This window comes from Sturnira hondurensis, unplaced genomic scaffold, assembly GCF_014824575.4.
Source record: "Sturnira hondurensis isolate 20B ecotype Veracruz unplaced genomic scaffold, ASM1482457v3 Scaffold0006413, whole genome shotgun sequence".
Taxonomy (NCBI): domain Eukaryota; kingdom Metazoa; phylum Chordata; class Mammalia; order Chiroptera; family Phyllostomidae; genus Sturnira; species Sturnira hondurensis.
Genome location: NW_028079044.1, coordinates 26,373,367 through 26,483,995, shown reverse-complemented (window position 1 = coordinate 26,483,995; position 110,629 = coordinate 26,373,367). Strand labels below are relative to the sequence as shown.

The window sequence follows — 110,629 nt, the reverse complement described above, 5'->3', positions numbered from 1 at the left end:
GTCTTTCACTCATCCTCACCTTTTGTGATTTCTGGTAAATTCTTCACAGGTGTAAAGGGGTGGCCTTTTTAACTGATTGGGGGACCCCAGAGTGTGCTTCTAAATTATTGTCTGTGTTGGGGGGTTTGCTTTGTCCTCCACTTTTAAAATTGAGATATAGTTCATGTATTACAAGATTCACCCTTTTTAAAGTATAAAATTCAGTAGTTGGTAGTATATCCATGAGGTTATACAACTGTCACCACTTCCAGACCATTTTGATCACCCCCAAAATAAACACTGTACCCATTAGCAGTCAGTTCCCATTCCACTGGAAAGCACTAATATACTTTGGGCAGATTTGTCCATTCTGGACAATTCATAGAAATGGAATCCTATAATATGTGGCCGTTTGTGTCTGGCTTTTTTACTTAATGATTTCGAGGTCCATCTAGGAGTGGTGTAATTAGTAGTAGCATAATTCAATACTCCATTCCTTTTTATGATTGAATAATATTCTCTTACATGGGTGTACTACATTTTTATTTATTCATTAGTTGATAGACATTTCAGTTTTCACATTTTTGGCCAGCATACACAATGCTGCTATGAATACTTGTGTACAAGTTTTGTATGAACATATGTTCTCAGTTGTCTTGTGTATGATAAATACTAGGAGCAGAATTGTTGGGTTGTATGGTACCCCTTACTTTTTGAAGAGCTGCCAAACATTTCTAAAGAAGCTACACCATTTTACATTCATATCAGTAATAAATGTGGTTTATAATTTACTTATTTGCCAACATTTATTATTGTATGTTAGTTATCATATCTATCCCAGTGAAATATTTTCCCTTGCTTTAACAGAAATATAAATCAGAATTAAAATTGTGTGTGTTGAAATAATCCTCCCAACCACTGCTTAATTACAGCAAATGTTTGGTCCTATTTTACAGGTGGGAAACTGTCATAAAAGAGGTGAAGTGGTAGCTCATAAGATTAAATGTTCAGCTATTTTTGGATTTGACTTAGGTCACTACCGAAACCCTAAAGAAAAATAGAAAACCTAGTCACTTTGGTCTGCAGACGTCCATCTGGTTTCTGCTGGCTGCACCGTGAAGCACCCTGCAGCAGCGGGTTGGGGGCTGCTTCGGGGCATTGTGACACTGGAGTCCTACAGGAAAGCACTCAGTCCTGCTGAGCACAGCCTCCCCAACCCCCAAGTCTGTTTAAAGGCCCGGCTTAGACTTTACCTCTCCCTGAAAATGTTCTTGATTTACTCTACTTGGACCTTTTGATAACTTCGACACCTGAACATGTCACTGATGCTTTTTCTTCCCAACTAGAGTATCTTGTACTTGGTTTTTTATTTTGTTTCTTCTAAATCAGCCATAGAAACTCATTAAAAGGAGGGGTTATCTTTATTTTAACTTTATTTTTATTGTTGACACTAGTACAAACGCCCCCATTTCCCGTCCCCTTTGCCCACCTTCATCCTGTCCCTGCTCCCCTTTCCCTCTGGCCATCACCACACTGTTGCCTGTGTCTATGGATTGTGCATATACTGTATTTTGCTGTGTATAATGTGTAGTTTTTGCCCAAATTTTTTAGGGAAAAATAAGGGGGTGCGTTATACATGGGTAGTACTAATTTTGTATCTATGTAAATGTTTTTAATTCTTTTATTTTTTTATGCTTTCGCATTGAATGTGTACTGTAGAAAGCAATAGTGATCTCTATATGCAAAATATAGATAAATGATTGAATTAAAAAATTAAAATGAAAGATTTTTTTCCTGCAAGTTTGGGCCAAAAATGTAGGTTATACACAGCAAAATATGGTGTGTTCTTTGGCTAATCCCTTCACCTCCATCCAGTCCCCACCCCACTCCCGCCAGCTGTTGGTCTATTCCATGTGTCCAGGCCCCCGTTTCTATATTGTTCATTTTGGTTTATTTAGTTCATCTGAGTCCAGGTATAAGTGAGATCCTAGGGTATCTGTTTTTCTCTGACTGGCTTATTTCACTCAGCATAATAATGTCCAGGCCCATCAATGCTGTTGCAGGAGGGTAAGGGTTCCTTTACAGTGGCCATGTAACACTCCAGTGTGTGAATGTACCACAGCTTTTCTATCCACTCATCTACTGACGGGTGTGGGTTGTTTCCGGATACTGACTACGTACATATTCTTTTGGACTGGTGTTTCAGGATTCTTAGGGCATAATCCCAGCAGTAGGATCTCTGGGTCAAAAGGCAGTTCCATTTTTTATTTTTTTGAGGAAACTCCAGTTTTACATAATAGCTCAATGAATTTACATTTCTACCAACAGTGCACAGCATTCCGTTTCCTTCATTCTCACGAACACTTGTCTCTTTTCGGTGACAGCTGCTCAAATGGGTGTGGTATCTCATTGCAGTTATGATTAGTGATGTTGAGCATCTTTTCATGTACCTTTTGGCCATTTGGATGCCTTCTTTGGGAAAAATTTGGGTTCCTTTGCCCATTTTTTAATCACACTTGTTATTGAGTAGTATGAGTTCTTTCTATATTTTGGATATTAACCCCTTATGATATCTGCTTTGCAAATATTTTCTCCCATTCTTTAGGTTGTTTTCCATTTTGTTTTTTGCTGTGCAGAGGCCTTACAGTCTGACGTAGTCCCACTCATTAATTTTTGCTTCTGTTCTTTGTACTTTTGGTGTCATATCCAAAATAGTCATTGCTAAGACCAATGTTGAGGAGCTTCTTGTTTTCTTCTAGAAGTTCTACAGTACCAGATCTTATGTCTAATTAAGCCTTTGACCTATTTGGGGATCCAATTACATTTTTCTGCGTGTGTTTATTCCCATCCCCATTTTTTGAAGAGACTATTCTTTACTCATTGGGTGTTGTTGGCTCCCTGTTGAATATTAGCCTCATGTGTGATTTAATTCTGGGTTCTCTATTCTGTTCCCTTTTATGTGTCTCTTTTTCTGCCAGCACCATACAGTTTTGATTACTATAGCTTTGTAGTAGTTTGAAATCAGGGAGTGTGATGCCTCCAGCTTTGCTCTTTCTCACAATGGCTTTGGCTGTTTGGGGTCTTTTGTGGTTTCATACAAATTTTAGGATGTTCCTATTTCTGTGAAAAAATGCCTTTGGAATTTTGATGGAGATTGCATTGAATATATAAATGGCTTTGGGTAGTAAGGACGTTTCAACAATATTAATACCTCCAATCCAGATGCACAAAATACCTTTCCATTTGTTTTCTCTTTGATTTCTTTCAATAAAGTCTTGTAGTTTTCATTGTATAGATCTTTCACTGCTAAATTTATTCCTGGGTACTTTGTTTTTGATGCCATTATGAATGGTATAGTTCTATTTTTTTAAAGATTTTATTTTTAGATGGGAGAAAGAGAGGGAGAGAAACATTGATGTGCAAGAAATATTGATCAACTGCCCTTCACACCCCCCAGCTGGGACCTGGCTCAAAGCCCAGGCATGTGCCCTGACCAGGAATTGAACCAGCGACCTTTTGGTTTGCAGGACGACACTCAGCCCACTGAGCCACACCAGTCAGGGCAGAAACGTTCTATTTCTTTTCCAGGTGTTTCATTGTTGGTATATAGAAATATAACTAATTTTAATACATTGGTTTTATATCCCACAACTTTACTGAATTTGTTGATTAGTTCCAACAGTTTTATTGTTGTCGCTGGGATTTTCTGTACAAACCTCAGATCATGTAGATTTTTTGATTTTTTTCTTCTGACCCTATGACTTCAAAATGTGTATCCTCTAGGTTATTGTCTTCCATCTGCTCTACTCTGATACAGATGCTCTCTATTCTAGTCTTAATCTCATTCATTGACTTATTCAGCTCCAGAGTCTGTTTGGTTCTTTTATATGATTTTGTTCATGTATCTTCTTAATGTCACTGGACTGTCTTGAGTAGTCACCTTTATAAGCAGGGAATATGTTCCAAGACTCCCAGTGGATGCCTGAAGCTGCAGATATCAAACCCTAAACATACTGGTTTTTTTTCTTACGTAAGCTACCTGTAATAAATTGGGCACAATAGGAGATCAACGATAAGTGTAAAGGAAAACAATTACAACAATATACTGTAATCGAGTTACACCTGCAGTGTTTGGGACCATCGGTAAGTAAACTAAGGGTTACCTGACCACAAGCACTGCACTACTGCAGTGTTGCTCACCTCGATCTGAGCAGTATGCAGCGTGGCTGCCGCGCAGGTGGGGATGACGCACACCCCAGGCAGGATGGACAAGGCAGGCACGAGAGTTCATCACGCTACTCAGAACTGTGCGCAAGGTAAAACACCAGTTGTTTATTCTGGGGTTTTCCATTTAACATTTTATAACTGAAGAAGCAAAAGGCAAAACTGTAGATGGGGGAATACTGTATTTCAAATTCTTTATCAGCTGCACTGCAGTGTTCTGTGGCTTTTAGCTTGGTTGTTGGAGAATTATCTTTCAGGGGTAAGGTTTTCTGGATTTTTCACATTCGTCGTATTTTTGTGTTGCTCTTTTCACATTTGAGGTAGCAGGCATTTCCTTAAGTCTTTCAGTGGTTGCCTTCGGATGGGACACTGTGTTTGTATTGCAGTATCAAGGTTTCCCTAGTTTGGAGTGGGAAGACTTGTTCCTCTGTCATGGCTCCCTCTTGTGGCAGAATACTTTATCTTTCATATCTTTTCTTAAACAAGTCTCCAGGCTGCCTGCTGGAAACCTCCTTTTTTCCCCAGAAAGTGGTGCTGTATCTCCAGTTTGTGGTTTCTCTCTTGCCCACAGACCCTGGTCTGTTTTTCTGAGAACACTCTGATGACTGGGCCCACTTTTGCCACCACACTCAGGAACATGTCCAAGGGTCTGACCACAGTGAAAGGTGGTGGCCATGTGGGTTTAGCACTTGGGGTGTTGGGGGTACCCACAGACCTGGTGGGGAGGGTGGAGGGATACTCCAGAGGCCTGTGGGCAGATTTCCCAGTGACGTCCTGAAGTAGTCGGAAGGGACCAGGTTCCTTTAATGTGCTTTGATATTCTTGTCTCGTTCTTTCACTTTCTCTTCCCTCCCTTCAGTAACGCAAGTGCCGCCTCAGTACTCTGGGTGCTGCTGGAGAGAAATGGACTCCTCTAGTGGCGTCCTGCACAACAGGACAGTCAGGGATTCACACACTGCTTTCCGCTGCCAGTAGGCACCTTAGCCCAGGCAGCTCGTGGTGGGTATGTAACTGGCAACAAAAGAGGATGTTTCCTTTTTATGTCTCTACTCTGAAGTTACTGACACACTCCATTGTTTACTTTTACAAACATTTAGTAGCATTAAAAAAAAAGACAAAACTATTTTGTTTGCTGGCAGACTCGAATTAAATACTATTACAGTTGATTTTCATTTATGAACAAAGAAGAGTTTAAAAGACCAATGGCATACTTTGGAAGGTACCATTCACCCACAATGATATTTAAAATATTCTACAATTACTTAAAAATTAGATAAAATAAGAATTAAAAGTCTTACTCATCTTTAAAATAAAATAAAATAAGAATAAAGTCATCTTTATAATAAAATAAGAATAAAGTCATACTCATCTTTCATCTCCACTTCTAAAGAATAAGAAAATGTTCCAAAAAAAAGAGAATTGACTAAAGACTATAGGAATAAATTTGATGGTATACTGATAGGAACCCAAATGTTTTATTTTAAGAAATACCCTTTCTCCAACTCAGTTACAAAGAGCTTCAATATGATGAGTTCTTTACTTTCCCTTTTATATTAAGGGAATGAATACGGTCATACTTAAAACAGGCATAAAAAAAGGGGGAAGAATGCATTTGAATATTTAGGAAAATACGGGTGTGACAATTCAAACAGAAATAAAGGCTTAGTTTGCTTTTATATATGTTGTTTTGTTACCACTTATATAAGCAATATATAAGGGAAAGTAGCTTTTCAAAAGTCTAGTAAAAAGTGGTAGAAATTTTTGGCAATTTTTGTTCTTATTAGGCAATGCTTCCGTATTAGAAAAAATAAGTTCCTCTTACAGCTCTAAACTGATCACCACAATTTATTTAATAACCATTTCATATTGTGGATTTAAGTACTGCATTTTATCTTAGCAGACTGTAATACACAAGTAGTATCAAATGGGATTTACATATATTAGCAGGAAATAAAGGTGATGTAATAACCACTGTTAATGATTTTCACTTTTGAAGATTCACTTTAAAGGAATACGTATCTGTCAAAGTCCACTTAAGTGGACTCCTTCAAAGTCCAAAGAAATGTAATTTAACTCAAATTTTTACCAAGTTATTAAAAGACAATGTATGACATAAATTAAAATACACCTTAAAAGTTCCAAATATACTTATGAAATATAAAGATGTTAACTTTGGTACATAAGAAAATATTTACAACTAATAAAAAGCAGACTGTAGGCTATACATGTTCTATGTATAAAAGTAAGTAAAATATTTATAGTCCAGACCCAGGGCTCTTTTCCAAGCAAGGTTTTTTTCTGGGCAACGGCATTACAGGACCATCTCGCTAGCATTCCCAGAGCCCATGTGGCATGGAAGAAACCTAGCAGTAATCGGGATTTAAAGCTCGTACTGCCTTCTCAGGGCCTGGACGTCTCCTAGGGTAAACTGTTTGTTTGCGGTGTCTGAGAGGCCATCGATAAGCTGTTCAAGTTGCTCCTTTTGGACCTTGCTAATTAGTGTCAACATCATCTGAAAGAAAGAGAAAAATTATATTAATATAAAACATTAACATTTTAAAGTTACAGAAAGCCTGAAAAGATATCAACCTTGTTTAATAAAGATACTTTGCCGCTTACCTTAAACCTCTCTGCTTTACTCAGATATAGAAGATGCTGATAGACCAGTGAGGGATCTTTATCAAGAAGATCATTTTTCAGAGACTGAATGAGGAAGAAGAATATATCCCCGTCCAGTTTGTTACTCAACAACGCTGGCAAGTCTTTCGGTTCAGTGATGGCTAAAAGATGTGCGCAGGCTTCTTCGTCTTTCCTGGCACTGAGAGCGTTTATGACCTGGCCAAACTCATAGGCGTTGTTAGGCTTGGTGATGGGCAGTTTCTCAAGGTGTTGCGGTGGCCCCTGGCTGGTGTCGCCCTTGTCCAAAGCATGGCGGCCGGCGCTCACCTCCTCGGAGGGCCCTTCCATCTCATCGTGGCTGTCACTCACCTTCGTGAGGGAAACACTGCGCTGTGACACATGCAACAGCCACCACCCACGTCCCAAGTTACACTTACTAAAATGGGAAGGGGCAGAAAACCCACGCATACTGTATTTTCCTCAAGTTCTAAGTGAGAAATACATACTTTGTAATGAATCATGACATCTACATTTTTTAGGAAGAGAAGTTTTAAGGTATTAGTAGTATTCATAAAAGTATTTTTTAGGTTTCAAGTGTTTTTTACATTGAAAAAGAAAACTGTTATTTTTATAATTTCCCATGAATAAAGCTGCTATGTAAAAGACCTTGAACAACTCTATCTCTTTATCATAACTTTTACATTTACTTATTTCTTTACATTTAATAGAGAGGTAAACTTTACATTTTTCAATTCTCTTAAAAGTTTTTAATTACTTTTACATTTTTTATATTCAATCGAGAAGTAAACTCGTACTTTTCAATCCTCTGAAAAGTTTTTCTTTCTTTTTAGAGGAAAACACTTCCTAGTCTCTCATATTTTAGCTTCTTACTCTTAGCAGAAATGTAAGATGGTCAATGAGATGATGATTAGTATTCAGGAATACGGAAGAATTGGTGACTGACACTCCTCACTAAAAGTGAAGCAGAAAGCTCCAGCACAGACGCTGAGTTATCTGAAACCACAGGGGTAGGTTTGAATTCGGGGTGGTCCAAGGTCTCCGAGGAAGCCGGCCTTGTCTCGGAGCGCTGAAGGGTCTGAAGCAAACCGGGAAATCTCTATGGGCGTGGAGTGCAGGGCCATTGAAACAAAATCAGTCCTGTCGGGATTTTCCAGGTTGACCCTGATGCAAACCTCCACCTCCCAGAGCAATCTGGGGTGGAGGCAACACAAACACTGGCAGGGGGGGTTAGGTGGGGGTGGGGGAGGGGGCAGGCAAAGAAGAGCAGAACCCAGCGCAGATTCCCAGTACTGTCCAGGGACCCAGCTGGGAAAAGACAAGGGCTAATTATCATGGCAATGGAAACATTTGTCTTGATAATTGGTTAAAATTTCTTCACTAAGCATTGGAATAGAAACACAAAATTTAAAAAATTTTTCGTAGGACTCACGTGACCTTAGAATCCAATATATGATCCCCCAGAAATACTTTGAAAGATTATCAAATACAAATACCTCTTGAATCTCAATTTTCCTTCTCTCCTTTTCTTTGCTGAATGATGCTGTTTTATCCTTCACTTTAAGGGATCTGGTCACCTCTTCCAGCTCCATCTTTGCCTCAACAATATTTGAGTCTAGTAGGAGAACTTTATTGAGATCATTTATACTTTTCTCATAATCCTGGAGGGAGAGAGGCAGAGGGAACAACTGTCACAGACCACAGGAGAGGTGGCACTGAGTGGCTGAGTGGGGGCGAGAATGCTGAGCAGGGCAGGGAGCCGGGCTACAGCAGGGTCCCCTTTGTACCACGGTTAGGAAGTTGGGCTCTGAGGTAACATGGGGCTCGAGTACTGTAACCCATACACAGCACACAGCCTCTACAAAACACAGAACACAGAATCTGGACTCAGAAGGCTCAAGTTAAATTCCGTGTCACCATAACCTCCACAGTGCCTAACACCTGGTGGGCGTTGGCTGTCTGCTAAATAAATGAAATAATGAATGCCCTATTAGCAGTGAAACTTGGAAACATCCCACTTAACCTTTCTGAGCTTCAGTTTTTCTTATCTCTAAAATAAGAATAACACAAGTTTGTCTATTCTAGTTTTTATGGGGCTGTACCAAGTAATACATGAATTAAAATAATAGGAGTGACTTAAACCTATAAAGAGCTATGCAGTATTAGTTGTTACCAGATTATCTTGTTCCATAAAACCCTTCACAGTTTTATACTGTTCAAATAGGCTAGAGCTGACATTTATTCTTCCATAAAGAGTCAGACAACACATTGGAGAGGTCAAGAAGAAAGAAAAGAAATCTAAGCTTAACAAAACACAGCACAGTACTGATGTGACAGGCCATATTCCAGAACTACAGACTGGACCTGTGTTTTGATTAAACCGAGATGAATTCTGTGAGGAGGCGAAGCATTCCAACAATGAGTAACCTCTCTCAGTCTTCATGACCTACCAGTAACAGCACACACTGGAGGCTGAGGCAGGGGACAGATAGCCACGGTGATGTGGCAATCCAGAAGGACTGGCGTAACGCCACGCCCCTTCTCCTCCCACCCAGCGCACGCCAGAACAAGGGCGATGGAGCAATGAATTTAAAGACAGAACCTTAAATCGCCTCTAATTTACAAAAAAGAAAAGGCAAACTATTTACAAACTGTAGTACCGTAAGTAGTATGAGTAACACATCTCTACATACCGCTGTGTTACAACAGCACTATGGGAGCCTGTTACACAAGAACGAATGGCATTGCCTTTCCATCCTACCTACGCGTCCTAGGTGGGGGGCCATGCTAAAAGGCAAGGAAGTGGGGCGGCAGGGCAAGTTGAGAGAGTGATAACAGCCAATTCTTACCATTCTCAGCCCTTTGTAAGTATTATTTTATCCTCACAGTAGTCCTCTAAATACTAACCTCTGTTGTCTGCATTTTCAAGATAAGAAACTGAGGCATAGGAAGATGATTTCTGGGATGAGCAAGGCACAGAGAGTCAGAGGTGAACATAACACGGCTGTGGAGCCCAAGTGAGATGCCTGAAAAGAGGGATTTGAGCCCTGGCTGGTGTAGCTCAATGGATTGAGTGCGGGCCTGCAAACCACACGATTGCGGTTGGATTCCCAGTCAGGGCACATGCCTGGGTTGCAGGCCAGTTCCCAGCAGGGGACTCACGAGAAGCAACCATACGTTGATGTTTCTCTCCTTCTCTCCTTCCCTTCCCTTCTAAAGATAAATAAATAAAATATTTTTTTTAAAAAGAGGGATTTGAGCTACAGCCTTGGGAATGGAAGTCCAATACCACAGGCATCAATACGACTTTTTCCATCAACTCCAGAAAAGTCAGTGCTTGAAGAGCACTCTGTCTGGTGGAAGGAGACTAGAGAATTCAGGAAATACACTTTGATGAGTGTCGAAACAGGCAGGCAAATGTGACAAGAGGGCAGGACAGGATGGGTAAGGACAGCATCGGGGGGAGGCAGTGGAAGAGGAGGGGGCCGGTTTGCCAGATCCCACAGAGTGGTCAGGCGAGGTCCATTCACCTGACAGGTGGCCGCGACCACATCTGTGTGCCAGGGACGGGAACACCATGGGAGAAAGAACAGCTGTGGTCCCGGCCAGAAGGGACGCATACATGCCATGAAAGGAAACAATAAAAAGCAAGTAAACAAATGAATAAACAAAATGAGTATGGACTGTCATTGATGCAGTTAAGAAAACCAAAGGTTGAGATGGATCCCAATGAGGGGGACGGGACCTCCCTTGGATACAGCCGTCAGGGAACACAAGGCCCAAAGGGGAGCGGGCTGTGCAGGGTGGGGGAGGAGGAAAGGTTAGACAAAGAGAAAAGTGTGGCTGTGGCAGAAAAAAGGACATGGACATTAAAAGTGACTATCAACCTCATTGGGCCTTATAAAAATGATGAAGTATAAATTGCATGGGTTTGTGATAGCATTTACTATTAATAGATGTGCTTAAACTCTAATCACAATAATTATTTTACAAGATCTTACTTGTTTTGAGATCTGGGTCTTGTAGCATCCCTAATTGGCTGTAAAGCCCATCAGGGAGGAATTCTGTCTTATTCACCTCTATGCTTCCAAAACCTAGCACAGAAGAGGCACTCAACTGGAGAAGCACGTCGTAAGCAACAGTAAAATGTTCAGTTATCTCCTCTTGGGAAGAACAGTTGTACAGGAAGGAGAGCTCTGTATTTTTTCGAAACCGGCACACAGGAAAAAAAATTAAAGCCAGCTAGAGAACAACCAGAAGGTCCAAGAAAGCAGTGTGTTCCACTGACAGCTCAAGGCAGGGCACCTGCCACTGTGGGCTCTTGTGACACTTCCTCAAGTCTGTCACCTGAGGAAGCAGGTCCAGGTATGAGTGATGCAAGTATAAACAGCCATAGCCTTTTCAGATCTGCAGTTCAACTCCCTTGACACATAACTCAAATGACGGGTAGCTGTAAGAGTCAAACCAGAAAAACAAGATGCCAGCCTCATAATTCAGTGGGATAGGATTACTCAAATTTAAGATTATCTTTCTGCATTATAATACAGTTTCTAGAATTCGCTCCATGGAAATATAAAACTCTGGTCTTCCATTAGGTACAACTTCTGACTTTCAGTCCGTCAGGTAAACAAGTTCAGAGTCAGGCAGCCAGAATGAAGTAAACCTGCCAGAAGAGTTGGGCTTGCATAGACCTGTCAGTCATGCAGATCTACCATCATGCACCAAAATCTATTAAGCTCAATGAAAGGTGAATTAATTGGCCCTGGCCAGGTGGCTGGGTTGGTTGGAGTGTCGCCCCAGACACCTAAAAAGGCTGCAGGTTCAATTCCTGGTCAGGGCACATACCTAGCTTGTGGATTCCATCCCCAGTCAGGGCACATGTGGAAGGCAACTGATTCATGTTTCTCTCTCACTTCTATGTCTCTCTCTCTCTCTTTCTCCCTCCCTTCCTCTCTCTAAAATCAATAGACATATCCTAGGCAAGGATTTTTAAAAAGTATATTGTTAAAATGTCCATACTACACAAAGCAATCTACAGATCCCTGCAAATTGCAACCTACAGATGCAATCCCTATTAAAATTTCAGGCATTTTTCATAGAAATATGAAAATCTTAAAACTTGTAATTAACCAGAAAATACCCCAAATAGCCAAAGCAATCTTAAAAAAGAAGAACAAAGCTGAAAGTATCACACTTCCTGACTTCAAACTATATTACAAAGCTACAGCAATCAAACCAGTACAGTATTGGGCATATATACACAGGCATAGATCAAAGAAAAAGAATGTAGCCTAGAAAAAAACCCTCACACATATGGTGAATTAACTTACCGCAAAGGAGTCAAGAATTCTCTTTGGTGAANTTAAGATTATCTTTCTGCATTATAATACAGTTTCTAGAATTCGCTCCATGGAAATATAAAACTCTGGTCTTCCATTAGGTACAACTTCTGACTTTCAGTCCGTCAGGTAAACAAGTTCAGAGTCAGGCAGCCAGAATGAAGTAAACCTGCCAGAAGAGTTGGGCTTGCATAGACCTGTCAGTCATGCAGATCTACCATCATGCACCAAAATCCATTAAACTCAATGAAAGGTGAATTAATTGGCCCTGGCCAGGTGGCTGGGTTGGTTGGAGTGTCGCCCCACACACCTAAAAAGGCTGCAGGTTCAATTCCTGGTCAGGGCACATACCTAGCTTGTGGATTCCATCCCCAGTCAGGGCACGTGTGGAAGGCAACTGATTCATGTTTCTCTCTCACTTCGATGTCTCTCTCTCTCTCTCTTTCTCCCTCCCTTCCTCTCTCTAAAATCAATAGACATATCCTAGGCAAGGATTTTTAAAAAGTATATTGTTAAAATGTCCATACTACACAAAGCAATCTACAGATCCCTGCAAATTGCAACCTACAGATGCAATCCCTATTAAAATTTCAGGCATTTTTCACAGAAATATGAAAATCTTAAAACTTGTAATTAACCAGAAAACACCCCAAATAGCCAAAGCAATCTTAAAAAAGAAGAACAAAGCTGAAAGCATCACACTTCCTGACTTCAGACTATATTACAAAGCTACAGCAATCAAACCAGTACAGTATTGGGCATATATACACAGGCATAGATCAAAGAAAAAGAATGTAGCCTAGAAATAAACCCTCACACATATGGTGAATTAACTTACCACAAAGGAGTCAAGAATTCTCTTTGGTGAAAGGACAGTCTCTTCAATAAATGGTGTTGGGAAAGGAAGGCAACATACAAAAAATGGAACTGGACCACTATCTTACACCATACATAAAAATCAACTCAAAATGAACTGAAGACTCAAATGTAAGACTTGGAACCACAAAATGAGAAGAAAACATAGGCAGTAAGTTCTTGACAATGATTTCTTTGGATGTGACACCAGAACCAAAGGCAACAAAAGCAAAATAAACAAAGTGGGGCTACATCAAACTAAAAAGTTTCTGTGTGGTAAAGAAAACCATTAAATGAAAAGGCCACCTACTGAGCAGGAGGAAATATTTGTAAATCACATCTAATAAGAGATGAATATTCAAAATATATAAAGAACCCATACAACTCAATCACAAAATAACAATCTGATTAAAAACTAGGTGGAGGAACTGCATAGTCATTTTCCAAAATAGACATACAGATGCGCAACAGGTGTATGAAAAGGTGCTCAACACACGATCATCAGGGAAAGGAAAATCAAAACCATGAGATACTGCCTCACACCTGTTAGAATGGCTATTATCAAAAAGACAAAAAGAAGGGGTTGACGAGGATGTGGAGAAAAGAGAGCCCTTGTGCACTGTCGATGAGAATGTAAATGGGTGCGCCTAATATGGAAAGCAGTATGAAGGTTCTTCAAAACTAGAAAGAGAACTGCCTTATGCCCTAGTGATCCCACCTGTGGTAATATATCCAAAGAAAACAAAAACACTAATTCAAAAAGATATCCCATTGCCATGTTCACTGCGGCATTATTTACAACAGCCAGGACATGGAAACAACCTAAATGTCCATCAATGGAAGAATGGATAAAGAAAATGCAGTATACCCTGAGTGGTGTGGCTCAGTGCATTGAGTGCTGGCCTGCGAACCAAAGGGTCACTGGTTAGATTCCCAATCAGGGCACGCGCCTGGGTTGCAAGCCAGGTCCCCAGTAGGGGGCGCATGAGAGGCAACCACACACTGATGATTCTTTCCCTCTCTCCCTCCCTTCCCCCCTCTCTAAAAATAAGTAAATAAAATACTTTAAAAAGGAAAATAAAAGAAAATGTGGTGCATATATGCACTGGAATATTATTCAGCCATAAAAAGAAGGCAATCCTGCCATTTGTGACAATATGGACAGAGCTTGAGGACATTACGCTAATTATCATATAACCTCACTTATATGTGGCATCTAGACAAACAAACAAACACCTGACCTCACAGATACAAAGAACAGATTGCTGGCTGTCACAGGCGAGGTGGGGGTGGAGAATGGGTGAAGGTCCTCAAAAGGTACAAACTTCCAACTTAAAATAAGTCATGAGGATGTAATGTAGAGTATGGCGACTGCAGTGGATAATACTGTATCTATTAATAGTCAGATATATCTGATGCTTGATTAGAGAGTGAATCTTAAAAGTCCTCATACAAGGAAAAAAATGTAACTGTGTGGTGATGGATGGTGAGAAGACATAGTGTGGTGATCATTTTGCAATGTATACATACAGCGAAGCATTATGTTGTACACCTGAAACTACTATTATATGTGGATTAAAACAAATCTTTGTGGAGAATAAAGACCCAAGACCTGCACACTTACAGTGTGGGAATTTCATTTTTGTTAGTTCTTGGTCAAGTTGACTTTTAAAAAAATACCACTTCGGAAAAAGTCATTTTGTTCTGTATGATCTGATTTTTCCTTGTGATGTTATTTTCTACAGACGTGACCATTCACTCAGCATATACAACTGTAATTATATGACACTTTCTTTGAAAGTGTAGTTTTTCTTAGAGAAGAACGCCTTCTATCATCTCATACTGACCACCAGCCAGTTGAAAGCCCAAGTCACCATGAGCTTCCCGATCTCTGACCTGTCTCTACCCTCTTCCACCTCACAGACAACCCTGACCCTTTGCTGGGGAAATCCAATGGCATGACTCAGTAAAAAGCATTCCTTTCCCTTAAAAGTAGACTTATGGTAGCTAGCAGCAGTCCTCAGGAAATCAGGAAATAAAGCATAATTCTTCAGCTGGTAGGAATCTTAGAAGTTATGTAGCGCCACATTACAATGAGGGGAAGTCGGAGGCCTATTCCAAGGATTCAGGGCTGATTCGTGGAGAAGGGGGATTACACCCCAGGGTAATCTCACTCCCACCCCACGGTCCCAAGATGGATGTTTGTGGACACCGCAGAATTCGTTCACAGCGAACTTAACATATTAAAATGAAGGTTTCCTCACCTTGAGTCCTTTATGAGCAAGAGCTCGTCTATAGTACGCTTTCACGTTCCCGGTGTCTATCTGAAGAGCCCGATCACAGTCCTGCTTGGCCTCTTCAAACTGGCACAGCTTCAAGTAACACAGAGCTCTGGTATAACGTAATGGAACTCAGTATTATGAAAGGAAAAGACAACATACCTATAAATTTAGACAGCTAAGAAAAATCAGAAAATAGCTCAATAAGTATGTTTCTATACCACAGCTGTTTCTCAACTGAAACCCAACACTTAAGTCCAATTATGGCATTTTCTGGCAACACATGTAATTACGGCTCGGGATATAACTGCAAAAACAAACTACAGCCCCGGCCTTGAGGACGAGACAGAACAATTAGGACAAGCAAACACGGTAAAATATCTGCATAGGATGCTCTGGAGAACACAGCTGAGAAGCTCATCAGATCCAGTGGGGCTGAGGAGAGGCGACGAACGGTCAGAAAAGGCTTCCTGGAAGAAGTGACACTTAAGTCGAAGCCCACACTATGAGGTGAGAATTTTCCAAAGCAAAGGCACCAGGGTGAGAGTTCAGAAGTGGGGAGGGGAGAGGGAGGCCAAGGGCCCAGTATGCGCATAGTTCTACGGAGACAGAGAATAAGATGTTCCTGATGGAGGAAGAGCAGGGCCATGTGGCCGCAGGGCAGGGATGAGACCGGAAGAGCAGGCGGGCCTGATCACCAGGGGCCTTGTAAGTCATGGCGGGGAAGGTGAGCTGTATGCTGAACCTAACAGGCTTTTAGAGAGGGGCTGACATGTTTGCTGTGTTCGCTACAACTAGGAGAAGGAAAGAAGAGGGAACAAGACTGCCAAGCAGAGCATGAAGGGTGTTGCAGACATCAGGAAGGGTCAGTGGTCATCCCGAGCAGGGGTGACGATGGTGGTGGAGAGAAAGGCTCCCACTGAGGAAACAGCACGTCGAGCTTCTGACACACTCGGAGAGAGAGGCATCACCGGTCAGGGAGGACAACCTGACATGAGAGCGGAAGGAAGAGGGGAGCTCAGGCCCGAAACTCAGGACAGACTTAGAGGCCATAACTGGCGGTGTTGAATGGGCCTGTAGAGGGAGTGAAATGGCCAGAGACCATAGAGAGCGAAAAAGGGGTCTACGCCTTTGGGACCCCAAAAATATCAGAGGGAGAAGGGGAAAGCCAGGCGGGTGAGCTTTCTGCACTGCAGAGGGTGGTCTCCAGGGAATGGCGGCTATTCATGCCCAGTTTCATAGAGGCTGAACAGAAAGGTAGAAAAACACCCGGTGGAGTCAGTGACAAAGCTTCGGCAAAAAGGTTACCAGAGGAAATCATACAAAAACCAAGCACTGAGAAGTTCAGTTAAAAAGAATTCATCTGAAATAGAAAAACTCATGCTGTGAGTTCCTGCACTTCTGGGACTATAACTTACTTTTCCTTATCACCCCTGACTCTATGTACTCCCTAAAATCCCCCAAATCATCACATTCTGGGTAAATATCTTTTACCAAAATGTGGTAAAGATGGCACCTGCGCGGCATTCTAGAACAATCTGCCCATTCCTACTGTGTACTGTAAGAGGACGGGCCCTTCCCTTAGCACTTCAAGAGAAAGGGCACTTCCGACACTAATTTGAAGGGCAGGTGTCCCCACTCGTACCGTGGAGGGCAGAGGGCTCAGGGCTGCAGCTGTAGTGAGGCCGCCAGCCGGCCAGGCCAGGCGGGGACGGAGGAGCAGTCAAAGCCTGAGCCGCGGTCTGTGCGAACCCTGCCACCCAGACCTCCCAGCTCACCACACCGCTGCCTTCGTCTCCCCAGAACTCCCACGGCCCCTCCTCTTAGCAACGTGCTATGCAAATTCTCAGTCATGGGAAAAAACTTTGACAATTAATTTGCCTATATTTTTAATAAGAAATATTCACATAAGTATATAGAATTAAAAAGAACTTGCCTGTTTGTATAAATGGCACACTCCTTATTGTTAATATTTAAGCATTCACTGTATTTACTAAGAGCATCTTTATAGTTTTTGTCTTTTACACATTGATTTCCTTCTTCTTTAAGGGTTTTAAACAATTTTTCATCTATGGAATCCAAAAAATAAAAAAGAGGAAATATTTATAGAAGCAACTCTACCAAATCTTACATGCATATGTAAGCAAATCTGGTGCTGCAGATTAACCTGACCCCACACCGTGCAGAACTTTAAGTCTAAATGGAGCAAAACTTGTGTACAATTAAAAAGATAAACTGGCTATAAGATGATTATATATAATTATGACACTTGAAAATAAAATACAAGTAATTCTATCATTTTATCCATATTGGCATGCCTTTTTTCTGCTATAGATACAAAAATCTAGTGTTTTATTAAATGATTATTTCATGAAAAATAAATGAATGAACCCATTAAAGCCTGTGGGGACATTTGTCCAGTACCCCCATTTCTTTGGAAGATCATACCTCCTCCACTTTCTGCTCCTGTGGGTTAAAGCCACCCCCACCCCCAGCTCTACCTTTTGGGGTAATCTTTGTTTGTTTAATCAGCACATTATATTCACGTTGCCAACATAATCTAATTGGTCAGGATTGGGCCTATGAGAGCCACTGAACTATAATTCGATTTCTGTGGCAGCGTCTGGTAGGGTGATCCTTGCTCCTTCCCGTAGAATGAGGGTGAAAGGAGGAGCTATGCTGCCATTGTATGAGACGAAGGGAGGAGAGTCGAAGGGAGAGTCTGCCTGAGAACGGGGCCAGCAGAGCAGGAGAAAGGCCACGGCAGAGACCTAAAGGAGAACGAGTCCTAAATCCAGCCGTCCCTGCAGCTCCTCTACCTGTGGACTTCTCCACAGTAGGAACATTAGGGTTGAGTTTTGTCAGCTGCAATCACAACATCCCAACTATTACCATCACACACTGTCTTGCAGTGACCACGGCTGACTCCCTGCTCGGGATCCCTTTTCCCCTCTCTGCAGGCACCTCCCAGCTCTCACCCTTCTCCTGTTCAGGCCCTGTGTTCAGAGGGAGCTGCGCCTACTGAGCAGGAACACAGGCCTAAGCCAACCACAACAAGGCATTTCTTCATCAGAGGGTCTGGCTCAGGAATGGGCATATGACCCATCAGAATAAGTACCAGCAGAAATCGAGCTAACAGAACAACAGGATAAAGAAGCTATGACTTTGGGAAAATGTATTTCCTCATTCTTAAATTAATGCCACCAAAAGCAATGGTGTTTCTCTCCTTTTGTACATTGATACGTGCAGACATGAAGACTGAATCTGCTATGGCTCCACTGTTTCCACCCAAAGCTGGAACCCTGGGTGCCATGCATGACTGAAGGGCCCACCTAGGCCCTTTCAGGTCCCCAAGACAAAACCATGCCTCACAATTTAAGTCAACAGATTTTCTGTTACTTGCAACCAAAGTTTTCCAATACACATGAAGTATTAAAATTTAAAGTTTTAAATCTATGTAGCAACTATATCCTATGAAATAACTTGATATAAAATAAAAATCTTTAACCTAAAATTTAAAATATACCTTTAAATTCTGTGATCTAAAAATCTTGAGAGTTGTACTGAGTTTATACTATAAACTTGAATGTAAATAATCTTATTTGTCCCTCTGCTCTAATGACATAAAATATTAATTTTTAATTTCAAATAACAGAATATTTTTAATGCTTTGAGTTTCAAAGTGATCTAATGACACTCCCCAAGAATCCTGGTATATGTAAGCCCTAAAATAAAATATTATAGGAGAGATTCCCCCCTCAATTTGCTAAAAAACTTTCCCTCAGCTTTTCTTTTAACATTTGTAAACCTTTGATATCCATTCTCACAAATAATCAATACACTCTGAACAGAAAAAGCTGATTATACTTGTACTTACAGTTAGCTATCATACACCTACAGTATGGTTAGGACAATATATGTACTAACCATATTAGAAACATGTTAGAAACAAATAGCCACCGTTCACTGAGCAAATGCTTTGTGCCGGGCTCCATTAATAATGGACTCCAGAAAACAAGAGACCTCCGTGACTTCCCCGGGACTACTGCATCATCTATAAGCCCAGACAACTGTAACTGAACAACAATGAAAACAAAACAAGGCAAAACAAAGTCTTGGCAGACATTCCCTGCATCTTCTTTCCAGACAATGAAGAGGACGAAGGACTGACACTAGCCATTCGGACATCACGGCTCAGGGACCTCTGGGTTTCTGCAAGACAAAGCTCAACCTGGGAACAGGCAAGGAGTTCCTAAACAGGCAGGAGAAACGAGGCCTCCCTCAACTAGCTCTAAAGCAGAAAACACGAGTGCAGTAACTAACCATTCTGCACGAGGCCATGAGGTCATGGTGACACAAATAGGCTAATAATTGTGATTAAGGCAGAAGGAAGTACTGCTAGCTATTTATGTTGTAGGGTGTCGTTTGTTCCAAACAATCAGTCTTACTGGTACAGTAGAGAACCATTCACTACTTAATTCTTCTTATTGTTAATATAATGCTAACTGAAACTTTATTGAGGCTACTACAATCTTACACAGTCAGCATGTGCTAAGTATTTTATATGCATTATCTCCATTTACTCCTGAGAACACCACGAGACAGTTACTCCTATTAACCTCTTTCACATACATAAGGACGTGGGAGGTGTGCAGGAAGTTCTTCAGACTCTGTAGTTGGGAAGAGGGAAAACAGGGTCTCAGTCCCAGGTCTGACACCTCAATTTGTGCTCTTCTTCTTCTGCTTTACGGTCAAAAAACCCATGGCTGAAAATAATGCTCAGAAGAAATGAGTGCAGGCCTTCCCCACCTGGGCTGCCCGGTTGGTGGGGCCTGCAGGGACCCCCGACGTGGGCCGGGGGCATCTCTGCGGCAGGCCGCCAGGCTCGCAACTGCGCAGAAGCAGGCACGGAGGGGATGGGCGACAGCTTCTCCCGCCAGCGTGGTCCATCCAGATCCATTAACATTCTTGTTATTCTGAAAAGAAAAGGAGTTTTCTCCTTTAATCACGCAATCTGCATTTTATGTTACTGAAGGTCCTATCGAGAGTTAAGATATATGCGTACAAATGCTACACATTTGTGTATTCCCCCGTAGAAAACACACAATCTTGAGCTATTTGCTGTCCACATAAACTGTCTTTGAAAGGAATTTTGTAAAAAACTATGCAATTTTATATCCTTTTTATATCAAAAGGAAAAAATGGACGTTTCTAATTAGTTTACATTTTTAAAAATGTATATGCTATAAAATAGCACATGCATTTAATATTACAATATAATATTAGAAATATAATATTTAATAGCACATACAATATAAAATATTAATTTCTGAAAAAGTGAAATATAAAAAGAAAATTGAGGAGGCCTAGAAGAAATGTCCCAGATAACACTGAATGTAATTACTAATTTGATAATGCACTGTTCCTGAGAATACCCAGAAGCCCTTGGGGATTTAGATGCCCAAACTGTACATAAAGACAGATGTACAAGTCTGGGCTAAAACTGGCCGTCACATGGAATGCTGCTTTTTCTTGAAACATTTACATGTGGTTAAGATACTCTTGTATTTTTTCATCTCCATAATTATCCACTAATTTTGTTTTCATATGCATAGATAAGAAAGAATAGGATACTGGAATCTACTATGAGGGCTCTTGTATTAATGACATTTACTAATAGCCATTATAAAATGCAGATTAACATCCCCAATGATCCCTTTCTCATCATTTTAAACATATAAACACCATACTTGTATTTAAAAACAAAACAGAATTATGTGTTTGAAATGAATCTGGTTTTAAAAAGGTGCTCCTCAAGACTGAAGGTTTACTGGTAACTAGCAGAATATATTCAAGTCAGTTAATGCAGTAATACTTCCAGTGTGAAAAAAGTTTATATTTATATAGAGACAAATATAATACACATAATTTCTGTACAGTTTTGTTACCTGAAATTTTAACAGTGGTCTTTGGTTATATTTTAGCATAAAAAATAAATTACAAAATAATGTAAAACCACCCACAACTGCAAAAGAAAAAGAAGCTTTAGAAAAAAGGAATTTTGAAGCAAACTTGTATTACCAGCAGAGAGGAAGGAAGAAGCAGCTGAAAAGAGATGATGTGTTGCCAGGGAGTAAGTAAGTGGATGCAGGGAAATTTAACATAAGATTCCTGGGGAGGAAGAGAGGAATATGATTAATGGGAGACAGAAACAAAATAAGCACAGATGTTTAAATTTTTTAAAAAATTCTGTTGCTTAGATGGAAAAGCAAGCACAGATATGGGATTCATGAAAAGGAGCAGTGAAATTTTTAAACTGGATATTTTACAGAAAAATATATATGGCAATACTAGACAGTACTTTCTCATCTTATACAATTATACATCAATAAGAACCATTCAATTAAAAAAATGAATGAGGCCTTTTTAAAAAATTTTGACTAGAGAGAGAGAGGAAGGTGGGGGGAGAGAAATGCCAATTTGTCGCACCATTTATTTATACATTCATTAGTGGATTCTCGTATGTGACTGGGGATTGAACTCACAACCCTGGCGTACTGGGACAACTCTCTAACCAACTGAGCTACCCAACCAGGGCTAAGGGTCTTGTATCCAACCAGTAATTTTCAAATTTCATCTGAAAGCCATGTATAAAGTCTGGAAATTCTTACCTCCCCATTCTCACTCAAGAGGTAAATATTTCATAATATAAAGTAGATCCAATTTTTTTGTTATTTCACCATTATATTAAATTGATGAGTATCTATTTAAAGGGTTTATAACACAAATGTCTAGCAGGCTTACGAAGATACTCACTCTCCTGAGGAGAAGCAACATACACATTTGCACTGACAGATTGGTGCCAATGAACATCTGCAAATCCTGCAGAAGATTCAACATGGGAGTTTTCTCTACATTTACTGATCTTGTCTTATAATTAGTACTAAGTTATGACATCGCTGAACACGCCTTCCTAATCACACAGATATTTGCAGTTACTAAAGTGAAATTGTGCTTTTTGAGCTATACCCCGTGCTTTAAAAAAAACAGAGTATTCACTGAACAGGAAACAAATATGAAGGTGTTAGAGGACCACTCAGAATGTAGCAGGGGATACTGAGAAACTAAATTAAAGGGTGATACTGTGCAGATGATGTTTTGTTGAGTTGTACCCTTGAACCCTGCATGGCTTTGCAAACCAATGTCACCCCAATAAATTCAAAGTTTTTTTTTCCACATCAGCAAAAAGAGAGAGAGAGAGAGAAGAAGAAGAAAAATTAAATTGGAAAGAGAGAACCATTTGGTTTGGATGGAGTGAAGGAAGGCAGTCGTGTGAAATAAATAACTGAGAACACCCACACACTCTGATATGGTTCTTAAAGGAGGGAAAGAAGAAAATCTAATTCCATCGTAAAACACTTCACCACCAAAGGTGGTTGCCTCTGAGCAGGTTACCTGTTAATACTGTCATTTGCGATCTGGATTCCACAGTCTATTTGCAACACTGTTTTATAATCCACATAAGCTTTCTGATACTGCTCTAAAGTTTCGTATGCCATTGCTCGTCGAAGGAGAGGTTTAACTGAGAATGGATGAAGTTCCAGAGCCCTAAAGAAGACAAAAATGTCACGTGTCATTTGTTTTGAAAATCACTCTTTAACTTATACTAACTCAATGCATCCTGTAGTACTGGACTCAAATACAGACTTACCTGGCATCTCATCTCGGAGACCTGGCGACATACCAGAGAGGCCAACCCTGAGTAGCAGAGTGATCAAATCTAGTTACTTCCTTTCTTTGAAATCAGTATCAGTGTGCTTTGGCATTTACTTATTCTCTCCTCCACGGAGACTAAATTCCCTGGCAGCAGGCAGTGTGCCTCATCCCCCTATACCCCTCCCTCCATCCTACTCCCCTCTCCCCAATATGCCCTCCCCCACCGCTCCCCCACACTCTAATAGAGCCCACCATGGCACTAGGCACAGAGCAGGCTTTCAACAGATTCTTGTTATTGAGGGATTAAAAGGGAGACTTTTATTTGTACCTATGTATTTAATAAGGCACCTTAGCACATAAACTTGCATCACTGTTTGAAAATCAGCTCTCTAAAACTTGGTGCGATTTGTTACGATTCACCTGCTGCCAAAGGGCTTTAAAAACAGACCAGATGTCATCAAGGAAGCATACAATGATTTCCTTAAGTCATTAACTTTCATCTTGCACTTGTCTATGAAGTATTTTCAATATCACTAGAGATATATTTCAAGGTTATATTCCCTGGTTTTGTTTGAAGTTAACTGTTTAAAGGTATCTACTTCACTACTTTGTACGTCATTAAATTCTGAAATACAGCATACAATCGAGATTGCATTTGTGAGTGAAAACTACTGTACTTCGTTTTAATGAAATTAGCTGAAACTGTAAAGAAATACTCTGTGCGGAGATGCTGTGAAGAGCCCACTTTCTCTGTAATGCACTTGTGGGTCTCACCAGGCAGTCCACGTTGGAGACTGCACTGCAGGGTTGCTCTTCTGGTTCACTCTTATGCTGCAAGCAATTTATGTATCAGACAGTGGACTTGCTTCAGGGGACCAATGAGCAAGGGCTGCTTTACTTTTCTTCCCAGCAGTCTTAGAGATCTGCTGTCTAAGTCCTGTCTACAGTGATCTGATGGGGCGGGAGCTCTGATCGAACATCTGCTACAAGCTCGTCCCTGCAGACCTTCTCATCTAATCTCACAACAAGCCAGCAAGGTTCATTCTGCATATCAGTTCTTTTGAATTTAAGCTCCATTAACGCAAGGGAATTAATTCCGAGTGCCTAGATCAACGCCGGGGCCGCCAGATGCCCTCTTCAGGGCCTACACTCCATCTACCACAAACACATACAAAACACTACAAACAGAGGCACTCAGTCATCTGCCACTCAGACTCCCTGTCTCCACAGTGCAGAGACACTCAGCTGCACATGTGGGTGTGCCCCTCGACTTGGGACCACAGAAGGTGTTCAGAAATGGCATTAGCTTCACTGCTCTGAAAAATAACCAATCTCGCTCTGCCTCGGTGTTAGCATTGGGACGGGGAATTATGTAACGCCGTTTGTATCATCCTGGGTTTTAAGTTTTTGCCTATAATAGGCATGTGTTACTTTTGTAACCTGTAAAAGTCATTTAAACTGAAATTAAAGCCAAGTAAGAACACTTAGCACTAGAAAACAGACCTCCGGGCATCAGTGTCTATCACCTGTACCACTGCCTTAAATTGAGCTTAGTTTAATGCTTGGGGGATAAGTAACCACAGGAATGGCCACATGACTACTCTCGTTCACTAGACTTCCCAAATCGAAGGCGCTATTTATCCACCCAAGATAAACCTGAGGCTTGGAATCTAAAATTGAATAAGATGACGTCGTTAATTTTTAGCACTCCCCAGCCTAGTAAATGCAAGTTTTTTTTTCTCTCTAACCACAATCCTGAAAATAAATATAAGCTTATTAATGGAAATTCCACAAAGAAAAAAAAAAAGCATCCATTCATGAAATAAACACAGAGAACTTTAAACCAGAGCTTATATGAAAGCTTAACTATTCAAGTTCACACAGCTAAGACCCTAAAGAGTAATCTAATTTCAGGTCTGCCAGAGAACAGCAAAGACGAACAAAAGCACAGAATCACTAGACACCATTCATCTGTACTGAGTCTGTCAAAATATTCTCAATGGAAAGTCACCGAAAGATTTGTGGTGTGCTTCAGACAACCCCAAAAGTTTCCCTGATCGATGGGGAAAGTGAAGTTGTTGTTGTTGTTTTTAAACAAAACTGGAAAACAATTATGGGAATAAAAGTCATTTCTAGAACGAAGCTTTAAACTTTTGCATTTCACGGTTTCCCATAAAAGAGGAACACGGAGGTGCTGTGGGGAGGAGAGGGGCAGGCCTGGAGCCCCATCCATGCTCCAACACGCCTCAGGGGCCCAACAGTAATTCTCCAGAGATGCCCCCAGAAACATCTCTGAGGAAGCGCCTGGGAGTAGGCCCCAAGAGATCAGACATTGAAAACCAGGTACTTTTTACCCCAAATGCACACACAGTTATTTTTATAGGTAAATCCATGAAAGTTCATTCATAGGTTTCCCTCTCCCCTTTATCTAAATTCTGCCCCCTGAGTTTTTCTTTCTTGTGTTTGACTCCTGCTCCCACTTGCCTCATGGAACACACAACAACTCTCCAAGGAGCAAAGATAAGTAACTGAAAAACAGGCTTCCTTTAAAATGTATGCAATCTTTCTAAAGTGCAAGTCGTCATATTTCTGCTAGTAATTGATTCCTGGATCATACAAATTTAAATACATCCATTTCTCAACCTGTTTGCCATAGCAAATCATGGTTTCTCTGGCATTACAACGAGTCTGAGAATCAGTGCTCTGGAGTAAAATCACTCCATGTCCCCCGTGCTGGCACTCACATGCCAGGTACCAGAGAAAACATCTAAAGAAGCCGGTCTCTGAGGAGGTCAGTGCTGACCAACACAGCGGGATTCCTGGGACTCCTTCCCTAAGCACCGCCCACCTCCTGCCCAGCCAGCCATCTCTCCCTCCAAACCTCCATTCTAGCCTCCCCGGCGGGGGGCGGGGACGACGGGGACGACGGGCACCACGGCCAGTGTCCCATCTCTGACCTCCCCCTGGGTCTATAAGGAAACACAAATGTTAACAGAAAATGCCTGTCCCCTTAAACAACCTCACTTAAGGACAAAGTGAGTTCACTGTTTTAGCCCTGTCTGTAAGGGCCCCCCAAGTTTTTTAAAGATTTTTATTTATTTATTTATCTTTTTTAGAGGGGAGGGAGAGAGGGAGAGAAACATCAATGTATGGTTGCCTTTTGTGCANACCCCAAATGCACACACAGTTATTTTTATAGGTAAATCCATGAAAGTTCATTCATAGGTTTCCCTCTCCCCTTTATCTAAATTCTGCCCCCTGAGTTTTTCTTTCTTGTGTTTGACTCCTGCTCCCACTTGCCTCATGGAACACACAACAACTCTCCAAGGAGCAAAGATAAGTAACTGAAAAACAGGCTTCCTTTAAAATGTATGCAATCTTTCTAAAGTGCAAGTCGTCATATTTCTGCTAGTAATTGATTCCTGGATCATACAAATTTAAATACATCCATTTCTCAACCTGTTTGCCATAGCAAATCATGGTTTCTCTGGCATTACAACGAGTCTGAGAATCAGTGCTCTGGAGTAAAATCACTCCATGTCCCCCGTGCTGACACTCACATGCCAGGTACCAGAGAAAACATCTAAAGAAGCCGGTCTCTGCGGAGGTCAGTGCTGACCAACACAGCGGGATTCCTGGGACTCCTTCCCTAAGTACCGCCCATCTCCTGCCCAGCCAGCCATCTCTCCCTCCAAACCTCCATTCTAGCCTCCCCAGCGGGGCAGGGGCAGGGGCAGGGGCGGGGGGGGGCGCACCACGGCCAGTGTCCCATCTCTGACCTCCCCCTGGGTCTATAAGGAAACACAAATGTTAACAGAAAATGCCTGCCCCCTTAAACAACCTCACTTAAGGACAAAGTGAGTTCACTGTTTTAGCCCTGTCTGTAAGGGCCCCCCAAGTTTTAAATGAAGAGTCCTCAACTTGCTCAACGAAGGAATACCTAAGGCAAGTCTGAAGGGTAATATATTAGCAACAGACAGCTAAGGTGAAAGTTCTGAAGGAAAACATTTTTATCACCGCTAAAATTGTGCCTTTTGCGACACTGATGTTGTTATTAAGAAACAAACAAATAACTGATGTTGTTATTAAGCTGGTTATTAAGAAACAAAAGTGTTAGGAAAAAAAACCTTTGACCCTCCCCCCTTTCCTGCTCAAGAGATTCTTTAGATAGAAAAATCTGCTCCGGGGGAAAAATCTTAACAACTCACCTGAACCCAATTTCAACTACGAGCGATAGGTAAGGGGGCTGTTTACTAGATCTCCCCGGTGTCTGATTGTTTCTGGGTTGCCTAGCAAATATGTACCTGCCATGTGTGTTCCACTCCCCCATTTCTTTGTCCAAAATGATATATACACCCAAAGCTACCCCACTGTCTTTGAAATTTTCATGCTATGTGAATTCCCCATGAGCATGTATTAAAATTTGATTTGCTCCTGTTATCTGCCTCTGCTAATTTGATTATTAGCCCAGCTAGAACTTAGAAGGTAAAAGGGATTGTTTTTAGCCCTCTCACAGGTTCTTGGCTGCAAATCCCAATGTGCCTGATACTCTGCAAATGAACACGGTCTTTTTGGTTAGTTATGGGTAGTGGAAAATGTTTAACACCCAGCTCTCCCGGGAAAAAAAGAAGCCCAGATTTACTGCATTTGCCAATTTTCATGGCATTAGTACTCCAACCATGGCAAACCTCAAGCTACCCACTTGGCTTCATTCGACCAGCTCACAAAATCCTGAAAATGTAACAATAATTAGCTAGCATGAGCTACTACAATAGTGGATGGGGTCTAAAGTTAGGCCAGAGTGAATATAAATAATATTTGTTTAGAATTTGAATATGCAATTTTGGCAAAAAATCCGAATACCTCAAAACCTTCTTTATAAGCTGTAGACACAGAAACTAATGATACTGAAACTGCTACTACCAATGAAAAAAAAATAGTTCACCTTATCAACAGGGTGTCCACATAAGTTAGTGCCCAAGCTAGAGCTTCTGAGAGTAAAGGGGGTGATATTAATAATAATAACAGAGAAAAGGAGTAAGCCAGGAGTGAGTAAGTAATTAAGTAAGTAAGGCTTAACAGGAGTAAGCCTGTTAAGGCCAAACCAGGACATATGACTTCTTTTTTTAAAAGATTTTATTTATTTACTTTTTTGGAGAGAGGGGAAGGGATGGAGAAAAAGAGAGGGAGAAACACGGACTGGTTGCCTCTCCCATGCACCACAACGCACCACAACGCACCACAACACACCACAACACACCACAACGCACCAGAATGGGGGACCGGGCCTGCAGCCCAGGCGTGTGCCCAGACTGGGAATCAACTGACATCCTTTTGCTTTGCCTGACAATGCCCAGACAACTGAATCGTGCACCAGGCAGGACAAGATTTGTTTTTTAGATTCACTAGTAGTAGCTTCTTTCCAAAGGACTCTCGAAGAAGGCTTACTACTTAATTGTAAAAAAACCACTGTTATTCATGTAAATATGTTCCTCTATCTCAGTAGGTAACTGGCAGAGCACCATGGGCGACGACTGTGCTTGAGGGTTGCAAAGCTGAACAGAACATGGGTCCTGACTGACCTCACAGAGCTTACAGCCCCATGCAGTGAATGACACAAGAACCTACAGGTGAGAGAGTGACAGTGCAGGTGTTACAGACATGAAGATGACCAGGGAGACTGAAGGCCACCAGGCAGGCAGGGAGCAGGGGGCTGCTGAGCAGGGATTTGTGGGCGAAAGCAGGGCTACCTACTAAAGTGACAAACTCAGAGACCTAAAGTAACCACAAAGGATGGTGTGAAATTAAAACGTTCTAATTAAAAGCAGTTCTAGTCAGGGACAGTTGTCCTAGTGTGGTATTTTTCCCTAACAAAGGTGGGTCTTCACCTTATCTGAGCCTCTTGTTTCTTTGCATCCACATTATCACACCTTCATAATGTCAGACGAATCCTTTTTTTTCCCCAGACAGGTCAGGACACAATCTCTCACCACAGCAGAGACCACAAATCCCTCATTGTTGTTACGATTGTGTTAATTGTGAACTGTTAAGTATCCTACACCTGACTCTGTAAAAGAAGTTTCTTTATTCTTTTTACTTTTTATCCCATCCCAGAGATGCCCCTACTTTGCTTTCTCCCTAATCTATCATCAGTGGATTTCATGTAACCACCTTACATCTTTGATTCTGATGTATAAAATTAGCGGTAGAATTGCCATTTTCCCGAGCATTTTCTCAATCCCTTGAGATTTTGCTTCCTGGCAAATGTCATCAGTTTGGCTTAAAACACCTTTAAAATTCTTACAGGTCTGGACATTTCTTACACTGACAGATTTCAGAAGCCAAGGTGTGCAGAGCACATTACAGACAGTGGACCAAATGGAAGCAGAAAGCTTGTCTGGGGGGCAATATGGTGACAGGAGTTTGTAACTAACTGGAAGACCATACTGAGCTGGTGAACACCTGTCTGAAACAGTCTGCACAAAACAGTGCTTCAGGAAAAGTTATTCTGACGCCGCAGTGGATTGGAGGAGGCAGAGAGAGTAGTGGAGATGTCTTCTCCAGTGGTCTAGGGCTGACATAAAATGAGCATGAATTAAGGTGGTAACAGTGGAAATGAAAAAAGTTTCCACAATCTGCTATAACTGTCTTCACATATATGCAAGAGAAAAATTTATGAGTTTTATGCATTAATCAATTAACATACCTTAAAATTTAAGAAATTAAAATCATGCAGACAACTTAAAAAAACAGTAAATATGGCATTTACCACCTTGAAATGGTAACCATCTCCTGACAAACCTGAAAACCAGCAGTTTACCTGTTACAGTCTTGAATGCAGCCACTACAGTTTCCTTCCTTCAGGTAACATGCTGCTCTATTTGAATACAAGATACTTAGATCATCTGCACTTCCACTTCCTAAAAGCACATTAAATACAGTTAAAATCCATTAGCGAAATCAGGTTCCCCAGCATTCCAAGACTGCGGATTCCAGCGGCAGGAACTGCAGTCCCACGGGCTGCTGATAAGGCAGCGCTCGGAGGAGCAGTGTGCACCCGCAATGGCCACAGGGGGCAAGCCGGTAAAGGCACGAACGTGGCTCGCCCGGGCACATAGTACGCATTCCAAGGTACAGACTGCGCCAGTAGGTCTAGTCCCGCGCCGCCCTCGGTCACCAGGAAGGAATGTACAGTCACTCACGCCTGTCATTCAAGAGGTGGCCTGTGCCTCTCCCTCGGTGGCCCCTGCGGGTCCCGCGAAGCTCAGCCGGGAGGGTTCCGGGGAGCCCGCAGGGCGCAGCTCACCTACCTGCTGGCTCCAGCTGCGCTATCGCCGCCGAGTACTTGAGCGCCGCCTGGGCGAACTGCCCGGTTTTGAACAGCTCGTTGCCCTGACTCTTCAGGCCGGGCGGGCCGACCGGGGCGGCGGGGGCGGACGGAGGCGCGCCAGGCCCAGGGGAAGGGTCGGCCGCCACGGGGTCCCGGGCGCCCCTGCCGCCGCCCGGGTGCCCGTTGGCGCCGGCCGCGGTCGCCCGGGCCCGCGGGCGGCCCCGCTTTTCCGCGCCGGCACCTAGCGTGCGACTCCGCCGCGGCGCGCCCTTCTCCGGCCGCTTGCCCGCCTCGCTTTTGCCCGTCAGCTTCTTCTGGATGTTGCCCATGGCGCGCGGCTCTGCGGCGCGCGCTGCTCCCGCCGGCTCCGCGGCTTCTGTGGGAAGTGGATGCGGGAAGTGAGTGTTTGCATCATCAGGAGAAACTACCGCGGCGGCCGCGGGGGTGCCGGGCGCAGAGGCGCGGCGCCCGAGCCCGCTGGGCGGGTCGCGGGGAAGCCGCGCGGCGCCGCCCTCTCGGTCTGAGTTCCGCGGCTCCGGCACCTTCGGGGCCGTCCGCTCCGAAGGTTAACCCCCGGGCGGCGCGCGCCCATCCCCGGTGGCTTCCCGGGCTGTGGACGGAAGCCAACCCCTATTTAACTCTTTAAACCCTGAAGGGCTTGTGACTTGATAACCAGCATTTCAAAATTATTCCCTTCATCGCAGCCATAAGGCACATCTTACAAAGTAGGAGGCACTTTTCTTCCATTTACAATTTACGAAAGAATGAATGAAGTTACCAAAACTTGAAAACAAAAATTACACCCAAGTTTAGGGTACCTTTCCTTACGTTAAAGGACTAGGAGAAAAAGATCACTTGACGGAAAAATAAAGTTCAAGTGACTTTAAGTCATTTTAAAGTGAACTTAGCAAAGAAGTCATAAAATAAGCACCTAGTTTTAAAAGTGAGCCTTTAAAAAACTGTAAGTTTTCCATTACAATGCCTTATTCAGACTTTCAGGTACTAATCACAGCCTTGATTATTGAATCTACTGTTTTTAAAATATAAAATGATGTATAAATATTTCATTGATGGGTGTCTTATCAATATTTCATAGAAGGCAATTGATCATTTCGCTAAAGAAAAAAACAACACAGGCCTAATGTCACTTGTGCTAAAAGCTCACCAAACCTAGATTTAATTCCTGATCCAATTGCAGTTTCAAACTCTCCCAGAAACAATCTTGATCAACCAGCATGGAATTGTTTTGGTCAGGCACCAGTATGGTAATGTGTCAATCGGTGGGCTCCCCTCCACCAACTCCTCTACAAAGAAGAGTCAATCTTCATAAAACCCTTCCCAATTTTCCTTTCCCACAAAGAAAATATGTCTTGGCCCCAAAATAAGCCTTCCTTTTCTTTCACCAAGAGCTCCTGTGCCCCACCCAGCTTCCTGTAAAAAGCCTTCTATATTATATAACTCATAGGAGCATCCTTCTGGTTGCTAGATGGGATGCTGCCCAACTGAAGAACTGCTTAATTAAAGCCAATTACATCTTCAGATTTTCTTGGATGAATTACGTTTTATTTTTGAAGCAACCTCAAACCACTGTTAAAAGAGCACTTAAAGACAGAAACTACCAAGCCTTTTCTTTTAACAAATTCTGATCTGAGTTTTAATGGATGTGTTTGGATATATTTTCCATTATGTTTCATGAATGGCGAAGTCATGATCTGAAGCATAAAGACAGAGGGCATGGAAAACCACAAATGTTTAAATAAAAATCAGTGAATGGCCCCCTTAAAGCCAGCACTGATTTTAAAACACACATTAGTAAATATAGTTTTCTCTACAGTGGAATAATGTCCACTCTCAAATCACTAACCAAAAGAAGGTTAAATATGAAAATAATAAAAAGATCTTATAATAGTAATAAGTACCCAGATTGGATCCAGTAGGACTGTTAGAGCAAGGCTCCAGTCTTCATCTGGCATCTGCTACTCAAGTCCCCACCCAGCACAGAAACAGATAGAAGCATCAGTCAGTGTCGGCAGAAACAATAACTTACTATTATTGTACATCCCCTTGTATGCTATCCTCTCATGTTTGAGCAATACTGTTACTAAATAGCTACAGTTTACCTAGAACTTCATGTAGGTAAAGACCTTCATGTACATTATCATAACCTTCATACCAAGTAGTACTTCATCCCCGCTTTACAACACAGGCAACAGACACAAGGAAGTAGCTGGGGAACTTCCTCAAGCACAGGGAGCTAGACATCCCAGCATAACTGGGATTCAAATGAAATGAACTGAATGCATAGCCATACCTCTTTCCTTAAGGTGGAAATGGCCCTGAACAACTTTGCCAGTCTCTTTAAAGGTAAACAGAGGCCACAACATGAAATCCTGTGAGTCACGTTAGGTATTGCGCTACCTGTAGGACATTCCAGAGAAGTGGTTCAGGAGGTGGCTCCAACAGTGGATCAGAGGAGTGGCCTTATCTAGAGACACGGATTTGGGAGGTGCTGGCACACAAAGAATCACTGAAGTTTGGACGTGGATCGGGTCACTCATATCCTCCCGAGGAGCCCTGAGAAATACTAATTCTTAAAGGATGATCACAGGAACAGTCTCTAATAGAGACGGAGGAGGACCTAGAAATGAGAGAAAGACCAGGAGGGCACACAGCCTCAGGAACCAAGAAGAAAGAGTATTTCAGGGAGAAAGGAGTCAGCAATAACAAATACCAAAGGAAGTAATAGCCAACAGTGTCATTTGCACAGGGACTAAAGAGAACCATTAGTTCTAAAGACCACGATGACTTCAGAGGCCTTAAAGGGTAGTTTGGGTAGTTGGTCGATGCAAAAATCCTCAACAAAATACAAGCAAACCAAATCCAGTAGCATATTAAAAGGATTAGACGCCATGACCAAGTGGAATTTATCTCAGGAATGGAAGAGTGGGTCAACGCTAGAAAATCTATGCAACAAACCACATGAATAGAACAAGGGGGAAAAATCACATGATCATAACTGAACTGAAAAGGCATTTGACAAAATCCAGCCCTGTTCCATGATAAAATCACTCAGAAAAGTAGGAACAGAAGTGAAATTTCTCATCATAAAGTACATTTATGAAAAGCTCACTGCTGACATCACACTCAGAGGTGAAGTCCTGAAAGCGTTCCCCGAGCCACTACATGTGTTCCTCGACATTATGGTGGCGGTTATAACCTGATCAATAACTGGCAAGAAAGAGAAACAAAAGGCATCCATATGGGAAAGGAATAAAATGATCTCTCTTCATAGATGATAAAACTATAGACAGATTCATTAGGATTACATATATATTACATACAATAATATAATATAATTTAACATGATTAAATATTATCTTTTACAAATTATAATTTACAATTATATGCTTATAAATTTAATTATAATTATACACTACATAAGATATAATTATACTTTATTATAATTATTATTATACATTACATATGTGTGTAGGTATGTATTCCCAAAGAATACACACACACAAACACACTACTAGAGCTAACAAGCAAATTCAGCAATGTTACAGGGTACAGGACCAACATACAAAAATCAATCATTTCTATACACTGTTAATGAGCGGTCTAAAAAGAAATCAGAATAATAATTCCATTTACAATAGCATCCAAAGGAATGATACTCAGGAATAAATTTAACGAGAAGGTGAAGGACTTGTACACCGAAAACTACAAAACATTGCCAAAAGGAACTAAATAAGTGGAAAGATATTTCTTGATCACAGATAGGAAGACTTTACCTTGTAAAGATACCAATACTTCCCGAAGTGATCTACAGGTTCAATATAATCCCTATCAAAACTCCATAGGCTTTTTGCAGAAATAGAAAAACTGATCTTCAAATTCATCTGGAATTCCAAAATATCCAAACATTCTTGAAAAAGAAGACCAAAATCAAAGAACTCACACTTCTGATTTCAAAACTTACTAAAAACTACAGTAACCAAAACAGAGTGGTACGAGCAATGGGATAGGATGTAGACCGATACAATTGAATTGAAGAGTTCAGTAATAAATTCACACATTTATGGCCAAATGATTTTTTTAAATCTTCACCCAAGGATATGCACATTGATTTTAAAGAGAAAGGAAGGAAGAGAGAGAGAAAGAGAAATATCAGTGTGAAAGAGGAACATCGATTGGTAGGCTTCTGTATGCATCCCAACCGGGGATCGAACCCACAACCTAGGTATGTGCTCTCACCAGGGATGGGATCTGCAACCATTTTATTGTAAGGAATGATGCTCCAGAGCCACCAGGCCAAAGCTGGCCCACTGATCTTAAAAAAATTATATTGATTTTAGAGTGGGGAAGGGAGAGAGAATGAGGAATACTGATTTGCTACTGCATTTGTCTATGCATTCATTGGTTGATTCTTGTATGTGCCCTGACTGGGGATCGAACCCGCAACCTTGGCACATCAGAATGATGCTCTAACCAACTGAGCTACCCAGCCAGGGCTAGCCCACTGATTTATGACAAAGGTGTCAAGTCCATTCAATAAGGAACGAAGAGTCTCTTTAACAAATGACATTGGGACAACTGGATTTCCACATGCTAGAACAAACAAGCAAATAAACAACTAAGTAGAACTCCTACCACAATTAATCAAAATATATCAATGGTCTACATATTAGTTAAATCATAAAACTCTTAGAAAAAACAGAGGTAAATCTGCATGACTTTATATTTGACAGTGAATTTTATATATGACAACAAAGTCTCAAGTACAAAGAAAAATAGATAAATTTGACTTCGGCAAAATTTAAAACTTTTGTGCATCAAAGGATATAATCAAGAAAGTAAGAAAGACAACCCACATTTGGAAGAAATTACATGTAAATTGTATATTTGATTAAGGGTCTAGTATCCAGAATATGTAAAGAACACTTATAATACAACAATAAAAAGGCAAATACTCTAATTGTAAAATGGGCAAAGGACTTGAATAAACATTTCTCCAAAAAAAATATATGAATGGCTAATAAACACATCAAAAGACAGTCAACACAGTAAGAGAAATGCAAATCAAAACCATAAGGAATTACTACCTTTTACCCACTAGGATGTAATCAAAAAGGCAAACCATAACAAGTGTTTACAAGAATGTGGAGAAATTGGGATCCTCAGATATCACTGGTGGGAATATAAAATGCTGTAGCTACTTTGGAAAACCATATGGAAATCATACACAGAGTTACAATATAACCCAGCATTCCATCCCTACATATATACCCAAGGAAAATAAAAACATGTTCACACACATAAACCTGCAATACTACAACTTGTTCCACTTAAGATTTTAAATAGTGTCTTTTAATTGTAAGGCACTTGGCTAATTATCTTAAGCTAAATATAAACCCTAGGAACATTTGCTGCCAGAACTTAAAATCTGGTTGAAAACCTTTGTATCTTAATTTCTCTCTTTTTTATCCTTGTGATGCTTTTCCTGTCTCATCTCTCTCTTGAGTTCTTATTCTGTGTCCTCCTCTTTCTCCCTCCCTCCTATTCTGTCCCTTTATTCTACCTTAACTGATCATATTTTGACTTGAGACATGTATTTTATATTATACTTTCTGTCATTAAAAACTTAAAACTTTTACTTCTTCTTTTTTATTTTTTAAGTGGAATGAATTGAACATTTTATACTTCTCTTTCTAAATTAGAATATTCTGTCAAATTACTTAAAGTTGACTTTACCTGTGAATGATTTCCAAAAGTAATATTTGATATTTTCCTTTGGTTGATCTCGGGCTTTCAAGAATGGAGAAAAAACCCTCCCCACCCGACCCCTGCACCAGTCAAATGAGTAGGCAGGTCTTTCCCCTGAAAGCTGATTTGACCTTCATTGTTTTCTATCATAAAGATTAAGCTTTATCTAATCTAGAACCTTAAAAAATTATATCAAAAGTGAAATTGCATTAAAGAAATTTTTTGAGAGACATGCATGGCAATTTTTTAACAATGCATTCATTTTAGGCAAAGTATACCTCTTTGAAGGCAACACATTTGTTTGCAACCGATAGTTTATAGACAGTCATCTAGGAGAGATTTACGGTTAACATGCAAATGGTTGGTATCACAGAGATACGGGCATTTGCATTTAAAGATGATAAAAAGGGATTAAGTTGAGCATTAGAAAAAGGTGTCAGGTTAAGAAGAAAAATGGGTTTGGGAGATTGTATTAAGAAAAAGATGAGCTGTGTTAACTAGACATATTGTGGGGATCATTTTGCAATATATACAAATATCAACTCATTTATGTTATAATATACCTTAAACCAACATGTTATATGTCAATAAAAAAAGGAAAAGGAAAAACATGAGCTATAATAAGAAACATATTAAGAATGAACTTTCTTGTGGATTTATAAGGTAAAGCTATAAAAAGTTTGACAGACTAACTCATCATATAAAAAGGTAATATTTTATATAACCGAAAAATAAAAAATGTTTTACTCTTATCTCCACTGCCGTCTTCATGTTTTCTTTCACTGTCATTTCCATTTTCATATTCGGAGTTTTCTACTTCCTGAATAACCATTCTTTTCCCCTTGGTTTGAGTCTTAGATGCAGGTGCAGCATTTTTCAGGTCTCTTTCAACCTCTGCCAAGGCTTTCTGCAATATAATCAGCATATTAAATGTTTTCCTTGAATAAAAAATATGACTATCCTTTCAGGTAAGACTATGAAGCTATTAAAAAGTGAATAATGACAACTAAAAGAAGGCTCTTTACAGTGGTCTGTTTTTCTTTTTCAAACAACTTTGTTGCTTTGTTTGATTATGATTTAAAAACTTAAAGTGTAACAATTATGACAAAGAGAGAAGAAAATTATCCGAAATCCAGCCACTCACATAACACTATTGATATTCTGATGATCATATATACAAAGTCTGTCTGGAAAAAGTCCAGCCATTGTTAATCTAATGAGAACAGTTTGCATGACATTGACGTAACCTGGGAACCAAGGAGAGTGGACTGGAATGCACATGCGTGAACAATGATGACTTCACTGTACTAGTCAGTGGGGGTGGTAGATGCTATTGAGTGAGCATGTGTACTGTGTGGCTACCGCATTCAAAATGACTGAGCAAGTAGAGCAATGAATCTAGATCAAATTTTGCATGAAGCTTGAACATTCTTCCTCGGAAAGTATTTGGATGACTCAGAAGGCCACAGCTATGGGCAACTGGTGATTGGCAGCTTCATCATGACAACATGCCTGCTCATGTATCATGTCTCCTACAGAGGTTTTTGGTGAAATATCAAATCACTCAGGTGACTCAGCCCCACTACAGCCCAGCCCTGATTTGGTGCCCTGTGACTTCTGGCTTTTCCCAAAACTAAAATCACCCTTGAAGGGGAAGAGATTTCAGACCATCAGTGAGATTCAGGAAAATATGATGAGGCAGCTGATGGCGATTCCAACAAAGGATTTTGCAGAGTTTCTGAACAGTGGAAGAGACACTGTGTGTGGAGTGTGTGAAGTCCCAAGGTGCCTACTTTGAAGGGGACTGAGGTGTCACTGTCCTATGTACAACATTTCTTATATCTTCTTGAATAAATATCTCTAATTTTCATAGTATATGGCTAAATACTTTCTGGACAGACCTTTTTATATAAAATATACCATTATAAAAAAAATACTATGTGGAAAAGATGTGTTCTTAAGCTGGGCCCTAAATCCAACCCACTGAAATGCTGACTTGACAAATGCAGCTGATAAACCAGGGACTTGAGCTGCCATTCTGAGACAGATCACACAACAGGTATACGTGGAGACAATGAGACATTGTTGGAAGACAGTTCTCCATGGGTTTCTCATTTCTGAATATGTTGTGAACGGAGGAACCAAACAACCTTTGTTCTAGACCATCTTTTTAAAGATGTTTTTACTGAGAACAGCCTTGGGAAAAAGAGTATTTGCTTCAGAGGAAAGAGTGGGTTTGTTTGCTCTCTGGGGAAATAAAGATAATGTTTCCCTCATACGCTGGTTGGGCAGGTTCACTTGTATTCCATGAAAGGTGGGGTTTTGTAATTTGGGGTTTCTCAGCTGTGACACAAATCCACTGAGAGTGCAGCATCTATCTGGGCCATTCTGTGCCACCCCCATGAGACATGGGAGCCTGGGGAACTGACATGAACTTGAAGCCCATTGGCTCACTATGTTGTGACAAACTCCTTTGTGTCTGACCCAGGAGTTTTGTATATTCTTCTAAGCCACCTTGTTAATTTGCAAGTAGGGTAAAATCTCAGATCCTCTACACTTCTCAACACATCAACACATATCTCTACTCTTTAGGTCGTACTACAGGTCTCCCTGAGTGCACACCTGAGTCAGTCTGCTCTCAGTGATACATGATTATGATGTTAATGGCAGAGAGAAACACTCTTATGGCCATCACGCTCATGCCTAATCCCACCTAGGAAATGTACACACTGCTCTGCATAATAAGTTGAAATTAGTTCAAAGAAAATCATGGCCTATAACACCGCAGGAAAGAAAAAAAATAGATGTTAACACCCTGGGATGTCTGGGATGTATCTACTTTTTAAAGCTGTAACCTAATCCTCAACATCATGTATCCAACAAAATCGATATCACTTTAACATAAATACAGAAACAGCAAAGACTTCGGTGAGGAATCACTTTCTGTACTTACTTTGGCCAACTCATTATCAGGTTCAATACCCAGTACTTTACTCAAATCTTCCACTGCTTCTGGGAGCTTGTTTTGATGTTTATATGTAGTGGCACGGCGCAGCAGAGCTGGAAATTGACCAAAATAAAAGTTACACTTTTTTAACACATGGCATTATGGCTACCACATTTCTCAAGTGAAAGAGTATAGGAAGCACACAACAGTTTAGGATGCAACCGTGCAAAGCTTAGCTGCACCCATTTCCATATTGTTGCACTTGTAGAAAATGATACAGAGGTAAACAAGAGGCTGTATCAGGCAACTGCCCTCTCCAACAACCTGGCCCTTTGCAGCCCCAGGCCCTGCCAGCTCCGGGGCTGGCCTTCCGAGGCCCTTCCGAGGCACCACGCTGCGCTGAACTATTGGGAGGCTTGTCAGTAAACAATAATGTTTGCGTCCTTATAATCATCGCGAGTGTTATTTCATCACTTTATGAAAACTTTGAAAATTTTTTTAAACTTAGTATATACTGACCAGCACCTGGTTCAGAATATGGGATTAGTAGTGAAGTCTTTATAGCAAGCTCTAAAGTGATTAGAAGGAGGTATTTCACACAGGTAACTTAATCCTTAACTGAGGATTAAGTCAGTTAAATTCCAAAACGAGTCCTTTGGTAATTTGCATTAGATTTTTTTAAAGGCTTCAATGTATAATTTAATAATTATTCAACCTGAAAAAAATGCCTTTGTACTCCCATCACTATCCATTATATAATGAGACAACTTTGTGTTTTGAAAACAATCAGGCTTGGTAAGTCTGAAAAGTAAGAAATTTATATCTATGTTTTAATACGCTATTTTAAAACATAAATTTGACCAATTTGATGGTCTTAAAAATGAACCATGGAAATCTAAAGGACAAATCATTTTGTATTACAGTTTACCAAAACTGTAACAGTATATTTTAAGTACAAGTTTAGCTATTCCTAGTACTACTCAGATTTCAGAAGGGAATGTCCATAAAAAGATATTTATGATATGACAGTTATTATTTTTAAACTATTTTTGAAATAATGTCATATTTACAGAAAAGTTGCAAAGATAACACAGAGAGTTCTCATACAGGTTTACCCAGCTTTCCCTAATGCTAACATCCTGTATAACTATGGTATATTTGCCAAAACTAAGAAATTGACAGTGGCACAATACTATTAACTAAACTACCAACTTTATATGGCTTTTACTAATTTTCCCACTACTTTTTTTTCTATTTTACAATAGAATCTAAACACTACACTGCATTTAAAACAATTATCTTTTAAGTAAAAATTTTAGAAAGGAAGTTACTTATTCACTTAAGCAAACCTAAGACTTCTTAGTGTCTTATGGCCATATTCACTGCTAGATATGGCTCTATCAGATGTTTTTTAAATACTGAAGATTCTGGTGCTTCAGAAACTACTCAGACAAGTTAGCATGAAAACATAAGGCCATTCTGGTGGAAGAAGCGTAGCAGAGTGGTTGAACATAGGCCCTGAGATCTGTTGTCCAGTGTTGAGTCCTGGCTCTGTCGTTTGCTAGCTGTGTGATCTTGGGTGAGTTGCTTAACCTTTCTGTGCTTCAGTTTCCTCCTTTTAAAAATGGGTGTACTGAATAACATTATCTGCACCTCTACTGAGCTATTGTGAAAAATTACGGGTTAGTACATGGAAAGTGTTTGGCACAGGGCCTGGTACAGTGTGGTGTAGGCCCATCGGGAGATCTTCACACCTTTGTCAAACGCCTGCCTAAAGCTGGGAGCCCACCCCTACTCTGTGACAAAGACAAAATATAGGCACAAGGTGACAGTACTGGTGAAACAAGGACAATCCAGGACAGTGACAGTTGGGGCTGATGTTCCAGGGTCCTCCCACCAGCGCCTCCAGGGTTTCTGCCTGCCCATGTTTGTAGGTACAAATGGTACATTCCATGTGAAAGATTATATTTGTGTGACTTCAAAAATGTTTAAAGAAAGAGAATGAGTCTATTTAATTATGCTACACCCTCTTGAAATGACTCCTTCTTGATAGCAGAAATGGAGAGTGGAGTCTGACTTGCATGATTTGGCTTGGACCATGGACAGATGGTGACGTCACAGAGCCAGGAAAACAAATTTCCAGGAGTACAGATTTTGGTGGAAATAGGTACTTGGTTTTGGACATGTTTAATTCAGAATGTCTAGGGATATATTATAGGTGGCAAAGCCCACAAAGCAGCTAGTAGAAGGTTCTAGAGCTTTAGTGAGGGCTTCTTATTTTATTATTAAATATCAGAAAATCTATATTAAATTATACTTAAATAGTTTTTGGACAAAAAGCCATAGTTCGATAAGCCAGTCAGACAAAAGATAAACACGGTACGATTCCACTTCCGTGAGAGAGCTAGTGCAGCGAAGTCACAGAGAAAGAAGGTAGAACGGAGGTTCAGAGGGTGGGAGGAGGGAAGATGAGAGAGTTGTTGGTTATTACACATAGAGTTCAGTTTTACAAGGTGAAAAAAGTTCTAGAGATGATGGTAGCGATGATTGCACAATAATAACACTCACTAAACTGTGCACCTAAAAAGGATTAAGATGACAGCTTTGCCCTGGCTATGTAGCTCAGCTGGTTAGGGAGTTGTCCCAATGTGCCAAGGCTGTGGGCTCGATCCCCACTCAGGGCACACACAAGAATCAACCAATGAATGCATGAACAGGTGGATCAACAAACTGATGTCTCTTTCTCTTTCTCTCTCTTTCTCCCCCCTCCTTCCCCCCTTAAAAAACAAATAAAAAAGATTAAGATAGTAAATGTTATGTTATCTGTATTTTCCAAAATAAAAAGCCCACAGTTAAATGCAAGCTTGAGAGATTTCTTTAAAAACATACATATTTTATTGAATCTTCTAAGATTATTGGCTACTTCAGTGCAAGTAACTATGTACTTAAATTCCAAGTTAAACTTAAGTATAAAAGTAACTTTATGAAGGTAATGATTCCCATATAGAAATTTCAGTTTATTTGAAATATTTTTAGTGTAAACAGCATCAGTGTCTACAGACAGTCTTCGATGAATCCTGCTGTAAATTTAAAAGCATTCTGTGAGTATGTTTTACCTTTTACGTTTCCAGGTTCTAACTCCAAGACCTTTTCACAATCCTGAAAAGCACTGTTCCAGTTTTGTAGTTTGAGTTCTGCCTGGGCTCGGTTATTATAGGCCACTACGGTGGGAAGCACTGACAGGCTCCTATGAGAGAGACACTCATCGGCAACAAGCAGACCAGTGGTAAATACAAGGCAGAGAAACTCAGCTAAAGTTGTAAATAAAACAGTTACAGCCTCTGTTATGGGCAGAATTGTTCCCTCAACCCCCACCAAATTAATATGTTGAAGTCCTAACCCCATGATGTAATTATACTTGGAGATAATCTTTAAAGATGTGATCAAGTTAAAATGAGGTTTTGAAGGTGGACCCTAATCCAACAGTCATTATATGACTGTTGTCCTTATAATATGTCAAAAGTGAGGATGGGTAGGAGCTTTCAGAAAAGTATTGAAGAAGACAAGGCGAACACAAGGGAATTTATGATGAACCACAATGATAGTATCTTAAGTGATTCTGACATAGATTATTTAGCTTACTTATATCATTTCAGCAATTAACTTTAAACAGTCATTTTTTAAAAAAATAGCAAGTTTAGGCAACAACAAAAATCTGCTTGCCTTGTGTAATATTTCACAGCTTCTTCGTAATCTCCTGAGTTGAAAGCTTCATTTCCTTTTTCCTTTTCACGAGTAGCAAGGAAATCCTTTTCCTTCTCAGTTAGACCTACAAATAAATGTTATCTGCTTTAAGCAAAAATATAATTTAATAGAACATTTAAAAATGTTAAAGTGAAGAATGCTTACTTTAGCAGAAACAGAAAATAATAAAAGAAAAGAAAAGGTTTCCTAAGTTTAGTAATGTTTCCTTTCTTTGTTTAGTCATTTACAGTTTTTGAGGGTTTTGATATTTTGTAATTGGTTTTGTTTCCCTCTAAAGGTACTATACGCCTATGGATTTCAAAGGGAAAAAAAATAAACTGCTCCATCATTTTTGTTTTGAGGCAAAAAGAAAATAAATTTGAGGGATTTGAAGGAAAAAGAGGATTTGAAAAGAGGAATTAAAAACAAATGAATTAGGGCTGGGATGGGAGTAAAAGACAGAAAACTGTACTTGAACAACAATTAAATAAAAAAAATGAATTTATAACTGTTATATAAAATTAAGTAAAGGCTAGATGTGAATTTGTTAGAAGTGGTGAACATCAGGAGAAAAGCCCATAAACTTTCAGCGGAAACCTGCAGCACTTAAAGAGAATGTCTTCTAGTTCCATAGCTATTACTGTTATTCAAAAAACTTAGAACTACTAAATTGCTCTTATTTTCCTGCAATTACCTGCTGTGTCTAATCTTGTCTCAATTTTAGACAAATGTGACTTGTTGTTTACTAGAGTTTTTTCTTTGCCATCTTCATCAATTTTTGAACATTCTTTTTCCACATCAAATCTTAAAAGAAAGAACAAAAACTGAAAAGTACAATATAATAAAATTTATCATTGACATTCTTGTATTTCTGTCACTGTGCCTTTATACACATATTCCAAAAATGCGCAGTAGGTTTGTATTACAAGTTACCTGTATTCTTTCTTAGAAACCATGTAATTTAGTTAGCATTTAAATATTAATCAGACTTAAACTGTGCAGAACTTTGTAGTTAAGATTGTGACAAATTTCTCTCAATTTAAAATTTGTTTCTTATTTTGGATAGATATAAGAATTATATTAATTATTTTTGGCTGCCCTTTCATTTTTATTTAATGAAAAAACAAAATCAAGAGTGCTTAGACCATATACTCTTAGTACTCTACTCAAGTACCTTGGTATTCTCGATATGTTCAGTTTCATAATAATTAAGAAGTTATTACAGTGTTTTATGATAGAGAATTTTTCAGTGACAAATTTTACATAAAGAAATATAAAACATACTAAAAAAAAAAAAAGAAATATAAAACATACTTATCCCACTCTGCATAATCCCTTGGAATTTTCTTTTTAGCTGGTCTACTTTTAGAACATTTTTCCTAAAAGAATAAAATCATACTTTATGAGACATACTTAATATAAGATTATCAGGTTTTATTATAAGTGCAATGTGAAGTATTGGAGTAGGATATATAAATTGAATAAATAAGAAAAACAGGTACTCTTGAAGTTATAGCAACTCCAGTATTAAAATTATTAGCATAATAATATATAGCAGGCTTTAAAGGACTTCAAATTTGTAATTAATTAATTTTGTAATTAATTTGTAATTAAATCTTCAATCTACAAGACTTTAAGTACATATATAAAATTTAAAAACTCACATGTGTAAAATGTGATTATTAGCGATTTTCTTATAATAATAAAGTACTAAACTATCATTCATTCTTTTAAAACCTAGGGGTGAAGAATACTTTGCTGTATTAGTCAAAATTGGTTTGTTTGCAATAACGGGACACCCAACTTGAACTAATTCTATTTTAAAAGAATAAATTACGGGCTTATGTAGCCAAACTGATGACAGAAATGAAGGCCAGGGGTGTTGCCGGATGAAAGAGTCACATGGTCTCTCTCTCTCGCCAACTCTCCCCTTTTCCCTGTCCCTGGTCTCTGCTCCTCTCTGCCTGCTGATTTTGTTTTCCTTGCTGACTAATGCTTTTTCCATGTAGTAGGAAACATGGCCACAGGTAGCCTGGGATTATACCATCACAGACCTCCCAATCAGAAAGGAAAAGGACTCTTCCCTCCATCCTTAGAGAAATCTCAGGGAAGGACTCTAGTTGGCTAGCTGGGGTCATGTGTCCATCCCTGACCAAGCACTAGCTTGGTGCTATTTAGTCACCCACGCCAGGTCACATGCCCACTGAAAGCACCAGAAGGGAACGGGAGGGAAGCAAACAACAGCTTACAAGTAGTTTCTTAAATGGTTTCTTAGAAGTTAGTCATAATCTGAAACCATTTGGAATGGTGTTGTAACACTGCACATTGGTCATGTGGAGTTAAGCAAATCTTCCAAACATGCACATATTTCATTATACAGTAAGGAACCATTTCTTTAATATCTTCATGGAGCTCATCTGAAACATCTAAATATGCTCCTTAAGGGGAAATATTTTTTGTCACAGCAGGTATTCAAGAGCCACATAACAGTGTGAGATACTCTAAATTATATTTGAAAGCTCAGGTATTATCACTGGCAAAAAATACTGCCGGTTGTTTTCCTTGAAGTGACAGGCCCACTTCATTCCTTTCAATGCAAAGTCTGCCAAAAAAAAATGAGTCTGAATAACTATAGATTTTTGGAGTAAAATTTATTCCGGAAAAAGTGGAAAAACCTAAGTTAGCCATGCAATTGCACAAGTACTTTCCTTGAGGGAACAATCACATTCCACTTCACAGTGAAATACTTTCTGCATACTTCCCATTTGTCACACAGAATATTAAAAAGATGGGTCCTTGAGAGTCAAGATTTAACAAAATAAGTTTGTTGTTTCATCAGAAACATTTTTATGCTTAACTGGATTTTTACTGACTCTGCAGCAGCAGAGAATGCGACTGTAGTCATTTTGGCGTTACTGCCTTGACTTGTGCTCGGGTGCCAACAGTTCCATCCTCAGGAAAAATGTCGGCACAGTGAAGAAGACAAAGCATTAGCATAATTTTTCAAAATAGCACTGACTTTCTAGACCCCGGGAGGATCTCTGGGACGACCAGGGTCCACAGACCATTCTTTAAAACCACTGTACCACTGGTCTATCCATCCCCCTGGACTATAAACTCATTGAGGGCAGAGACCAAGACTTATTCATCACTATGTTTTTCGGGCACAGACTTAGCACATAATGTGTGTTCAACAAATACAAATTCATTGGTTACACAGTGGCAACTTCACCACATTACTGTACCTCAGTTACCCGAGTAATTCCTACTACGGAGTAAAAAGAACCGGGAAGGTAAATGATCAGAGGGCAGGGGCAAAGAGCAATGATGTTTTTTAAATAAAATTGCAGATTCAGAGATGAGATGAAAATAACAAGAATAAGTAAACCCAGAATGAAGAGACTTGGGTAGCCATCCTTTCTGAAATGATAGAAATGAAGTTTAAAAAGTAGGACAGAAAGGAACGGAATGTGTAAACGTGTGAAAGGCCAGAGACTTCCAGTGCCCAGGAAACAAGGGCCGAGTTCTGTAATACCAGGGTCGGTGGATGCCACGAAGCTCAGTTGCAACTTAACCTTAAGTACATGGACCTGGAAGTCCAACAGGTTCCTTTTCTATGGAACCCACAGGAGAAAAAGGGGACGTCTAGGTGACAAAACAGGGACCAACCACAGAGACATAATCATGAGGGGCTGGAGATAAGGGGGGAAATGCACTAAAAGAAGAACAACATCTGTTACTGTTTGAAAAATATCTGTTTAATACTTCAAATCCATAGTTAATTATGTAATAAACTATTTCCTCTCTACCTCTCCTGGAGACATAATATTATCCCCTGAACTTCTCACACCGTAAATTGTATCTTGTATGCTCGCTCATCAAAACTAGTGTGTAGGAGAGACAGAGCAGAAAAGAAAAATGAAGAAAGTCAGTAAATACAGGATGCCTCATGAAGGTAATAGCACACGGCCAACTGAAAAAAAACATCCTCCGCTCTCTTAGAGGACGTCGCACTCCAGCTACACAGGTTAAACGGGGATAGCTCTCAATAAACCACCACCTTCTCCCCACCCCGAAGGGCCTACTTTGGCAACAGGAAGACAGCTGTTTGAACCACGGACTGGAGGCAAATTTTCTCCCTTTTCTGGAAATGCTCCAATTTCATAAGAGTGTATTTTATTTTCTTCTTTTTTAATTTCTGATACCCAACTCTGAGAGAAAGGGAGAAAAATGAATGTAAATACACAATGCAAAATAATTAACTAAGCATTAGAAAAGGCTATACATTATCAAAGTTTTCTACGGGTCGGTCAAATTTTTAGGGGACAATTCTCTCTACCTGAATGCCCTTCCTAACTTTTTTTTTAATTTGGGGAAAATACACATCACATACAATATTTATCCTCTTAATCATTTTTAAGCATACAGTTCAGTTTTGTTAAGCATATTCACATTGTTGTTGCCCTTCCTAATTTGTTTTTAATAGGTGAAGGGTATTCGACTGAATGACTGATCTGGGTAATTGCCAAGGCCACTATGTATGAGCAAGAGAGGTGGAGTTGTACTTCTCTGTCTCTTCCTTCTTAGGCAGAATCTTGCTGATTTCCTCTTTCTTGGCCTGGAGCCGTTCTTCACCACGCTTGTGAGCTTTCTTGGTCTTAGACCTGAGGCCTCAGGCTGGTCACCCAGAAGCTTTCTGCAAGCCTTCTCCGCCTTCAGCTTGTGGAAGTGTTCCGTGAGAATCTGCTTGTTTTTTAACACGTTCCCTTTCACTTACGGGTCAACTGCTGAGATTCCTGGTACCTTCTCAGTAGCCGGTGAAGGATTCCCACCGCCCTCACCCATGCCTTTGAGCATGGGCAGCAGTGCCCTTTCGCTTACCTATGCCCACTGGCCTGCCCTTCCTGTGGGCCAAGGTGTTTTTCCAGCATCAAATGGACAGTCACAAGCTCCAGATGATCAGCCCACCTTTGATCAGCTTTGGAATCTGCTGACGGGAGTTGGCATTGGTGATTTCATTGGTCTTGCTGGGGTCTCAGCAGACCCTGAAGGCAAGCCTCTTCTGAAGCCTGAGCATACTCATGGCTGCTGCTGTGGCGGCAAAAGGCTGTCCTTCCTACTTCCATCTATCTTGCCAGAACGTATTCTCCATCCCTTGTGGCAAGCTTCCCCTGAACTCCCAGGTTGGGCTGAAGATGCTCCTCTCCATGTATTGCCATAAAGATTTAAAATAATCAATTTACTGTTCATTTCTCTCACCATACTATAAGTTCCTTGAGGGCAGAGCCTATGTCTCAATCTTATCTTCATGATTCAAGAACATAGCACAATGTCTGGCATATAATAGGTTCACAATAATGTTCATTAAACCGAATTGTCTGTCACAGGTGCCAGGAAAAAACTGAGCAAGAGATTTCGTTATTATACGTAAAATTCTATTATTTATTATTCAGGAAATATACAGTGAGGGCCAGACATTATATCTAACAGTGAAAAGCTGAATGACATCCTCTCAGACTGGGAACAAGAGAATATGCGTTCTCACTTCAACACTGGACTGAGGTCTCAGTGCAGTAAGGCAAGTAAAAGAACTAAGGTGGCCAGACTGGAAAAGAAGAAGTAAATCTCTTCTTATTTCTAGATGACACAGCCCTGCATGTAAAAAAATCTGAGGCATGTACAGAAAAAAGCCACTAAAACTAATTTGTTAGTTTGAATTTACCAGGATCACAGGATACAAGGTCAACAGAAAGAGGTCAGTTAGGTAAGTGCAAACTTACAATGTACAAATAAAGATTGAAATGAAGATTCCACTGGCATGAGGTACTTAGATCACTCAAAAATACAGAAACAGAAAGTAGAATGGCGCTTTCCGGAGGGAGGGGGCAGCAGTGGAGAGCTGTGCGTGCAGAGTTTCGGTTTCGCAGCATGAAAGCGCTCTGGGGATCAGCTGCACAGTGACGTGACTCTCCTTGACACCAATGAACTGTACAGTCAGAAATTGTTAAGATCGTAAATTTTATATGATGTGAACTTTCCCACAATGAAAAAAATACAATTTCTTAACTGGAGTGACTTAGAGTGAGCAAAAAAATTGAAATATGAATTAGCAATGTGAATTCTAATAATTTATTCCAAGGAAATAACCAGATGGCACAAGAATGATAAACAAACATGTTTGCGTAGCACTATTAATAGAAGCTGATTGAAATGGTTCTTTCACAGGATGGAATATTATTTGGTCATTTGTACCACACACTTGTGTACGCACATACACTCACACACTCACAATATTCTCCTGGGTGCAAGAAGCAACCGGTGCTAAGTCATTACTACTAAAAAGGCCTTTACCGACAGAAAAGAAACCCAGAATTTCAGCTGAGTGAAGTGAAAGTATATGCAGCACGGCAATGTCACAAAGACTGGAGTTACTCCATACCTTTATATCACCATCAATTTTTTCCCATTCTCCCGATGTGAAACTGGATGCTGTCGCTGCAGGTTGGTCTTTCCTCAAAGCTCTGCTCTGAGGAGCCAGCCCTCTAAGGCGCTTTTCACAAGATTCTGTAAGTTCAGGATAGTATCCTTCCTCACCAGACCTTTAAAACATTTCAGAATTTTTGAGTTACTACTTTATTTATAGATCGTCTAGACCAGGGATGTGCAAGCTGGGTTCTCTGGAGCCCAGTCCTGCGGGGATCACAGGGGTGGCCCCGACTGCCCCGCACGAGGTGGCAGGTGGGGCTGCTGCTGCCCACTCACTTTCCCCAAGTAGCTGCTGCTACTCACTTTCCCCGACCAGGCCAGCTCCGCTATTAGGTTAATCTATGCAGCGATGCGATGAAAGGAAAAAATGGAGCTCCAGAGATGCAAATTCCCACCATACACTTTACATGTGAATATATAATATTTTCTCTCCTGTTTAACACACGTAATGTTCCTTTTGTACATAAAGTAATTTTAAACTTAAATGGAAATTCAGTATTAGTGACAGGCAAAAAGTGAGACTTTGGATTTCCTTTCCAAGGAGGAGCTCCTAGCTTAATTTTTTGCAAAGGGATATGAAGAAAACGGCAGAGGCATACTTCAGAACAACACAACGCCAAATTCGACCACTCAGGAAGCAGAATTCCTTTTTTAGAGAGTTAAATAGAGAGATCTGTTCTTTTTTTGTCTATTTATTTTTTAAGGAAAGTCTATCTTTTTTCCTTCTAAGTCTGTTCACATTTAAATTTTTAGAAAAATGGAAATAAAATCCCATTTTCAAATGCATTCAATTAAGTTATTCAGGGAATTTCTTAGAGCCCACGCTACTACTATAGCTTTCAAACTCTTTTATCTCATAAGCTTCTCATGTTGCTTATCAGTCCTTGATCAAATATAAATGAAAATGTTCTCATACTGCTGAGAAAAGCAAAATGGAGAACAATGGCGTGGTTCGTATTTCCATTTCAGAAATGATGAGGTTACTACATTGATTCTGGCTGGGGACAAACAGATCTGCTTAGGGAGGACAGGACACTAAAGGTAATGAGAGAGAAAAAGCAAAGGACACAGCAGGAGGGGAGAGGTCAGGGGAAGAAAGAGAGCCACAGCAGAGCAGAAAGAAGTACTGCTGATGTCCTGGAAGGGAGCAGTTTATGCTCCACAAGTGTCCCTGTAATACAGGGTGTCACACTCATTTTCACTAGGGGCCACACCAGCCTCGCAGTTGCCTTCAAAGGGCTGAATGTCATTTCAACTCAACAGTTGAGGAGTAGTTACATTTATGCAGTCCTAAAATTATTTCGGCCCTTTGAAGGCAACCTCGAGGCTGATACGGCCTCTGGTGAAAATGAATTTGATACCCCTTCTGTAATATCAGGCTACTCTCTAAGGGAAAACCCCATGAAACCTGAAATAGGTGGCAGAGGGCAGTGTTTCTCGAAGTGGGTTCCCTTGACCACCTGTGTGTCAATCAGCCACACACTTATTAAAAACACAGGTTCCTGGGCCCCACCCCAGGTTTCCCAGAAGCAGAATCTCTGGGAATGGGACCCTCAAATTTGCATTTCCAACACCCACATGTGCTGTATATTAAAGTTTAACAATCAACGCCATGGAGATCTTAACCAGAGAGCCCTGATTCCCTGCCTTCTGGTCCTACCTCCTGACCTCCCCACCATCCTCCATGTGACCAGCTCGCAGTGAGTCACCCCCCCTTTGTTGGCAGGTGGCATTAAGTGGGAAAGTGCCAAAGAGCTTTCTCAGTGTGGGCTGGTGAGCTAACCTTACTTCACACTGGCTACTCTCACAGCTACTTTTTCCTAGACAATGTGGAGGACGCAAGACAAATGCCCTCCTTAATGCTAATTAGCCTAAATAGCATGCTGGAAGTACATCCAGGCAGAACACTCCAAACTAAGCCCAGAATCAAAATCACTATTTTGGAGCCTAAGATGGGCAAATACAACAAACAATCTTAATACCTGAACATTTCCTCCCATGTTTCTAATGTAGCTTCAACTTTTAAAACTGACACATCAAAACATGCTGAAATTATTTTTAAATGCTTACCTAAGCACACAAAGAATTTTTTCCAAGTGTTTAACATCTGAACACTTTTCAATATACTTGAAATCCAAGTGTTCAATGGGAATTTTGAATGTTTTTGTTGTTCCAAAGCCCCACAGTGATGGATTATCTTTGGCAGCCATAGCTGAAATATAGTATGAGAAAACAGTTATGAATCTAATATATATATATATGTGTGTATATATATATAACTCAATATGGTTAGTAGGAACCATCTGGGTACTTCTATAATAATTATTTTGCATTTCTATAGAAAAGGAGATGGATGTTTTTTCCAAGGAGGAAGAGTACTGATTTTAAATTCTCTCTCCCTGATAACAACAGCTAACATTCACAGAGCTAAATGATTATGTACTCATACATGGATTATCTCACTTAATCTTCACTTAAGCAATGTTGAATATAGTGACAAAGCAGGTTTTAGTGCTATGGAGGTTAAAAAAAACCACCAAACTTTTCCTCTACCTATTTAATTCCAGTAACTGAGACCTGGTGAATTAAATTGACAAAATACATACTAACAGGAGAAAAGGTTTATTTTATGCACATGGAGGCTTCATATAAAAAGTGAAAACTCAAAGAAACTGTTCAGTTGGGGGGTCTAGATGCCATTTTCACAAAGGGTGGTAAATTGTGGAGAAGTAATTAGACAAAAGGAAAAGGGGGTTTGGCTTCTAAGACACGTAAATATATGGGAGACACTGGTTACAGTAGTTTTAGTAAGATTTTATATGTAGACTCTTCTCCACGCTGACTGCCCCTGGGCTGTGATCAGGGTTGGTCTCCTGCTGGTATTGGAGGGGTGGGAGGGAAAGACCCCCCAAAGCCCAATTCATGCCCTGCTTTTAGGCAGAAGAGGGGAGGGCAGAGAGTTCTTCCTGTTGATTGTTTGCCAAAATAGCCCGTTATGGGGTGGCATATTCTGATCAGCTTTAGCACTTAAACTGCTTTTTAGGATATCTTTTCTTAAGATCAACAAGCAGGTCATGTGGATTTGAATGACCTGCTTCTACCTGGGCTGTTTGTTAACATCCCAATCATTCTTTGCATTTGAACACAAACATAAATAACATTCTTTCGGTGACTCTCCTTACCATCATCCTCTTGCTCACTCCCTACAGCCCGCCCACTCTCATCAATGAACAGCTCTCAGATCTGTGTTCTAATGGCGCCCTGTACACACCTCTCATAGTACATAGCACATCCTAATTGTTTCTCTTTCTTCTCTTCTAGATTGCGAGATCTTATCCATCTTCATACCTTTAGGACTAACATAGGTAGTGCCTTATACCTCTCAAGAAACACTCGACGAATGGAACCGAGAATAAGGAGGACTTGTACAGTTTCATTCTAATGACACTACTGCTAATGAGGTTGGTGATGATGGGTATTAACTATACTCACCCACTATACTCACTAACTATACTTTAAAAAAAACCTACCTGCTAACACACAAAGTTTTTAAGGTGTGCTAGGCACTACTCCAATTCTTACCTATATTGTCTCATTTCATCCTACAGCTACTTTAGCAGGTAGGTTTTTTAAGAAGTAGAGAACAGTAGAGACAGTCAACACTTATGGAGCTAAATTACTATGTGATGTGAATTATCTCAATCTCCAAAACGACTTTCATGAAGGATATTAATGACCTGCATTTTACAGATGAGGAAGTTGATGTTTCAAGTATTTGAACTGCTCAAGGTCACACAGCTAGAACCAGTGAATGGAGGATTTGAATCTCAGTGGGCAGCCAGAGCCCACATACGTACTCATCATACCCATGTTTTTCAGTGCAAGTAGCAACCCATGAAATCAATTTAGTGAGTTTCAATCAGCGCTGTTTTATATTGAGATAGAACATACCATTATAGTTAATATTGGTTTGCAAAACTTTTATTTCATGTCTATACAAACAGAAATTATAAAGATGTATAGATATAAACACACGTTACAAGGAAGAATATATTTCTTATTGTAATTGTCAAAGTTTTTTTTTAATCACAGCACTGAAACATATTAGGTGATAAATTTTAAGTAGCAGCCATGGGTGTAATTCATTTGAAGTATTTCTTTCAGCATATGCCTGCCCTCCGGGAGGGTGGGCATATTCACTGCTCCTACATCAGACCTCTGCAGAAAAAGAGGATGCTGTGCCAGCTTGGCCTCCATATTCCTCCTGGCTTGAACTTGGGTAGAGAAAATAGGGTCCGGCAGAAGTAGTGCCACTGAGCGTGGTTGGCAGGGTATGTAAATGTCTTACACGAGATGGACAGCAATTTGAACATTTCACTAAAATGTCATATAGTGTGCTCAAGTGTGATATTGGTGTGTTAAAGACTTATATGCTTTATAGATTACCAGGTCATAAAAGGATGTTATTTGAGCGGGATCCTGTGGATGGTAGTGCACCATTTGGATGAGATACAGGGGAGAAACGGTAAGGTAGTTTTCACATCATACTGGCAGGGTCCACTATGATGAATGTCGCCTATCACAAGGATGATTTAAGGGCAGAAGTTACATACACGAAAGCAACATAAAGAACTTTTAAAAAAATATTTATTTCCTTTTAGAGAGAGGGAGAAAGAAAGGGAGAGATACAGAAATGTGCAAAGTACATCCACTGGTTGCCTCTGCAAACCCCCAACCAGGGACCTGGGCCACAACCCAGGCACGCACCCTGACAAGAATGGAACGTGCAATCCTCCCGCCGCCCGCAGGCCGGCATTCAATCCACTGCGTCAGGCCAGCAAGGGCAGAGTTTTTAAATTATTGATGATGCCCCAAATAGAGTAGGTTGCCCTAGGGGAATTTTACCTAACAGCTAGAGAATCTTTGGTGGGAGCAATTTAAGAATCTAATGGGATTAAAGTAGATTATATAAAATTGAACGTAACTTGCAATGCCTGAGATTTTATATTTGAACAAAATATAGCAGAAAACATTTCAAATGATAGACATCTCTTACCTAATCAAATGACTTTCATTCTGGACACTATGTTAATATTTCTCTGAAAACTACCTTTTTTTTGGGGGGGTGGGCTAGGATACACATTCTCAAGAGCACCGAATATTAATTCTCAAATTCTAAAACACAAGTTATACTTCATTTGGTATCTTGAAAATTCTTCCATATCTGTTTGCATTTGTCTCTGATTAGGAAAACATTTGGTCCTTGTTGGATTAAGTTTTTTCTCCATCATTTTGATCCACATCCATTTCCATGAATAGGAAATATAAACTTCCTATTCGTCTTATCAGTAATACTTCCAGCAGAAACGGTGATGAATTAGTAACGTGAAAACCTGTTTTCTTCCCTCTTGCATCTTCCACCTAAGCTGTTCCCCCCCACCCCCGCCATCCACAGGGCGGAGCGCCCCCTGCAGCTGGAGGCCGAAAGAAAATGACATCCTCCAGCCTAAGCAACGGTTTCTATGTACAACGCGGCCAGAGAGGGCTGAGGGTACTGGTCTCGCGGGAGCCCTATGCCAACCTGCAACGGTCAAGGGGCACTTTAAGATCCTATGAAATTGTTCCCCACTCCCCAGCTTTGGTCACCAAGACTGGTCGCCGCCCGGAGACCCCGGGAACCCTCATGTTGTGAACCAATCCCAACATTCACTGAAACACAAGGTTACCGGTTTGTACCCCCGCACGCCCACTCCGGCCACCCTCGCCATGAAGGACGTTCTTGCCACAATGCAATCCCTCACTTAAGTCCCAGAGTGCATTCGCTCCTCCGCGTCCGCCATTCACCCTGGATGGGAGAGAGACTGCAATGGGGGGATGAAATTTACTCCTGGAGGGCAAGTACTCACCTGGTTCTCAGTCCCCTGACGGTGCGGAGGATGTGGCCACGGCAAAGGTGACCCGCTGCCTCATTCTGCCTCAGCACCCCAGAGTGAGGGGCTGACTGCTGGGGGTGGGGATTAGGCCCTTTGCGGGATGATTGGCTAGTCTCCGACCGGCCATTCCGCTGATTGGCTTTACAGGGCCCCGCTTCGCCAGGAAAGAGGACCATTAGGCAAGAGATAAACTGGGTGGGTGGGAGTTTGAGAGTTCCCTCCCTTTTCTCGTCTTTTCAATTCACTTCAGATCAAGTTAAAATGATGTTACTCTTTTGATTATTGTACTACCTGCACGGTAAATTGATATCTACTCCAACTAAATTTCAGAAGCTTAATTACATTCACTGTATCTACATTGCAACCTACATTTACTTCGTCCTCTTTATACAGAAGAATAAATGAAGACAAGACTCCCTCTTCGTTTTCATGCATTCAACATTTTCTGAGTGCCAGTTATGAGTCAGACACTGAACTAAGAGCTAGATATAAAAGTGAAGACGACATATTACAATTTAGATAATAAATAAAACAGTAAAGATCATTTGTGGGAAACTTTTTTTGTTTTGTAATTTCAGACTAGTTCAAAAAGATAAAGCACTTAGTACAGTGCGCGGCACATAATAGTTCAAGGAAACTATTTCTTTTCCCCTTTTGCACTTAAATTGCACACCTTAGCAGGCACTGGTGGTGGTAAAAACTCTAATGCTCAAAATGTGACTGTATTTATGTAATTATTTCCATTGTTGGTGCTGGAGATTAAATTGCCATGTTTATAGGCCCAAGCTCAAACTTTAGAGTAATCCTTAGGTTGTTTACTAAATTCTTTGTTTTGGGTGAGCAGGCATGGCCTCCCCCAGAGCATGTAAAGCCGCTTTGCTAATTCATTCTAGCCAGCAAACTTCATTCAAAATTATGTCCTAAAACACTCAGTCTACTGTATCTTCGTATTTTACTTGAAGGATAGGAAGAAATCCTTTAAATATTCAGGAAAAGAGCTGTAACTCTATATGCCCTGTAATTTTCTTTTCACTCATGATTTTTTTTCTGGTGATACTTATATGCATGTATACATTTATGCCAAAAAAACAAGGATAAAAAACAATCTGAAGGAAAAAGACTATGGAGGGAAATGCAAATTGCCACTATGGTTTTCACTGACAGGACATTGCATCCAAGAAACAAGGAGACGTAAATACAAAGAAAAACTAAGCTTAGAAATAAAAAGTATTATACCAGAAATAAAAAAACCCAGTAGATGGATTAGATAGTGATAAAGCTTTACAGTGCAGAGAATGGAAGAAAAGAAAAATGAGAAAGTCAGATTATATCTATTTTTCAAAAAAACCCCACTGCAGGTAGGAAGTTATTAAATAATTCAAGGTAATTTCCCATAATTAAAGAGTTTGGGTGTCCAGTTCAAAGTACGCAAGTGACCGAAACAGTGAAAAACACAAAGGCACATAACTATAAAGTTTCAGTACACTGGCAAAAATTCGAAGTTTGCAGAAAGAAAATGGGTCACCTACAGAGGATTAAAAATAGAATGGTTTTGGATTTATCAACAACACTGGAAGCTAGCAGATGATAAAGCAATCTTTCAAAATCCCAATGCTGGTGAAGAACACCAGAAAAGACAATTTTAGACACAGAGAAAAGCATGAGGAAAAGGGAGAGGCAAGAAAGCAAAACAAGCCTGATACTTGCTTAAGGAATTGCATACACCTCCTTAGAAACAGAAGACTGAGAAACGGTTTGAAGTGGTGCCAGAGGTAGGAGTCTATTATCAAGGGCCAAATACGCTATTCCCAATCATTTTGATTTTAGCAAAACCAGGAGCACTGAGGATTTTTAGCAGGACAGTATCATGAAATTTGTATTTTTGAAACAGCAGTCTAAGGAGACTGGAAGGCAATACAGTAATGGTAATAATTAACATAAGCTAATAATAGGCTGAGTTCTTATGGATTGTCTTGCAACAAACCTTTGAGGTAGGTACTATTATTTCCTGCCTATGGTACAAACACGGAAAGTGAACCCTGCTAAAATCATGCTGCCAGCTGACAAGGGGCATTTATTCTTCCTCAGGACTGGTCATTTCTGATTTCTTCTATTATTTTTGGATTTTTCATAACCTTCAATCTCTGACTATGGCTTCAGAGTCTCAAAGCACTGTACAAATCATCATTAATTCCTCCACTTTGCCAATGAAGTAAAGTTAAAAGAAATGAAGTTAACCGACCAGTCATTGAGTAGCAGGACTGGATGTAAACCAATTTCCATGCCTTTGTCATGGACATGCATGTCCATAGTCACTGATAAGCAGCTTAGTAGGGAACAAATTATATGTTAACTTCAAGCCCAGATTTTTTAATTTACAGAGCACTATTCAGAAGTCTTTTTTTCTCTCCCCTATTCAGAAGTCTTTAAAAAGCAATTTTGTATCTATGTTACCATTTTTTTCTCCTTAATACTGTACCGGTAGGAAAGAGGTAAAATTTACTTCCATTTCACAGATGGAGACACAGAGGTAAGTGACTGAAATGGTGGTTTTGAGTTCTAGTGGTTAATACTTTTTCCATGGAACAGCGGTCTAGTTAACCAAGTAACAGTATTTAAACTACTGATATGCAAGGGACCTATGATGGCATTAGAACAGTTAAGAGCAACATTACCCAATGAGTTAGGGTCTGTTTAGGGGGTTGTCATTAAGAGACGCCTTATTTCCTGGGGCTCTTTTGTCTAAAAAGTACAAAATTAGTAAGGAATATAGCTGAATTATAGAACTGTGAAAGCTGTGGCTAAAGAAAATCTATATCCAGGAAGCATTCTTTAAAATTTTGAGCATGGTAGTATTTTTGTAGAGCACGTAATACACTTATAGAACTTAGTATTCAAGAATGGTAGTAGAAATATTTTTAAAAATGGTATGTTTTGAATATCAGAGACACACACAGCTACTAATAAAGCTGGAGTACTGCAGATCTTCAAAATGAATGTTAGGGAAGCCAACATGATGTTCCATCATATGAAATCCTGGGACAGACGGAGTGTCCATCAATGTCCCCGAGAGCAAGACAAAAGCTTTGAACACATACCCAGCAGTTCAGTGTAAACCAATCCTACTCTTTTTATATCTTTAAAAGCAGGTTTTGGTTTTTTAACTTTAATGAGTGATTACGGCTGGAACCGCACCTGCCTGAATAGTCCTCATCTTCGGTATGTGGGATTGATTTTCCCTTTCCACAAGCAACCATTACTTTTGTCCCCTCACCTACGATTTACAAAATAGTCAAGCATTACACACAGAGAGGCCTACTGCAAGTGTATCAAGTGAGAAATGGAACACCAAACGATGTATGCACACTGACAGTAAGTGCATTGGTATATTCCATACAAAATGATGGTGAAGACTTTACAAACAGTTGATAGTATAAAACTTTATTTTTAACAAGGGCTTCGATGATTCCAGGGTTTGATTAAAAGTGTGGTTTGGGTGCACTTTCACCTTTTGTTTTATTGGATGACATAAACAATAAAATTAAATTACAAACAATGGAACAAAAAATTATTTCCTTACATAAACTATTAACAGATACCTAAATACAATATGGGCTTTAAAATGAAATCATATTTATATAGTTGTATTCATAAAGATAAGTATACTACTTGAATGCTATACATTAACAACAAATTCAAATGCAAACAAAGATATTTCTCTGAATTCCCTGTTTCATCGAGCATCAAAAACCACCACTATATTAAACTGAGTTAAGGAAAAAAAATTTTTTTAATTACATAGAAGACTGAATACTTCCAAGTCACTTTCTCTTTATAATAAACTAGTTTGTTGTTTAATCTAAAATGCACAAAAGGTATTCAACACTAGGACAATAACATTTTTTGAAAAACCATTTCAATTTTCATTAGCTGTCTTTCCATGATACAAAAGACCAATGCAAAGAAAAACACTAAAGCAATGTTAAAGGAGGTAACATTTGTATTTCTCCTTCTATAATTTAGTTTATCCATAAACTCAAGCTCATGAATGAGTACTCAAATAAAGAATCCCTTACAAATAGACGTATGAGAACCAAGATCAATTAGTATTAAGATTATACAGTATATGCCTCTACCCTGTCATACTGGTCCGTGAAAATTCTGATCATGTCTTTTTTTTTTGTAAGTAATCCAAACGTCATAAAATTACCATTTTTATCAGAAATTAGTCTTCTGACCATCAACCCAAGCATTATTCTTAATTTCCTCCTACTTCATATTTAGAAAGCATAGTTAAAAGGATACATCTTTTAGTCCTTTTCTTGTACATTATTCTGTATCCACATTCTCTGCATCTGATTGGATCCCTGGATTTTATTTCATTTTCTGTGTGACATTCTGGAAAAGAAAAGACATTAATTCAGCATCCAAAAGGAAAACATTATAGGCAAGCAAATTATCTTAACTATATTTTCCACCCAAAGCACTAAGATACACTCAATCTCAAGGGTATGTTGTTATTACCAATATACTAAGGGCGGGGGAAGCAAATCAAAGTTGGGACAAGCACTTTTTTTAGGAGAGAAGATGCAAACTTGAGAGACTTTTTATGGTTGCTAAAGTGTTTTGCTTTAATAACTTTAAAGACGAGTGAGTCATTTAAGCCAAAGAGAAAATGATATTTAAAAACGGAAGTAAAATACTTTTACTTTATTTAAGTGTGACTCCTACCTCCACAGATATATATCATTGGCTGCTGCTTTGGAGGTTGAACGTCCTTCTGGGTGTCCATTGTTAGTCCCTGAAATCAGAGATTGAAATTCTGAACAACTCAATGGGGTTCCTCGCAAATCCAACCAGCTCTCATTTTTCTCAGAGAACACTAAAAAGGTCCCAATTCCTAATCTATACTTTTTAAATCACTATGTATAGACCTGAAGGACGAAACAAATTTAAAAAAAAACCCACTACATATTATGAACGTACCCCCAAACTTGACACAATAATACACGTTATTTCATTTATACATGTTATTGCATTACAATTTTTAAAACTCGCCGAGGAGGCATTACTTTCGTTTTATAGATGAAGGAACCCACGTTTAAACAAGTTAATATGCGCGGGACTTTTTAGGAGGCAGAGGAATTCAGAACTGAGTGCAAAGCTCGCATTTTCACTTGGCACATGTCCTATTTTTCCAAACTTTGGCAGGAGACGGCCAAAAAAGTTTACCTCTCAACAGAACATGCGACCCGAAGATAAAGGAAGATTTATAAAATTCTGTAACTCTCAACTGCGAAACAGCTAAACTGGGAAAAAAAAAAACTAGCCAAAGGGTTAACACCATCTACTCTATCCCCAGACTTCCCCAACTCTGACCCAACACCGCAACTTTAAACGCCAAACGACTTCCCAGTGGTGGCCCAAATACCCAACCCCAAATCCCAATCACTCAACTCTTTACCCACTTAGCTTCCAGAAACTCCTTACTCGGCGTTTCCAAACAGACTGCGGTTCTCCAGTTGTGCTGTCGCCAACTTCCGGCGCTAGTCTGTGACGCAAGTGGGGTCTCCGCCCCTTCCGCCCCTCCTTCCCCCTTCCATTCCAAGGCGGGGTAAAGGTACCCGGATTGAGCACTGGCGGGAAAGCCGGGGATTTTGTGTATTGGGCTGTGGGTGAGAGTTCCTGTTTCGCTTTAACCTGTTTTCATTTCTCAGGAAAGCGAAGTAACAGTTCCTCAAGATTAACAAGATTTTTTTCTGACTAATGAAGTGGGTGAAAAGTAACACTTACAGGAGGGTAGAGGATTGGAGAGAAAGCGAAATGACAAGTACCCGTGAAATTCTAGGCTGACCGTTCCCCGGAGGAACACAAAAGAATCTGCTCCGCCGACTGTTTTCACGTAGAAAAGCACCTTTCAGGTTATGTTTTTCAGATTGTTTGTTTTCTATGCTGAGGCAGCAGAACAGCCGCTCCCCATCCTTCTCATAATTTTGTTTTTGCATTTCGACCCCTTCTTTCTTAGACTCCTGTTACCCTCTCAACCATTTCTTTTCCCGTTTTACAGCAAGGGCTGGCCTGAGGGTAACTACGCCAACTATTCCCCTTAAGCTAAGGGATTTTGGTAGCAGTAGCTGGCCACTGACCTCTTCCCGTCCCATAGAAAGGTGTGTTTTTTCAAAGACCGAAATTTCAGTGACAGTTGGGTTCACAATATTTACATTTGTTTGCTTTTCTTTCACAGTAGGTATTTTACTTGGAGAGAGAAGAAAATAAAGTTATTAAATTTTATTTTCAAACTTAACCAGTTAATCATTTTTAACAGGAAGCTAAACAACAAAACAAACAAGCAAAATATAACCAAAGACACTGAAATAGAGAACAGGCTGACAGTGACCAGAGGGGAGACGGGAGGGAATTTCAGGGGAAATAGGGGAGGGATTTAGAGGAACAAATATAAAGGATGCATGGACAACAACTAAGAAGGGTGGAAATGGGAGGGAGGGGGAGCACGGGGGTTGGTGGGATGGGATGGGAATAATAGAAAACTGTACTTGAAAAATAATTAAATAAATTTTAAAAAATTAAAAAAAGGAGAAGCGTTTTTCTCCCTTCCCTTTATTCAGTATGTCTGGTTTCTTCTTAAGCAGGCTATATTTTTTCCCCATCTTTCATTCAGCATGTGAGAACACTGGGCTTCACCTTTCATTTCCAGGAGGACTTCCAACGGGTTGCACCTCCACAGACCAGTTTGAGAGATTTCACTTGATCTTCCCGGTCTTCCTAGCTGCCAGTTTTTTTAATTTCCAGGGAAACGCTGTGGAGTTTCCCACTTTTTCCTCCAAAGATAGGCTAAAATAGAGCATAAATATTTTGACCATCGGCCCTCTTACAAAATAGCTGTCCTCTAGGTCAAGGTGAAGAATATTTAAATAAAGCAGTCAAAACAAGTTTCCTACAAGAAGTATGAGGTAATGAAGTATTACAAGTATGGAGTAATCCAGAAAGTGTAACTTGAATCATTGTATGCTGTCCTGGCTTCTGACTCTCCGGTTGAGGTAGCAACATGATTCTGGCCTGTAAGGTGGCCTATGGGGATCAGAATGGGTGATGCAGGTAGAATACAAATGGGTTTTGGACCCTGCAGAGGGGTAGGGTAATGACAAGTAGTAGAAAGATGATCTAAAATTTCAGCAAGAGTTCGTGTTTGATGCTAGTCCAAATCCAACACCCTCTTTCCTATCAGCAAGAACCAGTAGTTTTAAAAATATAATGGAACATGGTCAGTGGAAGCTATTATCAATGGTGACAGCCAACTTTGGAACACTTACTATGTGCCAAACATCAATTCATTTCCCTCCCTAATGAGAATATTTGTCCTGCCATTTTGGATACTAATACTTTTAACATCTTATAAAATGGTTATAGAGGTGCAACTTGCTAGTTTCCCAATGGATCTGTTTTCCTTTTTTTAATTCTTGAATGTGACGGTTTAAGTGTATCTGCATAGATTGAATGCCATGGTGATTGAAAACGTCAACCGGGTTGACGTTTGTCTTCCACTATGTCTAACCGGGTGGTCCCAAAAAGAAGCTTTAGATCTTGTGGAAAACATGGGTCTTAGAAACCCGCGTTTAGTAATGGGATGACACTCAATCCAGAAAGGGAAACAAAGAAGTCCTTCCCCAGGACCTTGAACCACCACCTGGCTGGGGCCCTCGAGAATTTTTTTTGTCTTTGCTTCAAACAAATCTCAGTTTCCAGCTATAACAAATTAGTTAGTTTTTCTAATGCTTCCAACTATTTCAATTTTTGTGATCTTGCGCGTTTTGTTTTGAGTTCGGAGTCCCCTGCTAACATCTTTTCGGTTGCCACTTGTCCTTCAAAATCCACCTCACTTTATGAAGTGAGCTCTGCCCCCACCCCTCTTTCTTTGTGCCACCACTGTTCCTCTATTTCACAGGTGGCAAACACAAGGCCCGTGGGCCGAATCCGGCCCTCCACCTTGTTTTATCCAGCCGGCACCTTGTTTCTACGTGGCTACAGCACCGAGCTCTTGCTTAACCGTTAAGGAGTAGTTACTCTTATATAGTACTAAAATTACATTTGGCCCTTTGAAGGCAACCATGAAGCTGATGTGGCCCCAGGTGAAAATGAGTGTGACATCCCTGTTCCACTTACTAGTGAGCTGCTTTGGAACAGTAACTGTATCTTACTCATCTTTGGATTTCCAGTACTCAAACCAGTAACTGGCAAGTAGTCAAAGCTCAATCATTGTTAGTGAGCTTGATTTTAGATATATGTCATTTGGGGTGACTAAGGGGCAATCAGATGGGGAAATGTCCAGTCAGAGGAGAGTGGCAGTAGCAGCTGCTATTGGCTTAAAAGTAATAGATGCAGCATGGAAGGTGAAGCACACAATGATAAAGTAAGGAATATGCGGAGGCAGGACACCTCATTTAGGGAATAGGCAGAGGAGAAACCTCCATAAAAGGGAGACTAGGAAGAAGCTGCCAAGGGCGGAGGAATGGAGCCTGGCATATAACAGGTGCCCAGTAAATAAGACATCAGTTTTAGATGCCTAAAAACTAGTCTTAATCCTGTCCAGGAATAAATACTATAACCAAGTTAGTCAGACTTTCAGATCTTAGCCTGTGTACATCTGTACTTCTCATCTAAAAGGGGTCTACTTGTAATCTGCTTTTTAGACTTGATTATCTTCAAGTGACTATTCCGCTTTGTTACTTTTAATGACTTCCACTGTAGGACCTGTTAACTTTTCTATATAACGCTCCCCAAGGTGAGAATGAGAGGAAGAGCCTACAAGATGGGGAACCCCCCCGCGGTGCTTTGGCTGGGGGTGAAAGGGTGGGCGGGAGAGGACCAGATCCCCTGCAAAGGCTGGGGCGGGGCCTGCGTGGCGCATGGTAGCCAGTGGGGGCGCTGTGGAGCTGGAGGAAGGGGCGGGGTGGGGCGGGGCGGTTACTCGGGGCGGGCAGTTCAAACCCTAGGAGGGAAATGCTGCGGCCCCACGCGAACTTGGCGTGGGGGTTGCCATAGCCGGGTCTCCCTGGGGGCGAGGCCGTAGCTCCTCCTCGGCGTCCCGGGCACCGTTGCCTTTCTATTCTCCGGCCCGTCTGCCTCGGCTCCCCTGCCGGCCCAGCGGCCCGGTCGGTGCGGCGGCCCCTCGGTCTCCCTTGGACCGGAGCGGGGGTGGGGGGTCCAGGTGTGTGCGTGCCTCCGGTCGTCCCCCGGCCTCGCGCCCCACTTTGCTTTCCAGGTGCTGGGGCTAGAGAGGCGCCTCAAAGCCTTCCACAGCACTCGCTCCGCTCCAGGTGACACCCACCCAGACTCGGCCTGTTGGTGGCTTTCCGGGCCCGGAGCCCTGGCGGCCCAGCCTCCCCTCCCCTCCAGCCAGGCCGCGGAAGGTCGGGCAGCGACGCCGCGCTGAGACCGTTACCCACCCANCCCGGCCTCGCGCCCCACTTTGCTTTCCAGGTGCTGGGGCTAGAGAGGCGCCTCAAAGCCTTCCACAGCACTCGCTCCGCTCCAGGTGACACCCACCCAGACTCGGCCTGTCGGTAGCTTTCCGGGCCCGGAGCCCTGGCGGCCCAGCCTCCCCTCCCCTCCAGCCAGGCCGCGGAAGGTCGGGCAGCGACGCCGCGCTGAGACCGTTACCCACCCACCCGTGCGCGGGGAGCACCTCGAGGATGGACGGCGGCTCCTCGGCTTTCACTGCACTTCCAGGAGCCCGACTTTGAGAAGTTTTCCCAGTTCCGAGACTAGCTGGAGAAAATAAGGATATTAAAATTCCCGTTGTCGGAAAAGCTGAAGGAAATTCGATGTGATTGAGGCCTTCCCAAGTGTTAGAAATAATTCCTGCAACATGTACTTTCCGTACTCTTCAAACGTTAGCAGTCACCGTGCTGCCGCGCAGTTCAATTAATTGTTCAAACTAAAGTTTTCTCTTTAAGTGGTCTTTCTTTGACATGAATTTTAAAGGCAAAGTGAGATTTTCTTGTTTGGAAGGCTGCATAACTTTGACATCTAAAAGCTCAAGATTTTACTGATGGTAAGACTTTCCACATTAACAGATGAAGGAAATTTGGTTTTAATACAGTTAAAAACTAAGTATTTGACAAGAGCTTTTTCTTTTCTTTTTTTTAAACAGCATTGTAGAGATAAGTGTTTCCAACCCTTTATCAAGAATCTGGTGTCAAAAACTGAATATCGAAGAGGCTTGTTTGATTCACCATTGAACTGTTGAATCAGTAAAATTAAGTAGGTCAATGGGCATTCCATTATTTGGCATGAATAATTTGAAATGATTTAAAAATTCGTTTTGAAGAACCAAGTTTTGTTTGAGACCAATTTTGTACGGTAGTGGGAAGAGAAACATGTTGACAACAGAGACAGCACGTTTGAGACAACTTCAAATGTATAGGAAAATGTATAGGACAGGAAAAAATTAGTTTTTGTGTGTGTTTATAACGAGTAGCCTATGGCTTCTAAGGGCAGGGGATGATATGTGCATCCTGTGTTTCTAACAATTTGCATCCCCAAATTCTAGCACGGTGAGACACCTGGTGGTAGAGTAGTGGAATAGTCACATTTGTTTTAACTATACAACGATTCCTTCACTTAATTTTAGCAAATGACACGAGTGAAAACTGTTACTTAAGAGAATGATTCTCAGAGACGGGGAGACATTCGTGGTCGCAGGTGAAATTTTAAAACACTCTCTATCTTATTAACATTTTGAAAACAAAGATTGTTTAAAAACAAATTAGAAGTTATAGAAAGCAAAGTTGATAGTCTTTTTTTTTTTTCACACTGTACAACCCCCTTCAGTGCTCACAGCCCACAGAGGAGGCTGGGCAATGGTTCAAGGCTGCAGTTTACTCTGGCATGGGTACACTATGAGAGGCCCACAGGGAAGGGCCCACCATAAATCCATTACCATGCTCCAAAGTTGATAGTCTTGACTGGTAAGCATGTATAGAAGATTGCAGTGATTCTCAGGATCCGAGGGGCTCTAGATCAGAGGGAAATGTGTGGAATTTACTAGATGGGAATATACGCTGAAAGACACAGATACTTTGCCAGGTAATGATGATCTTCCAATGATCATTATATCATAAAGAAACCATTTCCTTTTGTGGTTAGCTTAGCAATTTAAAAAACCTTCAGGCATTCAAATATTTATCTGATATGACTTAGGCATAAATAAATTACTTTCCTATTATAGCCTAGATATATCTTGCCAGGATTTTTTAATACAGAAGAATCGAATTTGGTCTGGAGAAAACTTTGAAAAATTGACAGAAGTTTTAGTATCCTTTGAATAATCTGGAGAAATATCGGAAACAATGATAAATTATCTTTGCTTCCTTCGAGTTAAAATTTAATTTGAGTTTCTACAAAGAAGGAATGTGATGATACTGTTGAAAAAATTAAGGAGTAAAGTATTTGCTAGTGTCATTCCTTACAAATATAATTACTGAGTCACATTTCTTCTTTAAGTAATTTACTTGAATTCTTTACTTGGAATTTCAAGAACATTATAAAGGATGGATTTCCCACAAATAGTTGTATTTTAGTGCTGTTGTACTTTAGTGCTGTTAAAATCTAAGGTAATTAAATAATGTAAAAATGATGCTGCCAGGTTTTTTCTCCTCAAGCGTAGTTCAAGAAAATACTTGTGCATGGTGCTTAGACTATGTTTAGTCAGGTCAAAAGAAATATACTTTTATTGTCAAGTATAATAAAGTCAAAGTTTATTATACTTGACAATAAGAAAGTTAAGTATAACTTTTATTGTCATATAATTTTCATTATTATCTGTATTCATAACATATAATGTATTTGGTATAAGCTGCCAGGCTATGCATTTTAAAAGAAGAATAAAATTTGTTTTCACTTTTTGTGAACAGATTCTGAAGATGTCAGACAGGCATTCAGGTCAGGCTGGAACTGGAGCAGGAAATGAGGTGGTTTCTCCTACTGTCAATTTCAAGGACTGCAGCCTGAGAGATTTTTGTTCCACATCTTCCTCTCAAGATAGTGGTTACAGTGAGTTGTTGAAATCTTGCAGCTTGGATAGTACAGATAAAGAATTTTTTGAAAACACGGGAAAAGGCCCAACATTAAACTATGAGCATCCTGAAACCTCAAGTCTGGGTTTAATACATCCTTTAGAGACCCCTACTCAAAAAAAGAGATTTGTCTTTGCTAGGAAGGAAGTGGATAATGAACCCCTGGAACTTTGTGAAACTCCTAAACTCAGTATGAAAAAATGTTTACTGCGCAGAAGGCTGGATGTATCTTTCTCTCTTCTCAAGCAAGACTTCGAATCACAAAGTAGTTCTCTAGAAAGTAGTATAAGCCAAGTTCTCAACCTAGAGAAAAATTTTCCAAGCAGTGCTTCAGGTTCTCCAAGGCAAAATAATCTTAGTGCTTTAGTTACTAGCACTTTGAAAACAGAAGAAGTGACTACCAGCAGTCAAAAATTGAGACTTAATTTTTCTCAACACAAGGCTTCCACAGTTGATGACTCCAAAGATGACTGTAGCCTGTTTGAAGTTGAATGTATATCTCCGATTCAGGGCAATACTTTTAAAGACTTTATCACTCATGACTTTAGTGATAGTAGCCTATGCATTAATGATGAGAACACATATCCTGAGCTTCTGGGCTCCTCTAGGAGTGGAACAACTTGTGAAACAGATGAGGATATATTTGTGACTCCAATAAGTAACCTCGTAGCCAACATTAAATTTAAGGCAAGTGAAAGACTTTCTCCATCTGAAGCAAGAGGCAATATTTCAACACCTGAAGACAGTGGTTTTAACTCACTTTGCTTCGATAAATCAGAAGATTCCCTCTCAGACCAGGAGAGTTCTTTTCAAGAACTCCAAAAACATAAGGGAACTCTCAAAGTGAGAGACACCATAAGAAAGTCAAGGCGCCTGGGAAGGTTGAGAAGACTGTCCACCCTTCGGGAGCAAGGCTCACAATCCGAGACAGAAGAGGAAAACCAGATCATCCATTCAGCCTCTGAAACAACACCAGCAGCTGCTTCAGACATCTCAGGGAGTCAGCCCAGCAGTGACAGTCAGAGTGCGGATTTGATTTTAGGCTTTAAGAATTTTTCAAACACCCCAGCCTTGGAATTAGTGCATGAGCTCTTTATGAAAAACAAAAGGAAAAGGTTCCAGCACAATAGTGCTCATGAATTCTTAGAAGACAGGGATGGGGGGAAAATAGCTGTGCTGCAGTGTGTACTTGCAGGACTAATTGGCAAGAAAATGGGTATAGAAAAACTGGACATCTTAACAGAGTTAAAATACAGAAATTTAAAGCATATTCTTGCAGTGGTTTTAGACTCCTTGACTGCAGAAAGCCTATGCAGGTAAGAAATAATTTTTTTTTCTGAAATAAAATGGCCTCTTACCACTTTTAAGGTGGAAGTGTTTCTATGAGCTGAGTAGTCATCCAGTTTTTTCATTTTATTTTGTTATCTCTATCTTTGGTTGTCTTATACCTTATCAAAAATGGTCTAGTGAACTTCCTGATAGAGTTTACTAATATACTTCCTTACACTTAAAAGCCTGCTTCAGAAGCCACACTATAGTTGTCTTCGGGACACAGTTCATGTCCCTATCATTTGGAAGGAGAGTTTATAAAAGTTGAACTTCAGACTTTCAAGATGGCAAGCTTTATTCCATGAAAGTTACTTAATGATTTGTTTAGTAGTTCACATTCTGTTGTCAGATTGCAAATTGGAGTAAAGTTATGATACTTGGTCATAAGTAAGGTAAAGCATTATGGTGACTAAGGAATGACAACATACAAAGGATGTCATTTAGTTACTGAAGTTTTAGAATCCAAGAACAATGGTTAGCTTTCATTGAGGTTTGGTCTTTGCAGAGACCAAGGGAATGTGGATTCCTTCATTTTAATTGTTAACACAGAAGTGGAAGTTAATTACTTTTAGGAATTTCAAGGAATTAGAAACTGAAGGATTCGTGATCATGGATTTCAGTGTACTGAGTGCTACTACATAACTAAAGAGAAACTCGGACATTTAGGACTATTGAGGGTGGCTTACCAGGGTTACAAAGACTCAACTGAGACTGTGTTCATACGGGCAACTCTGGGGAGTCACAGGACTATCAGAAGAAGAGACCCTGGCAAGGCCTAACTAGGAAGGAAGGGAGTCAGGTGGAACAGCATTTCTGCGAGGATGTTTGGGGGAGGACATGCAGGAAAGTTAGTGAACCTCTTTTTTGATAGGGATATGTCAAGAGTTTGGATCATAGAGTCCTTGCTATTTTTATGGCCACATTAATTCTACTATAGCCTTTCTTCACCTTTCTCCCATAAATTAATTATAGGCTATTGCAGAGAATTATAGAATTTCATAGCTGGAAGTGAGGTATCTAGTCCAATACTGTATTTTGAAGAAGTTAAGTGATCGAACAATAGTCACTCAAGCGTGAAATTATTGTTCAAGATAGAAAAAGCAAGTCAGAGGAGGACATAAAATAGATCCAGTTATACAACTGAGCCTTCTGATTTCTAATCTAGAATTTTCCTACAAACTTATTGAGGTATAAAGTCTTTCTGAGTAGACTTGATCAGAAATGTACTTGGTCTAACCTAAGTAGGATAATGAACAGATTAGCGTAATTACATGTGTATTCCCATTAAACATGTTCAAATGAGATAAATATTGGAAAATGGCTGAGATATAAGAATTTTATTTTTACATGCTGGAGTATCCGGATACTGACCAGTTAAAATAAAAACTTAGATGATGCTTTTGGGTGCTCATTTGAAGTTGTTGATATTCAGTCATATTTCAATAACTACCTCTCCTGCCCAGTGCTGTAAATGTGTAGTATTTGTGCTGCAGGATGTATGTACAGTGTTAGTGGTGTCCATTCTTGGTGATTTGAGACTATGGTTAGTTGAAATATCGGTGGCAAACAGCCAATCTGCAGTTTATTTCTTCTCAATGAATGGGTGACTTTCTGCCTGCTCCTATTCATCAGTCTGCTATAAGATACACGTACCAGTTTAGGGAGAGGCAATGCAACTGAAGCAACCATGGCAGCTGGAAGAGCAGTAGTGTTGACAACTCAGGTATTGACCTGGGCCCTCCTTACATGTGACTTTGTTTTTCAATGGTCTTTGAGTAATTATTTAAATCAGAGTCATAGAAACACTGGATTAACAGCTGAAGGATTACTTTTCTTACAGATTACAGTAAGTCATATTTTTAATATGTATTTTTAGGTTTGAATTTACTGTCCAAAATGAAGAATTTTCTTATAAATTGCCATATGCAGAAAATGTTAATATATACAATATAAGGACTGATCTTTTTGTTATAGCGCTTGGAAAGTGAGCAGAAATTGGCGTGAAATTATTGTTCAAGATAGAAAAGCTAATCAGAGGAGGAAATTTTATATCACGCAAATGAAAACAGATTCTGAGGTAACATATATAATACTTTTCTAAAGTACATTTTAAAATGTAAATATGTAATAATCCCATATTGCTGTACAACCTAATTTGGTTTTCCTTTCTTTTACCCTTTTCCACTCAGCAAACATTCACTCATAAGCTCTGTGCTTTTCCCAAGCTCCATTTCCTTCGGGACTGTGAGTTGAGTAGACTACTTAGCTCCACTAGCATATTGTTTTATGTGCCCTTAGCAGTATTCGAATGTCAGTGATGTGCTGGATCCAGTTCATAATTAGATATTCTTATAGCATTTTTTAAATTTAATTCTTTTTTTCATTAATTTTAGAGAGAGGGAGGAAGGGAGTGAGAGATAAACATCAATTTGTTGTTTCACTTATGCATTCATTGATTGCTTCTGGTACATGCCCTGACCAGAGATTGAACTCCCACCTTTGGTGTACTGGGATGGCACTCTAACCAACTGTGCTACCCAGGCTTTTTTTTTTTTTTTTTTTTAGTCTTTTAAGTGGAATTATGTGCCAGTTACTTAGATTACAATGGTGAACATTTCTGACACAGTTCCTGCTCTCTTGGAGCTCATACCTTATGGGTGATACAAGTAGGAGAAGGCCAGAGTTCATTCTGTGGATACTTGGGCATCAAGAGAAGGCTTTCAGAAAAAGTGCATCTCAGCTGAGACCAGAATGATCACTCAACAGCGAGCCAGGTGAAGACAGGGACTAGTGTTTCAGTGAAGCAATAGCATGTATGAAGGCCTGGAGGTGAGTGAGCATGGCAGAGTACTACTGGTAAAGCATTGTAGACTTGTATTTCTATGAAGATTTGAGGTCCAGGTTTGAAGCTACAAGAAAAATCCTGTAGAAGCTGATTCTTCTCAGGAATGCTACTTGCTGTAATAGGTATCCGATGACGCTGGCACCCATATTTCTTGTATGTTTCACTTTTAGACATTTCTTAAGCATCAGTATCAAAAGAAACTCAGAGTTCACCCCTTTATTCTTGTTCTAGTAAAAAGTATTTAATAACATATTAAAGGAAATTTCTAATTTCATTAAATATAATAATTGAGGTGAAGCATGGCATAAAACAAACAGGAACACCCAGGTTCAGACTGGTGGGTTTTTCATTACAATGAAATATTAGGGACTGCTTTTAACTAAAACATTGTCTTTTTATTTTACTTTAAAGAAAAGTTTGACCTTCTCACTTGTAATGAGTTGCCTTACAATTTATTCACAGCTCCTGGCAACTTCCGGCCACAGCTGCCAGCTTTGGGAGCTTACAATAGTGAAGGTATTAATTGCCTTCCTAACATATCTTTTTAGAGTGCCGTCCTACATACTAACGATAGACTTAGAAAACAATTTTTTAAAGACAGAATCTATTAATATTAAACTTTTAGCCCCGTATACTTTTTACACCTTACAAAGAACAAACCCGGGTTTGTGCTTGGCCACCTTTCAGGTAATTCTAAATAAAATAGAATATCTGTGTAGCCTAGCCACCATTTTTTTAAACCTTGGTTTCTTAAAGGTTTCCCTTACTTAAATTTTTTTCCCTTATTTTGGTTTGCTTTTAATTTTTTTCAAAGTAAAAGAAATACATGGTTAAAAGAGGCAAATTGGGCAATGAGGCTTATAACAAAACACATTTTCCTGCTCTATGGCTTTCCAGAGCAGATTCTTCTCTATTGAGGCAATCATTTTCAACTCTTTCGTTGTTCCTTTTGATATTTGCATCCACATTTCTAAATAGAAGGCCTGTACTGCCATTTCTCTGCATTTTTCTACAGATATTTTTTGTTCTCTAACCTCTCACCACTACTACTGCTACTACCTACCCGCCCCACCCCCACCGAATACCTTTCTCCCTTTCTCCTGTCTCAATGAATATGACTGTGCCATGTGGGAGTGAGTCAGAATTAGGTGCTGACACTATGAAGACTGTTAAGAGGATTATGACTTTTGGCAGCTATAATGTGCAGTACACTACGACTAGACCTTTTTTCCTTATATAACTTTTTCCCCCAGAGTCAATAACTACCCAGTTTCTTTCTTTTTTGCTTAGTGTTTCTCTACACAGGTCCCTGATTCATCTTCTATTATCCACCAGAACTGGAAATCTCCTCTGTGTAAGTCCAAACATATCAGGTATTCTACCTGTTCCTTCTGTTCCTCAGAGACATTGTTCCTGGTGTCCCTCTTATTCTAATATGTGTTGCTTTCTACCTGAGCTATCCTAATGTATCATTAACTGAAGCAAAATTACAAAGCCAAGTCGTTAGGTGGTTTTCCTCACACTTGTGTAGCATCCCTGAAAACTCCTTGTGTGTGAAAATTACAAGGCACAGAGCAGCTACGCGCAATAGCATCTCAGCTTTATGTGTGCTTTCCAGCGGTGGGAATGAACATTGCACCTGGAATTCTGCACCTTTCCTACTGCATTTCTTAATTTACTGTATCCTGCACTGTATTTTATAATCGTGGAGATGAGCGACCCTGAGGTGACTCCACTCGCATATTTAAATGTTTTGTGGTAGCATGTTGATGACTGTGTTTCAGAAAATTTTAGTGCTCACAAACATGTGCCCTTGCTAACTGCTTTGCCTTGTATTGTTCAGAGCTGGTTGTATGCATGTCAAGCTCCGGGAGAACAGGGATTAGACTGTGTTATTCAGTTGGCATCTTAGGCATGCCATAAATATTTGTTAAATGAATGCATGTTTCTTCTGTGGCTGAAATTTGCTTCAACATCATATCTCTATCCACTATTTTGGTTCATGCACACTGTTTACCAACTTCATTGAAACCCATTGAGATTTTAGCATGCTGTTGTGTCATGTGCTTATGGCCTAGACTGCAAACCATTTATGCAAATGTGATATAGAAATGTATTGAGAGTCCTTGAAAAAGTTCGACTGTATTTATTCTAATTTCTGAAAACCAATACTCATCCATTACATGTGTGCATATGTTGTTAAACTATTAATCACATAATTGTTCATGACCAGCTAACTTCATTTCCTATGTTTATCCTACCATGATTTCTCAGGTTTTAGGTCTCCGCACTGCTAGGAGCCAACTTGGCTAAGGGGGACTCTCAGGGGACAGGCCACAATTATACTTGGACACATGAGGAAATTCACTTGCAGTTCATTTTATTTTCTTAATTGGTTAAGAATGGCAAGTTGTTTTTAAAAACACTTTTTTTAAATCAACTTTAACAGAATAGGATTACTCATTGAAACTATTTCTTGGCTGTATATTTGAGTGCTGTAGAAATCCAGTTCAGATAAGAGTGATTTCTTTGTCTCCTTTTAAAATATGAAACTGTTTGAAATGTAATGGTAAAAATGAATCAAGTATTTACAATTATTGCAAAAAGCAGCCAAACCAATTGGTGTCATGGTCTAACCAGGCCCATTCTTTTGATATGTGGCAAAGGTAAGAACCCTTCAAAGAATTTCATGATATCCCATAGCAAACTTTACAAAGGATTCATCCCTTCTTAGATGTTAGCTTAACCTGGGTTGGCAGGCTCCAGTCTGTGGTCGAAATCCTGTCCATCACCTGTGTTATTAAATTAAGTTGTATTGGAACTCAGCCCTGCTCTCTCATTTACATACCTCTGCAGCTGCTTTTGCTAAAACAGCAGTTGAGTAGCTGTGGCTGGCCTGAGAAGTGTGGAGTATATACTATCTGGCTCTTTTCAGAAAAAAGCTGCCAACTCATGTCTTAAATAAAAAAATAACCAATCATTCAAACTGAAAGCTAACATTTATTTTTAAATTTGTAATATGTATTTCTTTGACTTTTAAATGTTAGGTGAGAGAAAACATTTTTTTCTAAAAGGGAATGGTTTAGGGAGAAAATTCTAGTGGTGTGAAACCACTTCTAAACACTTAAATACACACACATCAGAAAGCTGTCCTAGAACTTGTGACATTACAGTATTGACCCCTCTTTCTTTTACACAGCAAGCCATATTAAATGTGCAGGATGCTGCCACTCGGCTTCATCTTTTAAATCGATCAGCTTTAAGATCTGTACAAGCTCAGGCTAGGACACCAGGTTCTCAGAAAGAACAAGGTTCAACATTGTCTCCTTGGGGTGAAGTTTTGACACCTATAGCAAGCTCTTCAGTTACTCACTCACACAGTAAACAGGAAGAATATGTTAAGGTGAGTATTAGGTTGTTAGAAATAGATATTTACAGAGTTTAAAACAAAGTGATTCTCTATATGAAACTAGAAGATTTGGATATATGCTTTTACTGCAGGTTGCCAAAACACTTTTTAATGATGAAGCATTAAAACCTTGCCCAAGGTGCCAATCCCCTGCTAAGTACCAGCCATACAAGAGAAGGGGGCTGTGCAGCCGCACGGCCTGCGGCTTTGACTTTTGCGTGTTGTGTCTCTGTGCTTATCATGGGTCGGAAGAATGTAGTCGAGGAGCAGCAGGTCCAAGAAATAGAAAGGATGCTCTTCCAGGAAGTGCCCAGAGTAAGCGGAATTTAAAGCGCCTCTAAAGAGACTTTCCATGTAAAAGAAGCATTCCCCAAGCAATGTTTAGTCTGACTTAAAATTATGAATATTTCGAAAGCATGCAAATTCCCCATTAATGACAGATGATGATTTATTTCCTGTTTTGTATATATTATAACCCATATTATTATATGTTTTCTTTAAGGTGGTGAATTTTGAAATAATTTTATTTAACTATGTCACCTTTACCCATTTTAATAACTTAATGTTTTTAAATAAAGAATTTTCAATGTTATCACATATATGTATTTAACTATTTCATGTAATATTTAAGAATTGTGCATTTCATCACTATGTGCTGAAATGTTCTTTAATGACTTTTTAAAAGTAGTTTTTCAAATAATATTTACAATTTTGAACTTGAGATAAATGGTCTTATAGATTTAGAAAATGAGTATTTGAAATGAAGTACAAATAAAATGTTTTCAGAAGTTCTATTGAATTTATGATTTCAAGCTTTCTCTTAATTTGGTGAGTGTCCTACTTGGGTAGGCTTCTGGCTAAATAAAATTTGTTTAAAACTCATAACTAAAAAGATATAAAAAGTAAATTATTAGACATATATGGTTATTTATAATGGGAATCTTAGTCAATATGTCACACATTTCATGTTAGTACTTTTTTAAATTCCAAAACTATATTCACAGATTTCATTTGTTTGTTCTAGCCCAGGTATCAATATTGTGACAAATATGGGCTGGTTGGAAAAGATAAGATTTTTTAAAATAAGAATATTTATTAAATTGTTTATGATGTACCTCTTTCTAAAACTGACTTGAATTGCATATTCATAGAACAGTAGCAAGAAAAAGATAAGTTCTATTGTTGAACAAATTACTAAACCTGGTGGAAAATTTGAAAGTAGTTTAATAATTTCTTTGCTTGTGTTCATGTAACTGATGTGTGTACATGTCTGTGTACATGTAAGGGGGGGTCTGGCCAGATTGCTGGGGGGCTGGGAGAAACCCTATGTGGTGCAAGAGGCTGTCCCCCACCCGAGAGCAGGGAGGGGTTGGAGGAAATCCCAAGATTGTGGATGGAAGTATCAGCCCAGAGAGAGCCAGCACTTCCCTAGAGAAGGAAGGGACCCTGAGAGGGGCTGGGAAGTGCTAAAGGCAGGATCAAAACAAGAGTTGGGTGTAATTCCATAGCCCCAAAGTAAACAAAAAAGCGGCTTGTGACACCACTTTCACAGAGCCTGTGCAGGGCTGTGGGGCTGGAAAAGGTCACAACACACGTGTAACGAGGTGACACCCCTCCCTGAGCAGAAACTCTATGCCCCTGTGTGGCTGAAAAAGCCTCCCACCTGCTTCCAGGTAATGGCGGCTGGAGGAAGGGCAGAGACACTGTGTCGGCTGACTCACATGGTAGATGTTGGCCCAGAGACAGTTAGGAATTTGGACATTCCCACAGTGTGCAGAATTGGAGGGGGGAAAGATGTAAAGTGGTGGGTGCACAGCACTCCCTCTCTTCCTTGCCCCTTGCCCCTGGTCAGGGTGGGGAACAAGAGTGCCTTTTTGCACTCCCCTCACAAGGTCAGGAGCCAGCTCATGAAAGCAGAGTCCTGTGCCCAGGACACATGCACCACCAGTGGTGGGTCCACTGACGCTGCGCCCTGATCATGGCTCTTGTGTTGCCCTGTTTGCACAGTCTGGAGCAGACTCATGCAGGGCATGCATCTTACTGTCAGTGAGCCAGCGGGACACTGAGGCCTTGCACCACCGGGCCGAGGTCCTGGACTGCTCCCATTCTTTTGCCCCGAGAGCTGTACACAGAGGCGTGGGGAGGAACATTCACTGGCTGCTGAGCGCTAAGCAGCCCTGGATGCCAGGGCTCAGAGGACTGAGCCCTTCACTTGACCAGCTGCAGTGATCTGGCAGTGAATCCTGGCCCTGGGAGGGGGAGAAAGCTGCAGCAAGGCCATGGACTGGCCTTGAAAGTGCACTTCAGAGAGACAGAGAGAGCCTAGAGCTGTGGAGATGGACACCCATCCGTGTAGCAGCCTTGGACTCTGGGAGGACAGATAGGAATGGGGGCGGGGGAGCATCTTGGGCATGGATTTGGATTTCAGTCTCTTTGGGAACAAGGGGATTTCTGTGTTTTGCAGAAGAGGTTGGCTTGGAGCTGGGGAGCCCTCACTCCCCCGAATTGGACACCCTGTTAATAAAAACCTTTCTTCTTTAATCTCTGTTTTATGCTTGTGTATGGTGGCACGTGGCTGAATCCTATTTTGCCCTGTAACATACACACTATACACAGATTTAAAATGTAGTTTTCTTATACATTATTTTGATAAGACTGTTTTAAAGTGTGAATTAGTATAGGTGTGTCTTGAAAATGTACCCTAAGTTTTCCCTCACTAAAATTTTGGATTAACTACTAAATATTAAATTATGTCTGTATCTTGTCTAATTTCACTGAGAATTTTTGGAGGCTAAACATAAGTATGAATAAATTATTAATTGTATTCAATGTGGTACACAGTCCATAAATTTTACATCACATTTTCTGATTTATTTTACTTTAACCAAGTTTAGTTCTTAATATCTATTTAATTTCCTGAGTCATTTTCCACATTAGGATCAACATACATATTAATGTCATTCAGATAAGGTTCCACTTAACTGAACATCAGAGAAGTTCCTCCATCAGAGAAGTTTGTTTTTAGGAAACTTATTCTCAGGATGATTTTCTTAACTTACAAAATCAACTCTTCGAGTTAATCCAAACTGTGTACTGTCTTTGGCCTCTCTTTCTGTGTCTCACATCAAACCATAGATTCTTTTGCCATATGGACATTGTCGCAATTTTACAATCTTGATATCTGCCTGACCTAAACGCCTTCCCAGAAGTGACTTTTAGGTCTTAAAAATCACAGATCCGGTTATATGATATTTTTAAAAAAATAAAATATAAGATTGTCTAAAAATTTTAAATGTTTACATTTCCTAATATCTTATGAGTTTTTATTATTTTATTAGAAAGTAATGAAGAGAAAAGACAAGTGGTTTTTTACCTCTTAAACATGAAATTGTCAGAAGTGCAATGTAGGAACCTGGAGTCCTTGTTCCAGTCCGTGATGAGGCACTTGGTTACCGTCTGCTGTTTCCCAGCCACAGTGCCCTCGCAAAGCGGTCCCATGTGCCATCTTGCGGTTACCCAGTCTATTAGAATGTAATATTTTATTTCACTCTGGTGGTGAAAACATTCACTTTTACTGCATTTAATTTTAGAAATCAATAATCAATCTAACATGTGCTCTTCCCTACTTGTGCATGCTTTTAACATTGAAAGTTCAAATTTTTCAGGGTCCAGAGGGGAGAGGGGAGAGAATCACAGGGGAAAGGGGAAGGACTCACATGAACAAGTATAAAGGACACATGGACAATAACTAAGGTGGGGGGTGGAAATGGGAGGGAGGTGGGGAGCACTGGGGGGGCAGGGCTGGGAATATAAGACAGAAAACTGTACTTGAACAAGAATTAAATTTAAAAAAATCAATTAAAAATTTAAAAAAATAGAAAGTTCAATTTTTTTTAATATTTCTGATTTAAAACAATTTTTTAGTGTCCAAGGAATGTATGCAATCCCTGTTTCCCCTCTGCTTGAGACCAGATTTTCTGGTTTCCTATTCTGCCTGCAATTTACCTCCTAGAGGCCTCTAATTTCCAATCAAAATAAACATCCCATTCATTCAGTTTAATTTTATTATTATTTTTTGTTTTGTTTTTTGTTGATTCAGTTTAATTTTAGAGCTGGCCTTTTCTAATTCTGCATGCAAAAAATTGATTTAGGCACCAAAAGACGTACTGTTTGGCCATCTTAAATTAGTATCACTTTTAGTTAAATCTCCCCATCGCTCTAAGTACTTGCAAATAAAGGCGTCCTATTCATTGTACATCTGCAGTATTGATGCGGGCTGGGGGCTGGGAGTTTCTGGCCTTGCAGGCACTATTTCCCGTGTTAGTTTTAGTTTTATTTTGGGATCTGTAGAGTCTGAACAAATTTCTAGGGATACTGTGTGGTGGGTTGAAGGGTGCTGCTTGCGGGTTGAGCTCCAAGGGGCTGTCACCTCCAGAGTCACCTCAAACCCTCTAGTGTCTTGGTTTTTCTCCCCGGCTATCTAATACAGCCGTGAGGACTCAGAGAGCTCCATAGCCAGCCTTTCTATGTGGGTCCCCAGATGAGCCAATTATTTATTTGCAGTTGAATTGGAATTCCCTGTGGACCTCCTGCACATGGTGAGGTACGCCCTCGGACACCTCTGCGGGGGTTCTTAGGCACCTGAGGATACCAGAGATTCAGGCTGGAGGGAGGAAGTGCATCTTATTTTCGGAATCAAACAAGTTCGTGTTCTCATTTATCCAGCAAAAGGTTTTGTTCAGTCCCTCAGAAAGCAATTCTAATTCAGAAGCAATTCTAATTCAGAAAGCAATTCTACTTACCTTTTACCAAAGGTAAAATTGAGCCACCCATTTTTTTTCTCTTCCAGTCCTTAGTTATCTGGACCCTTAGCTTTAACCTAGGTTCTCTCAACCCTTACCTTTTGGCTCCACCTTGATTGTTTCAAAAAAAAAAAAAAAAACCCACCTCCAAGTCAGCCTCTTACCTTAAAACAGAGAGGTCTGAAATTCTGAGGAAAACTCACCCAAGTCCACCTGATGCAAAGGGAGGAACCCGGAGTGGGTGGTGGTGGTACAATAGCTCCTTCTGGTACCTAGCACACGTCTGGGTCTGCAAGCTGGTCCTGCGTGGGCTTCTTTGGAATCTTGCCACACTGTGCCAGAGCAAGATAATCTGGGTCATGGTGTGAATATCCAAGTCACAGCACCGTAATGTTGGCAGCAGCCAGAACGAAAGAACGGCACTGGATGTCAGAGAAGCAGGGTCAGATCAGGTCTCAGTTCAGCAACCTCGGTACTTAAGTTCTGGCTAGGAAAGAATTTAGAGCCAAGACTCAAACTATAAGCAAAGTTTACTTAGTCACAGAGGTAGAAGAAATGGACCACAGGAGAAATGGGTTTAGGAAACAAGTTACAGAAGCAACAGAAGGGCCCTTGGAACTTATAGGAAGAAAGAGGCAAGGAAAACCCTGCTGGGCGGGGGATGGGAGAGGGCAGAGGAAGTCACTGACATGCTTCCAGAGGGAGAGCGCCATGCTCGGTTTTAATTAAGATTTGAGTATTATGACCAAGTCATAATATGTGAAAGAGTATAAGGACTGAATACCACATATTTTAATGATTATATTAAAAAAGCTTTCTGAGAAAAAAGGTTATAGAATAGGAATTCAAAACACAAGCCTCTTAGTGGTAGGTCTTACATTTGTATGGGGTCAAGAGGTAAGTAGGTTGACTTGAAGAAAATCGTGCAGTATTTACAAACAACTTTACTAAACAAAGGCTCCGGTTATTCAGAAAACAACGCCGTCCCGATGATTGTACATTGTTATGTAGTGGAGTAACTGACCAGAACCGTTACTCCAGCTGTACGCTCCCGCAGCGTCCTGTCCTTCCTCTTAGTTCACTTCATTTAAATTCCATATTTACGTTCTTTCCCCATAAAGTATCAGCTCTGTCAGGCCTGGAGTACAGCATGTTTGATTTAAATACAGTCGCACCCCGGGTGTTTGGCTAATGTCAGGGAAGTAGAGGGTACTCTATAAATATTTTTGAATGTGTAGGTATTTTTAGTGCTAGTAGTAATTTCCGTCCAAGTAAACCATTATACTTTTATCCAAGTGATTTATTAGTTTCTTAGTGTTTGATTTCAGTGTCCATTGCTTTGTCAGAGAAAAATGTGGGGTCTGTATGATTTCTTAAATTGTTTTTAACATGTAACCAGTGAATTTACTTGGTTCACTCATCCTTTCAGCTGCTTTTTCTTACAACTAGTTAGTGTATAAGAGAAAGAGTTGCTAGGCTAGGAGTCAAAAAAGCCAGTTGGTATCCTGAACTCCTTACTGGCTGGGCTCTTATGAAAGTCACTTATTGATTTGGAGCATATTTTCACCTACAGAAAAGAGAACTGAAATGGGGTGATGTATTGTGAAATCGCTCTTGAAACTGAGTGGCGCGCCAGTCTGCATGGGTGCTTGTTGGGCTGCCCGTGTCTAGGATGAAACAAACTAGTATCGCGGGGATAGAACATGTGACACTGATACCAGTAGCACCACACTGAGCAAAACTAAGTCCACCTCCTACTTATAAAAAAATGTCTGAATGCAACCAACCATGAATTGAGTGTTTACTTTGCATAGGCACTGTTCTTCTCAATCCTTTACGTGTGTTAATTCATTCCTCGCAGCAACTCTATCAGGCAGCTTTTTTCTAACTCCTTTTGTATATCAGAAAACCAAGAACTGGGTTACACCCAAGATCACACAGTCAGGATTCTAGCAGAGGTGGTCGGCCACTTGTACATGGCAAAAGTCTTTGCAGAACCTCTGCTGGTAAATTCAGTGTGCGTGTAATTACCATGTCTTAAGTGGGAGATCGGTGTACCAGGAAAAAATAGTTTTAATTTAGAACTATTCTGCTTGAATACCTTAGCTCACAAGTGGCCTAAATGACATCATTGAAGAACCAAATGAATTGCATGAATATACTATTATCTGAGAGCTCAGTCCAGGAGAAAGGCCTCTGCTCTGTCCCAAGGTCTTTGTAATTCAAATACACAAGGCCTGAAAACAAGAAGAAATGTCACCACGTTCCGGTAATTACTACATTCTTACAGGTTTTGACTACTAAGTGAGAGAAAATAATAAGGAAATGTCCACCAACCATTTATTGATGGTCTACTTTACGTTCCCAGGAAGATTGCAAAACAAGAGGGATGATTACATTTGGCACTTTATTTTCATATTTTGTTTCACTTCTTACTAAGGACCTAAGGAAAAGAATGAGTGTTAATTCTGGGGAAAACCCAATAAATGCTTTACCTTCTACTGTGGTCTGTCTCTTTGATAGCCTTGTTAGCTCATGGGCAGGGACATTCTTTCTATTTGACTTCTATTTGTTTCCAGGAAGAGTAAGCATTTCCTATTTCTGACCCATCATTTTGGAAACTTGTGATAAGTCATATAAAAAGAAACGACACTTTAAGAGTTATCTAATCATTGTGTACTAGCATTTCTATGGGTGCAAATATGGATGTTTAAGTTTCTTCCAGCTATTTAAATACTTAATGAAGTCTTACAGATTTCTTAGCTGTTGAGAAAATATTTTTGATACTTAGCACTGTGTAAGGTGTTTATTTTATTTTATTTTTAAAAAGATTTTATTTATTTATTTTTAGAGAGAGGGGAAGGGACGGAGAAAGAGAGGGAGAGAAACGTCAGTGTGTAGTTGCTTCTTACGTGGCCCCCACTGGGGACCCAGCCCACAACCGAGGCACATGCTCTGACTGGGAATCAAACTGGTGACCCTTGGGTTCATGGGCCAGCACTTACTCCACTGAGCTACACCAGCCAGGGCTGTTTTTTTAAATTACCTTTGCTTAATTCGTGACAAAAGGTGAAATTGTCAGAAACTAATAACACAAAAATTTACTGAACATTTTCATCATTTGAGTTCATATGTTCCTTGTTTGAATTAAGTTATTTATATGGTTTTGTTTCAAATTGTGCCTCTCGGTGGTATTTCTACGTGAAGGGTAAATAAATCAAAGTCCACACTAAATATTCCACAAGGGGGAACCAAAGACTCATTTATGGAAATTTTGGCTATCCAAAAAAGTAAATTTTGCTTTTCTGTATTTGACATTGATGCACTGTGACATTGCCAGAAAAAGGAAATGTTCCTTGACTTAATTTTTAAAGTGTATGTAGAATAAATTTTGGTAATCGTTATTACTCAGAGTTGCTAATTAAAATATTTTAGCTGGCTTGCATGAGGCAGTTTTCTGGGATGACTTTTAACAGAGCACCTTGTTGGCAGCTGGGTCTGTGCCTTAGACACCTGTGTTTGCTCGCCCAGCGGCTCTGCCCTCTTGGCTCCCTCACCAGGCACGGTGGAGCTGGAGACACAGAGGAGCCCGAGAAACGTGGAGGTGAGTGCGAGCTGTGGATGGTGAGGGCGCACCCCCAGTTTCCTCCCTCTGGCATTCTCATTTGTGCAGAAAGGCCAAGCTTGGTTCGGGTCCCAATCACCTCCCGCTTGGATTCTGTACGTGTCTCCTGACAGCTCTCCTTGCTTCTACTTTCTCCCCATTTGAATCTGTCCTGAACACCCATCGCCAAGTTATGTGTACTAAAATGTGGCTCCAATCACATTGTTTCCTACTAAAAATGTAGCAGAATTTAGGATCTCCTGGCGGTCATAACGTTCTAGCAGTCTCTCCCATCGTTCCCCTCTGCACTTTGTTCCAGAGGGGAACAAATGCTTTCCTGTCGTCTAAGCCTCCCCTGTTCTTTCGCCCACTTCCTCTGTTTCTTGCCACCCATCAAATCCAGCTCATCCTTAATTTATTTCCATTTTGTGATCTCTCCAGCAAGATGAAATGTTTACCTTCTTTGAGCCTAGTGTTTATTTACACCTTTCTGGTATACCTTGTTTGTATTATATTAAAGAATTTAACACATGTCTTAATACATGTTTACCACCACTAGCAAGTTCCTTAAGAGCAGAATTGTTTTGCTTGTCTCTCTGCCTCTGTTAACAGTGTCTCGTATGTGATAGATGATTCAGCAAGTGTTAATTGAATTGCTGAATCAGAAGTGATTGTCATGATGGGACAATGAATCATAATATGATGAATGAGAATTAAGATGTGTGTAATGTGTATATATACACACATATGTCGGGTGTTTAGGGGCAGAGGATAGTGGGATTTGGGGGTGAAATATGCATTACTTTATGATTAGGTGGTATGTAACAACATGCAGAAAGGAAACAATATGACCAATGTACAAAGGTGGCAAAGATATTTATATTTGGGAGGGTTGATACTCAAAAGAGTGAAATATTTTTAAGATGTAGTACTTGTTATATGAAATTAAAGGAAAAACAGTATTTTTCTTTGTTTCTGGGCTTTTTTGAGGTGTAACAGGCATGCACCATTGTGGAAGTTCAAGACGCATGAAGTATTGACTTGATACACTTATATACTGCAAAATGATCACCACCAAAGAATTAGGCAACACCTCTGACCTGTCACATAACTACTGTTGTGAGTGTGTGCGCAGAACGTTTCAGATCTGTTCTCTTGGCAACTTTCAAGCATGTAGCACAGTATTATTGGCTATAATCACCATGCTGTACATTAGCTCCCTGGAATGGGTTAATCTTGTAACTGGGGGTGATTTTATTTCTTGAATATTTGTATGCCTCTTGGCAAATATTAATGCCTCAAAACGTATATGGGTGTTACCAGAAAAAAAAAGAACAATATTGTTTATTTAAAATAAATATTTGAATAATGATGAAGTCAAGGGTAAAGAAATAAATTTATAACCAGGTGATTTTACTGAGGTAGGAGTCTGAGGGTCTCTCTCCTTAGTTTAGAATCTTAATTGAATTGTGGGATTAATCACTGGTTGCCACCTGATGTAAATGTCCAAATCTCAACTTTCTCTACCGTTTCGGGTGCTATCATAAGAAACTTCAAAGATAGTCACTCGCTTTTGAGAGAGCAAAAGCTGAGGCCTAACTCCCTTCATGCTCCCTTAGCTCCAACCCGGCCACGACGTTGAGTTGGCTACCGCTGCTTTGTCGCCAATTGTCGCGCTGTCCCTTCCCCAGTGCCTGCCTCCTCCCTGCTATGTCAGACTCTGCTCAGTGGACTCGGGGGCTTAGCCCCTTCCCCACCCTGGGCTGGCTGTGCCACTCTCCGGAACCCTTTGAATTGTCAGGCGTTCATCGGAACTTTTACGCTTTCCTCGCCGGACACGAAATTCCTTTGTCCTGTGTCTGTTTCCCCGGCTCTTAGTTCAGTGTTTGGCCCAAGGCTTCCCAGCCACCCCCCTATGTTGTCTGGGTCAGGAATGCACGCGGGCTACGGGGGCAGGGAGAGGGAGCTCTGTGTCGTTATTAAAGACAAGGAGGTGTCAACGCTGCTGACATAAAAGGTCTCTTTTTCCCCTTTTCTCTGCTACCAGGCGCATGAACACTTCCGCCTTGCTCCTTATACAGAGGGTAATTCACGTTCATTCTCAAGTTACTTTGTAAGTGTTCTTGAGTTCTTTCATGAGTGTAACCGTCCCAGGGGCAGGGGCTGCTCTCTCTCGCCTCCCTGGTGCTCTAGCCCCTGCTTACACGGAGACACGGTCAGTGTGGACCAAGAGGGCTGTGGGGTCCTGCGACAGAGACCCAGTTGAACCCATTTGTAGGTCTTTGTTGTCGGAGGCTAATTCTTGATTTGGCCCCGAAGCAAACTGCGTATGTTGCGGACATCTCATTAAGAGCAAGTTTATGTGAGTGGTACCGTTATTATTTGCAGTTTTTTTCCAGCTCAGATTTAGAGGAGCTTGAACACATGTTGCTACTACACAAGTGAACTTAGGATTGGGGTTAAAGCGGCGCTGTTCGGTTCCAGTCTCGGCTTCCTGCCCACTCCTGCCAACCCGAGCAGGGCCGCTCGCCCGCTGCAGCGAGGCCCTGGTTCGATGGCCGATGGCCGCGGGCGTTATCAGAGAGTCGCTTATTGGTTTGGCTTCAGGTGTGGAGATGGGAAATTCATACTGTTGGACCTTTTTTCTTGACCACTGATACCTGACTGGGGGATTCATTTAAGAGGTCTAATGCCGTTTGGTAACTTTTTTAAAAAGTATTTTTAAAGCAGTTGCAAGTTCACAGCAAAATGAAAAGGAAAGTACAGAGACATTCCCTACCCTCCCTGTCCCCGCACATGCAAAGCCACCCCGTTGTCAACATCCCCGCCAGGGGGTGCATTTGTTGTGATTAATGACCCTGCGTTGACATCATAGTCACCCAAAGCCCACAGTTTACCCTGGGGTTCACTCCCGGTGTTGTGCAGTTTGGACAGGTGTATAGTGAGATGTGTCTGCTGCTCCAGCATCATACTGAGCAGTGTCCCTGCCCTAAAAATCTTCTGTGTTCTGCCCTGCGTCCCTCCCCCTGCCGAACCCACCCCCCCCAACTGATCTTTTTGCTGTCTCCTTAGTTTTGCCTTTGCTAGGGTGTCATACAGGGATAATCATACAGTGTACGGCCTTTTTTCAGGTTGGCTTTTCCTTTAGTAGTATGCATTTTAGTTTTCTCTAGTCTTTTCATGGCTTGACAGCTCATTTCTTTGTAGTGCTGACTAATGTTCCACTGGACATACCACAGTCTATCCGTTCTTCTGCTGAAGGACAATCTTGGTCACTTCCAAGTTTGGGGCATTATGAACAAAGCTGCTTTAAACATCTATGTGTAGGTTTTGGGGTGGACAGAAGTTTTCACCTCAGGTGGGTAAACCTCAGGAGCACGCCCGTTGGACCCTATGGGGAGAAACCACCAACTTGTCTTCCAAAGTGGCTGCACCTTTTGCATTCCCACCAGCAGCAGACAAGAGCCCCCTGCCGCTCCACACTTTGTCTGCACTTGGCGTTGTCGGCATTCCGGACTTTGGCTGTTCAGAAAGTGTGTAGTGGTGTCTCTGTTGTTGTATTTTATAATTTTCGATATATTTCTTCATAAAGTATAGTTTATTTAACACATTTATTATTTGCTGTGCCACATGCGAGGATTTGTTTAGGTGCTGGGGCTACCGGAGAGACTAACACAGGTCAAAAAACTTCTTAGAGCTAGAATTTATTTTTTTAAAAAGTGGAAGAAAGAAAAAGTGATGAGAAGAAGAAAAAAGAATGTGTCCTCTGCTTGTAAAAATTACAACACCCTAGAGTCTTGAAACTTTAGCTAGGGAAGGGTTAAACATTGAATTATCAGTTTGTGCAAGAAGCAAAGTAATATATTGGAATATATTGACAATTAGAATAAATCTAAACCAGCAGGTCCAGATGGTAGTTATCTTGGATAAGTTAGGAAATTGCCTAATGGGTGTATTAAACTAATTATGTCCCTTCTTCAAAAAATTATGAACTGTTAAGTTAGGAAATAGAAAAAATACTGGTTTCTAGTTAAATGTGATATGGATATGTAGTTATACAATACAGATATGTCGTTTTGCAGAAAGGAAAGATAGTCAATAGTTTTCAAAAAGAGAATGGGAGCAAACTATGTAAACTTTATGACCTGAGTCTCTGATCTTCTTGCTGCAATTGCCATTACTTAGGGATTGCATCACACATTACTAGATGTTGAGTTGCTCTCCAGCTTCTTGGAAAAACATTCTACTGCTGGCCTTGTCATTCTAATTCATGTATAAAAATAAAAAATATAACTTAGCAGTATGTGGAAATAAATAAAAGCAATCCGAATAAGAATAAGTGAAGGCTATTCAGAGCTTGCTTAGAGCAAGGGAGTCAGCCACCATCACTTGCATTTGGCAGAAACTCAAAGGCAGGCAAAAGATCAGGAAAGCTGCACGGGGAGAAAAGAGGAAGACTTCAGGGGTGCTCTGTCCTGGGGAAGCTGGAAGCAGACTAACTAGAATCTAGTGGGCATCCCACGTGATTGGTTTGGAAAACATACATGGCTTTCTCTGGTTGGTCCTGAGTTGGAAGTGGAGGCTGTAGTTTGGTTTCCATGGCTGATTGCTACAGAGGTTCTGAGTCAGAGTTCTATTGTAGTACAGGGTCAGGCCATTGTTCATTTGTATTCAGGCTTTTAACCATATAAACTATCCTATTACCATCAAAAATTAAAATCACAATGAGAAGAGGAACTTCAGCTTTTAGTACTGTTTCTGTTTACATGCAGGAACGTTTAGAACTAGGCTTAAGTTGTACCCTACCGTACCCAGCCCAAGGAAAGACTGGTACTTGTAAATTGTTGAATGGATTGTGTTTTTTTTTTATATATAAAGAAAACTTCTATGGAAATCTCAGATTTTGATTTACAGGGACCTGGCTGCAGCAACTACCACCTCCATTTTGCACCATTGCATCAGCTGTTACCACAGTAAAATCATTTTTATCAAAGGGGCAAATGCTTTATTAAGGTAATAAGTACAAGGGAACACGATTGCTTTTAGAGTTATCGCAAGCACAATTGTTTGAGATTTTAAATAANGAAATAAATAAAAGCAATCCGAATAAGAATAAGTGAAGGCTATTCAGAGCTTGCTTAGAGCAAGGGAGTCAGCCACCATCACTTGCATTTGGCAGAAACTCAAAGGCAGGCAAAAGATCAGGAAAGCTGCACGGGGAGAAAAGAGGAAGACTTCAGGGGTGCTCTGTCCTGGGGAAGCTGGAAGCAGACTAACTAGAATCTAGTGGGCATCCCACGTGATTGGTTTGGAAAACATACATGGCTTTCTCTGGTTGGTCCTGAGTTGGAAGTGGAGGCTGTAGTTTGGTTTCCATGGCTGATTGCTACAGAGGTTCTGAGTCAGAGTTCTATTGTAGTACAGGGTCAGGCCATTGTTCATTTGTATTCAGGCTTTTAACCATATAAACTATCCTATTACCATCAAAAATTAAAATCACAATGATAAGAGGAACTTCAGCTTTTAGTACTGTTTCTGTTTACATGCAGAAACGTTTAGAACTAGGCTTAAGTTGTACCCTACCGTACCCAGCCCAAGGAAAGACTGGTACTTGTAAATTGTTGAATGGATTGTGTTTTTTTTTTTATATAAAGAAAACTTCTATGGAAATCTCAGATTTTGATTTACAGGGACCTGGCTGCAGCAACTACCACCTCCATTTTGCACCATTGCATCAGCTGTTACCACAGTAAAATCATTTTTATCAAAGGGGCAAATGCTTTATTAAGGTAATAAGTACAAGGGAACACGATTGCTTTTAGAGTTATCGCAAGCACAATTGTTTGAGATTTTAAATAAAGTAGTAAAAGAAAAAATGATTAGACAGGTAGGATACCCGGAATTTTGCTCTTGATTGTCAGGGAGATACATACACACACACTCTTGCCAGTCTCTCCAGCAGTATTTGGGAGAACAGCTAAATGAATTCCCACAGCTTCTTGCCCTAAGCAGGCTGCATAGAGGAGCCCTAATGCAAACTAATTCTTGCACTTCAGGCCAGCCTTTGTGACATTGGCTTTGGGGCTCATATTTGAATCCCGATCGTTTTTCTTTGTCCACAGTAGCTTAACTTCTGTCTTTTCCATGGTTATGTTGGCTTCTCATCACAGCACAGTTTTAGCTGTTTTACAGGGAGACTCTCTGAGATGCTCTCTAAAGTGCCCCAAATTGAATTGCAGGTATAATGCAAAGTCAATGTTTAAGTCAGGCCGTCTCAAACACATTTACTAAATTTACTAAAGATATGTCCAGAATCAAACGAGAATAAACGAATGCCCCATTGATGAAGATATATTCCCATCATAAACCTGATTTTGAACTACACTGGTTTTCAACAACAGTATAGATTAGTTGCAGAAAAAGCCCTCTTTGGATAAACTAGCTAGTTTGGGGAGCAGAGACAGAGTGAAACTAGTTTTAAAGGTAAAATCTAGTCTTCCGGCCAAGATGGAAGTGTAGGTGGAAATACTGTGCCTCCTTGCACAACCAAAATTAAGGACAACAAACATTTAGAAACAAAAACACAACCAGAACAGACAGAAAACTGAACTGTATGCAAGTCCGACAACCATTCATCCAGACTAGTAAGAGGGGCGGGAGAGGGGTTGTGGTGGGAAAAGGAGGTGGCTGGCAGACCTGGTCGCACAGGCAGCGCAGGGCTGGCGACCCCAGGTGTGGGGTGGCAACGAGCAGACACAGTGAGGCACGCAAGGCGGCTGGCTGACCACAGTCACACATTCGCTCACAGATAAACAAGACAAAAATGGGCCGTGAGACAGACTGCACAACCCAGGGCCCCAGCACTGGGAAATAAAGCCTAAAAGCACTGATTGAAAACACTTGTGGGGGCTGAGGTGCTGGGAGAGGCTCCCAGCCTCACAGGAGAGTTCGTTGGAAAGACCCACAGGGTCCTAGAACATACACAAGCCCACCCACCTGGGAACTAGCATCAGAAGGGCCCAATTTGCTTGGAGGAAGTGGCAGAAGGGACTGAAATCTGAGAGAGCAGAACAAGCACCATTGCTCCCTCTCTGACCCCGCCCCCACATACAGTGTCTCAACCCAGGGATGGGGTGGGGGGGGCCCTCCCTGGTGAATGCCTAAGGCTCCTCCCCTCATATGTAACAGGTACAACCTGACCAAAAAATTGTGGCTCAAATGAAAGAACACATCAAAGGCCCAGAGCCAATACTTTTAAGTGACCAAGAGATAGCTGACCTATCAGATGCACAGTTCAAAATACTGGTGTTCAGGATGCTCACAGAACTGGTTGATTTTGGTCGCAAATTAGATGAAAAAATGAAGGCTACACTAAGTGAAATGAAGGGAAATGCACAGGTAACCAATAGTGATGGAAACAAAACTGGGACTAAAATCAATGGAATGGGGCAGAAGGAGGAAAGAAACAAGAAAACAGAAAAGAATGAAGAAATAAGAATTCAAAAAAAAATGAGGAGAGGCTTAGGACATCTAAGCCTCCAGGACATCTTTAAACGTTCCAACATCCGAATTATAGGGGTACCAGAAGAAGAGGAAGAGCAAGTAGAAAAGTTATTTGGACAAATAATAAAGGAGAACTTCCCCAATCTGGCAAAAGAAATAGACTTCGAGGAAATCCAGGAAGTTCAGAGCATTGCAAAGAAGGTGGACTCAAAGAGGAACACACCAAGGCACATCATAATTACATTAGCCAATATTAAAATGAAGGAGAGAATTCTAGAAGCAGCAAGAGATAAGGCGACAGTCACCTACAAAGGAGTTCCCATCAGACTGTCAGCAGATTTCTCAAAAGAGACCTTACAGGCAAGAAGGAGCTGGAAAGAAGTATTTCAAGTCATGAAATCCAAAGACCTATAACCAAGATTGCTCTATCCAGCAAAGCTTTCATGTAGAATGGAAGGACAGATAAAGTGCTTCTCAGATAAGATCAAATTCAAGGAGTTCATCATCACCAAGCCCTTATTATATGAAAGGTTAAAGGGACTTATCTAAGAAAAAGAAGGTAAAAAATATGAACAGTGAAAGGACAGCAAACTCACAGTTATTAACAACCACACCTAAAACAAAAGCAAACTAAGAGGACAGCTAGATCAGGAACAGAACCATAGAAATGGAGATCACATGGAGGGTTAGCAACAGGGGAGTGGGAGGAGGAGAAGGGGGGAGAAGGTACAGAAAATAAGTAGCATAGATGGTGGGGAGAAGATAGATGGGGAGGGCAAAAGTGGTGTGGGAAATGTAGAAGCTAAAGAACTTATGACACATGGGCATGAACTAAAGGGGGGAATGTAGGTGGGAGAGGGTATGCAGGGTGGAGGGGAATGAAGGAGGGGAAATGGGACAACTGTAATAGCATAGTCAATAAAATATATTTTAAAAAAGTAAAATCTAGGCATCAGGGAAATGCAAATAAAAACCACAAAGAGACAATCACTTCACACCCAGTAGGATGGCTATTATAAAAAAGTCGGGTGATAAGTGTTAGAGAGGACATGGTGAAACCAGAACCCTCATCACTGCTGGTGGTGATATAAATGGTTTGGCTAATTTGGAAAACAGTCTGGCAGTTCCTTAAAGAGTCAGACACAAACTTGCTGAACAATTTAAATTACCTTTTGACCCAGCGATTCCACCCCCAGGTATATCTCCAAGAGAAATGAAAACATATGCCCACAGAAAACTTGTATGTGAATGTTCATAGCAGCATGATTCATGATGGTCAAAAAATAGAAACCACCAAATGTTTATCAACTCGTGGATGGACACATTAGGATATATCATGCAGTGGAATATTATCCAGCAATAAAAAGGAAAGAAGTACTGACTCATGCCAAATCTTAAAAACATTATGTTAAGTGAAAGAAACCAACATATGGTATGCTTCCATTTAGAGGAAATGTCCAGAATAGGCAAATACAGAGAGACAGAAGGTAGATTAGTGGTTGTCTGGGAGGGGAGAACAGGACGATAGCTAAAGAGGTTTTTCTGAGGTGACAGGATAGTCTAAAAGTGATTCTGGTGAGAGCGGCACACCTCAGTATACTAAACCCACTGAATTGTGCACCTTAGGTGAGTTGTACGAGGTATGAATTACATTAGACAATAACCCTAAAGCTGTTTCAAAAAAATAAAATTACCAAAACATTAAAATAGCTTGTAACTTACACATTGGGGTTCAAATTATATATAGCCTTTGTAATTCTTGTGTCAGTTTTTAGATCACATGAGGTTATTTTTAGAGAGAAAAACTGAATAGCCCGGCTATTAAAGAGTGAAGGCTTTGGATCGGACAGATGTGGGTTGGCTGGTGGCTTCGACACTTTGAAGCTGTTTGTCTTTGAGCAAAGTATCCCGCCTTTCTGAGTCTCAGTTTCCTAAATCTTTGAGAACAGTAATCGCAGTCTCTTAGGGGTTTTGTCAGAGGCCCACAGTAAGTGTGCAGTAAGTGTTAGCCACGCATAATGTTAAAGCCAATTATTGACTTCTCGTTGGTATGGTTATCTAAAGTGAATAAATCTCTGTGAGCAGGGCACAGTGCGGCATGAGTGCAATGGAGAGAAGGTATTTCAACAAATACTTGCTGAGTGGTAGGCACTTGGTAGTGCTAAGGGTGAGGTGGGGCATAAAATAAGATATATCTTCTTCTATCTCCAGGAGTTTACTGTCTGATGGGTGGCACTGAGGTTAGAGGGTGTACCCCCCCATACGGGTTACTTGAATAGTTATATGGTTTTAAGATATAAGTTTGCACAGGAGTATACAGGAGCAAGAGAAGTGAATGAACGTAACTCATGGGAGGGTGTGCCAGAGAAGATGACACCCAAGCTGAATATCAGAGGATGAGGAAAGTTAGGCTGATAAAGGCCAGAAGGGCCCCCCTGGCAGCAGAACCAGCACAAGTGGACACCTGAAACACCCATTTATAGGTCAGCTCTCAAATCTGTGTCTCCCAAATTCCAGGGTCTTCTATCAGCCACAAAATCTTCCCTTGCATGGCCAACCAGCCTCATTAAAATCTCTGTGACAAGGTAGTCTGCTTAGCTTTTCCCATCTCTGATGATGGCAACTCCATCACTCCAGCTGCTCACGCCAGAATCCTTGGAGTCATTCTCTACTTTCTTTGTTACATTCCCATATCCAACTTGTCAGGAAATCCTCTTGGCTCTGCCTTTAAAAGATACACAGAATCTGAGTCTTTCTCAAACCGGATACTGCTTACCGCCCTTGGTATGGGTGTCCATCAGCTCTTGCCTGCTTCTACTTGTGCTCGTCTACATTCTCTTCCAGTACTCAGAGTGATCCTTTCCAAATAAAAGGGAAAATCAGGGTACTTCTCTGTTCAAAACTCCTATAGTTCTCATTTCATGCAGGGGCCCATAGAGCCCTTCATGATTTGTTTCCTCCATCTCTCCTTACCTTTCTGTTCTCTTTTTCCACTCTCCTTTCACTTCATTTGGCTTTCTGATTTTGTTTGGCCAAGGTAGTGGTTTATTTGTCTTTGCCTCTGTAATATTGAAAAGGCAGGTATTATGATTCCTTGCAACGCAAGACCCCATTGTCTTATGCCTTGCCTACGCATTCACGTAGTGCAGGCTCCTGGCTGGCCTTAGAGAGGTCCCACCCTGCAGGAGGCAAATGTGGAGCTACTGAAGCTTTTATGGAGGTCAGATTTGCATTTAAGACATCTTGCCTTCAGCATGGAGGACAGATTTAAGGGAACTTCACTTGGGAGCAAAGGCTGGAAGAGGGACAACTTGGGAAGATTTTACAACAGTTTAAACGGAAGCCCCGCCCTGGCCAGTAGTTCAGTTAGAGCATCGGCCCTGCACACTAAGGTTGCCCGTTGGATCCCGGTCAAGGCACATACAAGAATGAACCAATGAATGCATAAATAAGTGGAACAATGAATCATTGTCTCTCTCTCCATCTCCCTCTATTTCTCCTCTCTAAAAAAATTAAGGTAGAATGAGTAGGACCTAGTGCTTGACTGAATATGCTCCCTTTGCTTTGAGTCACTTGGTACCACTTAGTGATTACGGGGTTTTTGTAGGAAGGTGTAATTTGAAGGTAAGGAGTGAGGAAAGTGGAACGATGTGTGCTGAATGTTCTTCCAAAGTTCCTTTTGGAATTTTGATTTGGTAGCATACAAGGAAAAGCCCCCACTGTGTACGGCAAGCTGCTGGATATTCGATCTCAGGCTCAGGGGGAGAGGGCTGGGCTGGGAATTTGAGTTGACCATGGTTTTTCTACAAATGTTCGTTTTTTTTCTAATTACAAGAATTTTTCTATTTTTTTTTCTTTCCGAATTTCACTTTTGACTTAAACATTTTCATCGTAAGTTTTCCAGGGACATACACTATGAGCCCCTCAATTTATTGTCCCCTCGTCAATGGCCTCCTCTGATAATTTTAAAGCTCAGATACCCTGGCAATGCTGCCATCCTGACCGATTGGAACCCCCCCCCCCCAAAAAAAATGGGGCAGATCTGCTCCACATGTGCCTCCAGAGCACATGAATATTTAGCTTTTTATATACGCCTTCATACAACTGGGAATGAGCTCCATCGATGTGTGTGGAACGTCCTCTATCGCTGTGAAGACAATTCTCAAGTCCATCTGTCTCTTCCTTCCTTTGCTCTTCTCGGGACCAGTCAGTCTGGCCCTCAGTCCCGCACCCTCTTGCCAGTGGGTCTTGTCTTACTACCGGGCATCAAATGTACTGAACGGTGCGGCTGGCACGTCTTGGGGGAAGCACAGGCCTGAGCCTCAGTAACTCCAGCGCCGGCGCGCGTCTCCCGGGTCCTCGGCGGCGACCTCCCCTTCGGCCGCGGGCTGCGGGGGCTCCGCGCGTCCCATGCTCAGCCCAGGGGCCCCCGAAGAGCTACTAGTGACTGCCTGGCCTTTGGGCGCCGCGCCCTGCGCGGGGCGGCCCGCTGGTCGGCGCCCGCATTGTCTAAGCTCCATAGCAACCCGGGCGAGGCGGGGGCCACCGCCGCCCGTGCAGCCCCGGCCCCCGCACCGCACAGCGTCGGCGTCCGCTCCCCGGAGACAGGGCTCCGGGCGGTGCCGGGCCGACCCGCTGGGGCCCTGACGGCCCGCGCGGACGCGGGGCGAGCGCAACGGCGGCGGGATGCCGGAGAAGCGGCTCACCGTCGGTAGGTGGGGCGGGCGGGCCCGCGGCGCGGGGTCGGAGGAGGAAGGAAGCGGCGTCCGGACCTGATCCCGCTCCCTCCTCTGCTGTTACTCTACCGGCCCGGGCGTCCCCCCTAACAAACATTCGGAGANCCGGGCGGTGCCGGGCCGACCCGCTGGGGCCCTGACGGCCCGCGCGGACGCGGGGCGAGCGCAACGGCGGCGGGATGCCGGAGAAGCGGCTCACCGTCGGTAGGTGGGGCGGGCGGGCCCGCGGCGCGGGGTCGGAGGAGGAAGGACGCGGCGTCCGGACCTGATCCCGCTCCCGCCTCTGGTGTTACTCTACCGGCCCGGGCGTCCCCCCTAACAAACATTCGGAGAAACAGGCCCCCTGCTCTCCCAAGGCCTTTTATTATGATTTCCACTCCTCACCTCGTCCCGCATCGACATTGCCTCTTTGGCACCGTGTTATTTTAACTTGCTTAATTCTCCGCTTTGCAGCTGGAATAGTGGAGGCCTCTATCTATTAAGGTTAACTCCAGGGTCACAGAGAATTAGTGACCAAGCTGGATTCCAGAGGCCTTTCCTCCCACTTCCACCTTGAATTCCAACTTAAAATTCAATCCATGTGCAGAAAATGAACAGAGGGCCAAGGTTTCATTGAGCTTGCCCGGTATAAAGCAGGGCTAGGTGCTGTCTCAAATTATTTCATTTACTTTAAAAGGAAATCAGATTTGAGTGAGATAATGTAATATTTTATCTTGTTTCAGAGCCACCAACTATTACAGAAGCAGAATTTGTAAGTACGATTTAGAGGGCTACTATTTTTTTCCTCTGGAGTTTTAAAAATAGTTTATTTTTTATTGTATTCCCCCCCACCCCATTACTATTTATCCCCCTTACACCCTCTTCCACCTCCACTCACCCTGGGTTTTTTTTTTTTTCAGATAGCAAATCATAGATGTAGAAAAAAGCTGTATGTTTTCTTTTCTACTTTTTGCCAAATGAGTATAATAGAAAGAAGCTTTGGCTTAGTAACAATGGTTCTGAGCACAAGACCTTTTAATAGTCTTTTAACAGGTACATTTTTAAGCATGAGTTAATTGATTTTTATGGTGGCTGTTATTCCCTGTTAAACATCCCTTTACATAAATTAATTTCTCTGAACCCTTTACTGAAACCTAGGAAGAAAGATAGACTTTATCTTTCTGTGGCTGTGTAGTTCCTGGTTGCAGTAAACATTAATTGGTGGCATTGATTGATAATAAGAGGTAAATTTATAGTTATAATTCCTTTAAAAAGGTACTAAATGTTTTTCACATCAGACTTCTGGAGAGCTGAGTGGAAGTAAGTACTTTCCCCGGTACATTATATACATTGTCACTGAGGTGAGTGCTATATTTAGGGTGGGTTTTGCCGTGATTCTTACTGTGTATTTAAGTAACTTGCCCAAAGTTGAAAAGGTAGATAGGTAGCATCGCCTAATTTCTGAACTGGATTTCAAGACCTCCAGCTACTTCTCTGAATTATTTGCTCATGTCCTCCCAACACTTACTTCTCTTGTTGGCCAATTATCTTATTTGCGTTTGGCTTTGTATTCAACAAGCATGAGTGCCGTCTGTATTCCCAGTGCAGTGGTCAATGCTGAGGATATGTCTTGAAGAGGTCACAGTCTAGTGGGCTCTGAGAGGAGAGGGCTAGGCTGCGTCTGCTAGCACCTTCCCCGTTTACCCTTCCAGAACTTTAGTCCACTAGTAGGAGAGACAGACCAAGATAGAGGCACAAGGGGGATGCCAACAACTCCCCCACCTTCTCGTTGCCTTGGTATAACTGTGTAGAGGCAAATTTCTTTTGGCTGCTTCCGGGTCTCTTCTTCATTCCAGCAGCAGGTCAGCATTTCTGGAGCCAGCTAATCTTCCCCATGCAACTCTCGCATAACCACTCTGAGGAGCCCTCAGCAACATTACAACCTTAACATTTGAGCAGTCTGCTAATCTCTTCACCTCCTTGTAACTGTCTGGGAACTCACGAACAGCTCAAAGCCTCTGTTTAGTTACTCCTGTTTCTCTTGGTTGCTTTGATTCCATTGTCTTTCAGTTCTCCCATCTCTTGATTTTTATGCTATCCTTTCTGGCTTCTCTCTTTCTTTGCCTATGAAAGTGTTGTCCGTCAGGATTCTATTCTACAGGATTTCTCTGGGGGAGCTCCTCTTCTCCTGCTATAGTTTCAGCCACCCTTGTTTCACAGGGCTTCCAAATCTACACAGCTCTGGTCCAGATACCTCTTCACCCATTGGGTAATGGTGAATCTTCATCATTTGGACAGCCCTGCATCCCCTCAATAGTCCAAACTGAACTTATCTCCTCCATTCTTGTTTTCTTTCTCTTTTTCTTGTTTTGGTCAATAGCGCCACTGGCCATTTAATCACCCGAGCCAGAACCTGTCTTCCCTTTTCTTCACCTCCTCCGGCACAAGTTCCTTTCAAGGCCAGATCTTTTTCTCCATCCTTGCAGCTACTGTCTTATTTCAGGCCGTCATCCCTGGGCCTGGACTTTGGCAGTACTACTAACTGATATCACTGCCTCCCAAATTCCTTCTGCCAACTCCAATTTTTCTCCGCCTAAAGTATAAAGTGCAAACCCCTGTGCATCAGCTGTGCCGGATGAGATTGCTTTGCTCTGTCTAACTTTAGACTTTCCTTCTCGAATCACTCCTACCCTGGCTATCAGATTGCTATAAAGTCTTTTAAAAATTACCACGCTACTCGATTGCTCACATGTTTTATTAATCCAACTATTTATTTGAATGCTGACTAGATGCTAGTATTGAACATCAAAACAACTCTATTATATGGTTATTATCACCCACTTCACTCCATGTGGAAGTCCAAGTCACAGAGCTTAACTTGGCCTGAGGCCACATATCTAGTAACTGGCGGAGCCAGAATGTCAAAAGCCTCCCTTTAGTATTCAAGCTTTTCTATAACTCTTCAGGCTTCTTTAACCTTACCTCCCAATACTTTCTGTGTGATAAAGACAATGTTCATACTGTTTTTGGTTTACAAAGTACTTCCACATGCTTCTGCTCCAGCCAAACTACCCTGCTTGCCTCCTTGCCTTTGCTGTCAAGTTTCTCTCAGTTGCCCCCCTGCATTTATTTCACAATCGTGCACATTCTTCACCGCCCAGCTCATCTCCTCCAGGAAACCTTTCCAACCTAAACTCAGCCAGACCGCCTTTGATGAGCAAGCAGCTTGCGGTTGAGACCAGTTTGTGACCAGATCCTCAGATTCATAGTGTCACCAAACATTATCTGAAGATTAAATAATTCGTATGCCTTGCACATATATTTCCCTCTGTTTTTCAAAAAATTTAAAGTATACATTTTTCTCATTAATGTTCCTAGGGAAAAAAGTGTGTAGCAGAGACCTTTTGTTCCCCCACATCCATTCTACCCTTTTCCATAATGTGTACTGGACCTACTGCTCCCCAGGATAAAGACTGCATGTTCTAGCTTCCCTTGCAGCTAAATGTGGTCAAGTAAACACATTTTGACAAGGGAATGTAAGCATAAGCGTTGTGTGTCCTACTTATGGAAAGCTGATGTTTACAAAGATTAAATAACTGACTCCTGGGTTGCACAGCTAGTAACCAGTCGAGCTGGGATTAGAAGCTGGGTCATTCTGACTCTAACACATATGAGAGTGTGAAGGGAGAGAGTGTGCCCTTTTAGTTCTTCCTGCTGACTGGAATAAGGATGTGCTCCTGGAGTTGAAGCAATCATTGTGGATCACGAGGCAGAAGTGGCATCCTGAGGATGGTGGACTTGCCAGATCAGAGGAGCCTGGCCTCCCAATATTTGGGAAGCCACAATGCCAGTCCTGAACTGCTTGTGGTTTCATGAGAGAAATACGCTTCCATTTTATTTAAATGGTGTTATTTTGGTTTTCCATGATTGGTAGCGGCTATGCACTAATATAAATTGCTCCTATATTCACAGGAACTTTTTTCATATTGTATCTTCTCAATCAATGGATATAAAAAATACAAGGCTATTGTGGACAACTGCAAAATAATGTAACGTTTTACATGGGGTCTTTATCCTTAAAGGAGAGCATAACTCATGTAGAGCAAATAATTTGTTGTAAGGAACACATTGCCTTGTATATATTTTAACTTATGTCTACATTTTGCAATTTCTTAACAAAATTGTGAGCTCCTACAGGGCTGGTTCTATGTGTCAGTATACCTTAACAGTCTCTATAGTGTGTAGCACAATGCCTACTATGAATGTGCTATTAGATGCTGATAAATTTTAGCTGATGGATTTTAATATATAATAATTAGTGATAGTTTCACTTATATGTTTGCAACGCTTCATTGCAAATGCATTTTGTGTTTCTTTGTTTTTTAAAAAATATTCTGTTTATTTTTAGAGAGAGGGGAAGAGAGGGAGAAAGAGAGGGAGAGAAGCATCAATGTGTGGCTGTCTCTCATACACCCCTAGTAGGGACCTGGCCTACAACCCATGCATGTGCCCTGACTGGGAATCAAACTGGTGACCCTTTGGTTCACAGGCTGGCACTCAATCCACTGTGCCACACGAGCCAGGGCCATATTCTGTATTTCTTATGTACCTCTCTTCTGATATTTTTCTACTTTAGTGTCTTTATTAACTTCATATATGATTGATTTTTTTATAATTCTTCTAAGGAAAATATATACAAAGAACTTGGTGTATTCAGTTCTCTTAGTTTCTTTGGGGGTATATTTTTAATTATATAAGCAATACATGAGTATAAATCATTCTTATAAATAATTCAGATAATAAGTGATAAAATGAATGCTTCTCTTCATTATATTCCTAAATCCCAGCCTTTTTGCTTTCACACTCCATGAAAGCTGAAATATAAATCTATCAGAGCAAGAATAGAATTCAGACTGCTTAATGATACATTATATATTTAATTTTTTTAGGACCTGCCATACTGTATTCCAAAGAGGCTATACCATTTCACATTTCCACCAGCAATGTACAAGGATTCCCATTTCTCCACGTTCTCACCAGAACTTGTTATTTGCCATTCTAGTAGATGGGAAGTGATATTTCATTGTGATTTGATTTGCATTTCTCTTATTGCTAGTGATGTTGAGCATCTTTTCATATGCTTATTTGTGTATCTTTTTTGAAGAAGTGTCTATTTAAGTCTTTTGCTCATTTAAAATTTGGGGTTGTTTATGTTTTTCTTCTGGAGTTTATAGTTTGTTATATATTCTGAATATTGACCTTTATGACATATGTGATTTGCAATTTTTTTCTCACATTCTGTAGGTTCTTTTTACTTCTTTAGTAGGGTTGTTTGATACGCAAAGGTTTTTAATTTTCATGAAGTGTAATTTATTTTTCCTTTTGTTGCTATACTTTTGATGTTGTGTCTAAAAATCCATTGTCAAATCCAAGATCATGAAGACTTATCCTTCTGTTTTCTTCTAAGTATTTTATAGGTTTAGTTCTTACGTAGGTCTTTGATTCATTCTGAGTTAATTTTTATAGATGGCCTAAGATAAGGGTCCAACTTCATTCTTTTGCATGTGGATATCCAGATTTCCCAGCACCATTTGTTGAGAAGGGCGTTCTTCCCCCACTGAATGGGCTTGGCACTCCTGTTGAAAATCATTTGATTGAATATGAGTAGGTTTATTTTTGCACTCTCTGTTCCCTTCCAATGGTTTAGAAGTCTGTTTTTATACCAGTACCACACTGTTTTGATTACTCTAATTTTATAGTAAGTTTTAAAATTAGGGTACATGAGTCTTTCAACTTTGTTCTTTTTGAAGATTATTTTGTCTTTACAAGGTCCCTTGAAATTCCATATGAAATTTAGGATATTTTTTCTATTTCTGCAAAAAATAAAATATCATTGGAATTTTGATAGAGATTGTATTATATCTATAGATTGATTGTTTTGGGTGGTATTGTCATTTTAACAATATTGTCTTCCAACCCATGAACATGATATGTCCTTCTAGTCTCTGATTTTTTTCAGCAGTGTTGTATAGTTTTCAGTACACAAGTCTTTGCATCCTTGGTTAAGTAATTCTTTTTGATTCTATATTAAATGAAATTATTTTCTTAATTTCCTTTTTGGATGTACATAACTTTTTTAGTGAGCAGTTAAAAACTGGTGTTTATTATTATTTTTCATTCCACGAACACAGTTATAAGCAAAATGTAAATCTCTCCTTGTCTTGTAGTTACTTATGTGCATGGCTCTTCTCCCTGTACGGACGCTGCAAATTCCCAGCCAAAGGAGGCTGGGACCTACAGGGTGCCCCTTGGAAAGGCACTGTTGTTGGCTTTTATGTGCTGCTCCTGTTGAGGAAACTAAACCATGCCTCAGACAAGGACTTTTGTTACTGCTGCTGATATTTTAAATGTATATAAGTTGGCTACTGTGGCTTTCCGTAGCTACTTTCTAAGAACTATACATAAATACATAATATTTAATACCAGATGTAATGCATGAGATGACTTTGTGCAATTCCTAATCAGGATTTTTAAATGGTGGTCTTTCAAAATCCTTGAATAGCCTCTATTGATGAGAAACTGTGTCATTCAATAGGTATTAAAATATTTTAGACTATTTTTACAACCATTCAAACTTCTAAAAGTTAAAATTAAAATTTAACAGTTCTTTTTTTATGACAAATATGGTAACATTTCTTAGGATAAACAAATAGAATTAAAATCAGTAAGATGTTTCATATCAAATATTTCAAAATAATGATGAAACTCTTATTGAGAGGGAAATATATATCAAGCAATGACCTTATAACTACTTGGAAACTACTATAAGGATCCATCAGTCGCCAGCAGACAGAAGTGTGTGATGTGTGTAAATGCAGTGATTTGGGGCCATTGTCTGTATGTAGCCTTCCAGGATCTCCGCTTCCCCCTTTCCTCCCAGCTGTCAACACCTTCTGTGTCCTGTCTTCTTGGACCCCTCAGATGGAAACTCCTCCAGTGGTTTCATGGGGCATTGGTATGTTCTGCAGCTAGCCAACACATCCATGTCCAGGGGCTTGAGCAACGCCCTGGCTGTGCTCCGTCTCTGACAGAGGAGCAGTGGGTGTGGGATGTGGTTCATAAATCATTGTCTCTAGGAGAGGGAGTTGGATCTGAGGAGTCCCAGGCAAGGTTGCTCACAACTGAAGATCGCCATCCCCGGAACTGCGGCCCTCTTGGGGGGGGGGCTGCTTACCTTGGGGGCTGTAGGGGTCCACTTTGACATGACCCATTGAATTCCACGGTCTGCACACCACCCACCGCATGTCACTGTATCCCTGGTGGGAGCTCTGGTCTAGTGATTGGCTTGTTTGGAGGGAGAAATGAAAGAATTTTTAGTATATTAGGAAGAATCAAAAGTAGGTCTAATTGTGGGAATATGGTCTATCCTATCTCCTAAGTGATGATAGCATTCCCAACCTAAGGTGTGACAATTTAGGGTTCTACATTGGGCATTAGATGAATGGCTTTGGTTGAGTATGTGAGTAGCATGAAAGGAAGTGAAAATTTGGATGGTTTTCCTACTTTTGCCATTAGCTGACAGTGAGCACCTTTCTTGTTTTGCTTTTATAGAATTTCAGGTTACTTGAAATGCATTTCAAATGCCATTTTCCTCATTCGCTGATCCCCCCTACCAGATAATGTCTTTTCCTCCTTTGAGAGAAAATGGTTTATATAGTACTTTAATAAATGTTATAGTACTTTTCTTATAGCATTTATTATGTTCTTTCTTGAACTATGGTTTTTGTCCGTATTTATCTTACTTACTCTTTCTTGTTTGTAAAGGTCTTTTTTTGTATATCTTTTTTTTACAGTTGTGAAGTAATTGTAGTTTATCTGGCTTTAAGGTGAAGCAAAATAAAATAATATTTTTAAGCAAAAGAAAATTTATGTATCATCATTAACAAACATACATGAACTATTTTGCTTGACCCTCTTTCAGGAAGAATTTTGAGAAGTTTGGACTAAAAGCAGAAAAGCTGACTTCACTTTCACAGATGGCACACCTGTAATACATGAACAAGCAGGTTTCAAGAGAGTATTCAGTTCTGAAGAAATGTGTCTACCTTCCATTGCATCATTCAGCAGAGAATCTGGGTTGCAAATTTTGCAGTCAGGTTCATGGAATGATGTAATGGAGGAATTGATTGTAACTCAATTTTCTTCTTGATTGTGCCATTAACCATCACCAGCTTATTGGTTATTTGAAAGATATGAAACCAGAATATGGAGACTTCTTTTGTTTTAATATGATCCTGTGACTGGATTGTGGAAACTTACTGAGAGTCACTGAGCTGCTTCTTCAGATCAAGGCATTAAAAAACCTTTTATTTTTTTTTAATTAAAGGCTTGGAGAATAAAGGCTTTGTCAGATCCTCATTGCTTCACGAGACTGTTGTTAACGTGACACAGTGCCTGGCCACACTGCACTAGCGGAAGCGGTGGTGGGAAAAGAGGCTCCTTTGCTTAGGGAAGTGCAGGCCTTCAAGTTAAAGTAACCAGGGAACGGAGTGGATGGCACTAGCAAGCTGCATTTACTCCCTTTGCACCCTGACCTGATACCAGCAGAAGAGATGTTGAATATTGGTAGAAACTAAGATGCGCTTACAGAAAAGAAACACAGATGTTGATGTATTTGAATAATACTTTAAGTGTCCGTGGGTGAAAGTGCAACCCTGAGGATGTGACTGAATGCCAGGGGCACGCTCCAGCAGCGGGTTCCGTTTCAGGGGCACCCAAGGGCTCTAGAAGCAAACTGCTCACCAAGGGGTTGGTTAGGGCAGCACTGCTTTGAGGGTCTGCAGACTGTTGCCGCCTGGGACTCTTCTCAGTCTATGTCAAGATGAGTTCAGAAACTGAGAGGGGGCATTTAGAAACTTTGCAGTAATTTGACAGAGTATGTTTATAACGATAGAATTTCATTTTAATTTTTATTTATTTTTTGGATTTAATTTTTAAAGTGGGCTTGAATTATGTATATATTTTATTTCATTTCCTAGTCATTCATTCTTACTGTGCTTTGCAAAAGTTATCTGAAATAGATTAAGGACAAAACAAAACTGGTACTTCATCACAGACAGTTTGGAGAGTGTTGAGTTAACATCTCTTAGAAGTGTGAGCCATCTGGAAATTAATATATGAATCTGAGGATTATCTGGAAATTTTTGGCAATGTGGCTGGCCAAATTCTAGGCAATAATTAGCTCTACCTGACTCCATGAAATACACATTCTCTTTTATAGCTAAATAATCCACTGCCATTATAAATGAAAAATGTTCACCCTTCCCATCTGCAGATTTTTGGTCGTGAGCCCAGCAGCACGAAACTTGGCCACCCTTATTGTAGCACAGTGCTACCTAAAAGATCCAAAAATACTTATTGCATCCAATCGATTTCTCCTAAGAGTTAGCAGAAACTACGTAGTCCACTAAATAAAGTCCAGAAAATTAAAGTAACTTGGAAAGGTAAAATTGGAAAGGTTATTGGCCTCCTAGCTGCCACCAAATGTCATCTGCCTCATTCAGCTCTGTTAGAACTCTGCCAGCCAGAACTTTGAGAATGTAAGGTGCCGCTCCGGAGGTGGGAGGTTTATGAGATCCTCAGTTTGTTGTTGTTATTTTAATTAGTTCAGATTTTTAGTAAGTTCCTTGGTATAAATCCTGTAAGTGATTGTTACTCTAGCTCGATACTACGATTATTTAAAGCAATTACCCTGGGAATCGACTTTTCAAAGTAGGTGTTAATATTACTATAGTGTCTTCCTTATACTTTCACACTGTACTTCAACACATTTTTTAAAAACTTGGCCAGTGCAAAAAGAAAATAATCAGCCATATGGAAATAATAGCATTGTGTCATATTGTCAACTTTCATGTTGGATTTGTGAAACTGAAATATAATTATGAATAACAAAATAAACACATGTACCATACAACACAGTATGCTATGTTGTGCTTTTGACACAATGGAAACAATTACTAATAAAATAAGGTGTTTTATTTGGAAGAGAGCATTTGTTCTTGGCAGGAGCTCCCCAATTTTGCCCGCTTTAAACATGACCGTGTTGGGGGATGAAATAGTTATGGAAAAAATGCACACAATCTTTATTCTTTGAACGTGCGCATTGTCAGAGTTTCTTCATGCAGAAGTCAGGCAGGGCCCGGATTGCTAGATCTGTGTCCATTTCTGAGGGGGAAGTTGCAGAACATTTTCTTCATTTAGTTTATCATTTTCACTAGGCAATTTAAGAAATTTACATTCTGCATTTCATTTTAACCCCAATCACTGGTTCTGTCTTTATTGCTCTGCCTTTATTTTTATTAAATATATATTTTAATAAGTCTGTGGGAAATTTACCATGTGCAGCATTTTGTATTAGTTGCTGTTTCATTTAGAAGCATGCTGTGTTTTTCACATGTTGCTTTCCAGCGAAGTACAGGGACCAGTCTTTTCAGGGTACGCTCCGCTCGATTTCCCAGTTTCCTCCTCCTGGAGGTTGTAGCACTGCTTTCTGCTCACAGTGGGGATTCAGTGTGGACTGCTTGAAAAAGTTGAAGATCTACATCTAATGTGTTGATAGCAGAATTAGAGGATAATATTGGCATGTTTGAAAACAGCATAAGCATAATACGGTTTTTATGTTTCTTGCAGGAGGATTCTTTGGCAACAGATAATTTCCTCGTGGACTACTTTAATGAATTTCTAAGTCTTCCAGTGAGTGTGTGGTTAAATTCTATTGAATATATTATCAAAGCAAAGTGTTGTAATCCCTGGGTTATCTTGTAAGACATTTATCAGGAGTAATTAAAAAATTAATTAAAGCATTTAGATAAAGTTTATATTTTTTATAGTTAATAATTTGGGCTTGAATTGTATTTAGGAATTATTTTTATTGAAGTAAGGTGGAATTTTTCCAGCCATCAAAAGTGTTCGGTACCAAATCTGATAGTTACAGTTGGCACCGTCTTAGGTGAACAGAGGAGGTAAAGATAGAATCCCAAAACACTAAGCAACTACCTTTCTCGTCCCTGGGCAATTTTGTCCTCCTCTCGGACAGATAGTAAGTAAAGTGTAGTTTGTGTTTAGGGCAACTAGAGTTTTATATCAATAGTAAATAAGATATGGGGAGATGCTGAATAATTGATCTTCAGACTTAGCGGTGATTGACAGTAAGCATTGAAGGGTTTGGGGAAAGTGAAATGGGAGTGGGTGTATAAAAACTCATACATTTTGTGTATAGTTCATCAGAAATAGCAGCTAAAAGAAAGAAGAGGCTTCCGTTATTGTTATGAAAACACAAAAACCTTTTTCATTAAAACATTTACCAGGCAAAATTTGGAATATAAAAAGTCACACATAATTTTAAAAGTAGTGGACCATAAAATGTGAAATCTCTTGAAACCTAACCACTGCAAATGCCTTTTGGAGGAAAAGTACTATGTGTATTTCTGTACCTGGACCAGTTTTTACTAGATGTGTATGTGTATCTATGTGTGCAGGTTGATTTATTGCGTAACATCTTTTGTCCCAGAAGAATTTGTTCTTCCACCTCCTTTTGGCATAGTTAGGTCTCTAAGAGCTTTGTGAGGGTCAGGCTGAGACACCAGGCCGCCCTGTCCCTTCCCAGCCACTGGCCTAGACAATGTCACAGGATACCTCCCGGGTTTCTGTCTGTTCCGACTCCTCAACTCCCGTTGTCCAGTTGTGTGATATAAACAGCCCAGCAGTATCACAACATTGTCCTACGTTTGCCCCTTCAGATTATGTAGTCTTTCTCCTAGACTCTTGCATCCTCTTTCTTCCTCCACAAAAACCTTTTTGTGAAATGTTAAAAAGAAAAAATTCTATTTTCAGACTGATTTCAGTTTCTCAAGATTTACATTCTGTGAGCCCAGCTCTTCCACTCACGTCCGTTGTGATCTTAGTCACGTTCCTTAATTACTTAATTTTTAAATTTCTTTCTCTATGAAAACAATATAACTACCTTCCATTTTGTTGTGAAATGAGGTAATATTGACGAAGTGCCTGTCCCGGAGTTAGTGCGTCTCTTTCCTTTCCCTTCACTATCTCACAGAGGCGTCCAAACTTCTGGCGTCTCTGGGCCACACTGGAAGAAGAGTTGTCTTGGGCCACACACTAAATACACAAACACTCGCCAAAACTGATGAGCAAATGAAGCATATTTAAGTAAATTTACAATTTTGTGTTGGGCCGCATTCGTAGCCATCCTGGGCCGCATGTGGCCCTTGGACCACGGGTTGGACACCCTGTTCTAGACCATCTCATCTTCTATTCCTAAAACATCAGCGACAGTCACTCTTTGATTTGATTAGATTGGTGGATCATTATTAATCTAGAGGATCATCTTCTGTGCTACCCAACTCTGTCACTGGCTTTGAGTTTTAAAAATTGTTTTTACCAGGGACTCGAATGAAATATTGCATGTGAAGCAGTGTTTTCCCAGTTTTAGGTCGCCGAGTTAGTAAATGACAGTGTCCACCCAGACCCACGTGGCTCAAAAACTTGTCCCGCTCTAATGACCACAGAACTGGCAGCAGAGGGGTAAACTGGGCAACAGCACCTGGTCTCGTTCTTATCGTGGTCATCTGAATGGGCTAAAGCAGACAGAGCTAATGTGTTGTTAGGGTGCGTTAATAAAAATATGGTAAAGATCAAGAAAAATTTTAGCCTGGAGCGCAGACGGCACTCCATAAATGTTCTTTTGAATTGGATATACCTGTCAGACGACATTCGGAATGTCGTGTTCCATTCTTGGTGCCATATGTTAAGGGTGCTCTGCCTAACGGGACTCGGGGAGGCTCGACTAGTGAATGCTCTGGAAACCACGTTGGGTGAGGGAGGGTTGAGAGAAGTGTGAGCGCGGAACCTGGCTGAAGAGGGGGTCGAGGGATTGGGATGGGGCAGCTCTTTCCAAACGTATGAAGATGGGATTGAGGAAGAGGAGGCGACATATTCTGGGAAGCTGGTGGGCAGAACCAGGGCCACCGGCATTTAGCAGGACATTGGTTTTCACTCACTAGAAGAAAGACGGCTAACGTCTGTTTCGTGGTAGTGGGGTGGGTTGGCTTGTGGAGCAGCAAACTTCCTGTGACTGGAGGGTGTCAGGTGTAGGTTAGGAAACCACTTTGGGGAATAGTTCGTAGAGCATACTGGTATTGGGTGGCAGATTAGACTTTTCCAACAAAAGAAAATGTGATTAATTCCTTCTCTTTATTTTATCTCAGGAAATACGCGGTAAATATCCTGGGACCAAGGATAAGTTCCTTTTTTCCAAATCTCCCAAAGCTTCTTTAGGATGATTATGTTTTTGTTTCTACATCTTCCATGGAAAATCCTTGAAATAAATACATACGCCTTCTACTGTTACGTTCTTCTGCCTCCCGGCCTCCAACACCCCCCCCCCCCACACAAACCTTCAACAGGCTAAGTCTGAGAATATAGATGGATACTCTGACACGCTCAATCCAAAAGGGCCTTGGGTCATCTAGATTTCTGATACTTCGGTAGTGACATACCCGAGGTCCCATAACCGGTTCGTGCCATAAATGGGCCTAGAAATCAGGCTCTCTGGCTCCTATGCTGTTTCTTTCCATTACAACATTACACCCTTGGGACACGCCGTAAGACCCAGAAACTGATGGCTGGTAGCCTGCCTCTGTGTTATTTTTTGATGAGGGGAATCCAGGACAGTTGCTGCTATTATAAATAATTATGACACTTTCCAAATCCCAGCTTTCATAACTGCAGTCCGTTTGTTCTGGTGCCAGGTCCGCATTCAACTATTGTTTTCATGTGGTGTCTGGGAGGTTTCTTGCTGTCAGCTCTTTATGGACAAGTGTTTGCTTATTAAGTTCTCTTCTGTGCTATAGTGTGAAAACATTTTTCCCCCCTTTGGTTTTATTTTGTGTGTTTTATGCTCAGTGACTGTTGTGGGCTTGAGTAGATGAGCCCACATACAGATTTAGGTTGGTCCTCTGTGGGTGGTTTAGAATGCTTGTGACATTTATGGTTTGCAGAAGCTGAAGGGTGGCCTGTTCTGTGCCCTTCTCTCAAGGATAGGTATGTCATGTGTTTGCCAGACCATGCTTAGCTATGTGCCTTTGGAATTTTACCATAATTTCTTTTTTTGGACGGATTCTCCACACTTTTTAAAAAATCTGTAAACTATTATAATTTCTTGCAGATTTATGAAGGAGTTCTATAGTAAATGGATTGTTCGGTAAGGGGTGAGAGGGAGAGAGAAAGAGAGAGAGAAGGGATATGGATTTGGAGAACGAGCGGGGTGAGGGGGGATGAAGGGCTTGGGTCATCGCCCGCCACAGCACGACCACTGAGAGACTGGTTTGTAAAAGTGTTGATGGAGCTCTGGGTGTATACCAATGGGTGATAAGCCTTAGAGCTCAAACATGAAACACTCAAATTCGCTCGTGTGGCTCATTTTATTAACTAGGGGTATTTTCTGTGGCACGCTATTCCTTTCATCCCATTGGTGAATGGTCCAGTAAATAGTTTATGGTGAGACATCTAAAATAACAATAAAATTTAGATTAAAAGAAGTTGTTATTAGGAATTGACTTATTATATTCAAGTGTTCAGATGTTTCTTATTCACGGACTAGGATGCATGTTTAAAACATAGATTTTGGAGCTCAATTAGTAGAGAACAGAGTTGGACCAGAGATGAACATGCGTTAAATTAACGTAGTCATTAGTTTTTAATTTAAATACTGTTCAGCTAAATAATTTGGCACCCTGTAAGTTTCAGTGGTGCTGGGCTGGTGCTTGAAGCACATCACTAATTATTCCCCGCTCCTCTTTTCAAAGAAATGTGGAACCAGCAATTTATTGTGGTAAAAAATATTTTCTTGCACTTGCTTTTTCTATGAAAATATTTTTCTCACACGGATGACTGGTACTACAAAGTTAGCTTTCAGCACCTTTAGGTCAATTCGTTTTGGAACATTTAGAAAATGATACACTTGAAATAAGAAAAGTAAGGGAAAGGAGCCGTCTGAAAAAGCTTGTGGAGGGTTG

At 40.7% G+C, this 110,629-nt stretch overlaps 4 protein-coding genes, 1 non-coding gene and 1 pseudogene across 11 annotated transcripts in view; 2 read left to right on the top strand and 4 right to left on the bottom strand.

The window, feature by feature from the left end:
- Positions 1–5,971: 5,971 nt before the first annotated feature.
- On the bottom strand, positions 5,972–55,316 carry SPAG1 (sperm associated antigen 1). The gene is made up of 19 exons (XM_037048281.1): positions 55,209–55,316; positions 51,373–51,514; positions 49,256–49,415; positions 46,902–47,027; positions 44,131–44,195; positions 43,511–43,620; positions 42,796–42,901; positions 42,189–42,319; positions 39,079–39,185; positions 36,873–37,032; positions 30,340–30,735; positions 29,850–29,949; positions 22,769–22,921; positions 20,123–20,289; positions 17,250–17,382; positions 15,299–15,425; positions 8,337–8,501; positions 6,823–7,191; positions 5,972–6,715 (listed from the first exon to the last, which is right to left on the bottom strand). Exons 2-19 carry the CDS (start codon positions 51,510–51,512, stop codon positions 6,584–6,586), a joined length of 2,847 nt encoding a protein of 948 aa, XP_036904176.1. The 5' UTR covers positions 51,513–51,514; positions 55,209–55,316; the 3' UTR covers positions 5,972–6,583.
- Positions 47,351–48,011, bottom strand: LOC118988961 (60S ribosomal protein L19-like; annotated as a pseudogene).
- Positions 55,317–58,655: 3,339 nt separating the features above from the next.
- On the bottom strand, positions 58,656–60,782 carry POLR2K (RNA polymerase II, I and III subunit K). Of its 3 annotated transcripts, none has more exons than XM_037048279.1 (4): positions 60,704–60,782; positions 59,967–60,036; positions 59,541–59,633; positions 58,656–58,991 (listed from the first exon to the last, which is right to left on the bottom strand). In XM_037048279.1, the coding sequence occupies exons 2-4, from the start codon at positions 60,025–60,027 to the stop codon at positions 58,969–58,971; spliced, it is 177 nt and encodes a 58-aa protein (XP_036904174.1). In that variant the 5' UTR covers positions 60,028–60,036; positions 60,704–60,782; the 3' UTR covers positions 58,656–58,968. The 3 variants fall into 3 exon arrangements, with proteins under 3 accessions (XP_036904174.1, XP_036904171.1, XP_036904175.1); XM_037048276.1 differs by having other exon boundaries at positions 60,671–60,767; XM_037048280.1 differs by having other exon boundaries at positions 60,700–60,723.
- A 4,442-nt stretch (positions 60,783–65,224) lies between these two features.
- FBXO43 (F-box protein 43) lies at positions 65,225–75,391 on the top strand. The gene is made up of 5 exons (XM_037047834.1): positions 65,225–65,299; positions 67,169–68,646; positions 70,634–70,736; positions 74,704–74,907; positions 75,006–75,391. Exons 1-5 carry the CDS (start codon positions 65,225–65,227, stop codon positions 75,252–75,254), a joined length of 2,109 nt encoding a protein of 702 aa, XP_036903729.1. The 3' UTR covers positions 75,255–75,391.
- On the bottom strand, positions 66,067–66,200 carry LOC118989018 (small nucleolar RNA SNORA42/SNORA80 family). The gene has a single exon (XR_005066918.1). It is a non-coding gene; the product is annotated as a small nucleolar RNA SNORA42/SNORA80 family (small nucleolar RNA).
- A 19,971-nt stretch (positions 75,392–95,362) lies between the features above and the next one.
- Positions 95,363–110,629, top strand: part of RGS22 (regulator of G protein signaling 22) — a 116,494-nt gene continuing 101,227 nt past the window's right edge. For 4 of the 5 annotated variants that reach the window (XR_005066801.1, XM_037048275.1, XM_037048274.1 and 1 more), the window contains exons 1-3: positions 95,670–95,762; positions 96,281–96,309; positions 106,227–106,289. Coding sequence is in view for 4 of the 5 variants with exons in the window: in XM_037048275.1 (XP_036904170.1) it covers positions 95,738–95,762; positions 96,281–96,309; positions 106,227–106,289 (117 nt within the window). In the remaining variant the exon portion in view is untranslated. Of the gene's footprint in view, positions 95,534–95,669; positions 95,763–96,280; positions 96,310–106,226; positions 106,290–110,629 lie in introns of those variants that run through there. The other variant, XM_037048273.1, reaches the window with a different exon arrangement.

Excerpts from the sequence above, each read along its gene's own strand:
- SPAG1 (XM_037048281.1), bottom strand. The coding sequence starts at position 51,512 with ATGGCTGCCAAAGATAATCCATCACTGTGGGGCTTTGGAACAACAAAA. Across the intron at positions 42,902-43,510 it reads GACAAGATTAGACACAGCAG|GTCTAACTGAGAAGGAAAAG; the intron begins GTAATTGCAGGA and ends ATTTATTTGTAG. Across the intron at positions 37,033-39,078 it reads CTGATAATGAGTTGGCCAAA|AAAGCCTTGGCAGAGGTTGA; the intron begins GTAAGTACAGAA and ends ATTATATTGCAG.
- POLR2K (XM_037048279.1), bottom strand. The coding sequence starts at position 60,027 with ATGGACACCCAGAAGGACGTTCAACCTCCAAAGCAGCAGCCAATGATA. Across the intron at positions 59,634-59,966 it reads AATGATATATATCTGTGGAG|AATGTCACACAGAAAATGAA; the intron begins GTAGGAGTCACA and ends TTTCTTTTCCAG. Across the intron at positions 58,992-59,540 it reads CAAGAAAAGGACTAAAAGAT|TGGTGGTTTTTGATGCTCGA; the intron begins GTATCCTTTTAA and ends AGTTTAATATAG.
- FBXO43 (XM_037047834.1), top strand. The coding sequence starts at position 65,225 with ATGAATTTTAAAGGCAAAGTGAGATTTTCTTGTTTGGAAGGCTGCATA. Across the intron at positions 70,737-74,703 it reads AAATGAAAACAGATTCTGAG|CAAGCCATATTAAATGTGCA; the intron begins GTAACATATATA and ends TCTTTTACACAG. Across the intron at positions 74,908-75,005 it reads AACAGGAAGAATATGTTAAG|GTTGCCAAAACACTTTTTAA; the intron begins GTGAGTATTAGG and ends CTTTTACTGCAG.